Source organism: Ahaetulla prasina, chromosome 7, assembly GCF_028640845.1.
Source record: "Ahaetulla prasina isolate Xishuangbanna chromosome 7, ASM2864084v1, whole genome shotgun sequence".
NCBI classification, from domain to species: domain Eukaryota; kingdom Metazoa; phylum Chordata; class Lepidosauria; order Squamata; family Colubridae; genus Ahaetulla; species Ahaetulla prasina.
In genome coordinates this window covers 101,001,597-101,142,906 of record NC_080545.1, presented here as the reverse complement: position 1 = coordinate 101,142,906, position 141,310 = coordinate 101,001,597, and the positions used below count along the sequence as shown (strand labels likewise).

At 47.8% G+C, this 141,310-nt stretch overlaps 4 protein-coding genes and 1 long non-coding RNA gene across 14 annotated transcripts in view; 1 reads left to right on the top strand and 4 right to left on the bottom strand.

The window, feature by feature from the left end:
• Positions 1-2,730: 2,730 nt before the first annotated feature.
• On the bottom strand, positions 2,731-8,392 carry SPMIP1 (sperm microtubule inner protein 1). Its single transcript, XM_058191095.1, has 2 exons — positions 7,719-8,392; positions 2,731-5,410 (listed from the first exon to the last, which is right to left on the bottom strand). Exons 1-2 carry the CDS (start codon positions 8,188-8,190, stop codon positions 5,301-5,303), a joined length of 582 nt encoding a protein of 193 aa, XP_058047078.1. The 5' UTR covers positions 8,191-8,392; the 3' UTR covers positions 2,731-5,300.
• Positions 8,393-9,534: 1,142 nt separating this feature from the next.
• On the bottom strand, positions 9,535-13,358 carry ATP6V1F (ATPase H+ transporting V1 subunit F). The gene is made up of 2 exons (XM_058191407.1): positions 13,144-13,358; positions 9,535-11,414 (listed from the first exon to the last, which is right to left on the bottom strand). The coding sequence occupies exons 1-2, from the start codon at positions 13,299-13,301 to the stop codon at positions 11,213-11,215; spliced, it is 360 nt and encodes a 119-aa protein (XP_058047390.1). The 5' UTR covers positions 13,302-13,358; the 3' UTR covers positions 9,535-11,212.
• Positions 13,359-26,869: 13,511 nt separating this feature from the next.
• FLNC (filamin C) lies at positions 26,870-121,197 on the bottom strand. 8 transcript variants are annotated; one of them, XM_058189845.1, is made up of 49 exons: positions 120,256-121,197; positions 97,371-97,619; positions 93,565-93,662; positions 93,152-93,302; positions 92,404-92,522; positions 90,872-90,949; positions 90,285-90,447; positions 89,642-89,842; positions 85,567-85,689; positions 80,461-80,598; positions 79,675-79,801; positions 77,803-77,939; positions 76,841-77,034; positions 76,588-76,701; positions 75,415-75,558; positions 74,226-74,349; positions 73,057-73,217; positions 71,778-71,868; positions 70,585-70,754; positions 68,411-68,528; positions 67,139-67,401; positions 65,573-66,170; positions 64,244-64,417; positions 63,539-63,701; positions 61,225-61,385; positions 59,567-59,734; positions 56,730-56,853; positions 55,963-56,119; positions 55,319-55,508; positions 55,194-55,217; positions 53,913-54,160; positions 52,588-52,686; positions 49,402-49,501; positions 44,048-44,188; positions 43,470-43,598; positions 42,468-42,641; positions 41,571-41,732; positions 39,911-40,114; positions 39,058-39,210; positions 38,678-38,800; positions 37,673-37,915; positions 35,215-35,484; positions 33,939-34,076; positions 33,689-33,804; positions 33,095-33,227; positions 32,176-32,352; positions 30,547-30,765; positions 28,894-29,103; positions 26,870-28,166 (listed from the first exon to the last, which is right to left on the bottom strand). In XM_058189845.1, exons 1-49 carry the CDS (start codon positions 120,620-120,622, stop codon positions 27,979-27,981), a joined length of 8,316 nt encoding a protein of 2,771 aa, XP_058045828.1. In that variant the 5' UTR covers positions 120,623-121,197; the 3' UTR covers positions 26,870-27,978. The 8 variants fall into 8 exon arrangements, with proteins under 8 accessions (XP_058045828.1, XP_058045832.1, XP_058045829.1 ...); XM_058189849.1 differs by lacking the exon at positions 37,673-37,915; XM_058189846.1 differs by lacking the exon at positions 52,588-52,686.
• A 1,855-nt stretch (positions 121,198-123,052) lies between these two features.
• On the top strand, positions 123,053-129,024 carry LOC131201715 (uncharacterized). 3 transcript variants are annotated; one of them, XR_009155971.1, is made up of 4 exons: positions 123,053-124,858; positions 125,448-126,141; positions 126,759-126,822; positions 127,049-129,024. It is a non-coding gene; the product is annotated as an uncharacterized LOC131201715 (long non-coding RNA). The 3 variants fall into 3 exon arrangements; XR_009155970.1 differs by having other exon boundaries at positions 123,060-124,858; positions 125,889-126,141; XR_009155968.1 differs by having other exon boundaries at positions 123,053-126,141.
• A 7,461-nt stretch (positions 129,025-136,485) lies between these two features.
• CCDC136 (coiled-coil domain containing 136) overlaps positions 136,486-141,310 on the bottom strand; it is a gene marked incomplete at its 5' end in the record, with an annotated part of 40,224 nt that continues 35,399 nt past the window's right edge. Inside the window, one exon of the mRNA XM_058191708.1 lies at positions 136,486-136,718. Coding sequence (XP_058047691.1) covers positions 136,611-136,718 — 108 coding nt within the window. The remainder of the gene's footprint in view (positions 136,719-141,310) is intronic.

Here is a 141,310-nt window from a genome sequence, read left to right as displayed (position 1 = left end):
CCAAACGGCGCACGAGTGCATGCCCAAACTGAAAGGTGTGCACACGCACACACTAGCATGCGTGGACATGTGTGCAGACACATGTGTGACATTCTCATGCGCTGACATGCATACACGCATGTGCAGCAAAGACCCAAAGACCAGCTGGCTGGCAGGAGGCGGAGCATCCCAACACCAGCAGCGTAGCAAGAGGGAAGATTTTTTTTTTTCGTGAGCTTCTGTTTCATCGTTTGCAGAGAAACAGAAGCTCACAAGAGAAACGCCACGGAGATCTGACCTGGGGCAACGGTGCGCATGCCAATAGAGAGGGCTCTGCGTGCCACCTCTGGCGCCATAAGTTCACCATCACGATCCTATACCTTCTGGGCAAACGGCTATCCAATCTCTTCTTGAAAACCTCCACTGTCGGAGCATCCACAACCTCTGGAGATAATAAGCCTTTCCACCGATTAATTGTTCTGTCAGGAAATTTCTCCTTAGTTCTCAGTTGTTTCTTTCCTTGATTAGTTTCCACTCTGTTGTGCCTCGCTCGCCCCCCCCCCCGCCCCCGCAGCCGGGCCCCTCTCATCTCCTGCTATCTCAGCAAGAGACTGATAGTGCAGAAGAATGTCCTGGCATGCCTCCAGCCCCCAGCCCTGGCACCATGCCCGGACAAACCGAGCAAACAAACCTCCCTCCGATAGCATGTGCGCCTGAAGCCAGCCACGAGCTGGGATTACCGGCAGCTGGGGATGAAACGATGCAATGGATAGATCCACGCTTCCGGAGAATGGAGAGGCGACGTCAGCAAAAGGAAGGGAGGGGCAGGCCTGGATAAGTGCTGAGTCATGGAGCCACACCCCATGGCCTATAAAGGATCTGCTTTCTGGCATTCTCTGAGTCAGGCAAAGTCTAACTTGGATTGCTGAAGTCACATCCTGGTCTCCTGCCTGCCCTGAGAACTCTGACAGAACTTTGGCAAAGCTGCAGAGGCTTTGCAGCCACGCTTGATACGGACTTCCCCGACCCGGCCGTCAGAGGAGGAGTGGGACACGACACACTCATTGCTTCTTGTCCTGCCTTCAGGTGCTTTGGATAATAGCTTGATTCTCTCTTCTTTGGGGCAGCCCCTGAGATATTGAAAGACTTCAATTCTGTCTCCCCTAGTCCTTCTTTTCATTAAACTAGACATACCCAGTTCCTGCAACCGTTCTTCATACATTTTAGCCTCCAGTCCCCTAAAATCCTCTTGGTTGCTCTTCTCTGCAGTCTTTCCAGAGTCTCAACATCTTTTTTATATCGTGGTGACCACAACTGGATGTAATATTTCAAGTGTGGTATGTAGAGAGAAACGTGGTACCTTGGTACCCAACTGCTTTGAAACTCATCGATACCCGACGCATTTTGACGTGAAAATTTTGCCCCGATATTCATTGTTTGTTTGATCCTCAACTCATAAGCTAGAACTGGTTGGTGGCTGCCTGGTGACTCACTACATTGTTCGTTATGGGGGGAAATGTTTGGTACTCATCGCTTTTGGTCCTCCTTATGCCTCCCGGAGTCAATTAACGATGAATATTGAGGGACCACTGTCTACATAAAAAAATAACTTTAGGAAAAATGAGATGGAACTTTCCTGATGGCCGGTGTATTTTGGTGTCCTCAGTCCCCGGGAAGCCCTGCCTGCCCCATCTCTGTCTCTCTCCCTCCCACAGGAACACCCTGAAGTTCAAGGAGCTCCTGGACCCACTGGTGGCCCCCAGAGAGGAGAAGCCTACGCCGCGACAAGCTGAGGACCTTCAGCAGAGGGGATGTCCTTCGGGATCTCCTGGAGACCCAGTGAAGTTGAAGGCTCTTTCTCACATCTCCCGTATGATTCCCAAAGAAGAATAAGTGGGGAGGGAGGAGGAATGGTGGTGGAGGAGGTAGAGGTGAAGATGGTGATGGTGGAGGTGGAGGAGGAAGGAGAAGAAACAGAAAAGAAGAAGAGGAGGAATGAGGAGGAGGAGGAGGAGGAGGAGGAGAGAAAAATAATGGGAAAAAGGAAAGGAGGAAAGAAGGAGAGGGGGAAGGAGAAGGAAGAGAAGGCAAATAATGGGAAAAAGGAAAGAAGGAAAGAAGGAGGGGGGAAGAAGAAGGAGGAGAAGGAGAAGGAAGGGAAGGAAAATAATGGGGGAAAGGAAAGGAGGAAAGAAGGAGAAGGAGAAGGAGAAGGAGGAGAGGAAAGAACGGGGCACTGTGTGCCTACCGTCCCTGTCCTAATATTCCTTTTTACTTACTCTTTTCATGTCTCCAAATTATGTTTATACTTTTACCTGCTATCTTATATACGGCTAACAAGGAGGAGGAGGAGGAGGAGGAGGAGGAGGAGGAGGAGGAGGAGGAAGAGGAGGAGGAGGAAGGGCAAGGGGAGAGGAGAGGAGAGGAGAGGAGAGGAGGAGGAAAGAAAGAAAAGAGAAAGAAAAGAAGACTATCATCTTTGGTGGACAATCACAGGAAGAATAAACCGCAGAAGGATGGTCGCAGTTGGGCAAGAATGACCTACTTGGATTTACAAAAAAAAAAAAGTGCAGGAATATTCTTGATGAATTCTTGTGTTGTATTCTTCTTTGCAAGACATCTTCAGCACATCGTTGTCACCCATGGGTGAAAATTCATTTGTCTTTATTCATTGTCCATTCATCCCAACACAGCCATTCCCCCCCCCCCCCCGCCCACTTCTGGGATGTTATCAACCATGGTTCAGGGCTCTCCAACCTTGGTCCCTTTAAGACTTGTGGACTTCAACTCCCAGAGTCCCTCAGCCAGCAAAGCTTCCTTCCCCATGAGTGGAGTGGGGTGGGAATGGAGATTTTGCAGTATCCTTCCCCCCTGGAGTGGGGTGGGAATGGGGATTTTGCAGTATCCTTCCCCTGGAGTGGGGTGGGAATGGGGATTTTGCAGTATCCTTCCCCCAGGAGTGGAGTGGGAATGGAGATTATGCAGTATCCTTCCCCTGGAGAGGGGTGGGAATGGGAATTTTGCAGTATCCTTCCCCTACCACACCCAACAAGCCACACCTACAGAACCGGTAGTAAAAGAATTTGGATTTCACCACTATTTTGTAGATGATTTGATCCATGATGAAGCAGGCAGTGTTTCTAATATGTTCTCCTTGCTGTGTGTTGCTGTCTTATTTCACAGAAGTGTACAACGTATGGAGTTGGAATGGTTTTTACCAAGAATCCATTAAACCCGTGTTTTTGAAGCTTGCCAACTTTTAAGATGTGTGTGGACTTCAATTCCCAGAATTCCGTGGTTCAAACCCCTCAAAACTGACGAAGGAACTGAAATGGACGGCTTAATTACGGTCATAATTCAAGGAGGGCCATTAATGACTTATGACTGAACTCCATGCGGGTCATGTGATCAAAACTCAGAGGCTTGGCAACTGGCATGTACTTATGTCGGTTGCAGTGTTGCGGGGTTTTGCGGCCTTCTGACCAGGAAAGTTTATGGGGAAGCCAGATTCACTTAACAACCGTGTAACTTGACTTAACAACGTCCGTGATTCACTTAACAACTTCGTCAGGGAAGATCGTAAAATGCAGCAAAGCTCACAATTGTCTTGCTTAGCAACAGAAATTTTGAGCTCAATTGTGGTCGAAAGTTAGGTACTACCTGTAGCCCCTCATAGTGAATATACTGCAGTTGTCCAAAAATGCAAAATGTCCATGGATTAAAACCTTGGAAGAAAGTTTGAAGCCCATTGAATGACACCTAGAGTCCCTAATAGGATGACACGACCCCCTGGAGCCGGAATTTCCGTTGCTAAGGAAGACGGTTGTTAAGTGAGTCACAGACCTCTCTGAGATCACAGAGTTCTGTCTCCTTCCCCACTTCAGACCCACGAGCTGGCCTTCAGCCGGTGGATTCATGGCTCTTATCAGTCTTGGCAGAGAAATCGCAGCTGCCTGCCAACGTTCAAACAAATGACTCACGTAGCAAGACTTTCAGCTCTTTTTGAAATGGTTCAGCTAAACTTTTGCTTCCCGTGGAGTGAGAGCAGTCCCAAAGCTCCTTATATATCCTGTGGGGTGGGGCTCCTGCCCCCCATTTCTTTTGATGACACCGCCTCTTTAATCTTCTGAAGCGTGGGTCAATTCAAGCTTGACTATTATTATTCTCACCTTGGTCTGAAGGCATAGCCTGGGGAAGGGAGGAATCAGGGGATGACGGCCTCATTACGTCCTCCGACTGGCCTGGTTCTGGCTCCTGGAGTCGGGCCAAAGGCATCGGGGCTCCCAAGGTAAGCCTTACCGGCCCTTCCCCCTCACTTTCGGAGTCACTTTCGGGCATGGGGCCAGGTTCGGGGGCTGGAGTCACACGGAGTGAAGCTAGGCCTTTCTTTTCACTGCCCAAACCTGCCTTGGATAGATGGTTCTAGATCAGGGGTGCCAAACTCAAAGACTGTGGCCCGCATCCGGCCCACAGGGTGCTCTGGAAACAGCAAAGGACCAGCCTATGGTGCTGCTGCCAGTGAAAACAGAGCTCAGGAGGGCCATATGCAGGCCTCCTGGGCTCTGTTTTTGGCCGCGACAGCCTCCTGCAGCCCTCTGCAAGCAAAAATGGAGCTCAGAAGAATGGTGGGTTGCCACCGGTTCGCCCCAGATCAGGTGAACCAGTAACAGCAGCAGTGGGAGGCTCTGCCCACTTCGCCGGATGTCTCTGCGCATGGGTAGAAGTGTTGCGCACGTGAACATGTGCACACCCATGAGCAAACCGGTAGTGGCGGGATTTGAAACCCTGTACTGCTTGGGAGGGCCACACGCGGGCCTCCCAAGCTGTTTTTGGCTGCAACAGCCTCCTGCAGCCCTCTGCAAGCAAAAACAGAGCTCAGGAACAGTGGTGGTTACTACTGGTTCGCCCCGGTTTGGGAAAACCAGGGCGAACCAGTGGTGGTAGGAGGCGCTGCCCACCCGCCCGGATGTCTCTGTGCATATGCGCAAGTGCGCACACCTCAAGCAAATCAGTAGTGGGAGGATTTGAAACCCACTACTGCTCGGAAGGGCCATACTTGGGCTTCCCAGGCTCTCTTTTCGCGGGCAGAGGACTGCGAGAGGACATCACGCCCAAAAGCAGAACCTCAATGAGTGACATCAAGCTGGCCACGCCCCCCCCACCCCACTCCAAGGTCAAATACAACCCTGATGCAGCCCTGAATGAAGTTGAGTTTTTGACAGCCCTAATCTAGATCATCCTGAAGCCACCTTAGATACCGGCCAAGGAAGGAGACGGCCACCAAAGTAATCACATAGTCTCGGTTTTGTGGAATTGACACTTCAGAGGGCCACATCCCGAGGATGCAGCAAAGAGAAGGCGCCGTTCTTTCGGAAGAAGCTGTCGGTGCGGGTCTTGGCCGTGGGGGCCACGTGGGAGGCAGCCATTTTCCCTGGAAGACAGAAATTGAGGTGTGAGGAGAGGAGAGAAAAATAAGAGGAGGGAGCTGTGTGGTCCCTTTGAGGTTAAAGTCCTCAACCTTGGGCTTGAGAGACCCTAGGGGGACTTGAAAGACCCTAGGGGGACAGGGCTTGAGAGACCCTGGGCTTGAGAGGGCTTGAGAGACCCTAGGGGGACTTGAGAGACCCTAGGGGGACAGGGCTTGAGAGACCCTGGGCTTGAGAGGGCTTGAGAGACCCTAGGGGGACTTGAGAGACCCTAGGGGGACAGGGCTTGAGAGACCCTGGGCTTGAGAGGGCTTGAGAGACCCTAGGGGGACTTGAGAGACCCTAGGGGGACAGGGCTTGAGAGACCCAGGGCTTGAGAGACCCTAGGGGGCTTGAGAGACCCTAGGGGGACAAGGCTTGAGAGACCCAGGGCTTGAGAGACCCTAGGGGGACTTGAGAGACCCTAGGGGGACAAGGCTTGAGAGACCCAGGGCTTGAGAGGGCTTGAGAGACCTAGGGGACTTGAGAGACCCTAGGGGGACAGGGCTTGAGAGACCCTGGGCTTGAGAGGGCTTGAGAGACCCTAGGGGGACTTGAGAGACCCTAGGGGGACAGGGCTTGAGAGACCCTAGGGGGACTTGAGAGACCCTAGGGGGACAGGGCTTGAGAGACCCTAGGGGGACTTGAGAGACCCTAGAGGGACAGGGCTTGAGAGACCCTAGGGGGACTTGAGAGACCCTAGGGGGACAGGGCTTGAGAGACCCTAGGGGGACTTGAGAGACCCTAGGGGGACAGGGCTTGAGAGACCCTGGGCTTGAGAGGGCTTGAGAGACCCTAGGGGGACTTGAGAGACCCTAGAGGGACAGGGCTTGAGAGACCCTAGGGGGACTTGAGAGACCCTAGGGGGACAGGGCTTGAGAGACCCTAGGGGGACTTGAGAGACCCTAGGGGGACAGGGCTTGAGAGACCCTGGGCTTGAGAGGGCTTGAGAGACCCTAGGGGGACAGGGCTAGGAGAAGGCCAAGGAGTAGCTCATAGAACTGTAGAGTTGGAAGGGACCTTAGAGGTCTTCTAGTCCAACCCCCTGCTCAAGGCAGGAGTTCTCACACCCTCCTAGAAAAATGGTTGTCCTGTCTTTTCTTGAAAACCTCCAAAGATGGCACAATACAACTTCAGGAGACAAGCTATTGATTAATTGGAAAACAGGAAATTCCTTGTTTTCAAGTTGGAACTCTCTCTCATGAGCTTCCACCCATTGCTTCTTGTCCTGCCCTCGAGTGCTTTGGAGAATAGGACAACCCCATCTTCTCTGTGACATCCCCTCAATTTATGTGAAGACAGCTGTCATGTCACTCCCAACCCTTCTTTTAGTTGGGCTAAACCAGAGATCTCCAAACCTGGCAGCTTTTAACATTTGTAAACTTCAGCTGGCTGGAGAATTCTGGGAGTTGAAAGTCTGCAAGGCGATCCAACCAGTCAGTCCTAGAGGAGATCAACCCTGACTGCTCTTTAGAAGGCCAGATCCTGAAGAGGAAACTGAAATACTTTGGCCACCTAATGAGAAAGAAGGACTCCCTGGAGAAGAGCCTAATGCTGGGAACGATGGAGGGCAAAAGAAGAAAGGGATGACAGAGAACGAGGTGGCTGGATGGAGTCACTGAAGCAGTAGGCATGAGTTTAAATGGACTCCAGAGGATGGTAGAGGACAGGAAGGCCTGGAGGAATGTTGTCCATGGGGTCGCGATGGGTTGGACACGACTTTACAACTAACAACAACAACATATAGAGAGCAATATGGTGTAGAGGTACCGTGATATTCAGCTGCTTTGAAACTCATCGAATTTGGTATTCAACGCATTTTGACATGAAAATTTTGCCCCGGTACTCATCGTTTGTTTAGTACTCAACGCACAAGCTAGAACTTGTCGGTGTCGGCTGCCTGATCTCAACATCTCAACATCTTTTGTATATTGTGGCAACCAAAACTGGGTGCGAATATTCCAAGTGTGGCCTTACCAAGGCCTTATAAAGTGGTATCAACACTTCACATGACCTTGATTCTATCCCTCTGTTTATGCAGCCTAGGATTGTGTTGGCTTTTTTGGGCTGCTGCAGCACACGGCTGGCTCCTGTTTAAGGGATTGTCCACCAGGACTCCAAGATCCCTCTCACAGTTACTGCTATTGAGCCATGTACCACCTATTCTACACCTGTGCATCACCCCTGACCCTGCATCGTGGATCCTCCGCCTGTCCACTTACACGCATGCCCAGTGCCCCCTGCCCCCTGCGTCCTTCCAGCCCAACCACTCACCCATCTGCCAGCCGTAGGTGAAGTTGGTGGTGATGGGGAAGGTGTATTTTTCCTCCGGCGGGACGAGGAGGCGCAGCTTCAAGTAGCGGAAACGTCCTTCGTCCTCGTGAGAGATACCCTGGTAGAGAAGGTTGCGCACTTCGCGAGGAGCCGGCTTCATCTCCATCTCCAGGAGGGCCTTGTCCAGCCCGGTCAGGTCGCGTTGCCGAGGCAGCGGCTGGACCGGCTTGGGCAGGGGAGGAGGGAGGGGTGGAGGGGGAGAGCTGGGTTTGACTGGGGGTGGGGGGCGGACGGAGGGCAGGCGTAGGGTGGTGTCTTCAGCTTTCTTGCGGCGTTCGCGTAGGCTCTCCTGCTTGGCTTTGACCAAGGCCCCGTACTTTTGGTGCCAGGCAAAACGGAGCATGATCTCCTTCCCATATTCTTCCTTCCAGAAGTTCTGCTGGAGGGTGTCCATGTTGAGTGGACGCGCCATGGTTGAGCGGGACAAGAGTGTGGTGGCCCTGCCCGGCTACCCACGAGACTTATCTGACCGGGACCACAGATGCTGGCTTCCCTTCCTAAACCCTCTTCTCGTAGCGGCATAGAGACAACCCGCCAGTTGGTCTTCCTTTCAGTCGTTAAGGGTGGAGCTGGATGTTCTTGAGGGCTTCCAGTGGTGGCCATCAAATTTGGTGAGCTGCTACTTCACAGCTGCTGTCACAGCCTCTTGTGAGGTCACGTTTCCCCTCCCCCTTCCTCCAGGAGTGAGTCAAAAGAGGGGACCCCACCCCCACCCCGAACCTAAACCAGGAGGGGCCAAAATGATGGCATCCACATCACCAGGGGTCCCTTGAATTGGCTCAGGCCGTTTTCCATTCTTGGTAGCCAACCCAACCCAACCCTTTGTCTGGAATGATATAGGCGGCTTCCTGCTTGAGCAAGGAGGTGGATTAGAAGATCTCCACGGACCCTCCCAACCCTGTTATTCTATGTTCTGAGGCAGGGGTCTCCAAACTTGTCAAGTTTAAGACTTGTGGACTTCAACTCCCAGAATTCCTCAGCCAGAAATCTCCAAACTTGTCAAGAGAGAGGGAAAGGGAGAGGGAGGGCGGGAGGGAGAGAGAGAGAGAGAGAGAGAGAAAAGAGAGAAAAAGAAAAAGGGGGAAAGGGAAAAAGAAAGAAAAGAAAAAAGAAAAGAAAGAAAGAAGACGACTTCTAAACAACAAAAACTAATTCTCATGCTTACTTTCTTAGCATTAGAAGAAAAAGGAAGGGAAGGGAAGGGAAGGGAAGGGAAGGGAAGGGAAGAGAGGAAAGAAGGAAGGAAGAAAGAGAAAGAAAGAAAGAAAGAAAGAAAGAAAGAAAGAAAGAAAGAAAGAAAGAAAGAAAGAAAGAAAGAAAGAAAGAACTCCTCACCTAGATCCCTCTCTGAATGACCCAGTTAGCTTAAGAATTGAACTAATCAAGAAAACAGCATCGATACTTTTCAGACTTGAGCTGCTTCGTCATTTAAGACCACCATGAATCAGAAGCAAACCACGATGAATCGTCCCAACCGAAGAAACCGATCGATGCGGCCATTTCTCTCTGCACAAGAAGCTCCTTTGCAGGTGGCACCCAGGAAGTGACTCACGAGCGCATGCCAAGGACAGGCACCGTCAACTTCTCCATTTGACAGATTGCAGGGAAAGAGGGACCCCCACACTGGCTGGGCTCAAAATAGCTTGCGGAGTCAGAAACACAAATGGGGAGGGGGGGCCGGCGGAGGACACACAAATATTTTACATCTGAATCGCCTCCCACTTCACCCAACTTGACCACTCAAAACAGACCGAAATTAAACAGAAATCAGTTTTATTAATTCCTTCCATCCAGTCGGGTTTTGGTTTAACAGGCATGGTTGCTTCCGAGACACCAGGGGAATTGCAACTGCTATTAGATAATCACTTTGTAGGCAGGGTAGGGGAGAAAAGGGGATCAGACTTTCCCAGTTGGGGGGCCTAGACCCCAAACACCACCACTTCCGATGGATCGTGGGAAGCCACTAGGCCAGGGTTTTTCAATTTAGCCACTTTAAGATGCGGGGACTTCAACGCCCAGAATTCCCCAGCCAGCCTTGTTTAGAACCAGGGGATTCTGGGAGTTGACGTCCACACGTCTTGAAGTGGCTGAAGATGAGACACATTGAATAGGATGGTGGAACGTCATTCTCAGTTTTGGCAGCTTTACGATGGATGGACTTCAACTCCCAGAATTCCCCAGCCAGCCATGCTTAGAACGATGCTGCCTAGGGAATTCTGGGAATTGAAGTCCACGCAGGTTAAAGCGGCTAAGTTTGTGACATTATGAATTGGATGGTGGAACCAACCTTGGCCACTTGAAAATGTATGGACCAACTCCCAGAATTCCCCACCCAGCCGTGCTTAGAACCCTGCTGGCTGAGGAATTCTGGGAGTTGAAGTCCACACCACATCTTCAAACAGCCAAGGCTGGGAAACCTGGCTCTAGGCTGAAGAAGACTCAAAATGGTTCATCGGAGCAGAACTTCCTTCTAGACAACCAACGGTCAAGGGGACGTCTTGGCCATCGGAAGCAGAATTCCTTTTTGAGGGAAGGCAAAAATTAGGAAAATTTTTCATCTGGGTTGCAATATCTCAGGGAGGGGAGATGTTTGGCTATTGCAGGGGTCTCCAACCTTGGCAACTTTAAGACTTGTGGACTTCAACTCCCAGAGTTCCTCAGCCAGCTTTGCTCTCAGGAACTCTGAGCGTTGAAGTCCACAAGTCTTAAAGTTGGTACGGTTGGAGACCCCTGGGCTATTGCACTGTAGGAGAAAGATAAACAAACTAGCTTCTTGCAAGCAACAAGTCAGGATATCCCATCTTAACATCAAACCCATTTTGGGGGTTCCATCCTCAAGGAAAGGGTTTAAATAGCAAGAAGGAGGAGGAGGACAGGGAGAAGCAGCAGAGGACTTGGGCCAAAGTAGATCTGTGGTGAGGACCATAACTGGTCATGAAGAACAAGGGACATGGAATGGCAACCAGGCCAATTCCGACCTCAGAGAAAATCAGGAACCCAGCCTAGGTCCTGGGAAGAAGATTGGGGTCTTCTCCCAAGAGTCCCAGATGAAGGGGAAGTGGACACCAAACCACCAGCGTTGAATTCCACCCGTCTTAAAGCGGCTGAGAAATACTGAATTGGATTGTGGAACTTCACTCTCAACCTTGGCCACTTGAAGACCTGTGGACTTCAACTCCCAGAATTCCCCAGCCAGCCACGCTTAGAACTTCCGGGTTCCTGACTCCCATGAGGTCAACAGGGTGGGGTGAAGAGCAGCCTGGATGCTCAAAAAGACCAAAGAGTTCGTCTCCAACGAAGATTCCTTCTTCCGCATGACGAGGAGCAGAAGGTGAAAGACCACAAGGCAACACAAGGAGAGGAAGGGGCCAAGAAAGGAGGACCACCGCGAAGCAGAAGCCGGCCCGGGAAGGGAGTGGGCTCTCCTGGCCCGCCTATCGCAAGTCTTCAGCGGTGAACATGCCCCTGGCGCGGCGTAGGATGGAGTCTTTGGAGGCGTCGTAAGGGTGCTCCTTGGAGGGGATCTCCAGCACGGCCGGCAGGGACTTGTTGTGCGCGTCAATGACGTGGCGGATCATCTCCGCGATGAACTGGTTGATGAGGACGATGCCGATGTCCTCGCGGGCCAGGAAGCTCCTGCGGGCAGAGAGGAGAGTGGGGAGGAGAGGTCAGCTACTGGGGGCTCCCCCTGCTGCTAATGGGGCTTTCTCTGCTATGGGGGCTCCTACTGGGACTCCACCGGCTCTTTGCCACTCCACCTGCTACTACTGGGGCTTTCTCTAATATTAGGGAAAATACTGGGCTACTACTGGGGCTACTCCATCAACTCCTTGGGGCTCCCCCTGTTACTACTGGGACTCCCACTACTACTGGGCCTCCTACTGGGACTTCATCAGCTTCTTGGGGCTACACTTGCTACTACTGGGGCTCCCCCTACTATTGCGGTTACTACTGGGGCTCCGTCTATTACTGGAGCTACCACTGGGACTCCCCTTAATACTGGGGCTACTACCAGAACTCCATCAGCTCCTTGGGGCTGCACTTGCTACTACTGTAAATGGAGGACGACCTGTACAAATTATGGGAATAAAAAAATAATTTAGAAGATTAAAACGAACCAAAGGCAGACTTTCTCTACGGGAAGAAAACGCCATAAAACCTATTCAGGGAAGGAACTTCTGAGTTCGCAGATTTTCTGGTGGAAGAAATTCCCACCATCCAGTTGAGTGTTCCTCAACCCTCGGGCACTTTAAAGATGTGCGGACTACAACTCCCAGGATCCCTCAGCCAGCTGGGGGATCCTGGGAGTTGTAATCCGCCCATCTTAAAAGCGGCAGAGATTGAGAAATAACCGGTTTGATTTCTGAATCAAAGGCATGGCCCACCGAGTTCACCCGAAGACCAAACGAGGGTTTTCCCCAAAACCGTGGAAAATTACTCACTACGACGTCCTAACATTGGGCAGAGATCGAATCCTGCCTCCTTTGAATCTTCTCCTCTTCTCAAGGTCACAAATGACAGGGAGCTGATCCTTCCCAAGTAAACCAAGACCGGCAGAAAGCAGCCAGAGCCGGAGTTTGGTTTGTTTGTGGGCAAACATTGGCCCAACCCAACACCTTCTCAATTTTGCCGGAGGCGAGAATACAGGATCTTTTTGGCCAATTCTAACCAGGATCAGTTTAGAACAGGGGTCTCCAACCTTGGTCCCTTTAAGACTCGTGGACTTCAACTCCCAGAGTTCCTCAGCCAGCTTTGCTGGCTGAGGGACTCTGGGAGTTGAAGTCCACGAGTCTTAAAGGGACCAAGGTTGGAGACCCCTGGTTTAGAAACCCAACAGGGAGGAAATTTAAGGGGAGGTGTGTGTGTGTGTGTGCATAGAATCCCACCGAGCTAAAAGCAACTAAAAGCATTTAAAAATGCAGAGCAACAGTGGGAAAGGGACCTGGGAGGTCATCTAGCCCAACCCCCTGGCCAAACAGGCGAGAGACCCTGTACTATTTCAGATAGGGGGGGCTGTCCAGCCTCAACCCCATCCTTGCTTCCCAATTCCTCCCCAATTGAGTTCCTTCTCTTTTCCCCATTAAAAGAACCCCCATTAAATGTAATTGCTTTCCCCCCCCCTCCGCCGCCTGGAATGGTTTAGCCTCCTCTTTTGCGACACCCCCGCCGAAAAAGTAGGTGGTCTCTTCCGCCCTGAACCCATTGGCTTGGTTTCATCTAAACTTCCCCCCCCCATGACAAGCAATGGTCCCTTCCCAAATGAAGCGCCCCCCCGTTTTCCAAGATCAATGGTCCTTCCCTTGCCGTTTCCCGGGCAACCGCCTCCCGGCTCTTCCCTCTCCTTCGCCACCTCCCTCCTCCTCACCGAAAAACCTCCTCGATCTCGGTCAGCGCCGTTTCTTTCTCCACCACCAGGAAGTTCGGGCGCCGGTGCTTGTCCAGCTCGCCCACGCCGCCCAGCAGAAAACCGGTCACCGTGTCTTCGTCGCCCAGCACGGCGATCAGTTTCCCCCGCCCGGCCATGATCGCTCCAAGGACGGAGAAACAGCAAGCAAAATCAGCTGTCTCGTCGCGCAGGCGCCGTAGCAAGCTTATAACGCGCCGAGATGCGCATGCGCAATGTTCCAAGGCCCGTGTGCCTGCCTCGGCGCATGCGTTGTTCATAAGAAGCCTACTGAAATCATCGGAAGCATTGGCTGAATTTATTGAAGTGGACCCCCAAGAGGTAGCTTACCAAATTGATAAAATATATAGAGTTAATTCCTGGATTGCAAGACAGAGAAAGCTTCCTCGGGACATTGTGGTTTATTTTGTGAAAAGGACTATGAGAAATCAGATTCTGCAAGTTTCATATCAGACAACTTTAAAAATTGGAGAACAGGAGTTGAAGGTGTTGAAAGAGATTCCTTCAAAGATGTTAAGAGACAGGAAGGAATTTGCTTTTTTTACACAAGAACTTAAAAAACATCAGATTCAATTCAGATGGGAGGTGCCAGTTGGACTGACAGTATTCTATCAAGGAAGGTGAAGGAGGAGGAGGAGGAGGAGGAGGAGGAGGAGGAAGAGGAGGAGGCTCCAGTGACGTCACCCTCCTGCTGGGTGCTCTAACAGAGCACTCCGTGTTAGAAGATTGTAAAAGTCAGTGAAACAGAAAAAAAATCGCTGTTCACTGAGCTTAGCATACCCTCTGGGCGAAAGAGGGTTATCAGAGTTGTGGAAAAGTGGCAGGTCTGACAGGGGGTTTCCTGGATTTATGACCCCACCGAATTCCACTCCCTCCAACTTCAGCACGCTCCTGTTTTTATCAGGAAAAAGGAGTGGGAAAGTCGCTTCTGCTCAAAAGGACTTATTAAATTGATTGATTTTCTAAGCAGACGGGAATTTCACAAGCGCTCGATCTTTGATGTAGAATCAGCAGGGCAAGTATACCGACTCCCTTTTTGAAACCTGAAACCTTTCTTTGTCTTTGATTAATTGACTTTTAAAATGGCGTCTGAAAGTGAAAGTAAAATTTTTTAGTACGATAAAGTAGCGTTATTTGTGGATTGTTACAAACGGAGTTTTTTTTTATACTGAAAGGAGTAAAGGAAAGTTTTTAAGTTTAAATTCCTGACTCTTATGAAGACAGAATGGCAGCTAAACCTTTAAAGCCTTCTGGAAGAAGGGGATCTGAACCAAATCTTGAGGATATATTGAAAGTACAATTAAAACTTTCTGAAGATAGGCAAAAAGAGATGATGGAGAATTTTAATGCAAAATAAGAGAAGATATTCTCATGGCTGTTCAAGGATTGAGTAAAAATTGAGGGATTGGAAGTGGAAATGCAACAGATCTCTCAGTCAAATAAGCATTTAGAAGACAAAATGAAAGGTGTTCAGAAAAAAGTGGATCAAAATGAAGATCAGGTTGTGATATTACAATATAAACTTATGGAAGGAGCTCTTAGAATTGTGGTATGCAAGAAGAGCGAGGAGAAGACTTAAGAAAAATTATATCAGAAGCATTGGCTGAATTTATTGAAGTGGACCCCCAAGAGGTAGCTTACCAAATTGATAAAATATATAGAGTTAATTCCTGGATTGCAAGACAGAGAAAGCTTCCTCGGGACATTGTGGTTTATTTTGTGAAAAGGACTATGAGAAATCAGATTCTGCAAGTTTCATATCAGACAACTTTAAAAATTGGAGAACAGGAGTTGAAGGTGTTGAAAGAGATTCCTTCAAAGATGTTAAGAGACAGGAAGGAATTTGCTTTTTTTACACAAGAACTTAAAAAACATCAGATTCAATTCAGATGGGAGGTGCCAGTTGGACTGACAGTATTCTATCAAGGAAGGAGATATAGAATTGACACTGTTTTAAAGGCAAAGGATTTTCTTTCTACAGTTTTGAAAGTCGAAATAGAAGTGATAGAAAAACTTCAAGAGACTCAAGAAGGCGTGGTGATCCAAGAGCCTTTATTGCTGCCAGTATTAGAGGAACCACAAGAGCAAAGGGTGACAAGAGGAGCCCTTAAGCGTAAAGAAGAGCAACAGTCTCAAAGTAAAAGTCAGGATCCCAGTATGGAAGCTGTGGGAGGAGCTAGACGGAAGATACCGGAGGAGGAGCTTCCGTTGTCTGCTTCAAAGCTTCAGGAGGCCAGTAATGGCAAATAGAATCTTGTCATGGAATGTTAATGGCTTGAATTCAGCTCAGAAAAGAAGGAAAATATTTCACTACTTGAAACAATTTAAAAATGATGTGATTTGTTTGCAAGAGACACATATAAAATTATCAGACCAAAAATATTTAATTAATTCAAAATTGGGTAACCATTTTGTTGCATCAGCTTTGGAAAAGAAGCATGGAATTGTTGTATATATCAGGAAGGATATACCAGCTAAGTTAATTGAGGCAGATATTCAAGGAAGATTTATTGCTATTGAACTGGTGATAGATGCAAAAAAGACTTTGCTGATAGGTATTTATGCACCTAATCAGCAACAAGAAAAGTTTTACAAAATGTTACATGAGAGGTTGACCCTCTGGGATTATAGTTCGTTTATTTTATTAGGAGACTGGAATGGAGTAATTGATACAAGAAGGGATAAGAGAACCTCCTCCAAGAAGATACCTATACATGCAAAATTACCAAAATCCTTTTTTGAAATGATGGAAGACTTTGAGTTTAGAGATATATGGAGGTTACGGAATCCAGATGAGAGAGATTTTACTTTTTTCTGATAGGCATCAATCTTTTTCACGTATTGATTTTATTTTAATTTCTAATGACTTGCTTTCTAGGGTGAAGAAAACGAAGATATTTCCGAGGTGTTTAACTGACCATAGCCCAGTATGGATGGAATTATTACAAGGGAAAAAAGGTGGTAGAACATGGAGGTTGAATGAAAATCTGTTTAGATATGAGGATAATGTAACTTATTGTAAGAAACAGTTAAAAGAATTTTTTGATTTTAATATGTACAAAGGGACACCTATAGGAACTGTGTGGGAGGCGAGCAAAGCGTGTATTAGAGGGATATTGATTTACTTGGACAATAGGCAAAGGAATAATAAACAAAGGCAGCGTAGGTATTTGGAAGAAGAAATTCAAAGGAAGCAACAGTTATTAATTCAAAACCCACAAGATCACAAACTTAAAGAGGCTATAAAAATATTACAGAGTCAATTTAATATGTTAATGGCAGACCAGGTGGCAACGAATATACAATATGCTAAACATAATACCTTTTGTAATGCAAATAAACCTGGGAGATGGTTGGCATATAATTTAAGGAAGAAACAGAAAGCACGTGTCATACAAAAAATAGAATATAAAGGTAAAGAGATATACCAACAGGATAAAATTAAAAGGCATTCTCAGAATTTTATACTGCACTATATGCAAAAGACAAAATATTGAATAGGGACATTTATGATTATTTGAAAGATTATAAGGTTAATATTCTAACATTAGAACAGAGGAGGAGCTGAATCGGCCGATAGCTACTGGAGAAATAGTGGAGGCAATTAAACAATTAAAATGGGAAAACCCTGGTACAGATGGTCTTACAGCAACTTATTATAAAAACACAGGATGAAATATTAGGCCCACTTAAAGAATTATTTAATCAGATACAATTAGGGTGAATACCCCGTCATGGAAAACATCTTTTATTTCACTGATACCAAAGAGGAGCAAGACTGCTCTAAACCTGGTAACTACAGGCCGATTTCACTTTTAAATAATGATTATAAGATTTTGTAAAAATAATAGCAAATAGATTAATGTTAGTTTTACAACAAAGAATTCATACTGATCAATCTGGTTTTATAAAAGGGAGGCAGATGAGGAATAATGTTAGACAGATTATTAATATATTGGAATATTTGGAAAAGAAGAATACTTCAGTGGCACTTATTTTTTTGGATGCAGAGAAAGCCTTTGATCGATTGCATTGGGATTTTTTATTTAAATTAATAGAGAAAATGCAATTTGGAGACTGTTTTATTAGAATAATTAAAGCGATTTATGGAGAGCAAACAGCACAGATTATAGTAAATGGTAGCTTGACAGAAGTTATTAAGATTGCGAAAGGAACGAGACAGGGATGTCCCTTATCACCATTATTGTTTGTTTTGACTCTGGAACCATTATTAGATAAAATACGAGAATTAATGAAAATAGAGGGAATTAAGATTAGACAATATGAGTATAAAGTTAGAGCTTTTGCAGATGATGTAGTGGTTACGTTAACAAATCCTATAAATTCAAGTAGATTTTTGTTGGAAGTAATTGATAAATATGGAAAGGTATCAGGATTTAAAATAAATCAGAATAAAACAAAAGTGATAATTAAAAATATGTCTATACAACAGAAACAAAAACTAGAGGAAATGACAGGATTTGAGGTAGTAAAAAAGGTTAAATATTTAGGAGTCTATATTAGCTCATCAAACAAGAAACTTTATAAGAATAATTATGACTTGCTATGGCAAAAAGTTCAGAATGATATGAGTGGCTGGAAGAAATTGCAGTTATCCCTATTGGGAAGGATTGCGGCTATTAAAATGAATGTGTTACCTAGATTTTTGTTTCTGTTCCAGATGATACCAATAATTAAAAAGGATAAAAATTTGGAAGATTGGCAGATTGGGATTAACAAATTTATATGGCAGGGTAAAAGGCGAGGTTAAAATGAAATTAATACAGGACACACGGGAAAGAGGTGGTTTAAGAATACTTAACTTTAAATTATATTATGAAGCAGTAGCCCTTTCAGTAATAAGTGACTGGTTTAACTTAACAGAGGAAAGAATTTTGAATATAGAAGGTTATGACTTGTTATATGGATGGCATGCGTACTCATTTTATGAAAAAGTGGATAGGGCTTTTAAGAACCATGTGTTGAGAAGTGCTCTTTTGCAGGTCTGGAAAAAATATTCCTATAAATTAGAATACAAGATTCCTATATGGGCGAGCCCTAGGCATGCAATAGAGAATATAAATATAGAACAGAAACAGGAAATGATTACTTATAAAGAACTTTTGTATGTTGAAGGAGGTAGATTGCAATTAAAATCATTACAGGTATTAAATGAAGAAGGGAGGAATTATACTTGGTTTCAATATGGGCAAATAAGTGCTAGATGGAAAGAAGATCAAAAAATTGGTATAGAGCAGAACGAGGGAAATTTGGTAAAGCAAATTAGAAATCAGTCTCAGGAGCATATAAAGAGATTGTATAATGTGTTACTTGAAATAGATTCTGAAAGGGATTTGGTAAAGGATTGTATGATAAAATGGGCACAGAATATTCAGGAACCAATAATGTTGGAAACATGGGAGAAAATTTGGGTTAGAAATGTTAAGTTTACACAAGCACAGAATTTAAGGAAAATTTTTATAAGATGTTTTATAGATGGCACTTAGATCCCAAAAATTATCATGTATGTATCCTAATATCAAGCGAAATGTTGGAGGTGTGATTGTGATGACGCTACATATTTTCATATTTGGTGGACTTGCAAGAAAATTAAGGTCTTTTGGATAAGAATTTGGTGGATTATTCAAAATGTACTGAAGAAGAAGATAAAGTTCCTGCCACAATTTTTCCTTTTGGGAATTATAACGGATTGTACAGGGATTGAGACTAAATTGATTCTGAATTTAATAACAGCAGCAAGACTGTTGATTGGACAATATTGGAAGAAGAAGAGATACCTACAATAGAAGAATGGATATTAAAGTTATTAATTTGGCTGAGATGGCTAAAATCTCAGCTTTTAAAAGACAATACAGGAAAGATATTTAATTGAATGGAAAAATGGATTGATTATCTACAAAACAGATATCAGATTAAGAAATATCAGATTGCCTTTGAATAATTAGAAAGTTATTTTATGTAATGGGGAGGTTGGGAGATGAAAAGCTTTGGATGTGGTTATTTGGATTGGAAGGAAAATTTTATTCTATGTTTGGTTTATGTATAACAATACCTTGTGATTGACCAGGAAGCCAGGAGGGGAATTTTTTGGGAGGAGGGGAAAAAGGGGAAAATGTTTTGTTTTTAAAACTCTTTCAATAAAAAATCTGTATTGATTTTATTTTAATTTCTAATGACTTGCTTTCTAGGGTGAAGAAAACGAAGATATTTCCGAGGTGTTTAACTGACCATAGCCCAGTATGGATGGAATTATTACAAGGGGAAAAAGGTGGTAGAACATGGAGGTTGAATGAAAATCTGTTTAGATATGAGGATAATGTAACTTATTGTAAGAAACAGTTGAAAGAATTTTTTGATTTTAATATGTACAAAGGGACACCTATAGGAACTGTGTGGGAGGCGAGCAAAGCGTTTATTAGAAGGATATTGATTTACTTGGACAATAGGCAAAGGAATAATAAACAAAGGCAGCGTAGGTACTTGGAAGAAGAAATTCAAAGGAAGCAACAGTTATTAATTCAAAACCCACAAGATCACAAACTTAAAGAGGCTATAAAAATATTACAGAGTCAATTTAATATGTTAATGGCAGACCAGGTGGCAACGAATATACAATATGCTAAACATAATACCTTTTGTAATGCAAATAAACCTGGGAGATGGTTGGCATATAATTTAAGGAAGAAACAGAAAGCACGTGTCATACAAAAAATAGAATATAAAGGTAAAGAGATATATCAACAGGATAAAATTAAAAAGGCATTCTCAGAATTTTATACTGCACTATATGCAAAAGACAAAATATTGAATAGGGACATTTATGATTATTTGAAAGATTATAAGGTTAATATTCTAACATTAGAACAGAGGGAGGAGCTGAATCGGCCGATAGCTACTGGAGAAATAGTGGAGGCAATTAAACAATTAAAATGGGAAAACCCTGGTACAGATGGTCTTACAGCAACTTATTATAAAAAACACAGGATGAAATATTAGGCCCACTTAAAGAATTATTTAATCAGATACAATTAGGGTGGGAATACCCCGTCATGGAAAACATCTTTTATTTCACTGATACCAAAGAGGAGCAAGATTGCTCTAAACCTGGTAACTACAGGCCGATTTCACTTTTAAATAATGATTATAAGATTTTTGTAAAAATAATAGCAAATAGATTAATGTTAGTTTTACAACAAAGAATTCATACTGATCAATCTGGTTTTATAAAAGGGAGGCAGATGAGGAATAATGTTAGACAGATTATTAATATATTGGAATATTTGGAAAGAAGAATACTTCAGCAGCACTTATTTTTTGGATGCAGAAAGCCTTTGATCGATTGCATTGGGATTTTTTATTTAAATTAATAGAGAAAATGCAATTTGGAGACTGTTTTATTAGAATAATTAAAGCGATTTATGGAGAGCAAACAGCACAGATTATAGTAAATGGTAGTTTGACAGAAGTTATTAAGATTGCGAAAGGAACAAGACAGGGATGTCCCTTATCACCATTATTGTTTGTTTTGACTCTGGAACCATTATTAGATAAAATACGAGAATTAACGAAAATAGAGGAATTAAGATTAGACAATATGAGTACAAAGTTAGAGCTTTTGCAGATGATGTAGTGGTTACATTAACAAATCCTATAAATTCAAGTAGATCTTTGTTGGAAGTAATTGATAAATATGGAAAGGTATCAGGATTTAAAATAAATCAGAATAAAACAAAAGTGATAATTAAAAATATGTCTATACAACAGAAACAAAAACTAGAGGAAATGACAGGATTTGAGGTAGTAAAAAAGGTTAAATATTTAGGGGTCTATATTAGCTCATCGAACAAGAAACTTTATAAGAATAATTATGACTTGCTATGGCAAAAAGTTCAGAATGATATGAGTGGCTGGAAAAAATTGCAGTTATCCCTATTGGGAAGGATTGCGGCTATTAAAATGAATGTGTTACCTAGATTTTTGTTTCTGTTCCAGATGATACCAATAATTAAAAGGATAAAAATTTGGAAGATTGGCAGATTGGGATTAATAAATTTATATGGCAGGGTAAAAAGGCGAGGTTAAAATGAAAATAATACAGGACTCACGGGAAAGAGGTGGTTTAAGAATGCCTAACTTTAAATTATATTATGAAGCAGTAGCCCTTTCAGTAATAAGTGACTGGTTTAACTTAACAGAAAATGCAATTTGGAGACTGTTTTATTAGAATAATTAAAGCGATTTATGGAGAGCAAACAGCACAGATTATAGTAAATGGTAGTTTGACAGAAGTTATTAAGATTGCGAAAGGAACAAGACAGGGATGTCCCTTATCACCATTATTGTTTGTTTTGACTCTGGAACCATTATTAGATAAAATACGAGAATTAATGAAAATAGAGGAATTAAGATTAGACAATATGAGTACAAAGTTAGAGCTTTTGCAGATGATGTAGTGGTTACTTTAACAAATCCTATAAATTCAAGTAGATTTTTGTTGGAAGTAATTGATAAATATGGAAAGGTATCAGGATTTAAAATAAATCAGAATAAAACAAAAGTGATAATTAAAAATATGTCTATACAACAGAAACAAAAACTAGAGGAAATGACAGGATTTGAGGTAGTAAAAAAGGTTAAATATTTAGGGGTCTATATTAGCTCATCGAACAAGAAACTTTATAAGAATAATTATGACTTGCTATGGCAAAAAGTTCAGAATGATATGAGTGTCTGGAAAAAATTGCAGTTATCCCTATTGGGAAGGATTGTGGCTATTAAAATGAATGTGTTACCTAGATTTTTGTTTCTGTTCCAGATGATACCAATAATTAAAAAGGATAAAAATTTGGAAGATTGGCAGATTGGGATTAATAAATTTATATGGCAGGGTAAAAAGGCGAGGGTTAAAATGAAAATAATACAGGACTCACGGGAAAGAGGTGGTTTAAGAATGCCTAACTTTAAATTATATTATGAAGCAGTAGCCCTTTCAGTAATAAGTGACTGGTTTAACTTAACAGAGGAAAGAATTTTGAATATAGAAGGTTATGACTTGTTATATGGATGGCATGCGTACTTATTTTATGAAAAAAAAGTGGATAGGGCTTTTAAGAATCATGTGTTGAGAAGTGCTCTTTTGCGGGTCTGGAAAAAATATTCCTATAAATTAGAATACAAGATTCCTATATGGGTGAGCCCTAGACATGCAATAGAGAATATAAATATAGAACAGAAACAGGAAATGATTACTTATAAAGAACTTTTGTATGCTGAAGGAGGTAGATTGCAATTAAAATCATTACAGGTATTAAATGAAGAAGGATGGAATTATACTTGGTTTCAATATGGGCAAATAAGTGCTAGATGGAAAGAAGATCAAAAATTGGTATAATGCAAAGGAGGAAAATTTAATAAAGCAAATTAGAAATCAGACCCAGGAGCATATAAAGAGATTGTATAATGTGTTGCTTGAAATAGATTCGGAAAAGGATTTGGTAAAGGATTGTATGATAAAATGGGCACAGAATATTCAGGAACCAATAATGTTGGAAACATGGGAGAAAATTTGGGTTAGAAATGTTAAGTTTACACAAGCACAGAATTTAAGGGAAAATTTTTATAAGATGTTTTATAGATGGCACTTAGATCCCAAAAAATTATCATGTATGTATCCTAATATCCAAGCGAAATGTTGGAGGTGTGATTGTGATGACGCTACATATTTTCATATTTGGTGGACTTGCAAGAAAATTAAGGTCTTTTGGATAAGAATTTGGTGGATTATTCAAAATGTACTGAAGAAGAAGAAGTAGAAGAAGAAGTAGAAGAAGAAGAGGAAGAAGAGGAAGAAGGAGGAATTATACTTGGTTTCAATATGGGCAAATAAGTGCTAGATGGAAAGAAGATCAAAAATTGGTATAATGCAAAGGAGGAAAATTTAATAAAGCAAATTAGAAATCAGACCCAGGAGCATATAAAGAGATTGTATAATGTGTTGCTTGAAATAGATTCGGAAAAGGATTTGGTAAAGGATTGTATGATAAAATGGGCACAGAATATTCAGGAACCAATAATGTTGGAAACATGGGAGAAAATTTGGGTTAGAAATGTTAAGTTTACACAAGCACAGAATTTAAGGGAAAATTTTTATAAGATGTTTTATAGATGGCACTTAGATCCCAAAAAATTATCATGTATGTATCCTAATATCCAAGCGAAATGTTGGAGGTGTGATTGTGATGACGCTACATATTTTCATATTTGGTGGACTTGCAAGAAAATTAAGGTCTTTTGGATAAGAATTTGGTGGATTATTCAAAATGTACTGAAGAAGAAGATAAAGTTCCTGCCACAATTTTTCCTTTTGGGAATTATAACGGATTGTACAGGGATTGAGACTAAATTGATTCTGAATTTAATAACAGCAGCAAGACTGTTGATTGGACAATACTGGAAGAAAGAAGAGGTACCTACAATAGAAGAATGGATATTGAAAGTTATTAATTTGGCTGAGATGGCTAAAATCTCAGCGTTTTTAAAAGACAACACGCAGGAAAGATATTTAATTGAATGGAAAAAATGGATTGATTATCTACAAAACAGATATCAGATTAAGAAATATCAGATTGCCTTTGAATAATTAGAAAGTTATTTTATGTAATGGGGAGGGGAGATGAAAAGCTTTGGATGTGGTTATTTGGTTTATGTATAACAATACCTTGTGATTGACCCGGGAAGCCGGGGGAGGAGGGGAAGGGTTGTTTTGGGAGGGGGGGGAAAGGGGGAAAATGTTTTTGTTTTTTAAAACTCTTTCAATAAAAAAAAAGAAGAAGAAGGGAAGAGGAGGATGAGGAGAGAGGAAGAAGAAGAAGAGGAAGAAGAGGAGGAGGAGGAAGAGAAGAAGAAGAAGTAGAAGTAGAAGAAGAAGAAGAAGACAGCTGAAGCTGTTGGAGATTGGACAGCCATTTGTGTGAAATTGTATACCGCATGACCGCCAAGATCCCTTCGAACTTCCAAACATTCAACATTAAAATGGATGGACTTCAGATCACAGAATTCCTCAGCCAGCATGCTTTCAGCTGTATAAATGGAATGAATGAATGAGGAATTCTGGGAGTCGAAATCCAGAGGTCTTTAAAATGCTTAAACCTGAGAAACTGACTCTCACACATACGTCCTGCCCTTTACAGGAGGATGGCCACACGTGGCTATCCACGAGGCTTCCAAGAAAAAGAGCACCAACGTGCCTACCGTTCCTGTCCTAATGTTCCCTTCGATTGTGTCCAATTTCATACAGTTATTACATACTTATGATTATATTTATGCTTATATATCGTATAGTTATTTCATGCTTATGCTTATATATGCTATTGTGACAAATAAATAAATAAATCCGCACAAAACAAAAACTTGGCTGCCAAAACTCTGCTCCTGGCTGGGTCTGATTCAAGCCTCGTGCCCACCTGGATAGAGATGGCGGCCGCCTCCATCCCAATCGTGTGCTCAGAAGAGCCTTCTTGTTCTGTCTCCTTCCCCACTTCAGACCCACGAGCTGGCCTTCAGCCAGTGGATTCACGGCTCTTATCAGTCCTGGCAGAGAAATCGCAGCTGCCTGCCAAAGTTCAAACAAATGACTCACGTAGCAAGACTTTCAGCTCTTTTTGAAACGGATCAGCTAAACTTTTGCTTCCCTTGGAGTGAGAGCAGTCCCAAAGCTCCTTATATATCCTGTGGGGTGGGGCTCCTGCCCCACCCTTCCTTTTGATGACGCCGCCTCTCTAATCTTCTGAAGCGCGGGTCAAGCCAAGCTTGACTATTATTATTATCAGCTGGGTCTGAAGGCGTAGCCTGGGGAAGGGAGGAATCAGGGGATGACGGCCTCATTATGTCCTCTGACTGGTCTGGTTCTGGCTCCTGGAGCCGGGCCAAAGGAATCGGTGCTCCCGAGGTAAGCCTTACTGGCCCTTCCCCCTCACTTTTGGAGTCACTTTCGGGCATGGGGCCAGATTCGGGGGCTGGAGTCACAACACTTCTCCAAAGTTTTTGATTTCTTAAATTTCTCTGCCGTCCCATCACACACTAACAAGTGACTCTGAAAAGATGCCATTTTAGGTTCTAGGCAGGGTTCCCTGCCCCACCCTTCCTTTTGATGACGCCGCCTCTCTAATCTTCTGAAGCGCGGGTCAAGCCAAGCTTGACTATTATTATTATCAGCTGGGTCTGAAGGCGTAGCCTGGGGAAGGGAGGAATCAGGGGATGACGGCCTCATTATGTCCTCCGACTGGTCTGGTTCTGGCTCCTGGAGCCGGGCCAAAGGAATCGGTGCTCCTGAGGTAAGCCTTAACCGGCCCTTCCCCCTCACTTTTGGAGTCACTTTCGGGCATGGGGCCAGGTTCGGGGACTGGAGTCACAACACTTCTCCAAAGTTTTTGATTTCTTAAATTTCTCTGCCATCCCATCACACACTAACAAGTGACTCTGAAAAGATGCCATTTTAGGTTCTAGGCAGGGTTCCCCAGCCCACCCCACTGAGGATGCGAACTAGGGTCCTTGATGACTTCTCAGCTGGGTGGTTTTCCTGAAGACGTTTCATGACCCAACTAGGTAACATCATCAGTGCTAGAAGGGAGTGGTGTTTGCAGAGAGGAGGAGGAGGAGGGCAACTGTGGGGTTTCTGAGCTTGGTAGTTTTCTTGCAGACATTTCATGACCCAACCAGGCAGTGGTGGGATTCAGCCAGTTCGCACCACTTTGGGAGAACCGGTTGTTAACTTTCTGAGCAGTTTGGTGAACTGGTTGTTGGAAGAAATCATTAGGGCAGAGAACCGGTTGTTAAATTACTTGAATCCCACCACTGCAACCAGGTAACATCATCAGTGCTGAAGGGAGCAGGGTTTAAGGAATGGTTTGTGGAGGGGAGAAAGAGGAGGGGGAGGAGAGGGAGGGAGGAGAACTGTGGGGTCCTTGGTGCTCTGAGCTTGGTGGTTTGCTTAGACTTTTCATGACCCAACTAGGTAACACCAGCAGCGCTAGAAGGGAGGGGGATTTGTGGGGTGGTTGTGGTGATGAGGAAGAGGAAGAGATAGTGGTGAAGGACTGCGAGATCCTTGATGCTCTCTGAGCTGAGTACTTTTCTTGCAGACATTTCATTACCCAATTTGGCAACATGATCAGTGTTAAACAGGAGTGTGTTTTGCAAGGAGGAGGAGGAGGCAGCCCTGGTGCTCTCTGGGCTTGGTTATTTTCCTGCAGACATTCCAACTAGGTAACATCATTAACTCTAAATACCAACCCACCCCCAATGGTTGGACAAAGAGCCTGGGGGCAAAAATTAGGGGAGACCCCAACAGTATTATTATTATTATTATTATTAAAGCAAAAACCACAATGCAGATTTTTTCTTTTAAAAGCAAGTAAACTTTATTGCTGAGGGGCAGGTCGGTTGGGTGCAAGGTCGCTGCTCGGATTTGGCCACAGCTACTAGTGGTAATGCCATCCCAGCCCCAGTGAACAAACACAACCTCAAAACACTTTTTAAAAAAGAGAGAGCGAGAAAGAGAGAGAGAAAGAGAGAGAAAAGCCCCCTCCCCTGCCCACCTGGACCGAGATCTGTGTTCCCCTTTCCTCTACATTTTTAATATATTTTTTTCTCCTTCCTCCTTTTCTTAAAAAAAAACAACCACCACCCAAAATCTCTTTGGCATGAGCTGGGTCCTTCACAGTGACACGCAACCGGCTGAACAACGGTGTGGGAAGAAGAGAGTTGTCCTATACTTCGGATTTGATTCTTGGAAGTTGTGTTGGGGTCTCCTTCCCCTTAGTGCCTTTTAAAGCAGCCACATCCTTTTTCCCCCCTAGAATCCAGCAGAGGACTGTGTGACTCCAGGAAAAAGAGGCGGCCGCTTTAAAAAGTTTCAAGCCCTTGCTGTGTTTCAACAGAATAGGCTCTGGATTCGAATCCAAAAGCCAGCCCACAGTCTTAACCGTACGTGCTCCAAAAAAAAAAAAGGCTGCTGGGACTGCCGAGCTGCATTTTGTGTTCTCCTCTCACAGACCAGCACTCACGCTTATTTTTCTCTTTGCGCTCTTCACTCAACATCCCTTGATTGCGCCTTGAGGGGGGGGAAGGGCGCGCTTGAGTCCCCCCCTTGGCCCCCCCCCTCAAATTTGGCAGGAGTTTGGGAGCCACTCCCGGGATTCCACTTCCTCCTTCGCTTCTTCTTACAACGTCACCAAAAGTCAACTTTCCCCAAGTAAAGGCCAGGTTAAGGTCATATAGATTGACCCCGCAGGGCAGGTTGAGGACTAGTCCCTTTTTTTTTTTTGCGGTTGTGGTTTTGGGTAAATCCAAATTAATGCCAAGGAGGGAGAAACCTCCTGGGCAGGCCTACCGGACAAAGGTGCCCACGTGTCTCTTGTAAGCATCCTCGATTCGTACGACAACTTCCCTTCCTCTCCCCCTTTCCCAGACCGGACTCACTGGGCCCCCTGCACCCTCCCCAGCTCAAAGGGCATTTCCCCTCCCATCCCTGCCACCCTCTCCCCCTTCCCCTCTCCCCCCTCCCCCCAACTCCCCATCCCGGTCCCCGATCCGCCTGGAGAAATCCTCAAATCCGCCAAAGTCCAACTCAACGAGGCAAGCGAATGTCCGACGGTTACGCCTTCTCCCTCGCCCCGCCTTGGTCACGGGTGGGCACGTCGTCGAGGGTGGTGCCAGTTCTGGGCAGGGGAGGGTGGGGCCAAGGGAGGGAGGCGGTCGGGGGGCTGCATCCCCCTCCTAGGGCACGCTGACTTGGTAGGGGCTGCCGGGCACGCCTTCGTCCCCCCATTTGACGATGAGGATGTAGTCTCCCTTCTCTTTGACGGTGTAGGTGACGCTGTATACCCGGTTGCCCATGTGCTTGACGTAGACCTCGTCGCAGGGGGTCTTGGGCCCGTGGACCCCCACCATCAACATGTTGGTGCCTGCGAGGAATTACAGAATTGCAGAATCACAGAGGCACCTCAGAGGTCTTCTAATCCAGCCCCCATGCTCAGACAGGAAGCCCTGTGCCATTCCGGACAAATGGCCGTCTGATGCAGGTGGTTCTCGACTCACGGCCGTTTGTTTAGTGACCGGTCAACTTGACAACAGTGCTGGAAAAAGTGACTTACGACCGTTTTTCACAGTTACGGCCTTTTCACAGTTAAACGACCAAAAAAAAATGGTCACGCAAGATCAAAATCCAGACATTTGGCAACTGGATTCGTATTTATGACATATTTATGTCCCAGGTCAGACACTTGGCAGCTGACTCAGACTTACGACGGTCGCACTCAGGCAGTTCCCCTTTTGCGACCTTCTGACAAGCCAAGTCAACGGAGAAGCCCAGGTTGCTCACTTATCGACCGCCGTGATTCACTTAAATAACCAAGGCAGGGAAGGTCGCAACTTGGGGCAAAACTCACTCAGCCAAGGTCTCACTTAGCAACACAAATATCGAAGTTCGATTGTGGTCGTAAGTCGAGGACGACCTGCGCTAATGACGGCGGCACCAAATATGCTCCCCGGAATCGATGGCATTATAGAAAACTACTTGAAAAAAAGAGGTCCTGTGACCCAGATCTGAAGTTCCGAAAACACCGAGGTCCCCCATCCTCCTCCGTGCCAGCCCCTCGACCCTCTCAGCCCCACTGGCACCAGGATACCCACCTGCCTTGCTGCAGTCCACGGTGAAGGTGTTCTTCTGGCCCACGAAAGCCTTGGTTAAGCCAGGGCCCCGGGCAACCACCTTGCTGGCATCCGAGGAGAACTTGGGTAGGGCGCTGTAGCTGCCACCCACCGTGGAGGTGGCTTTGGTGACCGTCTCCACCAGAACCGTGGACGTCTCGTGGAGGCTGTGCCCACCGGACAGGCGGGGACCTGGTGGGGCAGAGAGAACGGGGGGGGGAACCATCACCCAGGGCCGTCTTCACAGGTGGAGACCCCAGGTAAGTCATGCACCCACCCTTGGATGGCAGCTCAAGTCTTAGATTAGGAATCAAGGGCTGTTGTTTTTTTACATCCTTCCGGAAGAGGTGCATAATTATTTCCGAAACGATTTTGTGTTTGTCACCTTAACCCACAAATATTTCACCTTTTTCTCAACCCTAAAAACCAGATTTAGATTTAAGAATCAAGGGGATCTTTTTAATATCCTTCAGAAAGAGGCACATAATTGTTTCCGAACACAATTTTGTGTTTGTCGACTTAACCCACAAATATTTCACCTTTTTCTTGACCCTAAAAACCAGACTTTTTAGTCCAGGGGTCTCCAACCTCGGTCCCTTTAAGACTTGTGGACTTCAACTCCCAGACTTCAACTCCAGCTTTGCTGGCTGAGGGACTCTGGGAGTTGAAGTCCACGAGTCTTAAAGGGACCAAGGTTGGAGACCCCTGTTTTAGTCAATACATCACAATCCTGACAGGACAGGTTCTTAATCAACACTGTTCTTTTCTGTTTGTTTATTTGAAAAACCGCTAAAGCTCCCAAACTCATTTAATTTTCTCATCAAATATTCTAATATAGTTTTTTTTTAATATAGCGGTTTTTTTGGAGGGGGTGGGGGCCTTGCAGGAATGTAACCAGATCATCAGCAAACAGCAACCCTGTGAGGCAGGTAGGGACTGGCTCGAAGTCACCCAGTGGCTTTTGTGCCTAAGGTAGAACTGGAACTCTCCTGGCGACTGAACCAAAGTCATCTAGTTGGCTTTCATGGCTAAGGTGAGACTAGAACTCACTATCCCTTAGTGATTGACCAAAAATCGCCCAGCTGGCTTTCATGCCTAAGGCAGAACTAGAATTCACTGTCTCCTAGTGATTGATCCAAAGTCACTCAGCTGGCTTTCATGCCTAAGGCAGAATTAGAATTCACTGTCTCCTAGTGATTGGCCCAAAGTCACTCAGCTGGCTTTCATGCCTAAGGTGGAACTAGAACTCACTATCTCCTAGTGATTGATCCAAAGGCACCCAGCTGGCTTTCATGCCTAAGGCAGAACTAGAATTCACTGTCTCCTACTGATTGGCCCAAAGTCACTCAGCTGGCTTTCATGCCTAAGGTGGAACTAGAACTCACATTCTCCAGGTTTCTAGCCTAGCGCCCCAACAACTAGACCAAAATGGCTGTCAAACATGTTCAAGTAATTTATTGGGGACTCGCCCTGGCCATGTCCAAGACCAGAGATGCAAAACAATGTTCCTCTGGGCATGGACAGAATACCTACCCCCACCCCAAACCGAGACTGGGGTGGTGGGAATGCGGGCTGAGAGGGGTCAGTGTTCTCCCCCCTACGGCCCTGAAGCGCCACCCGCGAGACGTCACTCACCTGTGACCTTGGCTTTGAAGGGGCTGCCGACGATGTGCTGGGGACCCCCGTACTTGATGGAAATGAGGTAGCTTCCAGGCGCCATGGGCATATAGGTGACCTTGTGGCCCTCGGGGCACTCCTGGCAGTCCATCTGCACCTTGGAGGGCCCGTCGATGGTGACCGAAAGGGCCCCAGAGCCGGCGTTTCGGGTCTTCACAACGAACTCAGAGGAGACCCCTGCCAAGAAAATAAGGTCTGCAATTAGCCAGGGCTGCCTCTGTTGGTCCTGGGATTGGCACAATGCCCGTCTCTCTCGCAGAAAAACCCCTGGTGTTATTTTCCTCTTTATTAACATTTACAGGCCACGAAAAGACCTGGGGGCTCTGGAGACACACAAAGGATTTTTAGGGGAGATTTCGGGGTGTTGGTGCCAAGCCCTGCTCACTGAAAGCAAGCAAACCCCTTGGGAGGCAGGGCAGAATTATACCAAAGATGCCAACAAGGCAGGTAGTCTTCCACTTATGACTATTCATTGAGCGACTGCTCGAAGTTACAAAAAACACAGAAAAAAAAGACTTAGGACCACTGACTTACAACTCTGACAGCCTGATCAAAAGTTCGGGCAACTGGCTGGTGTTTTACAACGGTGGCAGCAATGAGGAGGGAGGAGAGATGAGAGAAGAAGGCAGGAAGGGAGGGAGGAGAGAAGGAAGGAAAGAAGCAGAGAATAGAAGAAAGGGGGGGGGAGGGGGGAGAAGGGAAAAGAGAAGAGGGAAGGAAGGAAGGAGAGAATGGAGGAAGGAAGGAAGGAAGGAAGGAAGAAGGAAGGAAGGAAGGAGAAAATAGGAAGGAAGAGAAAAGAAAAGAAAAGACAGAAGTGGGAAGGGGAGGGAGGAAGGAAGAGAAAAGAGAAGGAAGGGGAGGGAAGGGAAGGGAGGAAAGAAAAGAGAAGAGGGAAGGAGGGAGGAAGGAAGGAAGGAAAGAATAGAGGGAGGAAAGAAGGAAGAAAAAAGAGAAGGAAGAAGAGGGGAGGGAGGAGGAGGAGGAAGGGAAGGAAGGAAGGAAAGAATAGAGGAAGGAAAAAAGAGAAGAGGGAAGGAGGGAGGAAGGAAGGAAGGAAGGAGAGAATAGAGGGAGGGAGGAAGAAAAAGAGAAGGAAGAAGAGGGGAGGGAGGGAGGAGGAAAGAGAGAAGGGAAGGAGGAAGGAAGGAAGAAGAGAATGGAGGAAGGAAGGAAAGAATAGGAAGGAAAAGAAAGAAGGGAGGGGAGGGAAGAAGGAAGAGAAAAAGAAGGGGTCGAAGGAGGGAGGGAAAAGAGAGAAGAGGGAAGGAGGAAGGAAGGAAGAGAAAAGAGAAGGAAGGGAAGGGAAGGGAAGGGAAGGAAGGGAAGGGAAGGGAAAGGAGGAAAGAAAAGAGAAGAAGGAAGGAGGGAGGAAGGAAGGAACGAAAGAATAGAGGAAGGAAGGAAGGAAGGAACAAAAAGAAAAAGAGGCGGAGGGAAGGGAGGGAGGAAGGAAGAGAGAAGAGGGAAGGAGGAAGGGAGAAGGAGGGGAAGGGAAGAGAACTTGGGGAGGTCCTGGTATTGCCCACCTGCCCGCTGACCCAGTTCCAGAGCCCCCCTGAAGCCCTGCCTGTCTCCCCACCTTACCTGTGGTTCCTCCCTCCAGACCTGGTCCGTAGGCCGTGACGAGCCCGGGGTCTCCCGCTTGGCTCTGCTCCCCCACGCGGATGTTGAAGGGGCTGCCCGGGACATGCCGTCCGTTGAACCGGACGTCGATGGAGTGGACCCCGTTCTCGTGGGGGATGAAGCGAATGGCGTATTTGTCTGGGGGAGAAATCCAACAGGCCAAGCTCAGCAACGCAAGTCGACCGCGAGGTCTCCGGAAGGAAGCCCCTCAGCCTGAAACCTCCCTATACCTTTCAGTCTGGCCTCCCCAAATCATCACTCTGAGCTCTTTTTAAAGACCCCCTCCCCAATTTGAGGGTGGGCACCTGGCATCGCCCAGGGGCTGGGAAGGGACATTTGGGCACTTTCAGGAGCCTCCGGTTCAAATCTCGCATCTGCCACATGGTTTCCTTAGGCAAGTTTTCCTCTGGCGTCTGGCCTACCTTGCAGGGTGGGTGTAAAAATTAAATGTGGCGCAAAGCAGTCCCCAAAATGTTCAAAATTATGTGTCACATGTGTTGAGGGCAGCAAGATTACTTTACGCACCAAAATGGAAGGACGTTTTAATTCCCACAATGGACGAACGGTTGCCAAAGTTAGGAGAAGTTAGGAGAAATGGCTAAATCGATTGCTTTGATTAAAAAAAACAAAACCCACAATTTTATTTCTATGGGAAACCACTTCTGGACTTTGTGTTGGAGGTGGTGGGGGGGGGAAAGAAGCTTTGATTTGGGGTTTTACCGATTAGATGGGTTTCTTGTTCTAGAAATGGCTAATTTACACTATTGTGTAGACCAGGGAGGTCTCCAACCTCGGCAACTTTAAGCCTGGCGGACTTCAACTCCCAGAATTCCCCAGCCAGCAGAGCAACCTGGGGCCACCAACCTACGTGGACACTCACCGCTGTCCAGCTCGGACACGTAACATTCTTCCACCAGGCCGGAGGGCGTGTGGACCTTGGCATCGATCACGCCCCGGGCCCCGTTAAGCTGCACCGCGAACGAAGCCGGCTGGTTCACCTTCAGACCCGTTTCCTGCAGAAACCCCGAACCCAGCACCGAGTGAGATTCACACAATGTACCAGGCCCCAACCGTCCCCAGCTTCCTGCCAAGTTACAGCTAGTCCTCGACATACGACCATATTGTTTCTGTCGCAAAGCGAGGCTTTTGTGAAGTGAATCTGCCCCATTATATGACCTTTCTCTCCATCTCCACCTCCCTCTCCCTCTCTCTTTTTCTTTCTCCTCCATCGCTCCTCCTCCTTCCTCTACTTCTCCTTCCCCTTCCCCTCTCGTTCCTCCCCTCCTTCTCTTCCAGCCTTTCTGCTTCTCCTTCCCTTCTTCTTCCTCCTCTCCACAACTCCCATGCTTTCTTAGCACTGATGATGTTACCTAGCTGGGTCATGAAACGTCTGCAAGAAAACCACCCAGCTCAAAGAACACCAAGGAGCTCCGAGTTTAACCCCGAGCTGCAAATGTTCTCTTATATCGAATACCTGGAGGCTGGTGACAGTCAGGCGTCGGGCATCGTCCGAGAGCGAGGCCACGGGGACCACAAACGGACTGTCTGGGATGTGTTCATCGTTGAATTTGATGGAGACCTCGTAGTCGCCTGGCGGAGGAGAAGAGAGGGGAAGGAAGGAAGGAAGGAAGGAAGGAGCTGCTGAGCTTTCTGGACAGCCTGACTTGGACATTATTTTTAATGATTTTGGCCCTGGCTTGACCCTGATGCAGCCGAATACCTACCTGGTTCTTGGACCACGTACGAGACTCCGCAGGAACCGTCTTTCCGGTCCTCAAAGGCAATCTCGGCCTTGCTGGGCCCCTCCACCGCAATGGAGAGACCCCCGGCCCCGGCCTCCCGGGTCCAAATGCTGAATTCAGCTGGGAAGAGAGCAGGAAGTCAGCAGACAGTCAGGGAAGAAGGAAGGAAGAGGGAAGGAGGAGAAAGGAGGAGGGAGGGAGGGGAAAGCTGGAAGGAGGAAAAAGGGAGGGAGGGATGGAGGGAGGAAGCAGACGGAGGGGGAGAGAGAGAGAGGAAAGTGATTGGGAAGGAAGGAAGGAGAAAGAGGGAAGAGGAGAAAGAAGGAAGGAGGAAAAAAGGAGAGGAAGGAAGGTAGGAGACAAAGAGGGAGAGGGAGAGAGGAAAGTGATGGGAAGGAAGGGAGGGAGGGAGGGAGGGAGGAGAAAGGGAAGGAGGAGAAAGGAGGAGGGAGGGAGAAAGAGAGAAGGAGGAAAAAAGAGGGAGGAAGGAAGGAAGCAGACAAAGAGGGAGAGAGAGAGAAAAGTAATTGGGAAGGAAGGAAGGAGAAAGAGGGAGGATGGAGAAAGAAGGAAGGAGGAAAAAGGGAGGAAGGAAGGAAGGAGACAAAGAGGGAGAGAGAGAGGAAAGTGATTGGGAAGGAAGGAAGGAAGGAAGGAAGGAAGGAGGATTGCTGGGTGACAATTCCTCAACCAGAAAAGAAGGCTGTTAATTAATTCTAATAATGAACTTTTTTAATCTGCCAGCCTGCCGGCCCATTTGAGGGCAGAAGAAACCGGGGGAATCAACTCTCCCAGTTCAGTCGTGGCATCTCCCTTCCTGCCACTGGGGCCTGTGAAGGCGTGTCAGTGGTGACCCACGGAGGGTCAGAAAAGTCACAATGGCGGATGCAGCTGCGCAGTACAAGCCGGCCTCTCTCTCTCTTTTTTTTTTTTAACCTGCAACAGGTGCTAAAAGGAGGCCTCCATTTTCAACGCCCTGCGGAGCCGTGTGTGGTGGGCCTCCCCGAACAGAGACCGACCGGGTTGGCCAGGAGCTTCCAAGCGTTCAGAGATCCAGGATCACAGATCCAGCATCCTGAATCATGCTGCTCAGTTCAAGCCAACCAAACATGTTGCTAGTCCTCAAGGATGCCAAGACTGGCTTCTCGGCCTCTTCAGAGCCAGGCGGGTTTTTCAATTCAGTTCAGTTGGAGGAAAAGAAAGGGGTTCAAAGCCACAGCCGGCCGTGCCGGGGCAGGCAGGATGGCGCCACCCTTACCTGGCACGCTGGCCACGCCCCTCTCCAGGCCAGGCCCTCCTGCTCGGACTTTGTGGGAGCCCCCTTCGCCCAACGGCCCCACGGTGAACTGGAAGGGGCTGCCGGGCACGTGCTGCCCCCGATATTTGACGTTCACGGTGTGGGGGCCCATCTCGTGGGGCACGAAGCGCACCGAGTAGGCGCTGTCATCTCCCTCGATGATTTCCGCTTCGGCCATCTTTCCCGAGGGACTAGTGACTTGAGCGGTCATGGCTTGGATGCCGCCCTCGCCTGCAAGGGACAGAAAAGAGCGGTCAGACGGTGAAGCCGGCCTGGCAATCTGGCCCATCTCAAAAGCCCCCCACCCCACCCTTCCCTTCCTCCCCAATCCAGGGGTTTCGGGAAAGTGGCCATGCAGTCCCTTTCGAACAAAGTAAGAAATCATGCTTCTAGTCCTCAAGAAGGCCGAGATGTCAGGGCTTCGTTGTTTTTTTCAACATGGGTGGGGGGAGACAGATTTTTTTTCTCAGTTCTTGGATCTCCAAGTTTTGCCACGCCTGTCCTTAATTCCGTGTTGAAATAAAACGTCAAATAATTTCCCGCAAGTACCAAAAACACACAGGAGCATAAATTAAAGGCATACAAACATTAGTAGAATCCACTCACAAACAAGAGGCGATTTTTTTTTTTCCTGATTTGTTTTGGGGTTTTTTAGCCAACGTTTATTTAGTAAAAGTGACACCGTTGGACCGAGGGCAAAAACACAGCACTCCAAAAAGCAGCATGCATAGAAGATACAGAAGGCAAAATAGCAGAGTTGGAAGGGACCTCAGAGGTCATCTAGCCCAACCCCCCCTGCTCAGGCAGGAAACCCTATACCATCCCAGACTAATGGCTGTCCAGTCTCTTCTTAAGACCCTCCAGTGACGGAGGAGCACCTACATCCTCTGGTGGCAAGCCGTTCCACTGGTTAATTATCCCCACTGCTAGGGTGACATGACTACAGTTTGTGACGGTTTTGCTGTAAAGCAGCATTTTGCTTCCAATTTCTGGCGAAAACTACACCACAGAGAAGATTTCCTTAATCCCAGTGGTGCTCACTGCACACCTGCTTCACTCGTTTAACGACCGTCATGAAAAAAGTCATCCAATCAGGTCCGGGGACACGTTTTACAACTGTCACAGCTTAGAACTGCACTCGCCAGGCTCAGGTACGGTCATAAGTTGACTGTACATAAGGGGCAATAAGTTGACTTTGTATATAATATACAAATGGATGAAGACTATTGCTTAACATAGTGTAAGCCGCCCTGAGTCTTCGGAGAAGGGCGGGATATAAAGGCAAATAAAAAAATAAATAAAATAAAAATAAAATAAATATCTCAAGGACTAACTGTATTTAAATAGCAAACAATCTGGGGTTTTTTTTTTAAGCGCTTCTGATATTTCAGCTTAACCATTGGATCAGGTAGAATTGGAAACCATTTTCAAGCTCCAAATTGGTCGTTCTCGATCTTGGCAATTTTTAACCAGTGTGGACTTCAACTCCCAGAATTCTAAAGCTTGCTGGCTATGGAATTATGGGAGTTGACGTCGAGAATTATGGGAATTGAAGTCGGGAATTATGGGAGTTGAAATCTAGAATTTTGGAAACTGAAGTCGGGGATTCTGGGAACTGAAGTCGGGAAATCTGGGAGTTGAAGTCGGGAATTCTGGGTGTTGAAGTCTGGAATTCGGGGAACTGAAGTCTGGAATTCGGGGAACTGAAGTCAGGAATTTGGGGAACTGAAGTCAGGAATTCGGGGAGTTGAACTCAGGAATTCTGGGAACTGAAGTTGGGGATTCTGGGAACTGAAGTCGGGAAATCTGGGAGTTGAGGTTGGGAATTCTGGAAGTTGAAGTCGGAAATTCTGGGAGTTGAAGTCTGGAATTCTGGGAACTGAAGTCGGGAATTTGGGGAACTGAAGTTGGGAATTCTGGGAGTTGAGCTCAGGAATTCTGGGAACTGAAGTCGGGGATTCTGGGAACTGAAGTCAGGAAATCTGGGAGTTGAAGTCGGGAATTCTGAGAACTGAAGTCGGGAATTCGGGGAACTGAAGTCAGGAATTTGGGGAACTGAACTTGAGAATTCTGGGAGTTGAACTCAGGAATTCTGGGAACTGAAGTCTGGAATTCTGGGAATTGAAGTCCACCCCACTTAAACTTGCCAAGGTAACATTGCTCAGAATGGACAGATAAAATTCTACCAAGGAGACAAAGTGAGGGGATTCTTCCTGTGTGTCTGTGACCCACCCCTCAAATTAACCTCCAGTGGAAAAGCCCCCGTGCCAATTCACCTTCTCTTCCTGCCCAAGTGAGGCTGGCATGCAATTCACACACCGCTGTGTCCCCCTCCCCCCCACCCCCCGTGCTCCCTGTGGGTGCGAGACACACGGGCGCAAGCAAGTGAGCGCACGGCACACCGGCAAGGCCCACGCACCCTCCTGGGTCCGGGCGATGCTGCCAAAGGAGCCGAGGCTCTCGCGGCCGAGGAACTCGCCGAAGACGTTGTGGAAGGGGTCCCCGCCCACTTGCGTGGACTCTTCCACCCGCACCTCGCGCTTGGTCTCCCCGCCGCGCGTCTTGCTGATCTCCGTCCGCTCGGTGCGCGTGTAAGTGTGGCTGCTGCGCGTGAAAGTGCGAGTCAGACGCTCCTGGGCCGAGACCATCTGGAACCAATTCCCTGCGCCAGCAGCCATGAGGGGGAAGAAGGAGGAAGGAAGGAAAGAGAAGGAAGAGGGAGGAAAGAGGAGGGGAGGAAGGAGGAGGATAGGGAGACAGGAGGAGGAGGGGGAGGGGGAGGGAGGAGGAAGAAGAGGAAGAGGAGGAGAAAGAGGAAGAGAAGGAAGAAGAAAGGAGGAGGAAGGAAGAAAAGAGGAGGAGCAGGGGGAGGATAACAAGAAGGAGGAGAAGGGAGAGGAAGAGGAGAAGGGAGGAAGGAGGAGGAAGAGGAAGGAGGAAGAGGAAGGAGAAAGAGAAGAGGAGGAGGAGAGGAAGGAGGAAGGAGAAGGAAAAGAAAGAGGAGAAGGAGAAAGGAGGAGGAGGAAGGGGGAGGAGGAAGGAGGAGGAAGTGGAGCAGGAAGGAGGAAGTGGAGCAGGAAGGAGGAAGAGGGGGAGGAAGGAGGAGGAGGAAGAGGAGAAGGAGGAAGGAGGAAGGAGGAAGGAGGAAGGGGAGGAGGAAGAAGGAGGAAAAAGAAGGAGGTGGAGGAAGTGGAGGAGAAAGGAGAAAGAAGGAAGGAGAAAGGAAGAGGAGGAAGAAGAAGGAGGAGGAGGAGGAGGAGGAAGCCAGTTAGAAAGTGGGACAAAGAGGTGGGGGCTGCACATAGCTTTGGAGTGGGCAACCTTGGACCGCCCGGCAGCCTTTAAAGGATCCCCTCCAGGGTGGGGAACCCCCAAACGCAGCCAGACCCTCCTGACTTAATGCCAGCCTCTGGAGCACCTTTACCTGGGATCTTGAGGTTCAGGTCACAGGTGCTGCCCACGGTAGCGATGGAGGGCGCCTGCCGCCGGCGAGTAATGCTCTCCTTCATCCGTCCTTCTCCGGTCACTTTCACAGTGAAGGGGCTTCCTGAAAGGGTCAGCGAGGCTAGTGGTTATCTCAACAGCCTGGAACGTTCATTCTAGCTGGCACTTGAAGGGCCCAGGGTTGCTGAAGCCTGGGGAACTCTGGGAGTTGAAGTCCACACCTCTTGAAACTTACCCAGGTTGAGAAACACTGACTTAATTCCCCAGCCCCCCCCCCCGCCCCTAATTTTCAACTTGAGAGCTAGAAACTTGAAATTCGCCCCCAGTTTGGACGAGGAAGCTAGGGACAGACAGACATACCTGGCACGTGTTTATCGGCAAACTTAATATTGATGATGTAATTTCCGGGCTCGGTAGGCGAGTAGGTGACTTTACAGGTACCATCTTCCATGTCTTCGCAATTGATGTCCACTTTGCTGGGACCTTCGATGGAGAGGCCGAGACCCCCGTAGCCTGGAACCGATAAACCAGCTTATTCTCCCGTCAAGCTTTCAATATCAGCTTGTTGAGAAGGAGCGGTTGAATTTGGGGGGGGGGTGAAAAGGGGAATCCGCCTAGCATCCCTAAGTAGCCACAGGCGAATTAAGGGCCACCTCTTTTGAATTCCAGGGAGCCTCATATTAACTCCTAGCGGGTGCCGATTATTGGCTGAGAATAACAGAATACGGATTGTCCTCGACTTACAACAGTTCACTTAGTGACCGTTCAAAGTTACGACGGCGCTGAAAAAAAGGAGACACGACGGTTTTCCACACTTACAACCGTTGGTCACACAATCCAGATTGGAGACGCTTGGCAACTGATTCATCTTTATGACGGTTGCCGTGTCCCCGGGGGAAGGGGTGTCACGTGATCCCCTTTTGCGACCTTCTGACAAGCGAGACTCGCTTAACAACCGTCTTACTAACTCAGCAACGGCAGTGATTCGCTTAACACCCGTGGCAAGAAAGGTCGCAAGCTGGGGGCAAAATTCAGTTCGCAACTGTCCTGCTTAGCGACCGAAATGATCCACGGTGGTCGTAAGTCGAGGACTCCCTGTTATTAGCTCCATTTTTCCCAGCCCTGAAGGCCCCGTTGTTGCCACCAAAGTTGTGTAGTTGATGAAAGGTGTTTTGCAGCCTCACAATATTTATCACCACCTCCTTTTCCTCACCTGCGGTCCGGGTGTCTACGATGAATTCGGACATCTCGAAGGTGCGTCCTTCCACCAGCCCTTTACCGGAGACTTTAACCTTGCTGGCATCGCCAATTTCCGACTGTCCCACCATGATCTTAAAGGGGCTGTTGGTGACGTGTTTGCCGCTTTTCTTGACGCTCACCACGTGCTCCCCAACCTCCTTGGGGGTGAAGGAGATCCCTGGGGAGAGGCAGAGGGGGAAATGAAGTTTGGGGGGGCAGGAGAAGGGTGAACGGGGGTCTGCGGGGCAGCTGGCGGCCCCAAGGTTTCACCAAAGCCAGGAGCTCTTTCCTCAAACCGCACGGACCGACTGCCAGGGAGGAAGGGAAGGGGACGCCCAGAGAATTCTGGGAAATAAGACACACAAATTCCCACGATGGAAGAACGGAGGGAAGAAAGTGATGGAGGGAGAAGAGGCAAAAAATAATTGCCCTAAGTAAAGAGGAGACTTTATCTCATTTTGGAATGGAATGGAACATCTAGAACAGGGGTCTCCAACCTTGGCAACTTTAAGCCTGGCGGACTTCAACTCCCAGAATACCCCCAGCCAGCAGGCTGGGGGTATTCTGGGAGTTGAAGTCCGCCAGGCTTAAAGTTGCCAAGGTTGGAGACCCCTGTTCTAGAACATCTACCTACCACTCCCAAAAGACGATCTAACAGCTAAAAAGGGAACAAAAAAAATACCAGCAATCAAGGCCCAGGTGAGCAGAGGTTAACCCCACTAGACCAACCATCAAGCAGTCAGCAATACCCCCAATCAAGGAACTGCCAAGTCAGACAAACAATCCAAAGGTAAACAACAGCCTAATCAAAGAACTATCAAGACCACCTCATCCTCCTCCCCCTCTCCACAAACCCCACTTCCTTCTAGCATTGATGATGTTACCTAGTTGGGTCATGAAACGTCCACAAGAAAACAACCAAGCTCAGAGAACCCCACACTCCTTCTCCTCCTTCTCCTCCATCTCCTCCTCCATCTCTTCCTCCTCCTCCTCCTCTTGATCCTCCTCCCCCTCTCCACAAACCCCACTTCCTTCTAGCATTGATGATGTTACCTAGTTGGGTCATGAAATGTCCGCGAGAAAACAACCGAGCTCAGAGAGCACCAAGGAGCTCAAAGAAGAAGTACTCATCCTCCTCCTCCTCCATCCCAGCACTGATGATGTTACCTAGCTGGGTCATGAAACGTCCGCAAGAAAACCACTCAGGGAGCACCACAGTCCTCCTTCTCCTCCCCTCTTTCCTCTCCTTTTCCTTCTCTTTCTCCTTCTCTTCTACTCCGCAAACTCTACTCCCTCTAGCATTGATGACGTTCCCTAGTGTGGTAATGAAACACCTGCCAGAAAGTTACCAAGTTCAGAAAGTACCAAGGACCCCCAACATTTTAATCTACGATTATTCTCCTCTATTATTTTCTCTCTTTTTAGGTACACCGGATCTGAACTGCAGAACTCCAAATATCCACTAGGAGCAGCAGAGAGCCAGCGGTTGTTTCCTTTTCTGCCTCTCCGCTGCTCCTCTGGCTTTCGCAGCTCGTAAGCCCTCCGCCGTCTACAACTTCAGCGGCTATTCCTCGCTGCACGGCCGCGTGTCCGTTCCGAACGAGGCTAAGAGGGAGCGGCAAAAGAGGGCTCACCGATATGGCGGTTGGGCAGGCGCTTGAGCAAACAGGGCTCTTCGTTCCCAGATGGGGCCCGGATGCTGGCGGTCAAGAGGCTCAGATCGCTCTCCGTGATCTTCAGTGACACGTCGGTGGAAGTGCCCACGTTCAGCTGGGAGGTGCGCATGGAATCGTCCCCTGGGCCAGAAGAACGACGGGAGAGAAGCCGTCAGGGTTAGGGTTCAAGACTGAAGACAAGTACTCGCACGACTGCCTTTTCCCAGTCAGAATGACAGAATTGGAAGGGACCTGAGAGGTCTTCTAGTCCAACCCCCTGCTCAGGCAGGAAACCCTACACATCATTCCAGACAAATGGTTGTCCAAACTCTTCTTTAACATCTCCACTGTTGGAGCACTTACGACGTCTGAATTTAGGCAAGCCGTTCCAGTGACTGATGGTTTTGTTGAGAAATTTCTCCTTAGTTCTAGGTTGCTTCTCTCCTTGTTAAGCTCCCATTCGTTGCTTCCTGTCCTGCTTTCCGTTGCTTTCGAGCAGGGGTCTCCAACCTTGGCAACTTTAAGCCTGGAGGACTTCAACTCCCAGAATTACCCAGCCAGCTTTGCTGGCTGGGGAATTCTGGGAGTTGAAGTCTTCCAGGCTTAAAGTTGCCAAGGTTGGAGACCCCTGCTTTGGAGAATACCTCGACTCCTTCTTCTTTGGGGCAGCCCCTCAAATACTAGAACACCAGCTATCATGTCCCCCCCCCCAGTCCTTCTTTTCTCTAGACTAGCCAAATACAATAAAATAAGGTAAAAGAAAATAATTAGAACAAAGGAAAAACGAAAGGATAAAATGCACATCGTATTTGAAATTAAATTAAAACGTAAAAATGAAAGCAGTTGAGGTCGGCGGAGGGAGAACAGAAGGGCTACCTGTGATCTTTGCAGTGAAGGGGCTGCCCGGAATGTGCTTGTCATCAAAACGGACGATGATGTTGTAGTCGCCGGGAGCCGTGGGCAGGTAGGAAACTGTACAGGTACCATCTTTATTGTCTTTACAGGTGATTTCGGCCTTGGACGGGCCCTCCACGGCCAGGGACAGGCCTCCTGTAGGAGGAGGAGGAGAGGCTGGTGAGCTTCGGGAGGGAAGATTAGTCTCGGGGTGAGACCAACCTTCCTCCTTGTCAGCTTTCTTGGCGTTGGAGAGCAACCATCACAGGCGGGAGGAGGGGTCAAATGGGGAATTAGTCTGGAATCACTGCATGCACACAAGAGAGCAAGATTCGATTCTACGGAATGCCTTTGAGCCTGATCTGGTCTTTCCCAGGGGAAATCTGCCACTCTAGGAAGATTTCTGTACTATAGGCAGAAAACAAACAAGTACAGGAAGTCCTTATGACCACAGCTGAACCGAAAATTTCTGTTGCCGAGCGAGACAGTTATTAAGTGGGTTTTGATCTTTCTTGCGCCTGTTGTGAAGTAAACCACGGCAGTTGTTCAGTTAGCAAGACGGTTTTAAAGCGAACCCGGCTTCCCCACTGACTTTGCTGGTCAGAAGCTCGCAAGAGGCGATCCCGTGCCCCCCTCCCTGCCCCCCCGGGACACTGCGACCGTCATAAATATGAAACAGCTGCCAAGAATCTGAGTTTTGCTCACGTGATGACCTCGATGCTGCAATGGTCATAAAGTGTGAAAGACGGTCCCTTTTTTTCCGTGCCAACTTCTAACAGTCACTAAATTCTACATCTCTGGGTCTGCTCTTTCGCGCCTGACGCTGCTGTGATTTTGAACCCGTGGATTATGTCCTGACTCTGTGGCATCTTTCAAATTAAAGATGAATTGCCTTTTCTTGGAGCGAAAGGCTTCAGGCTCCACTCTTCGGCACACGTCATGGCTCTCTGACCACGTTTTCCACCCGTGGTACAGGGGACTCACCTTCGCCGGCGTCCTTGGTGACGATGGTGAAGGTCGCGGGTTTGTTGACCATGCCGTGGCTCAACCCAGGTCCGTAGGCGCTAACATGGCGGGCGTTGATGGCGTCCACATAAAATTGGAGGGGGCTCCCTGGTTTGTGGGGGGAAAAAGCAACGGACTCAGGGGCACATCCCATAATCCTGGGCAGCCTGCCGTCTTCAGACAGGGAGCAAGGAGGAACTCTGGGAAAGCTCATCTTTCTGAAAGTCCTGAAGTTAGAAGGGAGCTTAGAGGTCATTTTGTCTAGCCCCCTGATCAGGATAGGATCTGGTGGGGCAACTCTGGCAGATGGCCATCCACATTTCCACTTAAAGAGGATCTGGTTCCAGCGAGGTCTATTTTGTTTAACAAACTATAGTTTAATAAAGCGGGTTTAGCACAACCTATGCACCCAGGTGTAGTCTGTTTTCATTCTCCTGGCTGGTGTTTCTTGATGTTGGTCACTTTAAGATGGATGGACTTCAACTCCCAGAATTCCTCAGCCAGCCGTTTACTCTCCCCAGGAATCAAGCTGACCCCGTTTGCTCTCTCTTTCTCACCTGGAATGTGGTTGCCGTCGTATTTGATGTCCATCTCGTGCAGCCCCTTCTCTGTGGGGGCATATTTCACGGTCACCGTCCCATCCTTATTGTCCATGATGTGTGGACGCGCCGTCTTGCCTGAAGGCATCCTGACCTCCCCTGCAGAGCAGGAAGAAAACAGGCTGATGAGACCCCCCCAAGACACCCCTAAGAATGGGACTAGCCAGGCGTGGGAAACCTCACCAAACTACAACTCCCAGCAGCCCAGGTTGGCCAACAGTGAGGGGTCCTGGGAGTTGTAGTCCTATAACATTTCCCACTTGAGCTGAGAATAGGACTAGCCAGGAATGGGAGACCTCCCCAGACTACAATTCCCAGCAGCCTAGTCTGGCCAACAGTGAGGGATCCTGGGAGTTGTAGTTCTATAACATTTCCCACTTGAGCTGAGAATAGGACTAGCCAGGAATGGGAGACCTCCCCAGACTACAATTCCCAGCAGCCTAGTCTGGCCAACAGTGAGGGATCCTGGGAGTTGTAGTTCCATAAAACTTCCCACTTCTGAGCTGAGAATAGGACTAGCCAGGAATGGGAGACCCCCCCCCCAGACTACAATTCCCAGCAGCCTAGTCTGGCCAACAGTGAGGGATCCTGGGAGTTGTAGTTCTATAACATTTCCCACTTGAGCTGAGAATAGGACTAGCCAGGAATGGGAGACCTCCCCAGACTACAATTCCCAGCAGCCTAGTCTGGCCAACAGTGAGGGATCCTGGGAGTTGTAGTTCCATAAAACTTCCCACTTCTGAGCTGAGAATAGGACTAGCCAGGAATGGAGACCCCCAGACTACAATTCCCAGCAGCCTAGTCTGGCCAACAGTGAGGATCCTGGGAGTTGTGGTTCTATAACATTTCCACTTGAGCTGAGAATAGGACTAGCCAGGAATGGGAGACCTCCCCAGACTACAATTCCCAGCAGCCTAGTCTGGCCAACAGTGAGGGATCCTGGGAGTTGTAGTTCCATAAAACTTCCCACTTCTGAGCTGAGAATAGGACTAGCCAGGAATGGGAGACACCCCCCCCCGACTACAATTCCCAGCAGCCTAGTCTGGCCAACAGTGAGGGATCCTGGGAGTTGTAGTTCTATAACATTTCCCACTTGAGCTGAGAATAGGACTAGCCAGGAATGGGAGACCTCCCCAGACTACAATTCCCAGCAGCCTAGTCTGGCCAACAGTGAGGGATCCTGGGAGTTGTAGTTCCATAAAACTTCCCACTTCTGAGCTGAGAATAGGACTAGCCAGGAATGGGAGACCCCCCCCCCAGACTACAATTCCCAGCAGCCTAGTCTGGCCAACAGTGAGGGATCCTGGGAGTTGTAGTTCTATAACATTTCCCACTTGAGCTGAGAATAGGACTAGCCAGGAATGGGAGACCTCCCCAGACTACAATTCCCAGCAGCCTAGTCTGGCCAACAGTGAGGGATCCTGGGAGTTGTAGTTCCATAAAACTTCCCACTTCTGAGCTGAGAATAGGACTAGCCAGGAATGGGAGACCCCCCCCCCAGACTACAATTCCCAGCAGCCTAGTCTGGCCAACAGTGAGGGATCCTGGGAGTTGTAGTTCTATAACATTTCCCACTTGAGCTGAGAATAGGACTAGCCAGGAATGGGAGACCTCCCCAGACTACAATTCCCAGCAGCCTAGTCTGGCCAACAGTGAGGGATCCTGGGAGTTGTAGTTCCATAAAACTTCCCACTTCTGAGCTGAGAATAGGACTAGCCAGGAATGGGAGACACCCCCCCCCGGACTACAATTCCCAGCAGCCTAGCTTGGCCAAAGTGAGGGATGCTGGGAGTTATAGTTCAGTAACATTTCCCACTTCTGGACTGAGAATGGGACTAGCCAGGTTGTGGGGAAACCTCCCCAAACTACAACTCCCAGCATCCCAGTCTGGACAACAGTGAAGGATCCTGGGAGTTGTAGTTCAGTAACATTGCCCACTTCTTGGCTGACTCCAACCTATCTAGAGTCGAAGCCGAGCTGATGTACAGCAATTGGGAGCTGCAGGTTGGGGGGAGGAGCTAAATCTGGGCGGGGCTAGAGGTGGGTGGGGCTGGCAAGATTTACCTTGCTGTCTGCTTCTGGCTGTCCCACATTTTCTCCCCCTCCAAGGCGCCCCCCCAAAAGGAGTCAGCTCAGAAAGACCCTGCTGACACAAGCTTGCCCCCCAGCCCAGCCCTAGGCCTGTATTTCCCAGATATATATTTTTTTTTTTAAAAAAAAATTCTTGACATGCTCTATTCCAAATGCATCATGGGAAAGAATGGAATAGCGGAATGCAGGTTTTCAACAATGGCACATTGTGAAGTCCCAGAATGCGGTTGTGAGAGGAGCCGGGGGGGGGAGAGAAATCCACCAACTCCACCCCCAAGAAGGCAAGGGTAGACTGCCTCTGGGTGTGGAGGTTCTATTGAGCTACCCTAGCAAAGAACCACGGATCTCGAGGCTTCCAGTCTCCTTGTTCTCTTTCTCCATCTCCCGTTTTGGCTCACCCAGCTCGGATCCGTTTCTCCTCTAGCCCGTCTCTCGTTTTTCTCCCGGGATTATTGATTTAATCTCTTAAACCGAATTTTCTTGAGTCATTTATTTCATTTTCATCTAGCCACCCAATGATTCAAACAGCCCATCAGAAGGGCTTTGTACGGCGTACAAGTAAAATAGGAAAACCCGTAAAAACAGTATATATATAAATGTCTATGGAGGTTCAGTATATATAAACTTATTTAGACTGGCAAGGAGGAATTAAATAATCAATGTTACAGTTAATTAAAAACCACGGCATCCTGGTTCCATTGAAATCTTGGCAGGAAGTGACAAAGCACCAAAAATTTTCCCCTTTCAAAGGGAAGGATTGCTCAGCCCTCAGTAAGTCTTTTCCTGCATGCCGTCACTCTGCTAAACAACTAATTCCCACGACACTGTCCAAATATTTACTAAGGCTGTATTATTATTACTCTTCTCATCCTTCCTATTACCTATCTCCTTTCTACTTACGACTATAACCCTCGTTGTTTGTATCTTTACGATTTACATTGTTTTATTTAGTTTCCTAGTATGATTTTGATTGCTTACTAAGTACCCTACGACTATCACTAAAGTGTTGTATCCTATGATTCACGATGAATGTATTTTTATGATGACGATGATCATGATTTATCACTTTTAGCTTTTAGGTACACTGAGAGCTTATGCACCGAAGACAAATTCCTTGTGTGTCCAATGACACTTGGCCAATAAAGAATTCTATTCTATTCTATTCTATTCTATTCTATTCTATTCTATCCTATCCTATCCTATCCTATCCTATCCTATCCTATCCTATCCTATCCTATCCTATCTCCTCTCCTCTCCTCTCCTCTCCTCTCCTCTCCTCTCCTCTATCCTATCCTATCTTCTATCCTATCCTATCCTATCCTGTCCTATCTTCTATTCTGTTCTATTCTATCCTCTCCTCTCCTATTCTATTCTATTCTATTCTATTCTATTCTATTCTATTCTATTCTATTCTATCCTATCCTATCCTATCCTCTCTCCTCTCCTCTCCTCTCCTCTCCTCTCCTCTCCTCTATCCTATCCTATCTTCTATCCTATCCTATCCTATCCTGTCCTATCTTCTATTCTGTTCTATCCTCTCCTCTGTTCTGTTCTATTCTATTCTGTTCTGTTCTCATTCTATTCTATTCTGTTCTGTTCTATTCTATTCTATTCTATTCTATTCTATTCTATTCTATCTCATCCCATCCTATCCTGTCCCATCCTGTCCTATCCTATTCTATTCTGTTCTATCTCTATTCTATTCTATTCTATTCTGTCCTATCCTGTCTATCCTATCCTGTCCCATCCTGTCCCATCCCATCCATCCCATCTCCTCCTCTCCTCTCCTCCTCCTCTCTCCTCTCTCTCCTATTCTATCCTCTATTCTATCCTATCCTATCCTGTCCATCTTCTATTCTGTTCTATTCATCCTCTCCTCTCCTGTTCTATTCTATTCTGTTCTGTTCTCATTCTATTCTATTCTATTCTATTCTGTTCTATTCTATTCTATCCTGTCCCATCCCATCCCATCCTATCCTATCCTATCCTCTCTCCTCTCCTCTCCTCTCCTCTCCTCTCCTCTCCTCTATCCTATCCTATCTTCTATCCTATCCTATCCTATCCTGTCCTATCTTCTATTCTGTTCTATTCTATCCTCTCCTCTCCTCTCCTCTCCTCTGTTCTATTCTATTCTATTCTATTCTATTCTATTCTATTCTATCCTATCCTATCCTATCCTATCCTCTATTCTATTCTATTCTATTCTATTCTATTCTATTCTATTCTATCCTATCCTATCCTATCCTATCCTATCCTATCCTATCCTATCTCCTCTCCTCTCCTCTCCTCTCCTCTCCTCTCCTCTATCCTATCCTATCTTCTATCCTATCCTATCCTATCCTGTCCTATCTTCTATTCTGTTCTATTCTATCCTCTCCTCTCCTATTCTATTCTATTCTATTCTATTCTATTCTATTCTATTCTATTCTATTCTATTCTATTCTATTCTATTCTATTCTATCCTATCCTATCCTATCTCCTCTCCTCTCCTCTCCTCTCCTCTCCTCTCCTCTATCCTATCCTATCTTCTATCCTATCCTATCCTATCCTATCCTATCTTCTATTCTGTTCTATTCTATCCTCTCCTCTCCTATTCTATTCTATTCTATTCTATTCTATTCTATTCTATCCTATCCTATCCTATCCTATCCTATCCTATCCTATCCTATCCTCTATTCTATTCTATTCTATTCTATTCTATTCTATTCTATTCTATCCTATCCATCCTATCCCATCCTGTCTATCCTGTCCTGTCCTGTCCTATCCCATCCATCCTGTCCCATCCTGTCTATTCTATTCTATTCTATTCTATTCTATTCTATTCTATTCTATTCTATTCTATCCTAATCCTATTCCTCTATTCTATTCTATTCTATTCTATTCTATTCTATCCTAATCCTATTCCTCTATTCTATTCTATCCTATCCTATCCTATCCTATCCTATCCTATCCTATTCTATCCTCTATTCTATTCTATTCTATTCTATTCTATTCTATTCTATTCTATTCTAAAATAGGTGACAATAAAGGAGTCACTAAACGAACGGTCGTAACTCAAGGACTACCTGTGATGCAGAAACTCAGAAGTGATTCCAAGATGATCGGGCTCGAACCCCCACCCCCACCCCCAAAAAACCTCCAGTCTGTGCATCCACGCCGTGGTCTTCCCCTTACACCCCAACTCACAGACAGACCGAGAGACAGACCGACGGAGGCGCTACCTGTAATCTCTCCCTTCTGCACGGCGAAGGGGATGACCAGGTTGAAGGGCCGCAGCATGGCATCCACGCTCTCCGGCGGGGCGACGGGCTCATCCGTGGCCTGGCGAGGAGGGGAAGAGAGGAAACGGGGGGGGGGAAGGAGCAGAAAGAGAGACTAAGTCCAGATAGAGGGGGCCCCGAGAGAGCGAAAGAGCACCCCAAGGTGAGGCAAACTGAAAAGAAAGATTCGGAAACCGAAACAATCTTGGGGTGTGGAAGCTGGAAGAAACAGGAAGAAAGAAGGGGACCAATGACAACCCCCCCACCCCACCCCCCAAAAAAAGAAGATTCCAAAGTGGAGGAGATTCAGGACTGTCCATTGGTTGCCTCTGCCTTGCCAAAACAGCTGGATTTCTACAACTGCATTCAGCTAGCCACCGTGCAGGTGGTCCTCGACTTACGACCGCAACCGAGCCCCAGTTTTGCATTGCCACGCGAGACAGCTGTTAAGTGAGCCTTGACCCATTTTATACAACCTTTCTCTGATTCCCTGCGATTTAAATCAGGGGTCTCCAACCTTGTCAACTTTAAGACTTGTGGACTTGAACTCCCAGAGTTTCTCAGCCAGGAAAGTCCACAAGTCTTAAAGTGTTGTGTCTGCACGCACCTCCCCCCTCCCCCCCGAGCCGGGCCCCCTGCCAGAAGGTGACTTGGAAAGTGAGGGGGAAGGGCTGTCAGGACTTACCTCTGGAGCACCGGCTTCCCTGGCTCAGCTCCAGGAGCCAGAGGTAGGCCAGGTGGAGGAGATAACGAGGCCTCCATCCCCTGACTCTTTCCCCCCCCAGGTCACGCCTCCAGATCCAGCTGATAGCAATCAGGCCTGGCTGGACCCTAGGTTTCATAGGCAGGAGAGGCAGGAACAACAGAAGCAGGGGTGGGGCAGGCCTAGGAAGTGCTGAACCATGGAGCCACACCCTACAGGATATAAACGCAGCCAGAGCTGCTGTGTCTCTTCGTAGCAGACAAATTAACTGCTGAACTAAGAGCTGAAGTTTGTTCCTGGGTGACTCATCGGCGTCGAGGGAGATAACAGAGACACTTGGCAGACGCTCGCTAGTTTGCTGCCAGAGCTGATAGTGCCTGCTAATTAAGCCATCGCTTGGACAGAGGCGAGGGGGGACAGAACATAAAGTTGCCCAGGTTGGAGACCCCTCATTTAAATGAACCCCTGCCGTTGTTAGCTTAGTAACACGATTGTTAAGTGAATCTGGAATCCCCACAATCAGAAGGTCGCCAAAGAGAATCGCGTGACAACCCCCTCCAAGACACTACACCCGTCATAAGCATGAGTCAGTTGCCAAGGGTCTGAATTTTGATCATGTGACCGGGGGGGGGCACCGCCACAATGGTCGTAAGGGTGAAAAACGGTCCTGTCACTTTTTTTCAGTGCCGTTGTAACTCCGAGCCGTCACTAAACAAACGGTTGTAAGTCGAGGACTACCTGTCTGTTCAGTTTGCACTACCCACCGAGCCACAAATGACTCTCTTGGCGGCCAGGATGTTGGGTGAATTTGTTTGGCGCAAACCCTGAAGGGACTTCACCGATGCTCCACATTGTGCTGAATTCTATAGAGCAGGGGTCTGCAAACTTGGCTCTTTTAAGACTTGTGGACTTCAAAGCTGGCTGAGGGGGCTCAAACTTCAGTTCAAATGCTCATCTCCCCCTCTTTGCCCGAGGGCAGAGATTTACGAGCTGTTGACAGAAGATTAGCACTGTCTAAACAGCTCTCACAGAATCACAAAGAACGGGCGGACTGAAATCGCCGCCATTAACACAGCGGAGCCAAACCGGAAGATACAATGCACCATTTTGGTAGAGAAGGACTGCCTGTCCCACAAACACCTACATTTTGGGGGGGGCCAAAGGGGCCTAACAGAATAACAGAGTTGGAAGGGACCCTGGAGGTCTTCTACTCCAACTCCCTGTTCAAACAGGAGACCCTAAACCATTCTGGACAAATGGTTGTCCAATCTCTTCTTGAAAACCTCCAGTGATGAAGCACCCACAACTTCCGGTGGCAAGTCGTTCCACTGGTTAATTGTTTGCACAGTCAGGAATTTTCTCCTTAGTTCTAGGTTGCTTCTCTCCCTGATTAGTTTCCATCCGTTGCTTCTTGCCCTGTCTTCAGGTGCTTTGGAGAATAGGTGGACCCCCTCTTCATGCGGCAGCCCCTCAAATACTGGAAGACTGCTATTATCTCATACTACCAGGACTCTGGGAAAGATGGAAATGGGAGGGAGAAAATAAATTGTTAGAATATTCATGACTGGGAAAACATGGTAACAAGGTCAGCCAATGAATATGCATAGCAACTAAGTCAGCCAATTGGGAGCTGAGACAGACTGGAGCCAGGGCATGTCTTAGTCTGCAGCTTCTGAGTCTGTGCAGAGAAACGAAACTGAAACCAGGGTGTGTGAACAAAGCACCTGAGGGTAGAACAAGAAGCAATGGGTGGAATCTAATCAAGGAGAGAAGCAACTTAGAACTAAGGAGAAATTTCCTGACAGTTAGAACAATTAATCAGTGGAACAACTTGCCTGCAGAAGTTGTAAATGCTCCAACACTGGACATTTTTAAGAAAATGTTGGATAATCATTTGTCTGAAATGGTGTAGGGTTTCCTGCCTGGGTAGTGGGTTGGACTAGAAGACCTCCAAGGTCCCTTCCAACTCTGTTATTACTATTATTATAACTTGTCTGCCGATCTGAGCTGAAATGAAACTGTGAATCGGCTACTGACATTCTAAAATTCACTTCATGTATTATTATGTATATTAAAAAAGTTAATGAATCCAGCTGAATCAGTTATCTGTGTGTGCTTCTGGATTTGATTTTTGCAAGAAACTCTGACAGAAATATCTGAGAAAAAGCAAGATTCGACTTTGGCCTTGGCCAGGGGTATCTGCAAGATGTGTCCAAAGAAGTCAAGATGGCAGCTGAAAGAGTGCAACTGAAGCTCTTCGCGTTGCCCATCCAAAGTTGGCAGAGCTTCAACTGCACATCATGGTCACCTTCTTGATTCCTTCCACCACATCCTGAGGACTCTCTTGGCATTGGTGCAGGGGGGCAGGAGGACCCTCCTTTCCGAGACAGAAAGAGAGAGACAGTGAGAGGAGACAAAGGCAAGCAAGGACACAGTCCTGGTACCCAGTGTGGAGGGAAGCCACCAGGGTGGTGCACCGGGAAGGGCTGGTGAAGCTGGTTGGATTCGCAGGGCTCCTCCACCTGAGGAATGGAGTCACAAGCCTGGCGGGAAGCAAGGGAGACATCAGAGGATGGTCCTGTGTGCATGTTGAGAGCCCTCTTCACCCCACAACCTCGCTGTATGAGACGGCTGCTGGGATAGAGTTGAACAGCTGTGGGGTGGCCACCAAACACAACCAGAGGAGTCCTTGGTGCTCCCTGAGCTTGGTTGTTTTCATGTAGAGACTTTTCATGACCCAGACTAAGTGTTGTGTCTCCGCCCCCCGAGCCAGCCCTCCTGCCAGAAAGTGACTTGGAAAGTGAGGGGGAAGGGCCGTCAGGATTTACCTCGGGAGCACCGGCTTCCCTGGCTCAGCTCCAGGAGCCAGAGGCAGGCCAGGTGGAAGAGATAATAAGGCCTCCGTCCCCTGACTCTTTCCCCCCCCCAGGCCACACCTTCAGACCCAGCTGATGGCAGTCAGGCCTGGCTGGACCCTAGGTTTCATAGGCAGGAGAGGAGGGAACAACAGAAGCAGGGGTGGGGCAGGCCTAGGAAGTGCTGAGTCATGGAGCCACACGCCACAGGATATAAAGGCAGCGAGAGCTGCTGTGTCTCTTTGTAGCAGGCAAATTAACTGCTTGAACTAAGAGCTGAAATACTGTTTGACTTATCGGCATCGAGGGAGATAACGGAGCCACTTGGCAGACACTGGCTCTTTTGCTGCCAGAGCTGATAGTGCCGGCTAATTAAGCCGTCGCTCGGACGGAGGCGAGGGGGGACAGAACACTAAGTAACATCATCAGAGGCCTTCTAGCTCTCCGTCCTAGCACTGATGATGTTACCTAGTTGGGTCATGAAAGGTCTGCAGGAAAACATCTAGGCTCAGAGAGCACCAAGGACCTCACAATTGTCCTCCTGCTCCTCCTCCTCTCCACAAAACCCACTCCCTTCTACCACTGATGATATTCCCTAGTTGGGTCATGAAAAGTCTCCAGGAAAACAACTAAGTTTAGAGAGCACCAAGAAACCCACGGTCGTCCTCCTCCTCCTTCCCCACTCCACAACACCCTCTCCCTTCCAGCACCGATAATGTTAACCCATTGGGTCAGGAAATGCCTGCAAGGAAACCGCCAAGTTCAGAGACCACCAGGGACCCCACAGTTCAATCTTGAGCTACAAATTTCCATGGATACTTTTGTTGCTTGATGGTCCTTAGAAAAGGGTGGCTGCTCTGTCTCCCACCCCACCCCACCGATGGCAGTTTTGTCTGGGCACATCCTGTACTCACCACCACGTGAAAGGGGCTGTTGGGGATCTGCTCGCCTCCAAAACGGATGGTGATGACGTATTTGCCAGGCTCGGGAGCCGTGTAATAGATGTCGAAGGTCCCATCGTGGTTCTCCACCACGTCGACATCCAGCTCGGCCCCATCGGGCGTGGAGACCTTGCAGGTCACTTTGCCCTTCCCAGCTGCCTTGGCGTCTACTGTGATCACCGTCTCCTCTCCAATCTGGATGGTGGGACCAAGGCATGCTCCTACAAAGAAAGGAAGACAACGGCTGCAGCCAAGCCCAGAGGCCACACCGGTCAGCCCTAAAGACTAGGTTTACAGGTGAAGGTCCCATCGAAGAGACTTCTTACTAAAAGCCTATCATCTTCTTTTAACGACCCCATAATCCCATGCAGGGTAGAGTCTGGGCAACTGAATGGAGTTAGCAGAGGGTTTACTGGCCGGATGCCCTTCCTGTTCCTGTTCCCAATAGGGAGTACACTCATTGTGCCCAGAGAGAGAAATATCTGCCTCTACCTAGGATTGAACTCATAGCCTCCTGATTGTGAGGTGAGACCTCCACCTCTAGGCCACCGCACCACTGCTTCTTACTAAAAGCCTAGGTGCACAGGAATCTTCTCAACTGTCAGCACGTTGGAGTTAAATAAGGGTTGATGGCACTCAAGGGCGATTTGACTTAGTTGGCTTGTGACTATGTAGGGATTCTAACCTGATTCCTCTTTTCAAACTACCCCCAGCTTCTGCCACTCCTTCTCCTACATAGGTTTGGTGGGCGGGTGGGGGATGAAAGAAATACTGGAGGCAGCTAGCAAATTAAGAGTCACCAAAAATGGCCTTGGCCCAACTCGGCCAATGTCTCAGTCCAGCAGATGGATTTAAGATTAAAACTAGGAATAATGAAAATCATAGCCTCAAATAAAGTTTATGGACCTGAATGATAAAAGGATGGAGGGAAAAAACTCATTGGGCATCTAGATAGAATACGAAGATTCCATTCCCTAGGGTGGCAATATCATAGAATCATAGACTTAGAAAAGGACTAAGTCTCTTAGTCCTCTAAAAAGACTCTTCTCCAACCAAGTGGCTCTCCAACCTCGGCTTGGAAGCCTCCTGTGATGGAGCCCCCAAAACTCTAGGAGGAAGCTGGAACCCATCCTTTGCAAAGAGAACCTCTTGGACTTCAATGGTTCCCAAGTCAAAGTGAGCTCCAAGATGTTAGGGTGCATGATGGGACAACTGAGCCATGACAATGCACTTGCAATCCACGTCAAAGCTTACCCAGTCCGTGGCCTCCGATGGACACTGCAGACAGAGAGACAGAAACAGACATGAGCATTCCTTGTCAGAAATCGTTCTTGCCCCCAGAAAGTGACACCCCTCCTACCTGGAGGGCAACCACCTACCTGTCACCAGGCACTTGCTGGCATCTCCAGCGGGTATGGCGTGGATGCGGAAAGGCGAGTAGGGGATTTCATCGCCGCCGTATTTGATGGTGATGGTGTAGCGGCCTGTCATGTCTGGAACGTAGGAGACCGTGTAGGTTCCGTCTCGGTTGTCCCGAATGTTGGCCTTCTTGGGTTTGCCCTCAGGGTCCTGCGGGGAAAGAGAGGCAGAGGGGGCGGTCAAGGGTCGGCCTGTAACGGGATGTGAGAATGATCTTGGAAAACAGGGTAGGGAGGGGGGGAAAGAGGAGGAAGAGACGTAGCCTACAAAGGATCAGATAAAAGGAAGATGAGCCCACAGCTGTACAACAGACAGAGAAAGAAATTTAGAAATGATCCATCCTAATTAATCAGGCGTTAAAAACAGACAGTGGGAGATTTGTATTTTCAGACTTGCAAGACTGTTGGGTTTTTTTTTTCTTCAAACTTAGCAACTTTAAGGTGGGTGTACTTTATAATTTCCCCAGCCAGCATTTGGGCTGACAATCCCAAGCCCCACTCCCACCACCCACCACCTCTCCAAGGGCATTTCTCCGTTGTCAGACCCAGGACTAATAGAAGTCCTCCAAGCCACCCCATGGCTCCCTCCTGGCCCCGCCACTTACCAGGATCTGTACGGTGAGCAACCCTTCACCGGCGTCACGGGCGTCGATGGTGAACTCTACCGGCAGGCTGGCAGGGATGCCCGAGGCATTGAGTCCAGGACCGCTAGCCCGTACTTTGCTGGCATCGTGAGCAGGAAGGACCCGTATCTTAAAGGGGCTGAAAGAGGCAGAAACTGGGAGATCAGAGAGGATCTGGCTGGGCATCCCCTCCCCTCCTTGCAGCCAAGAACCCTTTCAGTTGGGGGGGACATATTCATCCATTCATCCATCCATCCATCCATCCATCCATCCATCCATCCATCCATTCATTCATGTCATGTGAGTTGGGGCTCTACTCAGCGTTCCCCACAACCCTGAAACGATCCGAGCACATCCTCCTGCAGAATCAGAGGCCAGATCAATTCGATTACAACTCCCATCCCTGATTCCCTGTGGCTGGGAATGCTGGAGATTGTAGTCTGGGTCACCCAGAAGGCAACCCAGCTGGGCAATTCTACAGTAGCAAACCCAGGTCTCCAAGAGACGGAAGTCAAGAGACAGTTTCATAAATAAAACCAGAGGAATTTGGTACAGGTGGTCCTTAGCTTACGACCGCAATTGAGCCCCAAACACCTGTTGCTGAGCGAGACATTTGTTAAGGGAGTTTTGCCCCGTTTTACAGCCTTTCTTGCCACAGTTGTTGAGTGAATTATGGGGGCATCAAGAAGGGATCCAAAGTCCTCCAGCGATTGTAGGAGAAATTGGCCAGGTGCCTCTAAGTCTCTCACCTGCGGGGCACCTCTTGCCCGGCATACTTGACAGAGATGGTGTACGGTCCGTCTGTAGCCGGTGTGTATTTCACAGCGTGTGTGCCGTCTCCGTTGTCACGCACCTCCACAGGCTCAGCCACCCCTGGACAAAGCACCAAGAGGAGCAAAGCATTAGAAGGCATCTCAGGTGGCTTTGGGTAAAACTCAAGCTAACTAGGGCAGGACTGACCCATCAAGTTCTTAACAGAATGACAGAGTGGGAAGGTAACAGTAACAGAGTTGGAAGGGACCTTGGAGGTCTTCTAGTCCAACCCTCTGCTCAGGTGGGAAAACCTACACCATTTCAGACGAAGGGCTGTCGAATCTCCCCTTGAAAATCTCCATTGCTGGAGCACCCACAACTTCAGGAGGCAAGTCGTTCCACTGATTAATTGTTCTAACCGTCAGGAAATTCCTCCTTCGTTCTAGGTTGGTTGTCTCCTTGATTAGTTTCCACCTGTTACTTCTTGTCCTGCCTTCAGGTGCTTTGGAGAATAGGTGGACCCCCCTCCTCTCTGTGGCAACCCCTGAGATATCGGAACACAGCTATCATGTCTCCCCTGGTCCTTCTTTTTTTTTATTGAAAGAGTTTTAAAAAAAACAAAAACATTTTCCCCCCTTTTTTCCCCCTCCCTCCCAAAAAAACAAAAACAAAACACCCCCCTCCCTCCCCCACCCCCCGGCTTCCCGGGTCAATCACAAGGTAAAGTTATACATAAACCAAACATAGAATAAAATTTTCCCTTCCAATCCAAATAACCACATCCAAAGCTTTTCGTCTCCCAACCCCCTCCCCATTACATAAAATAACTTTCTAATTATTCAAAGGCAATCTGATATTTCTTAATCTGATATCTGTTTTGTAGATAATCAATCCATTTTTCCATTCAATTAAATATCTTTCCTGCGTATTGTCTTTTAAAAACGCTGAGATTTTAGCCATCTCAGCCAAATTAATAACTTTCAATATCCATTCTTCTATTGTAGGTATCTCTTCTTTCTTCCAGTATTGTCCAATCAACAGTCTTGCTGCTGTTATTAAATTCAGAATCAATTTAGTCTCAATCCCTGTACAATCCGTTATAATTCCCAAAAGGAAAAATTGTGGCAGGAACTTTATCTTCTTCTTCAGTACATTTTGAATAATCCACCAAATTCTTATCCAAAAGACCTTAATTTTCTTGCAAGTCCACCAAATATGAAAATATGTAGCATCATCACAATCACACCTCCAACATTTCGCTTGGATATTAGGATACATACATGATAATTTTTTGGGATCTAAGTGCCATCTATAAAACATCTTATAAAAATTTTCCCTTAATCCTGGTCCTTCTTTTCATTAAACTAGATATTTCCAATTCCTGCTACCGTTCTTCATATATTTTGGTCTCCAGTCCCCTAATCCTCTTTGTTGCTCTTCTCTGCACTTCTCGTGACCCTGGTCCAAGTAGGTAGTAGGAAACTCAGTCAGTGAAAAAACAAACTTTATTCGAACAGCTGAGAATTAACTCATTCCCGAAGGCCATCACTCTGCTAAACAAATAATTCCCTCAACACTGTCAGACTATTTACTGAATCTGCACTACTATTAATCCTCTCATCGTTCCCATCACCAATCTCTTTCCACTTATGACTGTATGACTATAACTTGTTGCTGGCAATCCTTATGATTTATATTGATATATTGATCATCAATTGTGTTGTAAATGTTGTACCTTGATGAACGTATCTTTTCTTTTATGTAACACTGAGAGCATATGCACCAAGACAAATTCCTTGTGTGTCCAATCACACTTGGCCAATAAAATTCTATTCTATTCTATTCTATTCTATTCTATTCTATTCTCAGCGTAGTCCAACTAAATTAAAGCAAATTCCTCCCAACACAATTCCTCAGTCCTATCACCAACCTTGGTCCAATTTGCCAAAGGCCTTTCTTGGCAAACGTTCAGAAGTCACAGATACAAAAATAAATGCAAGACGTAGACGAAGAAGAAGATGAAGCTACCAACGTTGTTTTCCAGCAAAGAGCCTAAATGTCATTGCTGGTCTTTTAAGCCTTATGGGAGGGGCCAATCATCTCTTGGCCGTACTCCCGAGTTGTCCTCTTTGCTTGAGCTGCTCTTGCCTTCTGGCAGCTCTTCTCATGCGTGCATTAGGAACAGGCTCCTCCTGTTCCTCTGCCTCACTACTGTCAGTCTCTGGAGGCTCTGGAGTCTGCACCTCACTCCCCGATGGCCCTGGCCCCACCTCTGCCTCATCACTGTCCGACTCCGTTGCCAGCTCCGTAGGCTTCTGGCGGACCACAACAGTACTCTTTCCAGACTCTCAACATCTTTTTTTTTACATCGTGGCGACCAAAACTGGATGCAGGATTGATTCCAAGTGTGGTCTTCTCAAGAGAATAAACCAAAAGGCAGCTCTCTGACCTTTAACCCCTCTGACCGGAACTAGATCATGAAGAGGGGACATTGTTGGGGTCGACTGTGTCGCCCACCTCCAATAGCAGGGTTGGAAGGGACCTCGGAGGTCTTCTAGTCCAGGGGTCTCCAACCTTGGTAACTTTAAGACTTGTGGACTTCAACTCCCAGAGTTCCTCAGCCTGCGAAGCTGGCTGAGGAACTCTGGGAGTTGAAGTCCACAAGTCTTAAAGTTGCCGAGGTTGGAGACCCCTGTTCTAGTCCAACCCATGACTCAAGATGGAGACCCTATATCATTTCAGACAAACGGTTGTCCAATGTCTTCATTGACCTCTGTCCTCTTTGAGGCCCTTCTTCCCATCCCATAATCCATTCTGAATCAAAGCCCCATACCTGAAGGTCCCAGCACCTTCACCTCCAGAGGGGCCAGCCCAGCCTTGCTGCAATCGACGGTGAAGGTCTGGGGGACCCGAGCTCTCACACCGGCCCCCAATCCGGGTCCCGAGCATTTGACTTTGCTGGGATCAACCACGTCTTTGACAGGAACACGGAAGGGGCTCCCTGGGAAGAGAGATCCACCATGAGCTCCCAACAGAAGATCATCCTTTGTGTTCTGACCCAGCTCCCCAAACACGACAAGCCCTCTGAGGTGAACTCAAAGATTCCGTTATTAGGAGTTCCAGCAGCCGCAGCAAAAAGTTTCTTTCTTTCTCACAGCAGGCTAACAAGTCCGTCCAGCAGGGACATGAATAGTTGTCTGCCACACCTATTCATCTCCACTCCCTGCCTTTTATCCCCAGAGCTAGAGTGGGGCTTCGCTAGCAGCGGTGGCTCTTCTGTCCCGAGGACCGGCCCATAGATTTCCACTGCTCTCCTCTCCTCTGCCTCCTCCACTTGTCAGGCACTGGACCCAGCTATTCCTTCTCTTCCTCATCAGCCACCTCCAGACCTGGGGGCTGTTGATTCTCCATCTGAGGGCTGACGGACGGCCCAGGCTCTCTCTCCCTCCCCCTCTCTCTCTTCCCCCTCGCAGCTCTCAGGTTGCCTTGATGCTGACCCTAACTCCTACACCTCCTCCTCTGATTCGGCTATTGGAGCGGCCGGCGGCCGACAAGCCACAACACTTTGGCCTCTTGGACTACTTCTGGTTGCTCATCCAAGCTTCTTTGGAGGAACTTTGAGAAGAAAGGCTGAAACTTGACCATACCGACCATCACAAGGTGGACCATTCCCAGGAAGGCCCATTCTCATGTGTGTAAATTCTTAGGAAGAGGGTTATCTGATAAGGTTGCCCCCAGGAGAACAAGAACTAGATCCGCAGGGAACAGGGGCTATTCCAGCAACCCCACAGGGTTCTCTTCCTGAAGATCTGGAGAACCGGAAAGGTTCCCTGGATCTAGAACCACACGGGTAGTCCTCGACTTATGACCACAATCGAGCCCAAAATTTCTGTCACTAGGTGAGACGTTTGTTACGTGAGCTCACGTTGCGACCTCTCTCGCCACAGTTGTTAAGTGAATCACTGCAGCAGTTAAGTTGGGAAGACGGTGGTTAAGTGAATCCGGTTTCCCCGTTGATTTTGCTTGTTAGAAGGCCGCCAAAGGGGATCACGTGACTCCGGGGCGGGCACGGCCACCGTCATAACTACGAGTCAGTTGCCAATTGTCCAAATTCTGATCGCATAACAGTGGGGAAGCGCAACCAACGGTCGTAAGTGTGAAAACCAGTTCCTTTTTTCAGTGCCGCTATAACGTCCAACGGTCACTAAACGAACGGTCATAAATCGAGGACTACCTGTATTGCAAGGTTACCCAAGGTTACCCTGTGGTAAGATGGGCGACCAATAAATGTTACCAAACAAACTAACGGACAAAATGATAAATAAATGCTTTCAACAGTCAGCGGTCCCTGTTTTCAGTGCTGTTCCAAGTTTGAACGGTCACTAACCGAACTATTGTAAGTCGAGGACTGCCTGTACCTTCCCCCCTCCTCCCATCTTCGTACGTGTCTTGGCGAGCCCCCTTTCCTCCCCCATCCTCCTCCTCACCCACCTGGGATGGGCCGTCCACCAAAGGTGATGTTGACATCATAATCCCCGGGCGTGAAGGGGATGTATTCCACACTGCAGCTGCCGTCTTTGTTGTCCTTGCAGGACATTTTGGCCTCCGAGGGGCCTTCGATGGCCAAGCCGAGACCCCCGGTCCCTGCGCCCCTGGGAAGAAAAGGGACCCCTTTTAAAGACCCCCATCAGAAAATAGGACCTGTGGGCAAAGCCACCAGGAACAAACCCATCCAACCTTCCCACGGGAAGTTCAACACCGTTTGGTAAATTAAAACCACAGTAAAATGTTGATGCAAAGGAAATCTGTTGCATGCAGAAGACCCCAGACCTAATTAATCCACCTCAGGTCCAAAGGTCAGCGAACCTCCAAAATGCTGCAGCAGAAACACCAGCGGTCTTCACTGCCTTGAATTTCATCCTGTTGTTTATGGTGATGATTGATTGATTTCTTGCTTTGACTCTGCCTCCCTCTGTTTTTTTTTAACTTTATAATTCTCTTTTTTGTTTTAATCCTGTTTTCAACTTGTTGGGTTGTTGTTTTTTAACCTGTTGCTGTTATATCATTTTACTGTTTTATCTGTAAACTGGCTGAAGGCATGAAAATGTAATGGGTGATATAGATATGCACTCGATAGGTAGGTGGGTAGGTAGGTGAGAGAGAGAGAGGGAGATAGGTAGATAGGCAGATAGATAGATAGATAGATAGATAGATAGATAGATAGATAGATAGATAGATAGACAGACAGACAGACAGACAGACAGACAGACAGAGACAGATAGAGCTGGATAGATAGATGATAGATAGAGTAATCTAATGTAATCTATCTATCTAATGTATATCTATCTATGATATCTATCTAATTAGTTAGAGAGAGAGAGAGATTAGATAAATTAATCTAGTAATCTATTTTATCTGTATCTACAGTATATAGATACCGTATATACTCGAATATAAGCCGATCCGAGTATAAGCCGAGGTCCCCAATTTTACCCCAAAAACTGGGGTAAACTGGGGACTCGAGTATAAGCCGAGGGTGGGAAATGAGGCACCTACCGGTTGGGGAAACCCTCCCTCCCTCAGCTGAGAAGGCTGGCGGCTCCCCCGCCCCGCCCTCTCACTGCACCGGCAGGGCTTCCTCGCGCCGTCCGGTAAAATGTGAAAAAAAGAAAAAGAAAAAAAACTCGAGTATAAGCCGTATATACTCGAGTATAAGCCGAGGGGCTTAAAAAAAAACTCGAGTATAAGCCGTATAGACCCGAGTATAAGCCGAGGGGACGTTTTTCAGCACAAAAAACGTGCTGAAAAACTCGGCTTATACTCGAGTATATACGGTAGATAGATAGATAGATAGATAGATAGATAGATAGATAGATAGATAGATAGATAGATAGATAGATAGATAGATAGATAGATAGATAGATATGGATGGACGGATAGATAGATAGATAGATAGATAGATAGATAGATAGATAGATAGATAGATAGATAGATAGATAGGGATGGATGGATGGATGGATGGATGGATGGATGGATGGATGGACAGACAGACAGACAGACAGACAGACAGACAGACAGACAGATAGATATAGAATGGATGGATGGATGGATAGATAGATAGATAGATAGATAGATAGATAGATAGATAGATATGGATGGATGGACGGATAGATAGATAGATAGATAGATAGATAGATAGATAGATAGATAGATAGATAGGGATGGATGGATGGATGGATTGATAGATAGACAGACAGACAGACAGACAGACAGATAAGGATGGATGGATGGATGGATAGATAGATAGATAGATAGATAGATAGATAGATAGATAGATAGATAGATAGATAGATAGATAGATAGATAGACAGACGAACATGCTGATAGATAGATGATAAATAGATACCATAGATAGAGGGGAAGGATGGATGGATACATCCAAATCTAGATTGATAGATATAGATGGATGGATGGATAGTGCAGTTCTTTTGTTTAATTTCCAATACTTCTCACCCTGTGAAAATTTTCCTTTCTCGATTGTGATATAATTTATATCGGTTTTCAAACTTGGCCAAACTTTTAGATGGATGGACTTCAATCCCCCAGCCAGACATGGGGAATTCTGGGAGTTGCAGTCCACCCATCTTAAAATGGCCGGCTATGAAACACACCGGTTTAGATCCATTTTCAACCCCGCAGAGGCAGGGCTGTTGTTCTGCCTTGAACCCGAGACCCTTTCTCAGAGCGGAATCCTCACCGTCCAACTCAGTTTGGCTCTGAGAAGCTCAGAGGGAGGGAGGCTCACCTGGTTTCCACGGTGAAGCGGTTCGATTTGTTCACCAAACCCCCTTCGAGACCGGGGCCGTAGGCACGGACACGGCTGGGGTCACAGCCTTCAGTGACGCCCACCCGGAAGGGGCTTTTGGGCACCGGCACGTCATCGTAGGTTACTTCTACCAGATGCATTCCTGCGAGACAAAGAGGTTTATTTATTTATTTATTTATTTATTTATTTATTTATTTATTTATTTATTTATTTGATTTTTATACCGCCCTTCTCCCGAAGGACTCAGGTTGCGTGGGCCTTCATTCCCTCAGGGCAAACCTCACTGCCCCCTTACCTGGGGCGGTGGGGTCTCTACATTTCCCTTCCATTATTATAATGCTCCCAACATCCCTTGCATTGGGATGGAGTCTGGGCAACTGAATGGAGCTGTTTACTGGCCGGATGCACTTCCTGCCGCCGATGCGGAGTTTTGTTCAGCTGATAATATTCTCATTGTGCCCAGAGAGAGAAATATCGGCCTCTACCTAGGATCGAACTCACAGCCTCCTGATTGTGAGGCGAGAGCTCCGCCTCTAGGCCACTGTTGCAAGGAGGAAAATCCTAGTTGCTACTTTGACTTATTGGAGTGTACCTTTTGCATCCAAGGGAGCTGGGAAGGGCTCACATCCAAGGGTGGGTGGGGACGAGAGAGAAGTGGGAGGGAGTGCATCAGGGGAGCCTTACCATCCTCAAAGGGGGTGTACTGGACCCGGTAGGTGCCGTCCGCGTTGTCGGTGATGTAGGTGTCCGTCTTGGCCCCCGAAGGGTTAATGACCCGCACTTGGACGTGGGTGCCCCCCGTTTTGGTGAGAGAGCGGGCGTCCACCGTAAACTCCGTGGTGACCTCACGCAGGACCCCTGGAGAGAACAGCGAAGGAGTGAGCAATAATGAGCACCCCGCTTGGATCTGGGGGGTGGGGGGGGCACCCCAAAAATTTATTTTTATTTATTTATTTATTTATTTAATTAGACTTTTATACCGCCCTTCTCCCGAAGGACTCAGGGCGGTGTACAGCCTTCATATAAAACAATTAATATACACACTAAAATAACAATTAAAAAACTTATTCAATAAAAGGCCGAAATTAAAACCGTCCGATTGACCCTATAAAATACCCAATAAAATTACAATTGAAAAATTTAAAATTAAAATGTAGAGTTTAAAAAATCAGGCCAGTCCCGCTTGGATAAATAAATAAGTTTTCAGTTCCCGGCGAAAGGTCCGAAGGTCGGGCAATTGGCGCAAACCGGGGGGAAGTTCGTTCCAGAGGGTAGGTGCTCCCACAGAGAAGGCCCTTCCCCTGGGGGCCGCCAGCCGACACTGCTTGGCGGACGGCACCCTGAGAAGACCCTCTCTGTGAGAGCGCACGGGTCGGTGGGAGGCATGTGGAAACAGCAGGCGGTCCCGTAATTTACTTCTTTTTTATTAAATTTATTTGCTGCCTGTTTGGTCATGGGACTGCCCTCAGCGGTTGACAATGTGGTTGTTAAGTGAACCACCACGGCTCTTGAGCTAGGAACGCTGTTGTAAAGTGAATCGGGCTTTCCCCATTGACTTTATTCGTCAGAAGTTCGTAAAAGGGACACTGCAGCCGTCATAAACAGGAGTCAGTTGCCAAAACAAAATTGTCTGAATTTTGATCGCGTGATCATAAGGATACTGCAAAGCTCGTAACTATGAAAAACGGTCATAAGCAAGAACGGTCGCTAAATGAACTGCTGTACATTGAGGACTACTTGTCTAAAGGTTTATTGCAAGCTTAAACTCTCTACAAGAATCTGGCCAACTGACTGTTAAGGGAAATGAGCGGGAGATAAGAATTCAAGGTGGGCTGGACTTAGATCTCTTGCAGGCACGCAGAGACACGTGACTTATGACGTGTTTTACCCCTCCCTCAGGCTCATCTCCTACAAGACGGTTCTTAATTTCATAATATATTTTCCCCACTTTGGGACTCAGACTTTTCGTCCTGCCGAAGTAAAATGGCCGTCGCCCTGTTCGCCACAACCTACCTCGAGGTTCCACGCCAGGCCCAAAGACTTTGACGTTGCTGGTGTCCACGGCGGGATCCACGTTGACCCGGGCTGGGAATTTGGGCACGTGGTGCCCGCCGTATTTGATGGTGATGGTGTAGGTGCCCGGGAAGGAAGGAATGTACGTGATGCTATAGGTGCCGTCGCTGTTGTTCTGGATAAGCACCTCGGCTTTGACGCCCGAATCGGAAATGATCTCGATGGTTAGCTCGGCGTCGCCCGCCTTGGAGCAGTCCACGGTGAAGGTGGCCACCTCGCCCACCTTGCCACGCTCCAGACCAGGCCCGCTGGCCGTCACCTTGGTCGGGTCAAAGACGGGCTTGATGTCCGCCTTGAAGGGGGAGCCTGGGATGTGAGTTTCGGCGAAGAGGATGTTGATGGTGTATTCGCCGGGCTCCGTGGGCAAGTAGGAGACCGAGCAGGAGCCATCGCCGTTGTCCTGGCACTCGATCTTGGCTTCGCAGGGACCCTCCACGGTCAAGCCCAGCCCGCCCGTCCCGGCTCCTTTGGTGTCGATGGTGAAAGGGGCAGGTTTGCCCACAAAGCCCCCCTTCAGGCCAGGCCCATAGGCACACACCTAGCAGAAAACAAGGGGAGAGTTGTCAGGCTTACTTGTTTTTTTAGTTCATTCGTTCATTCATTCGTTCGTTCATCGTTTGTTTGTCTGTCTTGACCACGGGTCTCCAACCTTGGCAACTCTAAGCCTGGAGAACTTCAACTCCCAGAATTCCCCAGCCAGCAAAGCTGGCTCAAGAATTCTGGGAGTTGAAGTCCGCCAGGTTTAAAGTTGCTAAGGTTGGAGACCCGTGGTCTGGACTAGAATTCACTGTCCCCTGGTGATTGGTCCAAAGTCACCCAGCTGGCTTTCATGCCTAAGGAAGGACTAGAACTCATCATCTCCTAGTGATTGGCCCAATGTCACCCATCTGGTTTTCATGCCACAGATGGGACTAGAACTCCCGATTTCCTGGTGATTGGCCCAAAGTCTCCCAGGTGGGACTAGAACTCACCATCTCCTAGTGATTGGCCCAAAGTCACTCAGTTGGCTTTCATGCTTAAAGCAGAACTAGAACTCACTGTCCCCTGGTGATTGGTCCAAAGTGACCCAACCACCTTTCATGCCTAAGGCAGGACTAGAACTCCCCATCTCCTGGTGGTTGGCTATTTTTTTCTGCAGTTTGGGCTTCATTCTCATTGTTTCTCCTTACTCTCTCTGTTCATTCTTCCTTCCTTCCTTCCTTCCTTCCTTCCTTCCTTCCTTCCCTCTTTCTGTATGTCCTTTCTCTTTCTTCTTTCTTTGTCTCGTCTTCCTTTCTTCCTTTCCTTCCTCTTTCCCCTTTTTATCTTTTCTTCTTTTTATCTTTTTCTCGCCTTAATTAAGAGTCCCTGTTCATTTTTACCACACTTCCTTAAAAGTTTAATAAAGTTATCATTAAAAAGCAAGAAACTGCAGGAGGGCATTGGAATCCAGTTCCCACCCCCAAGGCCATCTCGCCCCCTCCCCTTCTGACATCCTGCAGCCCTGAACATCCGGCTAGAGCTGACCTTGGTTGGGTCTGGGGGCATCACTGCCTCGACGGCAAAGGGGCTTCCGGGCACAGGATTCCCATCGTAGGTGACGTCCACTTTATACTGACCCTCTTCAGGTGGCATGTACTTCACTGAGTGGACATCGTTGGTGGCCCCAGTCTCCATCTTGCAAGGAATGGGCCGGCGGGAGGGCGAACTGATCTTCACGTCCAACTGTCCTTGGCCACCGGCTCCTCGCGTGTTGACCGTAAATTCTTGGTCCCGACCCACATCGACCTCTGCACATGGACAGAACAGGAGAGCTAAACACATTGAATTCTGTCAAGATGAGCCCTGGTGGTGCAGAGGTGGGAATGCAGTATTGCAGGCTGACTCTGCCCACTGCCAGGAGTTCGATCCTGACCAATCGAAGGTCAACTCGGCCTTCCATCCTTCCGAAGTGGGTAAAATGAGGACCCAGATTGTTGAGGGCAATAATGCTGACTCTGTAAACCGCTTAGAGAGGGTTGGAAAGCACTATGAAGCAATATATAAGTATGTGCTAATGCTAAGAAGGGAGGGAGGGAGGGAGGAAGGAAGGAAGGAAGGAAGGAAAAGAGGGTGGGAGGAAAGAAGGAAGGAAGGAGGGAAGGAAGGAAGGAAAGGAAGGAAGGAGGGAAGAAAAAAAAGAAAGAGGGAAGGCAGGGAGGGAGGAAAAAAGGAAGGAAGGAAGGAAGAGAGGGAGAGAAGGAAGGAGGGAGGACGAAAGGAAGGAGAGAAGGAAGGAAGGAGGGAGGGAAGGGGGAGGGAGAGAGGGAGAGAGGAAGAAAGGAAGGAAGAAGGGAAGGAAGGAAGAAATGGAAGGAGGGAAGAGAGGGAGGAAGGAAGGAAGAAAGGAAGGAAGGAAGGATGGATGGAAGGAAGAGTCCTGGTGGCATGGTGATTAGAATGCTGTACTGCAGGCTAACTCTGCCAAATGCTAGCAGTTCGATTCTAACCAGCTCAAGGTTGACTCAGTCTTCCATCCCTCCCAGGTCAGTAAAACGAGGAGCCAGATTGTTGGGGCTGATAGGTTGACTCTGTCAACTCTGTCAAGGCAAACTGGCCCAAGCTAAGAGTCAACAGACTTCAAGTGGGGGGGGTTGGCCTTAGGTTCCTTATGGGGGGTATAGACACCCCAAACTGATGATGTACTTGGCCCCGCCCTCAAATTCAGCCTGGTACTCTCCTATCACAACCCAGCGCTTCAACTCTCACAACCCTTTCAACTCAACTGCACCCAACGGGTCGATCCACGGCCAAACTTACTGTTGTTGAGTCCTTGCACTTTGACCTTGCCAAGGTCTAGAGGGGGCGCTACGTAGACCGGGAAGGGGCTCTTGGGGATGGCGTCGCCGCCGTAGGTCACCGTCACTGCCATGTTTCCCTGGTTAGTGGGGGACAGAAATATATCCTGTAAGGTCACACAAATCCTGCAGGAGGCTGGAGGATTCCCAGGACAGGCGCAGGTTGCTTAGAGAGTTTGTCCTATCCTACTTGTTGCTCCGTGCAAGGTCCACTAGAGAATGACTATCCAGCCTCTGTTTGAAGGCCTCCAGCGCAGGAGACCTCTTGATTTCAAGTGGTGGCTCATTCCACAGGCTGATAACATGGACGGTCAAGAGGTTCCTAGCATGTTGACCGAGGACAGGGGTGTCAAACTCAAGGCCCCAGGGGCCGGATCTGGCCCACAGGGTGCTTAGATCTGGCCCATAGGGCCACCTTGGAAAGAGTAAAGGACTAGCCCGCGGTGCCTCTGCCAGCAAAAATGGAGCTCGGGAGTTTGAGCTCCGTTTTCACCAGCAGAGGGTTGCAAGAGGGCGTGGCAGCCGAAAACGGAGCTCGGGAGCCCATTTTTGCTGGCAGAGCGCTCGGACCATCACAGGCATCCTTGATGTCGAGTTGGCCATGCCCACCCTGGGCCTCCAAGGTCAAACACCACCCTGATACGTCCCTCAATGAAATCGAGTTCAACACCCCTGACCAAGGATATCAGAAGGCAATTTAGAAAACCACCAACCCACAGCTGGAGGATCTACGGAGGACTTATTGAGTCTGTCATCTGCACCTCCATAACTGTCTGGTTTGGCTCTGCGACCCAACAAGACAGACACAGACTTCAGAGGATCATTAGAACTGCTACCAATCTGCCTTCCATTGAGGACCTGTATACTGCACGAGTCAAAAAGAGGGCTGTGAAAATATCTACGGACCCCTCACATCCAGGAGATAACCTGTTTCAACTCCTACCCTCAAAACGACACTATAGAGCACTGCACACCAGAACAACTAGACACAAGAACAGTTTTTTCCCGAAGGCCATCACTCTGCTAAACAAATAATTCCCTCAACACTGTCAAACCATTTACTAAATCTGCACTACTATTAATCTTCTCATCGTTCCCATCACCAATCTCTTCCCACTTATGACTGTAACTTTGTTCCTTGTATCCTTACGATTTATATTGATATTGATTGTTTCCTGATTGCTTATTTGTACCCTATGACTATCATTAAGTGTTGCACCTTATGATTCTTGATGATCTTTTCTTTTATGTACACTGAGAGCATATGCACCAAAGGCAAATTCCTTGTGTGTCCAATCACACTTGGCCAATAAAAAATTCTATTCTATTCTATTCTATTCTATTCTATTCTATTCTATTCTATTCTATTCTATTCTAACCTGGAGGCCACCTGTTCTAACCAGGCTCCCAAACACAAAAAGCCCTTTGTAGTTAACAAAACATTCCCTTTATTAGACGCAACAGCAGCCACACTTTCACAGCAGGCTACAAAGTCTCTAAGTCCTGTGGAAAGTGATGCTCTCGCTCCCTTCCCCCCCCCCTCCTTTCCCCACACTTGCAAAGGAAGCCCTGGAAGGTGCGCTCACTTTCTTCCAGCAGCAGACACGCTCGGAAAGTGCTGCAGATTCCAAGAAGAATTCTGATAATTCCCCAGACAGGATTCGAAAGTGCAGGCTGTCAATGACTGACCATCTGGGAGATGGAGTTGTCTGCCACACTTATTCCTCTCCTCCACCTGCCTTTTATCCCCAGAGCCAGGGTGGGGCTTCGCTAGCAGCGGTGGCTCTTCCGTCCTAAGGACCGGCCCATAGATTTCCACTGCTCTCCTCTCCTTTGCCTTCTGCACATTCACACATCAGGCACTGGAGCCAACTATTCCTCCTCTTCCTCATCAGCCACCTTCAGACCTGGGGGCTGTTGACTCTCCACCTGAGGGCTGATGGACAGCCCAGGCTCCGCCTCCATCTCTCTCTCTCTCTCTCTCTCTCTCTCTCTGCCAGCTCCATTCCCTCTTCCCCCTCGGAGCCCTCAAGGTTGCCTTGATGCCGACCTCCGATTCGGCTGCTAGAGGGACCGGCGGCCGACAAGCCACGACATCACCCGAAATAAGGACAAGAGCTGAAGACTTTTGCTCACCTGTTGCACAGCTGTGTACTTGACCGTGTAGGAGTAATCATGATTGTCGATGATCTCAAAGTCACGCACCACCTCGCCCTTGGTGGCACCGGCAAAGTGGACGTCCAGCTTGGCTTTGCCTGCTCCCTTGGTGAAAACGGTGAAGTGAGTGGGCTTCCCAACCTCCACGCCTGGGGAGGAAACACCAAGAAGGGGGGATGGTCAGATTTCACCTTTCCCTGGCTTGTAGAACACACCGCGTGATGGCCACATCTCCAGGGACCCAGCTTGGAGGGGCTAATTTTGCAATCAGTTCCTTGTTGGAGACCCCCACCCATCTGTGAAAATATTGGAACTGTAATAAAAAAAACTCTCTGGCTTTTACCCAGAGCCAAAGTTTGCACTCTCTTTGAAAGAGGAGTGATATATTAGCAGGACAGAATAATGGAAGGGACCTTGGAGGTCTTCTAGTCCAACCCCCTGCTCAAGCAGGAAACACCTATATCATTTCAGACAAATGGTTGTCCAATCTCTTCTTAAAAATTTCCAGTGTTGGAGCATTCACAACTTCTGCAGGCAAGTCGTTCCACTCATTAATTGTTCTCACTGTCAGGAAATTTCTCCTTAGTTCTAAGTTGCTTCTTTCCTTGATCAGTTTCCACCCATTGCTTCTTGTTCTACCCTCAGGTGCTTTGGAGAATAGCTTGACTCCCTCTTCTTTGTGGCAGCCCCTGAGATATTGATACACTGCTATCATGTCTCCCCTAGTTCTTCTTTTCATTAAAAGAGGGAGTCAACCTATTCTCCAAAGCACCAGAAGGCAGGACAAGAAGCAATGGGTGGAAACTCACCAAGGAGAGAAGCAACCTGGAATTAAACTTTCTAATAGTGAGGACAATTAAGCAGTGGAACGACTTGCCTCCAGAAGTCGTGAATGCTCCATCATTGGAATTTTTCAAGAAGAGACTGGACAGCCACTTGTCTGGAATGTTATGCTTGAGCAGGGGGTTGGACTAGAAGACCTCCAAGGTCCCTTTCAACGCTGTTATTCTAATGATCACTGGAGGTTTTCAAGAAGATGGCGGAGAACCATTTGTCTGAAATGGTAGAGGGTCTCCTGCTTGGCCGGGCGGCGTTGGAGACTTCCGAAGTCCCTTCCAATTCTGTTTTGTTAAGAGGATATGCACAATTTCATTTAGGGGAGGGTCACTCACCTGTCCGATTGAGGCCAGGCCCCTCGGCCTTCACTTTGCTGGCGTCGTGCGAGGGATCCACCTTGATGTGGAAAGGGCTTATGGGGATTTCCTGCAGGGATCCAGTAGAAAAGAGGAATTAGGAAGGAGGGTACTGTTATGTAACCGTAAAGGGAGGATCTTATATTCCTTGGTTCATCTGTTCTTTTTCGTGGGTCATGGATCAGGAGGACCATACATGAAGTTGCAGTGCAGAAGGTTTATTGCTCATGCCTGCACACAAGAATCTGGTCAACTCAAGTTCAATGCTAAATTGGCGCCAGGTAAGGATCAATGGAATTCAAGAGGGCCTGGATTTAGAACATTTGTGGGAACGTAACAATTCTAGGCTGATGATGCCCTTAACTCCACCTTCCAGCTCTGCTCCCTCTTCTCCTACAGTTCTAAAATAAATATATGGCCCAAAATCACCCAGCAGGCTTTCATGGCTAAGGTACAACTGGAACTCCCCAGCTCCCAGTGATTGGCTTGAGGTTACCCAGCCAGTTTTCATGCATAAAACAGGACTAGAATTCACCTAGTGACTGGTGCAAAGTCACCCAGCTGGCTTTCATGCCTAAGGGGGAACTAGAATTCACTGTCTCCTGGTTTGGCCCAAGGTCACACAGCTGACTTTTATGCCTAAGGCGGAATTAGAACGCACTCTCGCCCAGTTTTTAGCTTGGCACCATAACCACTAGACCCGTGATGGCGAACTTATGGCATGCGTGTCACAGGTAGCACATGGAGCCATATCTGTAGGCACATGAGCGTTGCCCTAGCTCTGCTCCAGCATGCATGTGCGTGCTGGCCAGCTGATTTTCAGGCCTTTCAGGCTCACTGGAAGTTGGGAAATGGGCTGTTTTTGCCCTTCCCAGGCACCAAGAAAACCTCTGGAGCCTGGGGAGGGTTAAAAACGGGCGTACTGGGCCCACCGTTCCATCGCGTGCCAAAAGCAGGAGGAGTGGGGAGGGTTCGCGGCTCATGCCCGGGGCGGGGGACGCATTGAATTATGGGTGTGGGCACACAGCCGCATGACCCACCCACCCCTGCTCGCCCCGTGTTTGCCACGCAATGGCTAAAAGATTAGCCGTGACTGCACTAGACCAAACTGGCCATGAAGTCATGCAACTTGGCAATGGAGAAGCAGAAAAACCATCGGTGACCCAAAAGCTTTGATCCAGATCACGGGTCTTAAGGCCACATCTGGGATAGGTAGAGGCTCCCAGGCTGGGCAGCCCCATGGCGCCATGAGCCTTACCTGACCGGCAAAGAGCACCATGATGGTGTAACGCCCAGGGCCTGGAGGTGTGTATTTCACAGTGAAGGTATCGTTGTCATTCTTGATGATGTCGAAATCGATGTCGGCTTCTGCTGGGCCCACCACACCAGGGGCACACTTGATCCCGATGCTCACGTCTCCTGCAAAGCCAAAATGAGATTAAGGGTCTAGAAAGTTTGGGGACCAGACTTGGTCATCTCTACTCCAAGCTCAGCATCATCTTGGAGGGTCTCTGCACCCAAGAGATTCTTCTGGACAAGCCAACATCCGATTGTTGGCTTCTCCAGTTTGAATCCTTCCAGAAAGCCTGGCTGATGGAACTCCATCAGAAGGCTGGAAGACATCAGATGGTCTTCCCCAACTGAATAGCGTCCAGATTGCTGCTGGGGATGATGGGCAATCTAGTCAGACGAATCTGGAAGGGTGCCCAACATCAGCGTCTTCCTATAAACCAACGTTTCTCAACCTTGGCCACTTTAAGATAGGTGGACTTCAACTCCCAGAATTCCCCTGCTGGCAACCCTTTGCTGGCTGGGGAATTCTGGGAGTTGAAGTCCACCCATCTTAAAGTGGCCCACACTGCTATGAGCCCACCAGAATCCAACAACATGGATTGTCTTAGCAATAGATGTGGTTGAAGGATCAGAATTCAAAAGTGGGATATAGAATAGAATAGAATAGAATAGAATAGAATAGAATAGAATAGAATAGAATAGAATAGAATAGAATAGAATAGAATAGAATAGAATAGAATTTTTTATTGGCCAAGTGTGATTGGACACACAAAGAATTTGTCTTGGTGCATATGCTCTCAGTGTACATTAAAGAAAAGATACCTTCATCAAGGTACAACATTTACAACACAAATGATGGTCAATATATCTTCTCCAGAATGGACACCTCGGGAGGTATTTCAACCCAACAACAGTTGGACTAGAACAGAGGTCTCCAACCTTGGCAACTTTAAGACTTGTGGACTTTAAGTCCCAGAATTCTAGGACTTGAAGTCCACAAGTCTTATAGTTACCAAAGTTGGAGACCTCTGGACTAGAAGACCTCCAAGGTCCCTTCCAGCTCAGCTCTTCCGGTAACGTTTGTGTTAGTTTTAATCTCATAGCCTCCCCCTGGATCTCAGATTTCGGGAGCACCTTGGCCAGCCTCGCTGCAGTCCACAGTGAAGTAGGTGGGTTCGCTGGCCTTCAGCCCAGTCTTCTCCACTCCAGGACCATACACCTTGACTTTATCGGGGTGGCTACCTTCTCCGACACTCACCTGCGAAGAGGAAGAAAAACACAGGAACGTATGAAGAGCAAAATGGGAATCATGGAAGCGGGTAGTCCTTGGTTTACAACCGTTGGTTTAATGGCCATTCATCGTTACAACGGCACGGAAAAAAGGGACCGATGACCGTTCCTCACACCTGACAAGGACTGCAGTCATGCGATCAATGTTTTTTTTTTTAAAAAAAAAAACACATTTATCAAAATTCAACCAGGGAGGACATTTGATGCGTACAGGTGGACCTCGACAACAATTCGGTTAGTGACCGTTCAAAATTAGAATGGCCATAAGCCAGATAAGGGTGATGGTAAGAAGAAGCTGGAAGAGTTGATTGCCTCCATAGGGTTGGACTGAGACTTTCCCATCTCGAAGCCTCGGTAGAAGATTGACCAGGGATCTCCTACCTGCCCATAGGTGGGTGGACACACTGCTCCCTGCTCCCCAAAGGTCCATTGATAGAAGATGGCCAAGAACCCCCCAACTGTTCTGACCCAGCTCCCCAAATACAACAAACCCTCTGAAGTCAACTCAAAGATTCCTTTATGAGGAGCACCAACAGCCCCAGCAAAAAGTTTCTCTCTCACCGCGGGCTAACAAGTCTGTCCGGCAGGGAGATGAATGGTTGTCTACCACAACTATTCATCTCCGCCCCCTGCCTTTTATCCCCAGAGCTAGGGAGGGTCTTTGCTAGCAGCAGTGGCTCTTCTGTCCCAAGGACCGGCCCATAGATTTCCACTGCTCTCCTCTCCTCTGCTTTCTATACATCCACACATCAGGGACTGGACCCAGCTATTCCTCCTCTTCCTATCAGCCACCTCCAGACCTGGGGGCTGTTGACTCTCCACCTGAGGGCTGACGGATGGCCCAGGCTTCGCCTCTTGTCTCTGACAGGTCCACTCCCTCTTCCCCCTTGGAGCTCCCGGGTTGTCCTAACACTGACCCTGATTCCCATGCTTCCTCCTCCTCCTCCTCCTCCTCCTCTGATTCGGTTGTTGGAGGGACCGGTGGCCGATAGGCCACTACACCAACACACTTCTCCGTCCCAGAGTTACTCACCCGGAATGGACTCTTGGGGATGTTGACGCCTCCCCAACTGATGATGATGGTGTGTTTGATGGCCTTGGTGGGGACGTAGACACAGGAGAAGGTCCCATTGCCATTGTCCTTGACTTTGATGTCAATGGGAACGCCTTCGGCATCCTAGGAAGAAAAGTAGCTTTGGTGAAAACCAACTCCTAAGTTACTCCTAGATGGTCAAAGAAGTCCTTGGGAGCATCCTGAGGCTCCTCAGTAGAGGTGGCTTCGTTGCTCAGGCTGAAGTGTCATCACTTCAGGCAGGGCGCTGGGAGCGATCCTGTGCTCCCTTCTTCAAGCAAGAGCGCCAGCTTGGTCTAGGAGTGAAGGCAGCAGGCTAGAAACTGGGAGACGGTGAATTCTAGTCCCGCCTTAGGCATGAAAACTGGCTGGGTGACTTTGGGCCAATCACCAGGAGACGGTGAGTTCTAGTTCTGCCTTAAACATTAAAGCCATTTGGGTGACTTTGAGCCAATAACCAGGAAACAGTGAGTTCTAGTTCTTCCTTAGTCATGAAAGCCAGCTGGGTGACCTTGGGTCAGTCCCTCTCTCTCTCTCTCATTCTAACCCACATCACAGGGCTGTTGTCGTGGGGGAAAATACGAGGAAGGTATACGAGATACGTTCACCAACTTGAGTTGCTTATAGAAATACCACACTCAGAATGTAAATAATTAAATTAAATTAAATTAGTAAAAATTTAAAAAAAACTAAAAATAAAATTAAAAATTAAAATTAAATTAAAATAAACATTAAAAATTAAATAATAAAATAAACAAAATAAAATTCTAATATAAAAATAAATAAATAAATAAATAAATAAATAATACAATAAAATTTAATAAAATAAAATAAAATAAAAAATAATAAAATAAAATAAAATAGAAAAATAAAATAAAATAAAATAATAAAATAAAATAAAATAAAATAAATAAAATAAAATAAAATAAAATTTAATAAAATAAAATAAAATAAAATAATAAAATAAATAAAATAAAATAAAATAGAAAAATAAAATAAAATAAAATAATAAAATAAAATAAAATAAAAAAAAATAAAAAAAAATAAAAAAAAATAAAAATAAAAATAAAATAAAATAACCAAAATGAAGAAGAGGCTCCCAGGCCTCCAGTCTTCAACCCACCCCCAGCTGACCTGAGCATAGATCTTCAGGGCCGCTTTCCCGGCCCCTCGGGCGTCGATGGTGAACTCGGCCGGTTTGTTCACGATGCAGCCCACCGGCTCCAACCCGGGACCGAAGGCTTTGACCTGCAAGGGAGCGGGGGGTGGTGGTGGATTGGGACCAGCCTTAGCCCAACAGCCCAACAATGCTTGGACCCCCCTCCCCATCCCCCCCCTCCACCCTCCGCCCCCCTGATGGAGACCAGGTGGGCTAGGAGAGGCTCACCTTCTCGGGGAAATACTCGTTGGTGGCCGGCAGGATGTGGGCGATGAACGGGCTGTCCTTAATATCCTCATCATCGCAAATCACGTGGACGGCATAATCGCCCGGTTCGGTGGGCCAGTATCGCACGTCGCACGAACCGTCTCCTTTGTCGTCGCACTCGATCTTGGCTTGCGAGGGACCCTCGATGGAGAACCCTGCAGGGAAGGCCAAAGAATTAGGAAATAGGGTGGGGAGGTGCGGTGGGGGGGTGGGGGGTCATCCCTTAAGCCAGAACTGGACATTTTTACGCCCCCCCCACAGGTCACATTGCAGCCCTTTGGCTGTCCGTGTCTGACCACCGTGGATTGCTTTTACAGGTAGTCCTTGACTTACAAACAGCTCATTTAGTGACCGTTCAACAACACTGAAAAAAAAGTGGCTTATGCCTTTTTTTCACACTTACACATGTAAGTGTTGATCACATGTTCAAAATTCAGAGGCTTGGCAACTGGCATGTACTTCTGACGGTTGCAGTGTCCCGGGGTCACACAATCCCCTTCTGCGACCTTCTGACCAGCAAAGTCAAGGGGGGAGCCCGATTCACTTAACAACCGTGTGACTCACTCCTTAACCGCTGTGGCCAGAAAGTTAGTAAAATGGGGCAACGTCCACTGAACAACGGTCTCGCTTAGCAACGGATGCCTCGGCTCAGTTGCGGTCGTAAGTCAAGGACAATCTGCATTTCTCTCGCCTGGCCAAACCCAAATCCTGCGTATCCCGTTCTTTGTATGTTTTAGTCTCTGGGGCCTTTGATCATCTTCGTTGCTCTTCTTTGCACTTTTTGAAATCTCATCGGAGGCAAATTCGGGAAACGTGAACGGGAGGAGGATTTGATGGTTCTCCTTGGGTCAGCTGGTCCACCAGTTAAACCCACCGTTCCCCCCTCCTCACCCATTCCCATCCCCAACGCTCCTTTCACGTACCCAGCGTGCCCACTTCGGTGCCAATCGCCTCCACAACGAAGTCCGCAGACTTGCCCACCATGCCGGTTTCCAACCCGGGGCCCCAGGCCCGAACCTTCTGCAACCCGGCTTCAGGTGCCACCTGCACTTCGAAGGGACTGAAGGGAAGAAAGGAAGAATGGCGGTTAAAACACCAGGTTAGAAACCAGGCGATGGTGAGCTTTAATCCCATCTTCAGCGCAAAAGTTGGGTAGGTGACTTTGCACCAATCACCAGGAGTCTGTGAGTTCCAGTCCCTGCTTCAGTATGAAAGTTGGCTGGGTAACTTTTGGCCAATCACCAGGAGACGGTGAGTTCTAGTATTGTCTTAAGGCAGGAAAGAGGACTGGGTGACGTTGGGCCAATCATCAGGAGATGATGAGTTCTAGTATTATCTTAAGGCAGGAAAGCCGGCTAGGTGACATTGGGCCAATCACCAGGAGACGGTGAGTTCTAGTATTGTCTTAAGGCAGAAAAGAGGACTGGGTGACGTTGGACCAATCATCAGGAGATGGTGAGTTCTAGTATTATCTTAAGGCAGGAAAGCCGGCTAGGTGACATTGGGCCAATCACCAGGAGATGGTGAGTTCTAGTATTATCTTAAGGCAGGAAAGCCGGCTAGGTGACATTGGGCCAATCACCAGGAGAAGGTGAGTTCTAGTATTATCTTAAGGCAGGAAAGCCGGCTAGGTGACATTGGGCCAATCACCAGGAGAAGGTGAGTTCTAGTATTATCTTAAGGCAGGAAAGCCGGCTAGGTGACATTGGGCCAATCACCAGGAGAAGGTGAGTTCTAGTATTATCTTAAGGCAGGAAAGCCGGCTAGGTGACATTGGGCCAATCACCAGGAGAAGGTGAGTTCTAGTATTATCTTAAGGCAGGAAAGCCGGCTAGGTGACTTTGGGCCAATCATCAGGAGATGGTGAGTTCTAGTATTCTTTTAAGGCAGGAAAGCCGGCTAGGTGACTTTGGGCCAATCACCAGGAGATGGTGAGTTCTAGTGACACCTTAGGCATGAAAGCCATCAGAGTGAATTTGGGCCAGTCCCTTTCTCTCAGCTCAGCCCACCTCTCAGGGTTGTTGTTGTGAGGAAAATAGGAGGAGGAAGGAATATTGGATATGTTCACCGCCTTGAGCTATTTATCAGCATAATAAAGGCATGATAAACAAACAAACAGAGTCGCGATGTATCCTGCAAACCGGAAACTCCCTCTCTGAATTTGTCCAGAGGCTTCTGTCCAGTTGCATCCCCAGAAGCCCTTTGGATCAGGTTCTGCATTAGTTTACATTCTCTGAGCATCGCATGTGGAACTTCCTGCCACTGGGACGGAGTTTCTCGACTAGGCACGAGCGGATGTCAACTCCCAGAATTCTTGGTGGCTGGGGAATTCTGGGAGTTGAAGTCCACCCCTCTTAAAACTGGCCAAGGTTGAGAAAGACCAAACAGATTTTATTTATTAATTAAGTTTATTAATTAAGTTTGGACGAAAATACACTACTTTACATCGGAGTGCAGACATTATGCTCAACCCTGTGTACTAAACTATAATTTGTTAAATCAAAACACGCCTGGCTGGAGCCAGATCCCCTTGAGATGGAAATGTGGATGGCTGTTTGTCAAAGCTGTTCCACCAGATCTTATTCTGATCGGAGTGGGGGGTGGGGGTGGGGCTAGACTAGATGGCCTCTAAGCTCCCTCCCAACTCTGGGAAGGTTGAGGAACCCTGCCCTAGAAGGCTAAAGCGAAGGGTTGTGGGCCTTCAAAAGTGTGATTGTGGGTCTCGCAGACGCTCCTGGCTGGAGGTTCTTAAAGGGCCCCGTTTCCCAGCCTTTATCCGCCGTTGAGTGGCCTACCTCCTCGGAATGGCGTGGCCACCCCACGTAATCGACACCACGTACTTTCCAGGCACTTTGGGGTAATATTCACACTCATAAACCCCATCGCCGACATCTCGTACCTTCACAGGCTCCTCTGTTCCTTCTGGGTTTAAAAAAAAAGAAAGAACAGACTTAATTATAGCATCCCTTTGTACAAAGGAACGAGCGTTATGATTCCTTTTGAAGCATCGCTAGGGAAGGAAAGGAGACCACTAGGCGATCCCTGGTGGAGGATCGAGGTTCTGTGTCTTCACAGCAACTTACCAAAGCAGCCGTAGCTGCTTCTTTTTTTTTTTTTTTTTTCAGCTTAAAAAAAACCACGTGGATTTACAATAATTTGGCTGCCGGTAGTCTTCGACTTGCAACAGTTCGCTTAGTGACCGTTCGAAGTTACAATGGCACTGAAAAAAGTGACTTAGGGCCGTTTTTAGGGCAGCATCCCCAGGGATCGACACTGGAATGCTTGGAAACTGATTCACATTTACGACGGTTGTAGTGTCCCCGGGGTCACGTGATCCCTTTTTGTGACTGCCTGACGAGCAAAATCAATGGGGAAGCCCGATTCACTGAAGAAGCGTGTGACTTACTTAACAACCGCAGTAAAAGGGGGTAAAACTCACTTCACAAATGTATCGCTTAGCATCAGAAATTTGGCGCTCAGATGTGGTCGTAAGAAGAAGACCACCGGGTACATTTCTTGCAACTCAGAGACCAGTATTAGATTTCTTCTAAGATAAGGAGGAAAAAAAACTCCTAACTTACTTGGTCCCTTGACCATGACCTTGAGTTCCCCTGTGCCGGCTCCTTTGGTGTAAACCTTGAAATCCGCCACCTCCTTCACGCGCACCCCCTTCGGCTGGAGACCCCGGCCCATGGCCCGGCAGGCGTTTGGGCTGCAAGCTGTCAAGAAGACAAAAAGCATCTCTCAGATAAAGAGGAGAGGAGAAAAGAGAAGAAAAGGGAGGAGGAGGAGGAGGAGGAGGAGGGGGGGGAGAGATATGGAAGGAAGAAGAATGGGAGGAGAGAGGAGAAGAGAAAAGAGAAGAAAAGAAAAGAGAGGAGGAGGAGGAGAAGGAGGAGGAGGAGGAGGAGGAGGAGGAGGGGGGAGAGATATGGAAGGAAGAATGGGAGGAGAGGAGAGAAGAGAAAGAAAAGAAAGAGAGGAGGAGGAGGAGGAGAAGGAGGAGGAGGAGAAGGAGGAGGAGGAGAGGAGAAGGAGGAGGAGGAGGAGGGGGAGAGAGATATGGAAGGAAGAATGGGAGGAGAGAGGAGAAGAGAAGAGAAGAAAAGAAAGAGAGGAGGAGGAGGAGAGAAAGATGGAAGGAAGAAGAATGAGAAGAGAGAGGAGAGGAAGGAGGAGGAGGAGGAGAGGAGAAAGAGAAAAGAGAGTTGGAGAAGAGAAGAAAAGAGGAGAGGAAGAAGAATGGAAGGAGAGGAGAGAAGAAGAGAAGAGAAGAGGAAGAGAGAAGAAAGAGGAGAAGAAAGAGGAGAGAAGAAAGAGGAGAAGAGAGAGATGGGAGGAAGAAGAATGGGAGGAGAGAGGAGAAGAGAGAGAGAAGAAAAGAAAAGAAAAGAAAAGAAAGAAGACAAGAAAAGAGAAGAAAAGAAAGAGAGGAGGAGGAGGAGAAGGAGGAGGAGAAGGAGAAGGAGGAGGAGGAGGAGGGGGAGAGATGGAAGGAAGAAGAATGGGAGGAGAGAGGAGAAGAGAAGAAAGAGAGGAGGAGGAGGAGGAGGAGGAGGAGGAGGAGGAGGAGGAGGAGGAGGAGGAGGAGGGGGAGAGATATGGAAGGAAGAATGGGAGGAGAGAGGAGAGAGAAGAGAAGAAAAGAGAGAGGAGGAGGAGGAGGAGGAGGAGGAGGAGGAGGAGAAGGAGGAGGAGGAGGAGGAGAGGAGGAGGAGAGAGGAGGAGGAGGAGGAGGGGGAGAGATATGGAAGGAAGAATGGGAGGAGAGAGGAGAAAGAGAAGAAAGAGAGGAGGAGGAGAGAAAGATGGAAGGAAGAAGAATGAGAAGAGAGAGGAGAGGAAGGAGGGAGAGGAGAGGAGAAAGAAGAAAGAGAGTTGGAGAAGAGAGAAGAGGAAGGAAGAAGAATGGAAGGAGAGGAGAGGAGAGAAGAAAAGAAAAGAGAAGAGGAAGAGAGAAGAAAAGAGGAGAGAAGAGAAGAGGAAGAGAAGAAGAAAAGAGGAGAAGAGAGAGATGGGAGGAAGAAGAATGGGAGGAGAGAGAGAGAGAAGAGAAGAAAAGAAAAGAAAAGAAAAGAAAAGAAGACAAGAAAAGAGAAGAGAAGAGGTTGGATCACAGCATGGATGGATGGAGAGGAAGGTGGAGACCTCCTCAAATGCCAAAAGTCCTGCGTGTCCTCAGGATTTACCCAGCCCCACCAAGAGACTTGGAAGAACCAAACCAAGATTCGCACCCAGGGCCAAGGAGCAGATTCCGCCCTCCCCACCCCCGCAGGTCCCCATGCACCCCACCCGATACGCAAGCCACCCCAGCAGGAAGAGGGGCAGACCGAAGAGGCCAAAACCTGAGAAGAAGCAGCCTCCCAGCACGAAGGACGGAAACGACGGGAATGCTGGAGGCTCTGGGCTCACCTACAGTCGTTTAGGGACCGCTTGAAGTTACAAGGGCACTGAACCGAGGGACGCATGACGGTTTTCCCCACGGTCATTGCAACAGTCACGTGGTCCAAATTCAGACACTTGGCAACTGATTCGTCTTTATGACGGTCACAGTGTCCCGGGATCACATGATCCCTTTTTGTGATCTTCTGACAAGCAGAATTCAAGGGGGGGAAGACAGATTCATTCAGGGGTGAAATCCAGCAGGTTCCGACAGGTTCTGGAGAACCGGTAGCGGAAATTTCGAGCAGTTCGGAGAACCCGCAAATACCACCTCTGGCTGGCCCCAGAGCGGGGTGGGAATGGGGATTTTGCAGTATCCTTCCCCTGCCACGCCCACCAAGCCACGGCCACAGAACCGGTAGTAAAAAAAAAATTGGATTTCACCACTGGACTCACTGCAGATTAACAACTGCAGTGATTCAATTAAGAACTGGGGCGAGGGAGGGAGGGAGGAAAGAATGGGAAGGAAGGAAGGAAGGAGGGAGGGAAGGAAGAAAGGAAAGAGGGAAGAATGGGAAGGAGGAAGGGAAGGAGGGAGGGAGGGAAGGAAGGAAGGAGGGAGGAAGAAGAAAGGAAAGAGGGAAGAATGGGAAGGAGGAAGGGAAGGAGGGAGGGAAGAAAGGAAAGAGGGAAGAATGGGAAGGAGGAAGGAGGAGGAGGAAGAAGGAAGGAAGAGGAAGAAGGAAGGAAGAAAGGAGGAGGAGGAAGGAAGGAGGAGGAGGAAGAAAGGAAAGAGGAAGAAGGAAGGAGGAGGAAGGAAGGAAGGAAGGAAAGAGGGAAGAATGGGAAGGAGGAAGGAGGAGGAAGGAAGAAAGGAAGAGGAAGAATGGGAAGGAGAAAGGGAGGGAGGGAAGGAAGAAAGGAATGAAAGGAGGAAAGAATGGGAAGGAAGGAGGAAGGAAGGAAGAAGAAAGGAAGAGGGAAAATTGGAAGGAGGAAGGAGGAGGAGGAGGGAAGGAAGGAAGGAGGGAGGAAAGGAAGAAAGGAAAGAGGGAAGAATGGGAAGGATGAAGGGAGGGTGGGAGGGAGGGAAGGAAGGAAGGAAGGAGGGAGGGAGGAAAGGAAGAAAGGAAAGAGGGAAGAATGGGAAGGAGGAAGGAGGAGGAGGAAGGAAGAAAGGAAGGAAGGAGGGAGGAAAGGAAGAAAGGAAAGAGGGAAGAATGGGAAGGAGGAAGGGAGGAAGGGAGGGAGGGAAGGAAGAAAGGAATGAAAGGAGGGAAGAATGGGAAGGAGGAAGGGAGAAGGAAGGAATTTTCCAGCCCCAGCCCACCCCCCACCAAAAAAAAAAAGAAAAAGAGAGAGATGGGAAGTTATGATTGGATTAGCAATTATTGAGGATTAGAGAAGGTGAGAAAGAAAAACGGAGGAGGAAGGAGGAAGGAGGAGGAAGGAAGAAAGGAAGGAGGAAGGAGGAGGCCCTCCCCTCCCCAAGGGGGCAGCCCCCAAAGAGGGCGGGTCTGCATCCCACCCAATTGCTGGGCACCATGCCAGGGCTGGGGGGAGGGGTCCTCAGCTCATGCGATGCAGGGCACGAAGTCCCACAGCCAGCCAAGAGCACAACGCAAGCAAGCGTGCCAAGGAAACGCCCCTTGTTGCATTCCACCCCCAAACAGGCAACGAGATCGAATCATGCCAGCCCCCCCCCTCCTTTTTCCAAACAAAACCCCCAGTGTACAGATAGTCCTCGACTCACGACCGCAATCGAGCCCATAATTTCCGTTGCTAAGCTAACCGTTTCTTGCCACCATTGTTAAGAGAATCCCTGCCGACATTAAATGAGTCACACGGTTGTTAAGTGAATCCAGTTTGGATTTCGCTCATCGGAAGGTGGCAAAAGGGGACACGGCAACCGTCTTAACAATAATAATAATAACAGAGTAACAGAGTTGGAAGGGACCTTGGAGGTCATCTAGTCCAACCCCCTGCTCACGCAGGAGACCTAAAGACGAGTCTGGGGCCGAGAGCGTCCAAATTTTAATCACGTGACCACATGGGATGCTGCAACGGTGTTTAAAAAAAGGGTTCTGGGTCACTTTTTTCCAGTGCTGTTGTAACCTTTGAATGGTCACTAAACGAACGGTCGTAAGTCGAGGACTACCTGTATTGCAAGCTTCCCACGGAAGGTTACCAAACTCGGTTTTTTCCATCCTCCCATCATTCTGACCCAGCAGGACTCCGCTTCCCATGCGGGCACAATCAAGGAAAGGGGCTTCTGGGCCCCCCCCCCAACTGGCGCGGTGGGGGAAGGGGCGTGGCGCAAGCGGCAGGCGTGTGCGTGCGTGTGCAAAACTCCATTTCTGTGTGAGCACCTGCCACTCCTGTCAATGGAGCTTTGCACGCGTGTGTGAGCACCCGCCGCTCGTACAAATGAAGCTGCGCACATTCGTCGCTGGTGCGGCCCAGTTCCAAATGGGCCGCAGCCCAGAAATGGGCAGACTTCAACTCCCAGAATTCCCCAGGAATTCCCCAAGAATGGGGAATTCTGGGAGTTGAAGTCCGCCCATCTTAAAAGTAAGGATGCCCAGATCGTGCAAACATTTACCAACATCTCAAATTGTGCCAGGGTTGCTTAAATCAGGGGTCTCCAACCTTGGTAACGTTAAGACGTGTGGATTTCAACTCCCAGAATTCACCAGGAATTCCCCAAGAATGGGGAATTCTGGGAGTTGAAGTCCGCCCATCTTAAAAGTAAGTAGGCCCGGATCGTGCAAACATTTACCAACATCTCAAATTGTGCCAGGGTTGCTTAAACCAGGGGTCTCCAACCTTGGTAACGTTAAGACGTGTGGATTTCAACTCCCAGAATTCACCAGGAATTCCCCAAGAATGGGGTATTCTGGGAGTTGAAGTCCACCCATCTTAAGAGTAAGGATGCCCAGATCGTGCAAACATTTACCAACATCTCAAATTGTGCCAGGGTTGCTTAAACCAGGGGTCTCCAACCTTGGTAACGTTAAGACGTGTGGATTTCAACTCCCAGAATTCCTCAGCCAGCCGGCTGAGGAATTCTGGGAGTTGAAGTCCACACGTCTTAACGTTACCAAGGTTGGAGACCCCTGGCTTAAACATCTGTTTTAAAAACACCGGGCAACCTTTGCATCTAACCCAGGTTCCCCATCCTGGCTAGGAAGCATCCGAAGGAAACCAGGATCACCGGAAAACTGACGCACGCCATGCTATCACCGGATCGACCCATGCCAAGGACGCTCAAATGCAGAAGGTAAGCCGAGTGGGCTTATACTAACTTGGTTTATGCGGCTTGGGCAGTGTGGGGGGTGGCATTTTCTTGGCATCGGCGGGCGGGGTACAGACGGATTGAGGGATGATCTGAATGGGGGAGACGCCGGGCGGGGGGACAGGAGGCGGCGCTGCAGGGGCCGGAGGGAAGAGAGAAAGGTTAGTAAGGGGGGAGTGAATAGACCCCGGGGGGGGGGGCAAGGAAGCCGGGGGTGGGGTGGTCGTGGCCGGAAGCTAGTTTGGGGAGCAAAGAAAAGACACCCCCCCCCTCAAAAGCAGAAGGGCTCAGCCAGAAGGGGAGACACTAGTATATAGTGTTTATATTTGTAAATATAAACAAATATAAACATATAAATAGCCTCCGCCCTCAGTTTGCCCATCTGTGAAATGGGAACGCTGATCTCCCCAAGGGCTGCACAGAACACCTTTCCCCAAACTTTCCAGCTTTGTGGACCGGCAGGTTGGAAGGGAGAAGTAAAGTTTACACCAGGGGGTCTCCAACCTGGGCAACTTTACAAGCCTGGCGGACTTCAACTCCCAGAATTCTTCAGCCAGCAAATTCTGGGAGTTGAAGTCCGCCAGGCATAAAGTTGCCAAGGTTGGAGACCTCTGGTTTACCCGCAAGCAGCAACGGACGAGCCTGTGTGTGCACGCACAGCTCCATTTGCACGAGCGATGTGGGCGGGCGGGCCCGCCGTTCGCACAAGTGAAGCTGTGAGCGTGCGCCCACTTGCTCGCTGCTTGCACAAGCTCACCTATCGCTAATCAGCGGTGGGTTTCAAATATTTTTGCTACGGGTTCTGTGGGCGTGCCTTGGTGGGCGTGCCTTGGTGGGCGTGGCAGGGGAAGGATACTGCAAAATCCCCATTTCCTCCCCATCAGCCGGGACTTGGGAGGCAGAGAATAGATGGGGGCAGAATTTTTACTACCGGTCCTCCAAACTACTCACAATTTCCGCTACCGGTTCTCCAGAACTGGTCAGAACCTGCTGAAACCCACTTCTGCAGCGCTTCCACGCAGGGTTGAAATCCAGCAGGTTCTGACCGGTTCTGGAGAACCGGTAGCGGAAATTTTGAGCAGTTCGGAGAACCGGCAAATACCACCTCTGGCTGGTCCCAGGGTGGGGTGGGAATGGGGATTTTGCAATATCCTTCCCCCAGGAGTGGGGAAGGAATGGGGATTTTGCAGTATTCTTTCCCTGCCACGCCCAGCAGGCCACGCCCATAGAACAGGTAGTAAAAAAATTGAATTTCGCCACCGCTTCCACAGCCCAGTTTCAAACAGGACAGGCCCTGTAAGTGGGACACATCCCCGGGATTGGGGGCTCCTGTCATAGAAGTCCTTTCAGTTGATTAGGGTTGCCTCTGAGCATGTTTAGAGGGATTTCCTTCACCCCTTCCTGCTCCCAGGTTTATTTTCTATTTTTTGATTATATGAGAAATGCACTTTACACCCAGACAAAAATGCACACCAATTGAGATTTTCCACTGGACTCCCAAGGAAGAAAGGTGATCTGGCTCATGTACAGGTAGTCCTTGACTTACGACCGCAAGGGAGCCTGCCCGTTGCTAACTGAATCTAGCGTCCCTCTTTGCTCGTCAGAAAGGTCGCAAAAGGGAGCCCCGCGACCGTCGTAAGTATGAGCCGGTCTCTGAATTTGGATCCTGTGACCGTGTGGGAGGCTGCAAAGGTTTTGTTGAAAAACGGTCCTAAGGCACTTTTTTCAGCGCCGTTTAGTGACTCCGAACGGTCACTGAATGAACCGTTGTAAGTCGAGGACTGCCTGTAATTTGGGAAAATGTTTTGCAAGCAATGAAACGGATGTTGGGGGGGGGGGAAGCGGCTTTGAATGGACGCCGAGCTGTTTCCGGGAGAAAGTTTAGAAATCTAGGAAAAATATTTGTGCAGGGTGGAGTCACAGGACGCAGGAAGCCCCGATGTGTCAGCGGTTCCTGTTTTTCCCTGCAGGAAAGCAGGGGATGATGGGCCGCTCCCGGGTCGATCCTCAGCCCCCGAGAAAATCCCGGGGAGGGGGGGGATGTGTTTGCAGCAAAGCAGAGCTAAAATTGCTACCCGGCTCGGACCACAAAGACCAAAATCTTGCAGCTGGGGATGAAGGTTGCTGAAGTCCAGTATCTGGGGACAACGGAGAGGGATGGAAAAACGGATTCGGAAGACGATGATTTTGAGTACAGATAGTCCTTGACTTACGACAGTTCACTTAGTGTCCGTTCCAAGTTACAACGTGACTTACGACCGTTTTTCATACTTATGACCGTTGCAGCATTCCCCCGGGATGACGGGATCAACATTCAAATGCTTCACAAGTGTCTCACATTTATGACGGTTGCGGTGTTCCCCGGGGGGGTCACATGACAACCCCCCCCCTTTTGCGACCTTCCGACGAGCAAAGTCTCCAGGGAAGCTGGATTCGCATAACGACCAGGGATTCATTGAACAACAATGGCAAGAAAGGTTGTAAAACAGGGCAAAATTCACTTCACAGACATCTAACTTGGCAACAGAACTTTGGGGCTCAGTTGTGGTCATAAGGCGAGGACTACCTCAATTGCTGCACAAATTCACACACAGCCTTTTAAAAATCCTCTGAATCGGTGTTTCTCAGGTTCAACAACGTGAAAGTGTGGACTTCAACTCCCAGAATTCCCCAGCCAGCTTCTCCACAGTCCAACCCTGAGCCACAAATTTAGGAAGTCCTCGAGTTGCGACCGCAATCGAGTCCAAGTTGGCCGTGGCTAAGCGAGGCAAATTGTTAAGTGACTTTCGCCCCATTTTATGACCTTCTCTTGCCACCGTTGTTAAGGGAATCGCCGCAATGGTGAAGTCAGTAACACGGTTGTTACGTGAATCGCCGCAATGGTGAAGTCAGTAACACGGTTGTTAAGTGAATCACTTCAATTGTGAAGTCAGTAGCACGGTTGTTGAGTGAATCTGGATCCCCCATGGACTTTCTAAGTCAGAAGGTCGCAAAAGTGATCACGTGACCTCAGGACCGTCATAAATATGAACCCGTTGCCAACCGTCGAAATTTCGACCAGTGGGTTACGGGGATGTGGCAACGGTCGTAAGTGTGAAAAACGGCCATGTCCCTTTTTCCCCTAGTTTCGTTGTATCTTTAAATGGTCACTAAATGAACCGTCGTAAGTTGAGGACGACCTGGATTCTCTTTTTATCAGTAGGACGGGTCTCCCTCTTGCTAAGAAATCTCCTTCTTTCCCCTGCATGGAAACAGGGGGGGGACTTAACTTTGGAAGAGGAGCACCCCTTAATTCTGGGCCGGGTCCTTGTGCAGCTCCACTTTCCTAATCCATGGGCAATTGTGCGCGCGTGCAAAGCTCCATGTGTGCGAGCCATGGACGTACACGCACACCGCTCGCGCAAATGGAGCTGCGCACGCACCGCTCGGCTGCCACTTCTCGCGGAAACCATCCCCTCTCCCCAAACCACCGATTTGCAAACCCAGAAACTTTGTGGGGGGGGATTAACCGCTGTGTTAAGATAACGGCGCCGTTTTGTGTCGGCCAACCATCCACGCTCGGGTCGCACCCTTCTCCCCAAGCGAAGAAACCGGTCTTTCTCTCTCTCTCTCTCCCCCCCTCGAAAAACAACAACTCTGCGAGGTAGATTTGGCAGAGAGGCGCCAACCGGATCCGTCTGGCCGCCTGGGTCAGCCTCCTTATTTGGACCGGGAACTTCACCCGGAAGTTCTAGAGATCTTCGAACGCAGAGGTCTCCAACCTTGGCAACTTTGAGCCTGGCGGACTTCAACTCCCAGAATTCTGGGAGTTGAAGTCCGCCAGGCTCAAGGTTGCCAAGGTTGGAGACCCCTGTTCTAACAGCCACCTCTAGCCGCCCCTTGCGTGGATAAGCTTGGCCGGTGGTCTCCACGGGACAACGGGGTGGGGTCGGGGGGGGAGCTGCTGGTTTAGTGGTCAGGAGGTCATTAGAGATGGCAAACAAGCACAGCGGCGGGGAGGGTCAGTGGGAAGAGAAAGGAGACAGAGGGGAGGGAGAGGGAGCCCCATTAGAGCTGGGGAGGGGAGGGGAGGGGGGAGGTCTTACCTTCCGCCACGTTGACTGTGAAGGGGCTTTTGGGGATCTGAGCCCCCGCGAAGGTCACGTAGATGGTGTGAGGACCCTCCAGGACGGGCCGATAGGTGCAACGGAAAATATTGTCGCCTTTGTCTTCCAAGACCACTTCCACGGTGTCCCGGCGTCCCTGGGGGTCCACGATCACAACCCCCACGTCACCGGCCCCCGCCCCTGCAGACGGGAGACCCCCGTTAGCGGCCTGATATTGCTGACAAGATTTCTTTTCTCCTCACCTCCCCCCAAAAAATATAGAGAGATAATCCTCGACTTAACAGCAACAAGCGAACCCGGAATTTCCACTGCCGAGCAAGGAAGTGGTTCAGTAAGTCACCACCTGATTCTGCGACCGTTTTTGTGGCCGCCGTTAAGCAAATCGCTGCAGTGGTTAAAAGAATTAAGCAAGTCCGCTTCCCTCATTGACTTTTCTTGTCGGAAGCCACCTGGGCGGATCAAAAAAGCGCCTGGATTTTGTTCACGTCACCATAATGATGCTGTGACGGTCATAAGTTTGAGGACCGGTCATTAGTGGCTTCAAACAATCACGAAACAAAGTCGAGGACTACCTCTATTAGGCAAAGTAATGTGCCCTCTTTCTGTTCAGCCCCTCCCTTACCTGCGGTGTAAATGTCGAAGTAAGTGGGTTTGTTGGCCACGTTTCCCACGGGCTCCAGGCCTGGTCCACGGGCGGTCACTTTGCTGGCGTCCCCGAGCGCCATGCCCACGTTGACTTCAAAGGGGCTCCGGTCGATATTTTGGCCCGCAAATAGGACAGTGACCTGGGGAGGAGCAGCAGAGGGAAAAATCAGGAGAAATCAGACAACCCAGCAAAGAGTGAGAAACTGACTTGGACTTTCCCGGTTGCAAGATCGTAAGCAAGAAGGGAAAAAACCAGACACCCTCTTACGACCGTCATGGAGTCTGCCCATCGTGGGCGTAAAATCATGACAGTTATAAATCAAGACTCGCGGGTGACCAACCTGATTTTACGACCTTTTCTGCAGTGGCCATTAAGCAAATGCTGCGGTCGTTAAGTGAACCAATAGTTCTCCAAAGAATGGTCTGGCTGCACACAGGAAATGGAATACCACTTTTCGACAAAGCTGCTGTAAAACTCATTCCCATGACATTGCAGAGGGGAGTATATATACCCTGCTTCCCCAAAAATTTGCTACCCCACCCGCCCCGGGACGGCCATCTCACCTTGTGTAAGCCAGCCACCTTGGGCACGTAGGAGACAGAGTAAGTCCGATTCTTGTCGTTGTTGGCAACCACTTTGGCCTGGGGAAAAGGAAAGAAACGGGGAGGGGGCTTTAACCCAGCCATGCCAGCGGCTTGTGCCAACAGCTGCCGCATGTCGCTCAGCACAACCTCCGGACTTCTCCAGCCTTCGCCTACATGCCTGCAAAGTCACGGCCCCCGGCGGATGCCAGCGTCACCCTGCGGTGCCAGCTGGAGCAGCTGAAGGTCTTAAACCCAGCCTGGCAGCCTCTTTTCCCCCCGGGCATGGCGGGGAAGGGGGGAACCTGTCATGCCATTCGGGGCAGAGGGGGGAGAGGAGAAGGGAAGGACGGGAGTCTTTGTGCGTCAGAACAATTAACCGGTGGAACGGCTTGCCAACAGAGGTTGCAGGTGTTTCCAACACTGGAGGCTTTTGAGAAGAGATTGGACAGCCATTTGTCTGGGATGGTCTTAAGTTTTCCCGCGTGAGGAGGGGGTTAGACTAGAAGACCCCCAAGGTCCCTTCCAACTCGGTGATTTTGCTACTCGGTGTGTCTCCTGCCAGTCGGCAGTGCCAGCCGGCCCACGGCAGCTTCCATCGCTTGGAGCCCCTAGGGGGAAGGGGTGGATTGGTTTAAAACCCCTTTTATTTATTTCAGATCCTTAGAGGAGATTTTTGCACAGGGCAGGAGGCAAAAGAGAGAAAGATCTCCAAGGAAAAGTGGGTGGGCCAAGAACAGAATAACAGAATGATAAACAGAAGAACAATAACAGAGTTGGAAGGCACCTTAGAGGTCTTCTAGTCCAGCCCCCTGCTCAAACAGGAGACCCTTTCATACAGAATAACAAAACAACAATAACAGAATAATAACAGAACAAGAACTATAACGGATAATATTAACAATAACAGAATACAAATAACAGAATAACAAAATATCTGACTATTAGAATAACAAGAACAGAACAGAAGAACAATAGAAGAAGAAAAGAATAGAATAACACAGTTGTTTAAATTTAAATTTAAATAAGGATGTAAGTTAAGATAAGAGATACATAGAAGTAGAATTTGTGTAAAGAGGTTACTTAGGATAGAGATACCGATGTAGAAAAGCTGTTACTAGTATTGAAATGTTGATGTGTTTGTTTTTGTTTGTTTGTTTTTTCTTTGTGTGTTATGTTTTTTTTTTGTACTGTGTATTTTAATGTTTGCAAATTTAATAAATGGTTTGTTTTTTTAAAAAAGAATATCACAGTTGGAAGAGACCTTTGAGGTCTTCTAGTCCAGCCCCTTGCTCAAGCAGGAGACCCTATACCACCGCAGACAAATGGCTGTCCAGTCTCGTCTTGAAAATCTCCAGTGATGGAGCATCCGCAACTTCTGGTGGCAAGGAGTTCCACCGGTTAACTGTTCTTTTGCAGCTTTGAGAGCAGCTACCAGGGGTCAGACTCCCTGGCTGGGCAGAAGCTGCAGGGCCTGTTAAGGAGGGGGGCTGGGGAGTGGGTGGGAGGCCTACCTCTTCCGTGTGTCCCTCGGGGTCTTCGATGTACACCAACACTTCTCCCAAGCCAGCCTCGACAGTCTCAACTGTGAAATGGGCTGGCTTAAGCACCGTGTTTCCGTGGGGTTCGATACCTGGGGGAAGGTGAGAAAGGTGGGTGAAGGGCAACCTTGGCTCCAGAGGAGAGGAAGAGGGAAGGTGGGAGGGAGGGGAAGGAGGAAGAAGAGGGAAGGGAGAGGGGAAGGAGAAAGAGCAGGAGAAGGGGAAGGAGAAATGGAGGAGAAGGAATGGGGGCAGAAGAAGAAGGGGGAAGGGAAGCAGGAAAGAGGGAGGAGGAGGAAGGGGAAGGGGAAGGAAGGAAAAAGAAGAGGAAATGGATAAGGAAGAAAGGAAGGGAAAGGGAAGCAGGAAAGGAAGAGAAGGAAGGGAAGGGAAAGGGAAAAAGGGAGGTGAGAGGGAGAGAAAGAAGGAAGGAGAGAAGGAAGGAAGGAAGGAGGGAGGAAGGCAAGGAAGGGAAAAAAGGAAGGAGGGAGGAAGGAAGGAGAGAGAGGAGGAAGGAAAGAAGAAAGAGGAGGGGAGGGAAATGAAGGGAATACTGGAATTTGGAACTTGGCTCATTGACTTGCTAAAATAGCAAGATCGGCTGAGCCGACAAAGCAAGGGAGAGAAGGAGGGAGGAGGCAACTATTCCCTCCATCATTTGACCCTTCTTGGTTCTGGGACCCTCGCCACCCCCCCGTCCCCTCCCCCGAGGGCTGCTTACCAGGCCCATACGCCTTGGCTTTCTTGGGGTTGACCTGCTTGGAGTTCAGGGGGGCTCCGGGTTTGAGTTTAGCTTTGGGGAACTGCGAGAGGTAGGTCATGACCGAATGCTCATCCACGTTGGGGTCCACAATCTCTTCGGGGGCAATTACCTGCAAAGAGAGCACGGATCAATTTCAGGGGAATTCGCAGAGGGCACCCCGTTTTTTCCAGCAAGCCTGATACGGTTAGCTGAGAGGCTGAACGGGTTGGATTTCCACCTGCCTCTTGCAAAGCTCCCAGGAACACTGTCTGCTCCCCCCTCCCTGCTTGTCCCCCCCCCCGCCGGAGGTTCCCCTTCCTGGTGCCAGGATGTTCTGCCCCCCGCCCCGCCCCCAGCTAGCCAGCCCCCCCTCCCTGATCTCCAAGGGGTACCTGAGGGACCCCCAGCCAGTCGTCCGCCTGCTGCATGGCTTCACGGGCATTCTCCACCGGCTGCCTCGGGTCCCACGTCTCCCAGTCTGGGCACAGGCCTGGAAGGGAAAGAAAAGAGTGGGTCAGGGGTACAAGGGGGGCACAGAAGGCTCCAACTGGGGTCCTTCTGCAAGGATGCAAGGTGCGGCCAGCAAGAGACCCTGGCTTGAAGTTGGGTGTGGGTGTGTGTATGAGAACCGACAGGGATTAGGTTCTGGGTTCAAATCCACCTGCAGCCCTGGTAATTGGCTGACTGTAAGGCGAGTCCTTCTCTCTCAGCCCAGCCTACCCTACAGGGTCATCGTTCAGGACAAAAACCGGAGGGCGAGGAAGGCAGGCTGCACTCCTGAGTCAATTAATGGCCAAATGTTTGGTTCTCCCACCATTTGGTTAAATGAGCTGCTTCTTTGCTGAAGAATGGCAGAGACAGGAAAGAAAGGAAGGAAGGAAGGAAGGAAGGAAGGAAGGAAGGAAGGAAGGAAGGAAGGAAGGAAGGAAGGAAGGAAGGAAGGAAGGAAGGAAGAAGAGAAGAAAAAGAGACTGAAAAAGTGAGAAAGAGAAAGGGAGAGTAAAGAGAAAGAAAAAGAGAAAGAAAGAAAGAAAGAAGGAAGGAAGGAAGGAAGGAAGGAAGGAAGGAAGGAAGGAAGGAAGGAAGGAAGGAAGAAGAGAAGAAAAAGAGACTGAAAAAGTGAGAAAGAGAAAGGGAGAGTAAAGAGAAAGAAGAGAAAGAAAGAAAGAAAGAAGGAAGGAAGGAAGGAAGGAAGGAAGGAAGGAAGGAAGGAAGAAGGAAGAAGAGAAAGAGAAAGGAGAGAAAGAGAAAGAAAAGAGAAAGAGAAAGAAAGAAAGAAAGAAAGAAAGAAAGAAAGAAAGAAAGAAAGAAAGAAAGAAAGAAGGAAGGAAGGAAGGAAGGAAGGAAGAAGAGAAGAAAAGAGACTGAAAAGTGAGAAAGAGAAAGGGAGAGTAAAGAGAAAGAAAGAGAAGAAAGAAGAAGGAAGGAAGGAAGGAAGGAAGGAAGGAAGGAAGGAAGGAAGGAAGAAGAGAAGAAAAAGAGACTGAAAAAGTGAGAAAGAAAAAGGGAGAGTAAAGAGAAAGAGAAAGAGAAAGAGAAAAAAGAAAGAAAGAAAGAAAGAAAGAGGGAAAGAGGGAGGAAAGAAGGAAGAGAGAAAGAAAGGAGGGAGGGATACATTTTCTGACCGCCCACCCACCACCCCACCACCCCACCCCACCCCCACCCCTCTGTACTGGAAGGTGGAGAAAAACTTTCAAAGTAGCTCCATTTTAGCCAGGCTCTTTCTGCACACACACCCCGGTCCAGCGAAGCCTCTGAGCATGTCCAAATTTGGCCAGCTTTCCAAACTCAGTGGTGTTCTCTGTGTGTGTGTGTCGGTCCGTGTGTGCAAATCCTCCAGGGCTATAAATCTGCTTCCAGATTGTTTAGGTTAGAATGGCCAGGGCCAGGTCCTCGCCAGCCAAGCCGGCCACCCGTGCAGCAAGAGAGGAGAGGAGAGGAGAGGAGAGGAAGGAAGGAAGGAAGGAAGGAAGGAAGGAAGGAAGGAAGGAAGGAAGGAAGGAAGGAAGGAAGGAAGGTAGGAAGGGCAAAAAGTGCAGGATGGACAGATGGACAACAAACGGGGTTTGCGTCCAAACGTGGCAGATTTCAACCGAAGAGAATATTTCTGGGGTCCTTGGTGGTCTCTGAGCTTGGTGGTTTTCTTGCAGACCCAACTAGGCAACATCATCCGTGCTAGAAGAGAGTCGGGATTGTGGAGGGAGGAGGAGGAGAATAACAGAGTTGGAAGGGACCTTGGAGGTCTTCTAGTCCAACCCCTGCTCAGGCAGGAAACCCTATAAAATTTCAGACAATTTCAGACAAAATATACAAATAGGATGAGACTATTGCCTTACACAATGTAAGCCGCCCTGAGTCTTCGGAGAAGGGCGGGATATAAATGTAAATTTTTTTAAAAATGGTTGTCTAATTTCTTAAAAACGTCCAGTGGAGGAAAAGGAGAAGGGAAGGGAACAGGAGAAGAAGGAAAGAAGAAGGAGAAAGAGGATGACAATAAGAGTGAGGTCCTTGATGGTCTCTGAGCTGGGTGGTTTTCTTGGGGACATTTCATGACCCAACTAGGTAACATCATCAGAGCTAGAAGGGAGGGGGGTTTGTGGAGGGGAGGAAGAGAAGGTGGAGTATGGGGCAATTGAAGCCCATCTCACAGTTTAAACTTCAGTGTTTCTCACTCTGGACCAGGGGTCTCCAACCTTGGCAACTTTAAGACTTGTGGACTTCAACTCCCAGAATTCCTCAGCCAGCGGCCCCTCCCTCCTGGGAGTCTAGAGCAGCTGGCTGAGGAATTCTGGGAGTTGAAGTCCACAAGTCTTAAAGTTGCCAAGGTTGGAGAACCCTGCTCTGGACAACTTTATGAGGGGGATTAACTCCCAGAATTCCCAGCTGTGCTGGCTAGGGAATTCTGGGAGTTGAAGTCCCCCCCCCCATTTCATAAAGTTATCCAGAGTGAGAAATACTGATTTAAATCATCTCAGCAGCAGCTACCAGCAAACCCTGAAGTCAGCAAATTCCAGAGCGGGATATGTAAATCCTTGCCTGGATGTGTGGAGGAAAAATATCCTTTTTAAAAAAAATCTCCCTGGGCTTTGTTTCTAACGTCACCGGAGAAGCATCCGGTCCCTTCCAGAATTTTCCATGCCAAGGGGATTTTATAAGCCTTCTTATCGATTTTCTTTCTTGTCAAGTTAAGGAAGGGCTGAAACCGCTTGTTTATTGTTTTGTTTGTTTGTTTGCTTGTTTATAAAATTTACAGGGTATCTCTGGGCAGCTTACAATACAGGTGGCTCATTGGAGTTAGAACGGCACTGAGAAAAAGTGACTTACGACTGTTTTGGATGGATGATAAGGAAGGAAGAGCAGGAAAGAGAGAGGGGGAAGGAGTGGGAGGGAGAGAGGGAAGGTGGATAGATGGTTGAGGAAGGAAGGAAGGCAGACAGGCAGGCAGGCAGGAAGGAAGGAAGGAAGGAAGGCAGGCAGGCAGGCAGGAAGGAAGGAAGGAAGGAAGGAAGGAAGGAAGGAAGGAGAGAAGGGAGAAGGGAGGGGAGGAAGGGAGGGGAGGAAGGAAGGAAGGGAAGAAAGAAGAAAGGAAGGAAGGAAGGGGAAAGGAAGAATGGAAGGAAGGAAGGAAGGAAGGGGAGAAAGAAGAAAGGAAGGAAGGAAGGGGAAAAGGAAGAATGGAAGAAGGAAGGAAGGAAGGAGGAAGGAAGGGAGGGGAGAAAGAAGAAAGGAAGGAAGGGGAAAAGGAAGGAAGGAAGGAAGGAAGGAAGGAATGAGAGAAGGAAGAATGGAGGGAGGAAGGAGGGAGGAAGGAAGGAGAAGGAAGGAAGGAAGGGGGAAAGGAAGAATGGAAGGAAGGAGAGAAGGAAGAATGGAGGGGAGGAAGGAAGGGAGGGACGGAGGGAGGGAAGTGAGGGGAGGAAGGAAGGAAGGAAGGAAGGAAGGAAGGAAGGAAGGAAGGAAGGAAGGAAGGAAGGAGAAGGGAAGAAGATGGATAGATGGATGAATGAGAAGATAAATAGCTATATCCTTTATGGCTAAATATATTGCAAACCTCTCCAGATTCGATCAATCATTCAATCAATCTGCAGGGCATCGGGTCCCGTAAGGCTGTACTGGGGGGGGCATCCTGTGCTTCTTCCCCCCGCCCCCCCCTTCCCATCTTCCCACTCTCCCCCCGCCCCCCGCCCGGCACGCTCACCCGGGGCGCAGTTGTCCACCAGCGCTCCCAAGGCCTTGCCGTCCTGCCAGTCACGGTTGAAGTTGGTGATGGGCAGCTGGGGCACCTTGTTCTGGATCCAGCCCAGGAGACGCTGCTTGGGCGTCTGCTTCTTGGCGTCCTCCTCATCCTCGTCTTCCCACATGGGCATGGAGATGGAGTAGTGGAGGATGAGGGTCCAGATCAGCCCCAGGATGAGCTTCAGGTTGCCGTCCACGATGGCTTTGCTGTCTGCAGGGGAGGAAGAGAAGGGAACACGGTCAGGACATTCTCCCCACACCTGGAATACCCCCCATCGTGTCTGGTTTCGGTCACAAAAAAGATCCTGAGACTTTGGAAAAACGTTCAGAGAAGAGCAACTAAGAGGATCAAAGGCTGGAGACTAAAACATAGGAAGGACGGTTGCAGGATCTGGGTTTGGTCAGTCTGGAGAAAGGAAGGACCGCGGGGTGGGGGGGGGAGCATCATAGCAGGATTCCGGGTTCACCAAAGCACCAGAAGGAAAGACAAGAAACAGCTGCAGTAACCCTGGCAAGAAAGTTCACAAAATGGGGCAAAATCCACTTAACAACTGTCTCGCTTGGCAACAGAAGTTTGTTGGGACTACCTGAATAAAAATGTGGATGGAAGGAAGGAAGGAAGGAAGGAAGGAAGGAAGGAAGGAAGGAAGGAAGGAAGGAAGGAAAGAAAGAAGAAGAAGAAGAAGAAGAAGAAGAAGAAGAAGAAGAAGAAGAAAGAAAGGGCAGATGATAGAGATAGATGGATGGAGGGATGGATGAATATAGATAGATAGATAGATAGATAGATAGATAGATAGATAGATAGATAGATAGATAGATAGATAGATAGATAGATAGATAGATAGATAGATGAAGAAATAAAGAGAAAGAAAGAAAGGAAAAGAAAGAAAAAAGAAAGAAAGAAAGCAGGCAGATGATAGGGATGGATGGATGGATAGATAGATAGATAGATAGATAGATAGATAGATAGATAGATAGATAGATAGATAGATAGATAGAAAGAGAAAGAAAGAGAAAGAAAGGAAAAGAAAAAGAAAGAAGGAAAAGAAAGAAGAAGAAGAAGAAGAAGAAGAAGAAGAAGAAGAAGAAGAAGAAAGAAAGCAGGCAGATGATAGGGATGGATGGATGGATAGATAGATAGATAGATAGATATAGATAGATAGAAAAAGAAAGAAAGAGAAAGAAAGGAAAAGGAAGGAAGGAAGGAAAAGAAAAAAGAAAAAGAAAGAAAGAAAGAAAGAAAAGAAAGAAAGAAAGAAAGAAAGCAGATGATAGAGATGGATGGGTGGACGGATTGATGGATAGAGATTAGATAGATACAGATGATAGATGGATGGACAGACAGACACATGATAGAGAGAGGCAGACAAATCAATCAGGCTTTCCTGGAATCCCACATTTTTAACTTCAAACCTTCGTCTAAAACCAAAGTCATTCCCAAAGGAAAGACCAAAAGGCCAAAAGCCTTGGCACCAGGCTTGCTTGTTCCCCCCCCCCAAAAGAAAGGGGGGGGAGCAGAGGAAGGAAGGGGGTCACTCTTTCCCCAAAACATGCAAACGTTCACAATCCTTCACACGCACAAACTTCACCAGGGCAAAAAGCAACTGATGAGCCGTCCGTCCATTCTTTGGATGGTTCCCAGGAAGGAAATGGGCTACAGATGTTTGCAGCAGCCCGTGCAGGGCGACACCCGCTCCCCTCCCAGGGTCAGAGGCCTCTCAGGATGCCAGGAGGAGAGGGGATTCCCCACCCCATGGGGGGGGGCAGCAGAGGAGCCCCTCCTGGCCCCCAGACCTTTCCCCAGCTGGGTCAGCCAGCTCCTCAAGAATCTGAAGAAATTTACCCTTTTGGCAAATTCTCTCTTCTGTAACCTCAGGACCAGCCCTTGGGGAGGGGGACCACCCAGCGGCACAAGCAAAGGCCCTCTGCGCATGCTCAGGAACTACCGGGTTTTTTTTTAATGAACACATCACGTAATTTGTCAGAAGGTTCCCCAAAGGAGGTCACGTGACCTAGGGACAGTGCGGCCGTCGTAAATATGAGCCAGCCGCCGAGTTCATTTTGACCAGGTGACCATGGAGCAGCCGTAAGGATGGTTAGTATGGAAAAATGATCATAAATCCCTTTTCCCAGTGCTGTCGTAACTCTGAACGGTCACTAAACAAACCGTTATAAATCGGGGACGGCCTCGGATGTCTTTTCGTGGCTTTCCCATCCTCTGAGCGCACATCAACACACACGCTCTGCAATCTGAGACAACGACAAGATTTCCCTTCCTTGCAAACGAGATCGTTAAAGTCCCCTTTTCCAGTCCCCGTTGTCACTCCGAACGGTCACTAAACGGACCGTTGTAAGTCGGGGACCGCCTGCGAGGTCCTTTAGCGGCCGTCTCACCCACCGAGTGGCCCACGGCACACTCCGCCACCTCCCACAACGGCAAGATTGTGCTCCTTTGCAAAACCTTCTCCTCTCCCGCCCACGCCCCGCCTCGGCCAGGACAGCTGCTAGGGGGCCTGTTCCCAATCTGGAGGCCCGTCCAGGCGAGGCAAAGGGGGCCGGATCGCAGCGTCCGGCTTGGACGGAGCAGAGAAAGGGAACAGGTGCTGGACTGGGTTTGGTGCCGGCAGACACCCAGGGTTGTCTTTGGCTGTTGGCGGCGTTGAGTAAAAATTTCCTTTTCTTCCAACCTAGACTGCTATTTTCTTTTTTTAAAAAAATAGAGAGACAGAAGTGCATTGAGCAACGGGAGAGCAGAGCCTGGGAAGGTTGACCAAATCCAGCTGTGCTTCTCCTGATGCATGGGGAGCCGGCTTCGTAATGAATGCCACAGGGAACCCTCCTCCTTTCCTCGTGGGGGCACACACACAAACACACACACACAAACAGACAGACCAAAGGGGAGAATCCCCTTCTAGAGGGCAGCAGCCTTTGCTTGGGCGGTTGGAAAAGACCCAGCTGGATTCCTTACGGGGAGACCTGGAAAAGTGACTTTAATATGGGTCCTCCTGTTTATGGGCACTTGGCAATGGGAATGCTGGGGTTGCGGGAAGAGGAGGGGGGAGGGGAGGGAAAGGAAAGGAACTGAACGGAAAGGAGGAAATAAGAGACTGGAGAAAGGAAAGGAAAGGAAAGGAAAGGAACGGAAAGGAAAGGAAGGAAAGGAAAGGAAAGGAAAGGAAAGGAAGGTTAGGGAAGGGAAGGGAAGGGAAGGGAAGGGAAGGGAGGGAAAGGAAAGGAAAGGAAAGGAAAGGAAAGGAAAGGAAAGGAAAGGAAAGGAAAGGAAAGGAAAGGAAAGGAAAGGAAAGGAAAGGAAAGGAAAGGAAAAGAAAGGAAAGGAAAGGAAAAAGGGAAGGGAAGGGAAGGGAAGGAGAAAGAGGAAAGGAAAAAGGGAGAAGAGAAGAGAAGAGAAGGGAAGGGAAGGGAAGGGAAGGGAAGGGAAGGGAAGGGAAGGGAAGGGAAGAGAAGAGAAGAGAAGGGATCTGAGGATAAAGCCTTCTTGAACCCTTGACTGGATCACCCACAGAAGACCAAAACGCCATGCATGCCTTCCTGGGGTCCACTTGCATGCATAAAAAGTAAAGTTTTGCAACTGGTAGTGCAAGGAAAACACTCTGCACATCCTCAGAGGATACCCTGCGCACACAGAAGCACCAGGAAGAAGGGCCCGAAGGCCAGACTTCCCTGGAAAAATGTCTCTGGCAGACTCCAATCCCGAAGCCTGAAGGAGTTTGGCCCATAATTCAAAATGCATTTTCTGTTTCTTGGATGATTCATAATTTCATTTGACAAATTCCAGGGCTCTGCGCAGGCATGAAAGCCGGGCGAGGGGGAGGGGGGGGATTGCAGCTGCCAAGACCCCTGAGATGGAAAAAACTCCCCCTCTGGCAGGGGATGATGGGAGGTGGAGTCTCAAGAGTGGGGAAAAGTGGGTTAGATTTGGGGATGCCCAGCAGCAAAGCCTCAGTCACCTCTAATGGGCCACAGGTAGTCCTCGACTTACAACCGTTCGTTTAGTGACCGTTCAAAGTTACAACGGCACTGAAAAAACTGACTTATGACCATTTTTTCACACTTACGACCGTTGCAGTCCCCTGATCAAAATTCAGACGCTCGGCAACTGACTCCTAGTTATGACGGTCGCAGTGTCCTCCCGCCAGAATTCGCTCAACAACCGTGTTCTTAACCGAAGGATTTTGCGGGAATTCACTGAACGGCGGCAGCACGAAAAATCACGGAACGAGGCCAAACTCCCTCAACAGAAATTTGGGGGCTCAAATTGCGGTCGTGGGTTCGAGGACCCCCTGTACACACCAGGATTGTTGCGGGGGGGTTGGGAGGGAAAGGGAGAAAGTTTCTAAACTTTCTACCAAGATCAGCAAGAAACTGTCCGGATCGATGCCTGTTGAGGATTCCCGCACGAAAAACAAGTTTCTCTCCAAGGAAACAGGCAGGAAAAAAACCCCAGCAAGGAGCAATTCAGTTATTCTGAGAATCCCCCTCCCCTTCCTCTGCAGGCACACACAACCCCACACACACACACACACACACGGCACGCACCACCCTTCATAGCTAAGCACTGAGGTCAAGCGGCTGCAAGAGCCATGGAAAGTTGAGCCGCCTCTCGGCTCTCGGGGGAGATCAGCTGAGCCGCAGCAGCCGCCCAGCCAGCCAGGCCTCCTGCGCACAGGGACCCCCTTCCCCAACCTGGCGCCCACCAGATTCGGGATGGGGTGGGGGGCTACGACAGCCCCAGAGGGACCCCCGCATGAAACTGTGGACGCAGCAGCGGAGATGGCCCACCGATCTCTCATTTGGATGCATGATTCCTGGCCACCTTCCTCTCATCTCTTGTGTGTGTGTGTGTTTCAATTGCCCCATTTAACAGATCAGGGGTCTCCAACCTTGGTCCCTTTAAGACTTGTGGACTTCAACTCCCAGAGTTCCTCAGCCAGCTTTGCTGGCTGAGGGACTCTGGGAGTTGAAGTCCACAAGTCTTAAAGGGACCAGCTTTGCTGGCTGAGGAACTCTGGGAGTTGAAGTCCACAAGTCTTAAAGGGACCAAGGTTGGAGACCCCCGTATCAGATCACTCAAGGACAGGTAGTCCTCGACTTAACGACCCCCAATCGAGCCCAATGATTCTGTGGCTAAGCGAGACAGTCATTCAGTGAGTTTTGCCCCGTTTCACAGCCTTTCTTGACGCCGTCGCTAAGCGAATCGCCGCGGTCGTTCAGTGAGCCGCACAGGTGGCGCTCGACGGACAACAGGCTCGTTTAGTGACCGTTCAAAGTTACAACGGGATTGAAAAAAAAGAGGACTTTTTTTACACTTAGCCCTGCAGCATCCGTCCGTCCCTCCCCCCGTGGTCACGTGATCCAAATTCGAGATGCTCAGCAACCGACTCGTATTTATGACGGTCCTCGGGGTCATGATCCCCTTTTGTGACCTTCGGACAAGCCAAGTCAAAGGAGAAGCCAGATTCACTTAAAAACCTTGCAACTAACGTAAGTGGTTCACTTAAAAACTGTGCCAAGAAAGGTTGTCAAAACCTTTTAATTTTAATTTTAAATTTTGTAAATTTTGATTAATTTTAAATGGGGTTTTTAGCTCATGGTATATTTTAATTTTTTCAGGCTAATTTTAAAATAAGTTTTTTAAATTGCATTTTAACGTGTACATTGTATGTTTTATCTTGCCTGTACACCGCCCTGAGTCCTTCGGGAGAAGGGCGGTATAAAAATCAAATCAATAAATAAATAAATAAAAACTCACTTATCAGCTTTCTCGCTTAACAATGGAAATGTGGGGGCTCAATTCTGGTCGTAAGTTAAGGACTATCTCAAGCGAGACAGCTAGAAATGTGGAGGGAGATGAAAAAAACAGCCGGAAGAGTTTTTTTCTTCTTCTTCTCTTACACACAACCACACAACCCCAAAGTCTTTTGACAGAAGTGACATTTCTGCGCATTTTAAAATTCAGGAGAAATGTCAAAACAGCAACCTTAACTTGCTCCTTCCCTTATCTTTTTCTTCCCTTATCTGAAAAATGAGGGGGGGAAAAGAATTCACACATACATGATTAATGTTTGCTTCGGAAGCTGAGCCTTTGCAAGAGCTAACAGTTTTCCAAAATTACAGAATAACCGAGCTGGAAGGGACCTTGGAGGTCTTCTAGTCCCACCCCCTACTCAGTTTTTTTTATATATATATATATATATATATAGGTCTTTGGTTGTTCGGGTTTTCTCCCGTGTAAAATTGGAAGTGTCTTGGCAACGTTTCAACGAAGTCTCATTCGTCATCTTCAGGCTTCAGCTTCGTGCTTTTGGGAACAATGTGTGATCGCAGCTGTTTCTTCCTTTTAACTGCTAGTGGGGGTTTGAACTGATTGGGTGGGAGCTTGGCTGTGCTCTGATTGGTCTGATCAAACCCCCACTAGCAGTTAAAAGGAAGAAACAGCTGCGATCACACATTGCTCCCAGAAGCACGAAGCTGAAGCCTGAAGATGACGAATGAGACTTCGTCGAAACGTCGCCAAGACACTTCCAATTTTACACGGGAGAAAACCCGAACAACCAAAGACCTATATACAAACACCCGTGAAAACCTCAGAAAATATATATATAACTCTGCATGAAAAAATATATATAACTCTGCATGAAAAAAGAAGCTTGGATTTTTAAAAAAGGCTTGTATTAAAAAAAGGAATATTATTAAAAAAAAAATAGCTTGGGTCTGTAAACGCTCTGCATTTCTTCCAAACAGTCTTACAGTTTCCTGGACCACAGAGTTAAAATCTGCAGCCAGAGGCAAAAAAAAGTCACCAGCCACCCCCTAAACCAGGGGTCTCCAACCTTGGTCCCTTTAAGACTTGTGGACTTCAACTCCCAGAGTCCCTCAGCCAGCAAAGCTGGGAGTTGAAGTCCACAAGTCTTAAAGGGACCAAGGTTGGAGACCCCTGCCCTAAATAGAGATTTTTTGGGGGGGACGGGTTTCCATCTTCCCTTAAAAATATTAAACACACACACACATATATGGAGCCTGAGTGCAGGGTGAGCGGACGCGCCTGGAAATGGGCCTCACTTTCCATTTTGGTCTCATGAAATGAACCCGCCACTGATTGTCTGCTAGGATCAGCCGGCAGGACAGTTAATCCCTAACAGGACAATATCCCTGGCTCTGAATGCTGACCGCAAAGCGTGGCCGGAGCATTTCGACCCCTCTGGGTTGGCACCGCTGTTAAAGAATCTGTTCTGAGAAGCTTCATATCTGAATATATATATTTTTTTTTTCAGAGTTGGAAGGGACCTTGGAGGTCTTCTAGTCCAACCCCCTGCCCAGGCAGAAAACCCTTCACCATTTCAGACAAATGGTTATCCAACATTTTCTTAAAAATTTCCAGTGCTGGAGCTTTTACAACTTCTGCAGGCAAGTTCTTCCACTTATTAATTGTTCTAACTGTCAGGAAATTTCTCCTTAGTTCTAAGCTGCTTCTCTCCTTGATCAGTTTCCACCCATTGCTTCTTGTCCTGCCCTCAGGTGCTTTGGAGAACAGCCCGACTCCCTCTTCTTTGTGGCAGCCCCTGAGATATTGGAACACAGCTATCCTGTCTCCCTTAGTCCTTCTTTTCATTAAACTAGGCATACCCAGTTCCTGCAACCGTTCTTCATATGTTTTATCCTCCAGTCCCCTAATCATCTTTGCTGCTCTTCTCTGCACTCTTTCTAGAGTCTCAGCATCTTTTTTTCACATCGTGGCAACTAAAACTGAATGCAATATTCCAAGTGTGGCCTTACCAAGGCCTTATAAAGTGGCATTATTCTTTCCATCTTGTCTTAAAAATATTGAAACAGAATCCACGAAGGTCTGAGACTCAAGGTCTCTCCCCTAGATAACTGACAATGGAGCCGAAACTAAATTAATCCACTAAAATGAGCAAAGGCCCTCAAACAAACACACCCCGCCTCAATTAATTTCCCTGGACCCAATCCACATATCAAAGGATAAGGTCTGCAAACAAGAACAGAGTGAATTAAATTAGGTCTCCTAGAGAGGAACTGCACGTTCACAAAAATAAACATACCAACACACCCAAACACCCACACACACACACACCTCAGGTGTCACTCCACAATCAGCACATAGACACTTCGGCCCCAGGACAAGATCCCCTATAAAAAATCTGCTGCTGTACCCCATTTGTCTGCAGCCAGTCCCTAAAAGCAAATTATTTTGCTTTTAGGCATAAATATATTTTTTCTGTCCTCACAGGTATGTGAATTTCATTTTTATTTATTCTTGTGCAGCCCCGGCTCAAACTGGAACCCCAAATTATTCTTCTGACAAAACCTATTTCTTTGTATTTCTTAATTCCATTTCTACAGCTGCCAATCTCAAACGAATTGATTGTGGGTGGCAAATACAAGTAGTCCTTGACTTATGACCGCAACTGAACCCAAAATTTTCCGTGACTAAGGGAGACAGCAGTGAAGTGAGGTTTGCTCCATTGTACGACCTTTCTTGCAACAGCCGTTAAGTGAATCACTGTATTGCTAAGGGAGTAACACGGTTGTTAAGTGAGTCTCGCTCCCCCACTCGTCAGGGCACAAATGGGGAACACGTGACCCCAGGACACTGCAACCGTCATAAGTACATGCCAGTTGCTAAGCGGTCGAATTTTGATCACAGGACCAAGGGCATGCGGCAATGGTCATAAGTGTGAAAAATGGTCGTTAAGTGACTTTTTTCCAGTGCTGTTGTAACTTTGAACTGTCACTAAATGAACTGCTGTAAATTTGTGGACTACCTGTAGATATTTTTATTTATTTATTCTATTTTTACAGCCGCCCCATCTCAAACAAGGAGAATAATCCCCAAACCGGTTAAAAACAAAGAGAAAGACAAAATACAGGTCTTTGTCCTTACACACACACACACATGGGGTCTCTGGTCCTTTTCTCCTGGGCAGAGGTGAAGAAAGAAGGCGGGATCGTAGAATCATAAAGCCGAAAGGGACCTTGGAGGTCTACTAGTCCAACTCCTTGCCTGAGGCAGGAATACTTCACAAACTTAGCACCAATTAGTCAAAACTTCCCTGCCATCTGACTGCAATGACTTCGCATTTATGTAGGAATGTGCTTTTTTTTAAAAAAACAAAACAAAACTGTTAGCCAGGTAGAAAAATCCAAGCATTGCTCTAAAGCGGGGATGTAAAACAATGGTAGGCTACTGCCGGTTGTAACAACTCGGAACTACCAGTTCGCCCGAACCGCTTCGAATCGGTAAACAGTCCCTCACTGATGTAAAACCTTGGCCACTTTTCAAGCCAAAACCTTGGCCCAGAATTCTCCAGCTAGCATAGCTGAGGAATTCTGGGAGTTGAAGTCCACAAGTCTTAAAGTGACCAAAGTTGAAAACACATACACACACATGCACGCACAAACAAACACGGTCTAGACCAGGGATCTCCAACCTTGGCAACTTTAAGCCTGGAGGACTTCAAATTCCCAGAATTCCCCAACCAGCTTTGCATAGCTGGGGAATTCTGGGAGTTGAAGTCCACAAGTCTTAAAGTGACCAAGGTTGGAAACACACACACACACATATGGTCTAGACCAGGGGTCTCCAAGAGTTGAAGTCCTCCAAGCTTAAAGTTGCCAAGATTGGAGACCTCTGGTCTAGACCACTGTTTCTCCACCTTTAAGATACGGAGACTTCAACTCCCAGAATCCATCTATCTTAAAGCAGGCAGGTTGGGGGATTCTGGGAGTTGAAGTCCACAACTCTTAAAAGATGGCCAAAATTGACCAACCCTGCTTTAAAAATAATCAAAAATTGAGGTGGGAGATGCAGAACCCAGCAGCGAAAGAATTAAATCGGCACCCGAATCAATGCAAGCTCATCGGACGATTGACCCACATTATCGGGATGTGGGGGTGCTGCTACACAAAACCTTTCCGGGCAGGGATCCATTCTTGGGTCAAAGCCTGTGTCTCCTCCCTCATAAATTCTGTCTCTCGACATTTGATCCTTCAACTCCTGAATCCCAAAATAGCAAAGCTGCCTTCCTTTTAAGGGTATTAAGGGGTGTTTTCTGTTTGGTCACATGAGTGGCACCCACCCACCCCCCTTCTTCCAGGACATTTTTGTCAATCAACTGCTGTGGGGGTTTTTTGATTTATTTTTTTCCTTTGCTGGTGCCTGGAGGAGTTTAAAAGGAGCCAATTTTCTCTGATATTTATATTCTATTTCTCCAATATTCTTCGCCACGCCGTCATCTGCAAATCTACCAAAAACTTGACAGGGTTGTTACTTTTGACTCTTGGAAGTTTTATTTATCTGGGGGTATTTTATTTTTTTTAAAAAAATCACTTTTCCTTTTTAGCTTGTTCATGCCTGACATTTTCGTGTTGTCATTGCATCGTTTTGTTCTGCCGTCGATGGTATTACAACCTAGACGGAGGTCGCTTGGTAGCGAGAGGGGGCGGCGTGGAAATTTGATAAAATAAACGAAATCGAAATGTCTTTGATTTACAAATAATCCTTGACTTTCAAGCATTCGTTTAGCGACCAAAATTACAACAACGGCCCTTGAAAAAGTGACTTACGACAGCTTCTCACACGTAGCACCGTTGCAAGCATTTCCCGTGATCAAAATTCAGCACGCTTGGCAATTGGTGCGTAGACATGAAGCTCCAACGTTCAGGCGTCTTGAACTTTGATCGTGCAACCACGGGGGGAACGGTTGTTAAGTGTGAAAAAATAAGCCACGTTTTTCCAGTTCAAACTCTTAAGAAAGAAGTCGCAGCAAAGCCTGCACTGTTTGATCAGAGCCCACTCCGAAAGGGGTCGGAGCAAATGGCATTCCAGTTTTTGCCCCCACCCCAACACCACCAAAAGATCCCGGGTTAAACCCAGCGGGGAGGGGGGAGAGCGGGGGTTGAGACCTTCAGATGCAGGAATGCCCCCCTTCTCTCCCTCAACCCCCCACCCCGCCCGAGTTATCCCACCTGTCCGGATCGTGGTTCCATCAAGACAAGAGTGGGTGGAGCATCCGAACAGCTGAGAGCAAATTTGGGCTGGAGAGACATTTCTGGCATTCGGGGCTTCTGGCTGGGCTCCCTTCCCCACCTCTCTCTCTGCTTAGGATCTGCCCCATAGAAGTAGGGGTCTTCAAGCTTGGCCACTTGAAGCCTGGAGGACTTCAACTCCCAGAATTCTAGGAGTTGAAGTCCTCCAGGCTTCAAGTGGCCAAGCTTGGAGACCCCTGCCATAGAGGTAGGGGCCCTCTGACCCCTCGGGCTAGCTGTGCGATTAAAGACTTGGATTCAATCCCAGGAGAAACTGAGTTTGAACCTAGAATTCATGAGACATCTCCAAACAGTGAGAAGCAATTAACCAGTGGAACAGCTTGCCACTAGAAGTTGTGGTTGCTCGTTCATTGGAGGTTTTTAAGAAAAGACTGGGCAGCCGTTTGTCTGAAATAGCGTAGGGTCTCCTGCCTGAGCAGGGAGCTGGACTAGAAGACCTCTAAGGTCCCTTCTAACTCTGTTATTCTTTAATCGCAGATCCATTAATCAGTGAGACATGTTGCCTCCAGAAGTTGTGGGGGATCCCAACACCGGAGGTTTCTAAGAACAGACTGGACAGCCAACTTGTCTGAAATGGCGTAGGGTCTCTTGCTTCAGCAGGGGGTTGGACTAGAAGACCTCTGAGGTTCCATTCCAACTCTGCTGCTCTGTTATTCTGTACGCGATAGCAGCCTTCCAGGATTTGAGGGGCTGCCCCAAAGAAGAGATGGGGGGGGTGTCAACCTATTCTCCAAAGTACCAGAAGACAGGAGAAGAAGAAGCAACGGATGGAAACTCATCAAGGAGAGAAGCAACTTGGAATTAAGGAGAAATTTCCTGGCACCGAGAACAATTAACCAGTGGAACTACTTGCCACCAGAAGTTGTGGGTGCTCCAACACTGGAAGTTTCCCAGAAGAGATTGGGCAGCCATTTGTCTGAACTGGTATAGGGTTTCCTGCCTTGAGCAGGGGGTTGGATTAGAAGACCTCTAAGGTCCCTTCCAACTCTGTTATTCTGTTCCATCCAGCTTCTCTACCTTCGCTTTAAACGCACTGCCAGAACCGGACAGGCTCTCTAAGTGAAGACTATCCAACACAAATACAACGAAATAAAGACACACACACACACACACACACACACACACACACACACACACTGCGAACTGAATGCAACATTTTGTGTGAACCTAGCTGAAGATTGTTAGCTGCAGCATCCCCAGCACTTCCCAACCTGGAGGTCTAGAGCAGGGGTCTCCAACCTTGGCAACTTTAAGCCGTGAATTGAAAACACATTTATTTATTCGCGCGGGGCTGGCTTAAATTTTGTTGGTTTTTAACTTTATATTACGAATTTTAATGGGTTTTTAGAATTTTAAATGTTTTAAAGTCTTAGGCCAATTGTGTAATAAGTTTTTTAATTCTTGTTTTAATTGTATAGTGTATTGTTTGTTTTTATCTTGGCCTGAGTCCTTCGGGAGAAGGGCGGTATAGAAATCTAATAAATAATAAATAATAATAATAATACTTGTGGACTTCAACTCCCAGAATTCCTCAGCCAGCTTTGCTTTGCTGGCTGAGGAATTCTGGGAATTCTGAGGAATTTGCTGGCTGAGGAACTCTGGGAGTTGAAGTCCACAAGTCTTAAAAGTTGCCAAGGTTGGAGACCCCTGGTCTAGAAGACCTCTAAAGTCCCTTCCAACTCCGTTGTTTCCTTCCTACGTGGTCGCTTGGAAAGACCAACAAGTCTGCAAGAGAAGCTGGTCAGGAATCTCCCCGCAGGACGTCAGGCCACCCATCCAGGGGGCCAAGTGAAGAATCCATGCCCAAAAATAGACAATCGGCACACACAAAGATTTTTGATGAGAGTGCGGTGGAATCCGAAGCGTCTCCAGGAGAAGAGCCCGTCTCTCTCTCTCTCACGGAGCCTGGAAGGAAGGCAAAGAGGCAAATCTATCTGGTTTGACCCCAGCTTCTCTTCTCCACCCAATCAAAGTAGAGTTGGAATTGGGACCTTGGAGGTCTTCTAGTCCATCCCTCTGCTCAAGCAGGCCATTTCAAACAAGTGGCTGTCCGATCCCTTCTTGAAAACCTGCAGGGATGAAGCAGCCACAACTTCTGACGGCAAGTTGTTTTGTTAACGGAACAGAAAAAGAGAGTCGGGAGGGGCCTTGGAGGTCTTCTAGTCCAGCCCCCTGCTCAAGCAGGAGACCCCATATACCCGTGATGGAGAACCTATGGCACGTGTGCCACAGGTGGCACATGGAGCCATATCTGTGGGCACGCGAGCATTGCCCTAGCTCAGCTCCAGCGCACGCCAGCTGATTTTCGGGCCTTCCGGTCCCACCGGAAGTCAAGAAAGGGCTGTTTCCGGTCTCTGGAGGGCCTCCGTGGGGTGGAGAAGGCTGTTTCCGGTCTCTGGAGGGCCTCCGTGGGGTGGAGAAGGCCGTTTTCCCAGGCCCTCCCCAGGCCCCTAGAAAGCCTCTGGAGCCTGGGGAGGGTGAAAAACTGGCTTTCTGGGCCCACCGTGCCATTGCGTGCCAAAAGCAGGGGGGAGCACAGGGAGGGTCTCACACACATGTGTGTGTGGGGGGCTGCGGTGCAGGGAGCATTGAATTATGGGTGTGGGCCCGTGCGCACGCGAACCCCCCCACACTTCCCCCACTTTTGGCATGTGACAGCAAATAGGTTAGCCACCACTGCGATATACCAGTTCAGAGATGTGGCTGACCAGTCTCTTCTTAAAAAACTTTTTCTGGATCTTGGTGGATATTTGGTGGTTCCTGCTCTCGCCTCAGAATAGAATAGAGCTGGAAGGGACCTTGGAGGTCTTCTAGTCCAGCCCCCTGCTGAAGCAGGAAAGCCTTACAGAATCACAGAAGAATAGAGTTGGAAGGGTGTTGGAGCAGGGGTGAAATCCAGCAGGTTCTGACCCGTTCTGGAGAACCGGTAGCAGAAATTTTGAGTAGTTCGGAGAACTGGCAAATACCAACTGTGGCTGATCCCAGAGTGGGGTGGGAATGGGGATTTCGCAGTATCCTTCCCCTGGAGTGGGGAGGGAATGGGGATTTTGCAGTATCCTTCCCCTGGAGTGGGGAGGGAATGGGGATTTTGCAGTATCCTTCTCCTGCCATGCCCACCAAGCCAAGCCCACCAAGCCACACCAAGCCACGGCCACAGAACCGGTAGTAAAAAAAAATTGAATTCCATTGTGTTGGAGGTCATCTAGTCCAGAGGTCTCCAAACTTAGCAACTTTAAGACTTGTGGACTTCAATTCCCAGAATTCTGGGACTCTGGGAGTTGAAGTCCACAAGGCTTAAAGTTGCCAAGGTTGGAGACCCCTGTTCTAGTCCGACCAACTGCTCGAGCAGGAGACCGTTACAGAATCCCAGAATAATAGATGTCGGAAGAGACCTTGGTGATCTTCTAGTCCATCCCCTGCCTCAAGCAGGAGCCCTTCTCCCATTTCAGACTGTCCAGCGATGGAACACCCACAGCTTCTGGTGGCAGGCTGTTCCGCTGGTTAATGGTCCTCACTGTTAGGAAGTTTCTGCTTAATTCCAGGTTGCTTCTCTCCTTGATTAGTTTCCATCCATTGTTTCTTTTTCTTGCTTTCTGGTGCTTTGGAGAATAATTTGCCCCCCTCTTCTTCACGGCAGCCTCCCAAATAGTAGAAAGCTGCTATCATGTACCCCTAATTCTTCTTTTCTCTAGACTGGCCAAACCCAAATCCTGCAACCGTTCTTCATATGTTTTCAGTCTCCATAATCCTCATAGTTGCTCTTCTCTGCATTTTTTCCAAAGTCTCAACCACTTTTTTGTAATGTGGGGACCAAAACTGGACGCAAGTATTCCAGGTGTGGCCTCACTAAGGCTTTATAAAGCGGTTCTAATACTTCATGTGTTTTTTATTCTCTGCCTCTCTCTCTTTATACAACTTAGAACTTAGCGAAGAATTCAGCTTTTGCCCAGAATTTCATAAGCTATTTTATCAGCTGTTAACACACAGGGGGTAAGCTTCAATTTTCAATCATTTATTTCGCCACTTTTGCAAGGACGATCACACCGGAAAAGGTGTTTTTTGGTTCTTGCACTTAGAACAGTTGCGACATCCTGCGATCACATTTGTGATCTTCCCAGCCAATTCCCAACAACTCGGCCGCAACTAAAACAGGACACAACTCATTTCAATAATTGCCTCACTTAGTGATGGGAATTCCACTCCCTGCGTAAGACTTAACTGAGCGAAAGGCTATATAAATATTTGAGATAAATACAAGTAGTCCTCGACATACGACCACAACTGAGCCCCAAATTTCCGCTGCTAATCAAGACAGTTGTTAAGTGAGTTTTGCCCCCATTTAATGACCTTTCCTTGCCACCGTTGTTAAGTGAATCCCTGCCATCACCAAGTTAGTAACGTCGTTCTTTTCCAGAACAAATTTTTTTATTTTCCATAATAATTCCCACAGTTTGACCAGTGTACAATACAATCACTTATCCAACAATCGATCCTATACTCAAATTATACTCCATCAGGGCTGCTCGACCGCCACTCCCTCCCTTAATCCTTTCTACCCTTCTCATCCTTCTTCGACTTTCCCCACCATCCTTCTCCCCGCTTTCCTACTTCTCCACCTCTTTCCCACTTCTCACTACCATCCTTTCTAACCCTCTATCTTCTCCTTCTTCTTCTTCTCCTATCCTTTCTTCTCCCTCCCTTCTTTCCTACCTCCCTACCTCCCTACCTACTTTCTTCCTTCTTTACTCTTTACTTCTTTATTCTTTATTCAACTCTTCCCTTTGACCTACTGTAATTTCTAAGAAACCGTGATCCTGTAAAAATCTATCTATATCTTTATCATTAATCACATCTCTAGAATATAACTTAGTATAATATTCTAAAAAAGCTTTTTTAATCAAATTTTGCTGATATACTTCCTTACCTCTATATTCTATTTTATCAATTATACGTCGTTTCTGTTTCTTTCTTAATAAATATGCTAACCACCTTCCAGGTTTATTAGAATTATTAAACAAATTGTGTTTTGCATATTGTAAATTAGTTGCCACCTGATCTGCCATTAGCATATTAAATTGACCTCTTAATATATTTATTGACTCTTTTATTTTACTATCTCCTGGATTACATACCAATAACTGCTCCTTCCTTTTAATTTCCTCTTCTAATTCTTTTCGCTTTTTGTGCAATCTATTTCTGTATTTATTATTCATCTCTAATAAAATTCCCCTCATATAAGCTTTGCTGGTGTCCCAAACTATCTCTATAGGTGTCCCTTTATCCATATTCAAAGAAAAAAATTCCTTCATTAGAATTTTACATTCATTTACATTTTAGTAACGTCGTTCTTAAGTGAATCTTGGCTTCCCCATTGACTTCGCTTGTCAGTGACCCCAGGGCACTGCAAGTGTCATAAATACAGATAGTCCTCGACTTGTGACCACAATTGAGCCCTAAATTTCTGTTGCTAATCAAGACAAATGAGTTTTGGCCCATTTTACAACCTTTGCGGCCACAGTTGTTAAGTGGACCACCGCCATCAGCAAGTTAGTGATGCGGCTGCTAAAAGAATCTGCCTTCCTCATTGACGTTGATAGTCAAAAGGTCGCAAAAGAGGAGCACCGCAACCGTCGTAAATATGAGTCATTTGCCAAGCATCCGAACGTAAATCACGTGACCACGTGGAAAACGGTCATAAGTCACTTTTTTCAGTGCCGTTGTAACTTTGAATGGTCGCTAAATGAACTGTTGTAAGTTGAGGACTATCTCTAATTACCCCCTAAAAAAATAACTCACTTTCCTAAGGCTGACATCTGCATGGTTTTGTCAAGCGCCTGGGAAATCAGGAGAGACAGGCCGCTCAAATGAATATAAAGATTTCTTGCAAGCTTAAGCTCTCTACAAGAATCTGGCCAACTGACTGTTAAGCGGGAAATGAGCGGGAGATAAGAAAGGCATTCAAGGTAGGGTGGACTTTCTAGCGGGCACCCAGAGATTCATGATTTATGACCCGTTCGACCCCTCCCTCAGGTTCAGCCTTGTCATCTCCTACAGGTTTGTTCTTAATTTTATACAGGTAGTATACAACTTACAACAGTTCGTTTAGTGACGGTTCAAAGGCGCAAAGGCACTGAAATGAGTGATTTAGGACTGTTTTTCACCCTTAGCATCCCCATGATCACGTGATCAAAATCCAGATGCTTGGCAACGGGTCCATATTTAAGTCCATGGCTGTTTCCCAAAGTCACGTCTGACCGCTCCCTTGGGCTCAGTCTGGTCCTATGAGATGGTGCAATTTTTTTTTCCACACAAATTGAGACACACAGACTGACCAGGACAGAGAGGCTGACGCAGGTATTCCTCAACGTACGACCACAACTGAGCCCAAGTTTGCCGCTGCTGAGCAAGACAAATTGTTCAGTCAGTTTTGTGACCTTTCTTGCTGCTAAGATGTTAAGTGAATCACAGGGTTTTTAAGTGAATCTGGCTTTCGCTGTTTATTTTGTTGGTCAGGAGGTCACAAAATGGGATCACGTGACCTCCGGGACACTGCGGCCATCATAAAATATGAGACAGTTACCAAGCGTGTGAATTTTGATCACGGGAATGTTGAACGGTCGTAAGTGTGAAAAACGGTCATAAGTCCCTTCTTTTAGGCTGTTGTAACTTTGAACCGTCACTAAGCAAATGGTTATAACTCAAGGACTACCTATACATCCCTCGAGTTAAAGCAACACAGACCTCCATCTTATTTGCCCCAAAGAGAAACCTATTCAGGGTTCGAATTGTCCGTTGTGAGTTTTAAAACCGGAGGAGGGGGGAAAACAATGAATCAGGAATGTGAAATGAAACAGAAGAGAAACGAGAGAGGAAAATTTTGCATCCTGTTTTCTGGATGGCTCCAACTTGGGTTGTTTTTTGTTTTTTCTAAAGCCTCAGTTGCTTTCATCCCACCGACCCGTTGTTGGAACAGGAGGATTTTAGAAATAACACAGCGCAAAACAGAGGCCTTGGCAAGTTTTGCTCCGATTGTAAATTGAGCAGAACTTCTCAAAAGTAGCCAGCAAAAAGCTGACCCTTCTCCAGCAACCTCAGCTCTGGGGTTGCAAGTAACTTCATTTGTTTCTTTTCCCCCTGGAGAAAATAGGGTGGACATGTTGGAAAAACATCCAAATGTAAAAAAGATGTTGATAATCTAGAACAGAGGTCTTCAAACTTGACAGCTTTAAGACTTGTGGACTTCAGCTCCCAGAATTCTCCAGCCAGCAGTCCACAAATCTTAAAGCTGCCAAGTTTGGGGGACCCCTGCTCTAGAAAGAGTGCAGAGAAGAGCAACGAAGAGGATTAGGGGAGTGGAGGCTAAAACATATGAAGAACGATTGCAGGAACTGGGTATGTCTAGTTTAATGAAAAGAAGGACTAGGGGAGACATGATAGCAGTGTTCCAATATTTGAGGGGCTGCCCCAAAGAAGAGGGAGTTGGGCTGTTCTCCAAAGCACCTGAGGGTAGAACAAGAAGCAATGGGTGGAAACTAATCAAGGAGAGAAGCAACTTAGAAAATAAGGAGAAATTTCCGGACAGTGAGAACAATTAATCAGTGGAACGACTTGCCTGCAGAAGTTGTTAATGCTCCAACACTGGAAGTTTCTATGAAGATGTTGGATAAACATTTGTTTGAAGTGGTGTAGGGTTTCCTGCCTAAGCAGGGGGTTGGACTAGAAGACCTCTAAGGTCCCTTCCAACTCTGTTATTCTGTTCTCTCTCTTTTGATACAGACCCACAACTTGGAGATGCTTAATGCTCATCGTTTAAACCACAACTGAAGCATCGGGAGTTTCGCACCGTACAAAGCCCAAAGCCCTGTTGTTCTCCCACCAGCTGAGTCGCATTCTCACAACCTGCTTAACCTGTTGAATTAACCTAGGCTCTGGATGCAACCAGCGCTCTGAATCCCGAACTAACTAGCATCCTCGTTTGTGGCTTAATCTCCAATAAAAGCCCTCTGCACATTTTAATACATTTATTAAATGTATATGTTGCCCAACTCGTATCCTTAGTTGTATGAGTGTCACAGGTGGGATTCATCTTTGATCACACTGTGGCGGCTTCCATCTTCGTGATTTTGACCCTGTCTGTGGACACCCCACCTCCTCCCTGCAAAAGCCCTTTCTTCTAGCACTGATGATATTCCCCAGTTGGGCCATGAAACATCTGCAACAAACAACAAAGCACAGAGAGCACCAAAGACCCCATAGTCCTCCTCCTCCTCCTCCTCCTCCTCCTCCTCCTCCTCTCCACCAACCCCACTCCCTTCTAGCACTGATGATGTTCCCCACTTGGGCCATGAAACGTCTGCAACAAACAAGAAAAACACAGACTTCAGAGGATAATTAGAACTGCAGAAAAAATAATTGCTACCAACCTGCCTTCCATTGAGGACCTGTATACTGCACGAATCAAGAAGAGGGCCGTGAAAATATTTGCAGATCCCTCGCATCCTGGACATAAACTGTTTCAACTCCTACCCTCAAAACGACGCTATAGAGCACTGCACACCAGAACAACTAGACACAAGAACAGTTTTTTCCCGAAGGCCATCACTCTGCTAAACAAATAATTCCCTCAACACTGTCAGACTATTTACTGAATCTGCACTACTATTAATCTTCTCATTGTTCCCATCACCAATCTCTTTCCACTTATGACTGTATGACTATAACTTGTTGCTGGCAATCCTTATGATTTATATTGATATATTGACCATCAATTGTGTTGTAAATGTTGTACCTTGATGAAGGTATCTTTTCTTTTATGTACACTGAGAGCCTATGCACCAAGACAAATTCCTTGTGTGTCCAATCACACTTGGCCAATAAAAAATTCTATTCTATTCTATTCTATTCTATCCTTTTTTTTTTATTTTTTTTTTTTATAAAAAAGTTTTTATTGGTCAAAAAAGATTTATGCAAATACATATCAGGTATGGTAAATTTTCATTTTTCTTATACATGATAAGAATTTTACTCAAAATTTTAAACACATACAACAGCCATATGGCAAGCAGGTGAAACGAAGTAGCTAAGTTTCAATCTTACATACACAATGAGGAAGGGTCAAGAATAATCAGAATATCATACGAAAGAGAATAAGAAAAACCAACACAATACCAAATATCTTTATCACTTCCTAGTTTTGGATCTCAGAACTCTGGGTTCAGCCTGACCCAACTCCAGGGCCGCAACAGCGGCAGCCGCCTCCGCCCCATGGTCTATAACCTCCCCTTCTTATTCTATTCTATCCTATTGTAACCTATGACTATCAATAAGTGTTGTACCTTATGATTCTTGATGAAGGTATCTTTTCTTTGATGTACACTGAGAGCATATGCACCAAGACAAATTCCTTGTGTGTCCAATCACACTTGGCCAATAAAAAATTCTATTCTATTCTATTCTATTCAAAGTGCAGAGATCACCAAAGACCCCATAGTCCTCCTCCTCCTCCTCTTCCTCTCTGCAAACCCCACTCCCTTCTAGCACTGATGATGGTACCTAGTTGGGTCATGAAACGTCTGCAAGGAAACCACCAAGCTCAGAGGGCATCAAGGACCCACAATTCTCCTCCTCCTCCTCCTCCTCCTCCCCTCCACCAACCCCACTCCCTTCTAGCACTGATGTTGTTCCCTACTCGGGCCAGGAAACATCTACAAGAAAACCACCCAGCTCAGAAAGAGCACCAAAGGCCCCCACGCCAGTCCCTCCTCTACGGGGGCAACCTTGCAACGGTCTCCCTGCGTGGTTGAGCCGAAGCTGGAGGCATTTCCCACCCACCTCCTTTCAAGCTGGCGGCCCGAGGACTCGGCCTCCCCAGCTGCCAGCACCCATCAAGAGCCCCAGTCGCCTCCCGAAAGGCTGCCCACGAACGCATTTCAGCCATGACTAAGAAGCATTCTGTGTAACCTGGGAATCTGGCACCCGGTCAGAGGTTGTCCGAGAACAGCTGCCAGAGGGACAGCTGGAAGCCCAAAGAGGATCCCAGCATCTCATCTAGGGCTCGTTGGGCAAGGGGAGGGGGCGGTGTGTGTGTGTGTGTGATTGGAGCCAACCGCTCGTCCAGGTTTTGTGCAGCCAGCTCCTCCTCTGTGCCGAAGGCAGCTACAGTTCGTCCTCAACTTATGACCACAACCAACCCCCCCCCAAATTTCCATTGCTAAGCCAGTCCGTGGTTGGGAGGAGATCTGCTCGCTTTTGTGACCTTTCGTTGCCCCGGTTGTTAAGTGACTCACTCCAGTAGTTACAATGAGTCACACGGCTGTTCAGTCAGATGGGCTTCCCCCGTGGGCACAGCCCGTCAGAAGGTCGCAAAAGGGGATCGTGTGACCCCAGGGACACGACGACCGTCATAAATGGGAGTCCGTTGTGCCAAGCGTCTGAATTTGGATCACGTCACCCTTAGGATGCTGCCACGGTCGTAAGTGTGAACAAGGGTCGTTTCAATGCCATTGTAACTTCAGATGGTCACTAAATGAAGCGCTGCCAGTCCAGGATTACCTGTCCAATCGCACCATTGATCTGGTGAGAAGTCACCAGATCACCACCACAAACCACTCATCTCCAGGGCAGTCCTCCTTTCTGAGAAGGTCGTCTTCACACAACCAGCCAAACTTGGGTTTACAGGAAACACAGATCCATTCCAGGTCAGCATGGGAGAGGCAGACCGGGTTGGCACCCACAATGGCCACGCAAACCCCCCATCACATCAACACCTCCTGAGCTGGATCTCTTGCTGTCCCTCCTATACAACATCACATGCCCACACAAACCCAACGGAGTGCTCCCCACCCAGCCCCATCGTGGGGCAGGCCCCCTTCACACAACCAGCCAAATCTGGGACCCACTTGAAGTCAGCATGGGAGGAACAGTCCAGATGGGTACTTCCCCCAATCTTATCAAGCCCTCCAGAATCCCCACACCCCAATCACATCAACACCTCCTGAGCTGGCACCACACTGCCTTTCACTGACCTGGCACCACACACCCACACAAACCCAGCCAGTGGTCCCTGCCACCAGACCCCGAGGTCTGTCCGTCGCCCCATAACTCCCCTTCCTGGGTGACTCAGTGGGGTCTAGGACAACTCGCCGTGGCCAACTGGCCACAGCCAAACTCGCCAATTTGTTGCTAGACAACTCACTACGGCCAACTCGCCACGGAACAAGTTACACTAATATCGAAGAAAGGGTGGAATAAAATCAGTAAAGAAGGGATGCAAGAGGAGGGATAAAAGGCAATGTGAACAATCAAGATTAAAACAATTTTTAAAAATTATTTTAAAGAATGAAATTGAATTGGCAAACTGTTCCACAGTGAGTTGTCGTGTGGCGAGTTGACTGTGGTAAGTTGGCCATGGCGAGTTGGCCATGATGAGTTGGCCATGGCGAGTTGGCCATGACAAGGTGGTCACGGTGAGTTGGCCATGGCGAGTTGGCCATGATGAGTTGGCCATGTTGAATTGGCATGGCTAAATGGCCATGGCAAACCATGATAAGTTGGCCATTCCGGACTCAGTGACCCTCCTGACTTGGGCACAGTCCCCTTTCTCTACCAGACCCGTCCCACCTCCTTCCCCTCTCCGGTCCCTCCTGCCTGGCTCCCCCTCTGACCCACCCCAGCTGGGAGACAGGCTGAGGCAAACCCAGCAGCGCTGCCCTCCTCTTCCCAATCCCTCCTGGGAGGGCAGGGAGGGGGGAAAGACTCACCGATCGAGACCAGCTTGATGTGCTCCCGGTCCAGGAACTCCAGCGCCACCGACACATTCTCCAGCTTCATCTGCCTGAAGTTGGGGCGGGCGTGGTACTTGCGGTACATCTTCTTCTGGCTGAGCACCTCCAGGAGGCCGATGAGCTTCAGCCCGTCGCTCAGGTCCTTCTGCAGGTCGCCGATGCGCTTGTGGATGCACTTCAGGTGCTCGTTGCACCAGCGGGTGAAGGTGTTCTGTTGGATCTTCTTCCAGGGCGCGTCTTCCGCCAGGTCTTTCTCCGTGGCCGGCATCTCCTCTTGCTGGGGTTCCTCGCCCGGCTGGTAGTAGCCCTGGGGGGGCTGCTCGTAGTAGCTGTTGCTGTTCATGGCGGCGGGGTTCCGGCAATCCCGGGGGTTGCGGGGTGGTGGTGCGCGCGATCCGAACTTGCTGCGGGAAAGCGAAGAAGAAGAAAGAACAAAACGCGAAGAGGCACCGGAGACGGGAGGAAAAAGCGCCCGGCTTAAGAGTGCAAGTGCTCGAAAGTGAAAGCGCTCAGCCCCTCGGCCTGGCTGGCGGGCGGGCGGGCGGGCGTGGGGGAGTGGTGGTGGTGGGGGGAGGTGTCCACTTTTTTGCCTCTCCCGGTTCTCGAAACTCCGCGGAAACTTTTGTAGCCGCAACCGTCCCGCAGAAAAAAGTTGCCCAAAAAGCGCAGGAATTTCAGCACCCGGAGGGGCCGGGTTGGGTTGGGTTGGGCTGGGCTGACGGCCGGGCTGGGTGGGTGGGTGGGTTCCTCTTTGTCTTCGGGACTCTGAAGAGGAGGGGGCGGGCAGGGGGGTCCCCTCTGGTCTCACGGCTCGGCTCGGCTTGGTTTCCTTTGCGTCCCCGGCCGAAGGCGCAGGCGAGCGTCGGGAAGCGGGGTATCCGGACTTCGGCTTGGGTCATTCAAAAGTGGAAGGTCCGGGACGAAGGAGGGGTGTTTTAAAAGGCTCCGCCACCCCCTCGCCTCCCCCCCCCCCACCCTTCCCCGGCCCCCCCCGCCCCCCGCCCCACGTCAGGAGGAAGGACCGCCAGGAATGCCTGAGCGCCCCGGGACCCATCGACAAGTAAGGGATGATGGGGCGAAGTTTCTTCGCAACGCGCCCCCCGCCCCGGCTAGATAATCCCAGCGCTCGGGATTGGCCGCTAAGGATAGCAAGCGGAGGGGATTGGCTCCACCCGCAGCAGGGACCCCCCTCCCCCTGTCCCTGGCTGCCCACCCACCCCCTCCCCTCCCCTTCCGCAGGCCGGAACGCCAGGGGTATCTCAGCTGCTATTTTTAATTTCCACCCTCCAGGAAAGGAAGGTTGGGGACTCGGAATATTGTCTTTTCTTGGCGTGAGGATGGAAAAAGCGTGCCGGGTCTTTTGCTGATGGAGAGAAGAGGATTGGGGGGAGGGGTGCAAAAAGGGTTGGGGGCACCCCCAAACGGGAGGGGGGAGGGAGGGGAGGGAGGCCAAGGGAGCCCTCCCAAAGTAGCCCTGCAAAAAACCAATTGGAAAGCCTCCCCTCCTCCACCCCACCCCTCCACTTTCCTGACCGGATGGTTGATTGACGAGTCATTTCTAAGTTTTCAGACTTGACCTGAGTGGTTAAAAAAGATGATTGAAGAGTTTTCCAAACGTGTCAGCACACAGCTTGGAGTGTGTGTGTGTGTGTGTGTGTGTGTGTGTGTGTGTGTGTGTGTGTGTGTGTGTGTGTTCAACAGCGCTCCACTCTGCAGAGGCAGCAGCAGCCTGAGCCAGGGTGTTGAAAACTTAAAGCAGCCCAGTTAGCCAAAAAGTCTCATCAATTTCCGTTCAGACTGGATCTGGCATTTTTGTCCACTTCCCCAGGCCTTCCCCAAGACCTGGGACAGCCAGATGTGCAAGTTTGAGGGAATTAAAGATCTCAGGATGTCAGCTCTTCCGAGCAAAGCTGCCTTTTGCAATTGACTGGTATTGTCGATGTCGATGTTAGTTATTATGGCTGAATGCAGAGTCAGCCAGATGTTCAGACTGGATCTGGCACTTTTGTCCACTTCCCCAGGCCTTCCCAAGGACCTGGGGCAGCCAGATGTGCAAATTTCAGAGGATTAAAGGCCTCATCCCAGGATGTCAGCTGTTCCTTTTGCAAGTCAAGCTGCCTTTTGCAATTGACTGAAGAGGGTTGTGTCAAGGCTGAGGCGTTCAAATGGTGTCCTCTTTCTCCCTCCCTCCCTCCCTCCCTTTCTTTCTTTCTTTCTCTTCCTCTCTTTTTATCATTCTCTTTCTCTTTTTTGCTCTCCTTCTTTTCCTTCTTTCCTTCCTCTTTTTTCTCTCTTTTTCTCGTTTGCTTTCTTTAACTCTCTTTCCTTTCTGTCTCTCTCTCTCCAACTCTCTCTTTCTCATTCTGTCTCTCTCTTTCTCTTTCTCTTTCTCTTTCCCTCTTTTGCTTTCTTTCCCTCCCTTTTCTCCCTCTTTCTCTTTCATTCTTTCTCTCTCCTCTTTCTTTCCCTTCCTCTTTCTCTTTTTATCTCTTCTTTCTTTCTTTCTCCCTCTGTCTCTTCCTCCACCTCTTTCTCCCTCTTTTTCTTTCTTTCTTCCTCTTTCTATCTTTCCCTTCTTCTCTCTTTTTCTCTTCCTCTTCCTTTCTCTTTTTCTCACTAGATATCTTTTTTGCTTTTTTTCCCTGTTTTCCCCCTTTTTAAAAATGGTAAGCTGCACAGAGTAGGCAGCCACCAAAATACATCAATCAACCAATCAGTCAATCAATCAAGCAAACAGTTATTTAGGTACTGCTCTAAAGTTGTATTGCTTTTATTTATTTTTTTACTTTATTATTTACTTTATTATTTACTTTATTATTTTATTATTTATTATTTTATTTTATTTTTTATTATTTTATTTTATTATTTATTTTATTATTTTATTTTTTATTATTTTATTTTTTATTTTATTTTATTATTTTATTTTATTATTTTATTTTATTATTTGTAAAAGTTGTATGATTACGTTGTGGTATTTCATGTGTACACATCTGGTAATCCTGTTTGTACACCATCTAAAGTCATTTGGTCACAGTGGCTTAGAAATCTAATAACTAAATAAACACCTTTGATATTTACCTAAGTAAACACTCATCTTGCAATCTGTTTAAAGAAACTCTTTAGATAGGTTTTTTTAAAAAAACTAGCCAGGAATTCTCTGCCTAGTTTTTTTATTGTTGCGTGTGGGACAGTTAGACCCAGTCAGAGTGATGTGGGGTGAAGATACTGAACTAATTGTGGAGGGATTCAGATTTTAGCCTCCCCACCCACCCCCCAAACGCCTCAGCCAGGGAAGCGAAGTAGAGCCCAGTTCCTGGTGCCTTCATCGACACACTAATGTATCTTGCAATAATCCCTTTAACCAGTGGTGGGATTCAAATAATTTAACAACCGGTTCTCTGCCCTAATTATTTCTTTCAACAACCAGTTTACCAAACTGCTCAGAAAGATAACAACCGGTTCTCCCGAAGTGGTGCGAACTGGCTGAATCTCATCACTGCCTTTAACCCCGTCAAAACTTCAGAAATTGTGGGCGCTTCATCACTGGAGGTTTTTAAGAAGAGACTGGATAGCCATTTATCGGAAATAGTATAGATTCTCCTGCTTGAGCAGGGGGCTGGACTAGAAGACCTCCAAGGTGCCTTCCAGCTCCTATTCTATTCTATTCTATTCTATTCTCTTGTTTTAAGTTTTAAGTTTCTTTTAATACAAGCAATCCATCTTCCATTAAACAGTGTGTCGTCTGGGTACAAATGTCTTGCGCAATAACAATTCAAATTTACAGCCATGTTCATTATTTGTCTACTCTTAACTTAATACTGATATGCATAACCTATCTAATACTGTAACAATCCTCATCTTAATTTATTTAATTCTATTGATATATTTTCTACACTTCACTAATCTACTTTTATTTCTAACGTTCATACTTATTCTCTAGCCATCGGTAGAATAGTTCCCATATAATATCTTTTTTTTAAAAATTTGAATTTATATCCCGCTCTTCTCCGAAGACTCAGGGCGGCTTACAATGTGTTAAGCAATAGTCTTCATCCATTTGTATATTATATACAAAGTCAACTTTTATTGCCCCCAACAATCTGGGTCCTCATTTTACCTACTTTATAAAGGATGGAAGGCTGAGTCAACCTTGGGCCTGGTGGGACTTGAACTTGCAGTAATTGCAAGCAGCTGTGTTAATAACAGACAGACTTAGTCTGCTGAGCCACCAGAGGCCCCAAACAAAATATTCAGTTTGTTCCTTCTCTTTAATTGCAAGTGTTAACCTATTCATTTCTGCACATTCTATTCTATTCTATTCTATTCGTCCCACTCTATGGTTCCAGGTCCATGCAGCTGCCCCAGCTCCTGGAAGACTCGGCCCGACCGGCTGGTCCGACCGACCTCTTCTCCGCTTCTAGCAGCTTCCAGCCAAGATTTGAAAGCCGCAGAGGAACCTATCCTCAGTGCTGGTATGGCAGCAGCACAGACTCCTCAAGGACCTGATGCTCACCAGCTTCGCCCACATCATGATCCTGGGATACCGCTCGGTCAGTGAGTGGCGATCTGCCTGGCCAGGGTGTGTATGTGTGTCCACTGAGTGGGTACCAAGTGGCAAGAGGTGCAAGTGGGGCAGGAGTTTTCAGACGAGGGGGATGGATGGATGGATGGATGGATGGGAGGTGGGCGAGCGCCAAGAACACTGAGGCAGCTCCCAATCAGCTCAGATGATCCGCAGGTTGCCATTAATTTATTTTATTTATTTATTTATTTAATCATATTTATATACCGCCCTATCTCCCGAAGGACTCAGGGCGGTTCACAGGCACTTAAAAACACATAAATACAATATAAAAGCAATTAAAAAACTTATTCTAAAAGCCCGTTAATTAAAATATCAAAATAAAACCCAATTAAAACCCATAAGTTTAAAATCTAGCTCAGTCCTGCACAATTAAATAAGTATGTTTTAAGCCCGCGGCGGAAGGTCCGAAGGTCCGGAAGCTGACGAAGTCCGGGGGGGTAGTTAAGGAGCCCAGCTGCCATTAGCTGACCGGGGGAGGGAAGGGCTGCCTTCTCGGTTGCCCACGCCCAACCCTTCACTATTTTCGGGGGAGGGTGTATATTTACGCCCACCCCCCAAAAATCAGGCTTGGCCTTATTTTCAGGACATGTCGTATTTTCGGGGAAACATGGTATTATCACTTGAGGGGCTGCCCCAAAGAAGAGGGGCTCGACCTATTCCCCAAAGCCCCTGAAGGCAGGACAAGAAGCAACGGATGGAAACTCATCAAGGAGAGAAGCAAGCTGGAATTAAGGAGAAACTTCCCGACAGCGAGGCCAATTAAACCGGTGGAACCACTTGCCACCAGAAGTTGGAGGTTTTTAAATAGGGACCGGACAACCATTTGTCTGAAATGGCATAGGGTCTCCTGCTTGAGCAAGGGGCTGGACTAGAAGACCTCCGAGGTCCCTACCAATTCTATTATCGTGCCCTCTGATTCATCCCAAAACCTTGGCTGAGTGTTGCACGTTTACTAAAGAAACGGATGACTCCGAAGATGGGCCAATGCCGGTCAAACGGTCATCTCTTTTGATCTTTCTTTTAGGACGGTTCTGGAAGATTCTGGAACGGTGCCCACCCTGCGTCATCCTTCCAGAGAAAAGGCCCTCCCAGCCCTTGTGGGAATGACAACCCTTCCAGGAATAGACGGAGCAGCAACTACTACAGCTCTCAACTGAGGACTGAGTAAAGGGGGTGTGATTCAGCCTTCTCTCTCTCTCTCTCTCTCTCTCCAAAGGGCAAAGTTACACCTCCGTGTCTAATAGTAGTAGGACACCGCAAGCAGCAACGATCCGCTGGTGAGCTCAGGAGCACCTTTGCCGTCTTACTCAGAGCCCTGGGCGGGGAGGAGGGGGGGGGCACACCCGGCCCTGCCAAGCGCCCTGCCCCTTTGCTGACCCAATGTGCCACCTCACTCCAGGACGGGCCTAGGAAGCCGGCCCAGCAGGGGGTTCGTCCGTCAATCCTTTCCCAGGAATCTCCAGAGGGGTTGCACACCAGAGAGACACTGTCCCATGGTGTGTGTGGGGGCGGGGGCAGCAGGACCCCCACCTCCCCTCTTGTGAGTCAGTCTCTGCCAGGACAGACCCCCTGAGCTGCTGGCTATTTCTGTTTCGGTTATGAGTGAGACAGGCGGCTTCTAAATAGGACTGGGTGGATAGATAGATCGAAATAAAAATAAAAATAAAAATGAGTGAGTGAGTGAGTGAATGACATTCTATTTTTTTTTATTCCTGTTCTTTCCGTTTCTATTTATTTCTATTATCACAATTCTTGCTATTACTTGTACTTCTGTTCTTTATATGCTTTCTATTTCTGTCCTTTCTTTTCTTCTTATTGTTATTTTACTTTACTCTACTCTACTCTACTCTACTCCACTCCACTCCACTCCAATCTACTCTACTCTACTGAACAGAACAGAACAGAACAACAGAGCTGGAAGGGACCTTGGAGGTCTTCTAGTCCAACCCCTTGCTCAGGTAGAAAACCCCATATACCATTTCATACTTTCTTTTTATTCTTTCTATTATTTATTTTTCATCCTTTCTATTCTCTCCGTTACTTCCATTCTTTCTACTTCTGTAATTTCTACTCTCTCCATTCGTTCTAATATTTCTTTTTCTTTTTTCCATTATTCCTATGGTTTCTATTGTTATTATTTATTTCTCCGTTAATGTATTCCTATTGTTTTTATTATTTCTATAGCTGGCTTTTATGCCTGAGGTGGGACTAGAACTCACCGTCTCCTGTTGATTGGCTCAAAGTCACCCAAATGGCTCTCATGACTAAGGTGGGACTAGAACTCACCCTGTTGATCAGCTCAAAGTCACCCAAATGGCTTTCATGACTAAGGTGGGACTAGAACTCACCCTGTTGATCGGCTCAAAGTCACCCAAATGGCTCTCATGACTAAGGTGGGACTAGAACTCACTATCTCCTGGTGATTGGCCCACTGGCTTTCATGCCAAAGACGGGACCTAGAACTCACCGTCTCCTGCTTTCTAGCCTAGTGCTTTAACCACTGGACCAAGATGGCCTAGGGCTTTCCTGCAGGTGGAAGTTTCTGCAGCCTTCCCAAAGAGCAGCCAGTGTGTGTGTGTGTTTGTGTTTGTGTGTGTGTGTGTGTGTGTGTGCGCACACATGTGGGTACATCCCTGTGCGCGCATGCAGGGAACGTGTCGGTCACTCTCCACCGCCTCTCTCGCTGGCAGGAGAGAGCCGGGCAGCTTCGGACATTCAGCAAGCGTTGCCCTCGATAGAAATAACCCGCTTGTCAGATGCCCAGGCTGGAGCATGGCCAGGTGGAGTAACGGGTGCTTTCCTGCAAAAGGGCAAAGAACACCAAAACCCTCCCTGCATTTCCCACCTCGTTCCCCTCACCCGATCACACCCCACGGTCAATCAACCAATCAGAGTAGAGCAGGAAGGGACCTCGGAGGTCTTCTAGTCAATCCTAGGCCACTTCAGAGAGTCAAGAGGGTCCAATGGGGAAAACATAGGAGCACATTCCGTTCCTAGTTTCTACTACTCTTACCTCGCCCTCTGCCTTGGCACAGGTAGTTCTCGACTTACGACCACAACGGATGGCTCAGAATTACAGCCGCTACTGAAAAAAAAGTCACTTACAACCAGTCCTTGCAATTATGACCGTCGCGGCATTATGACCTCAGTCCGCATGATCAAAATTTGGGCACTTGGAAACCGGCCTGGATTTATGACCCTTGCAGCATCCTCTGTGTGTGTGTGTGTGAATTGTGGCCGTAAGATGAGGACTAACCATACAGAAAGCCCTTCCCACCTGCACCATCGTGCCCGGGGTACCCTCTTTGGAAGCAAAGCTGGGCATCTCAACACGAAGCTGCCGGGCCCTTTCCTATACCAGCCACGGAGCTGGATTCAGGAGGCGCAGGGCTCGGCTGCGCAGGGCTCGGTGCAGATCTGCCCAGGGTCCTGGCTGGCTCGGAGGCCTGGATGGTTGGAGAGCAACAGGGACGGCGTCTCTATTAATAACCTGCCAAGTCAGAGGAGGCCGGGAGGGCAGCCCCTTAGGAAGAGCCACCAGCTTGGCAGTCGCCCTCTGCTCAAATTCCAGCTGCGGCTGCCCGTCTCTCAACTGGGACTCCAGCGATGGAAGAGTGTCTGAAGAGCCAAAGTCCTTCGTGGAGGGGAAAACCTCGCCTTCCAGAGCCTTTTCCAGCCACGCGCCCACTGGAGACCCTCGCTTGCAGCCTCTGCTCTGCTGCCCTTCGCCCTAGGCTGGGACAGCCGCAGGAGCAATCTGCCAAGAGGTTTATAACAGAATGACAAAGTTGGGTGGGACCTTGGAGGTCTTCTAATCCACCCCCCCTGCTCAAGCAGGAGGCTCTATACCATTCCAGATAGGTGGCTGTCCAGTGTCTTCTTAAAAACCTCCAGTGTCGGAACATTCACAACTTCTGGTGGGAAGCAGTTCCACCGGTTAATTGTCCTCACCGTTAGGAAATTTCTCCTTAATTCCAGCCTGCTTCTCTCCTTGATTCATTTCCACCTGTTGTTGTTTCTTCTTCTGCTTTCTGGTACTTTGGAAAATAAGTTAAGGGGCGTGCATAAGTGCACAAAAGTGCCTACCGTTCCTGTCCTATTGTTTCCTTTCAATATATGTTCCTGTATATAATGTTGTGACAAAATAAAAAAAAAAATAAGTTGACCCCCTCCTCTTTGTGGCAGCCCCTCAAATATTGGAAGACTGTTGTAATGTCACCCCTAATCCTTCTGTTCATTAAACTAGACCTACCCGATTCCTGCAACCGTTCTTTATATATTTTTTATCTTCCAGCTCCCTAATCCTCTTCATTGCTCTTCTCTGCACTCTTTCTAGAGTCTCAACATCTTTTTTATATCGTGGCGACCAAAACTGGATGCAATATTCCAAGCGCGGCCTTACCAAGGCATTATAAAGTGGTATCAACACTTCACGTGATCTTGATTCTATCCCTCTGTTTATGCAGCCCAGAACTGTGTTGGCTTTTTTAACAGCTGCTGCACACTGATGGCTCATATCTAAATGGTTCTCCACTAGGACTCCAAGATCCCTCTCACAGGTACTACTATTGAGCAAGGTACCACATATACGGTACTGGTGCATTTTGTTTTTCTTCTTGCCTAGTTGTAGGAGCTTCATCCCTTGAGACTTTCAAGAAGAGATTGGGCTGCCATTTGTCAGAAATGGTGTAGGATCTCCTGCTTAAGTGGGGGGGTTGGACTGGATTATTGCAATGCTCTCTACATGGGGCTGCCCTTGAAGTGCACCCGGAGGCTGCAGTTAGTCCAGAATGCAGCTGCGCGGGTAATAGTAACATGTAACACCATGTAACACCAATCCTGCGCAGTCTGCACTGGCTTCCTGTGGTTTTCCGGGTGCGCTTTAAGATTCTGGTCACCACCTTTAAAGCGCTCCATGGCTTCGGACCCGGGTACTTACGGGACCGCCTGCTGTTACCATATGCCTCCCACCGACCAGTACGTTCTCACAGAGAGGGACTTCTCAGGGTGCCGTCCGCCAAGCAATGTCGGCTGGCAGCCCCCAGAGGTAGGGCCTTCTCTGTTGGAGCTCCTACGCTCTGGAACGAGCTTCCCCCTGGTTTACGTCAAGTGCCTGATCTTCGGACCTTTCGCCGTGAGCTGAAAACGCACCTATTTATTCAAGCGGGACTGGCTTAAAAGTTTAGTGGGTTTATTTATATTTTAATGTTTTAAATGTTTTAAATTCGGCCACCTTATAATATGCTTGTTTTAATTTCTTTTAATGTTTATATTGTGACTTTTACATGGCTGTACACCGCCCTGAGTCCTTCGGGAGAAAGGCGGTATAAAAATTGAATAAAATAAATAAATAAATAAATAAATAAATAGATGACCTACAAGGTCCCTTCCAACTCTGTTAATCTGTAAATCTGTAAATTAACCAGTGGAAAAGCTTCGCCTCCAGAAGTTGTGAATTCTCCAACACTGGATGTTTTTTAGAAGAGATTGGACAACCATTTGTCTGAAATGGTGTAGTTTCCTGCCTGAGCAGGGGGTTGGACTAGAAGACCTCCAAGGTCCCTTCCAGATTCTATTCTATTCTATTCTATTCTTAGGAATTTACAACAGTTTATTTAGCGACCATTTGAATGTACAACGGCACTGAAAAAAATGGACTTATGACCGTTTTTCACAGTTACGACCATTAGAGCCTCCCCAATTGTCACACGATCAAAATTCAGAAGCTTAGCGCAACCGGTGTGTACTTATGATGACTTTCATGGTCATTGTTCACCTTTTGTGACCTTCAGCCACGAAAGTGAACTTAACAACCCTGCCGTTACCGTAAGGGAATTAAGGGAATCCCTGCAGGGGTTACGGTAACCCCTTAACAAAGTTAACAAACTTAACAAAGTTGTTAAGGGATTCCCTTAACAACTTTGGCAAGAAATGGGGCGAAACTCAACTCAACGGTGGTCTCGCTTAGCCACAGAAATTTTGGGCTCAATGGTGGTCGTACGTCGAAGAAAAAAGTAGAACCTTGCTTTTCTCACCATTGAATTTTGCTTTGTGATGTCGTTCAACTCTGTCCAAGGCCTTCTGGATCCTGAGCCCATCTTCTGTCTACGGTCAATGCAGAACAGAATACGGTTTTTCTACCCAGCCAGCCCCTCCCTTGGGAATCATTAAGAGAGGCCTTCTCAGGGCAGATGTTGAGGTCCCTTCCAGCTGTTCAAACATCAGCCGTGCAACCCCTGCGCAGCCGGTCCAGGATCTCGTAAAGGTCTCGTGAAGGGCGCAATCGCTTCACACACTCCCAAGCGAAGTTCGGCTGCCCGTCCAGCTGGCTTTGGAAAGGAATTGGGGAAGGGGTGGGGGGGAGAATGGGGCACTGACTTGGCTTTGGTTGCAAACATATTGTTTCTGGCCCCCCCCCCGGCCCCCCCTCCCTCCCACCCATCCAAAATCCAGCTCCTTCCTTGCTTTTTCCAAACAGACAGCGACAGATGCAAGCTGTGGATATTGCATAAGGAAAGACAGCGGAGAGAGAGAGGGAGGAATAATTTTGATTTAGACGGGCCTATTTCCAGTTGGGAAATTCAAGTTCGTCCTCGACTTACAACCACAGCAGAGCGCCTAACTTGTGTCGCTGAGTGAGACATCGGTTTAAGTGAGCTTGGCCCCGTCTTGACAATGTTTCTGGCCGCCTGGCTCAAGTGGAGCCTCGCACTTCTTGAATCAAGAACGCGGTTGTTAAACGAATCTGGTTTCTCCGTTGACGTTGCTTGGCAGGAGCTGGCCAAAGGGGATCGCGTGAGCCCCGGATGCTGCGACCGTCATAAATGTGAGTCCGTTGCCAAGCATCTGAATTGTGATCAGGTGACCATGGGGATGATGTAACGGTCGTGTGAAAAATGGTCGTTAGTCACTTTTTTCGGTGCCGTCGTAACTTGGAATGGCCACTACAGATAGTCCTTGACTTACGGCGGTTCATTTAGCGACCGTTCAAAGTTACAACGGCGCCGAAAAAAGTGACTTCGAACCATTTTTCATACTTACGACCGCTGCAGCAGCCCCGTGATCACGTGATCAAAATTTGGACGCTTGGCCACCGACTCGTACTTATGACGGTCGCAGTGCCCTGGGGTCACGCAATCCCCTTTTGCGACCTTCTGGCAAGCAAAGTCAATAGGAAAGCCAGAATCACTTAATGACCGTGCTGCTAATTCAACAACCGCGGTGATTCACTTAACAAAGGCGGCGCAAAAAATTGTTAAAGGGGACAAAACTCCCTTAACTAATTTCTCACTCAGCAACATAAATTCGGGCGGTATACAAATGCAATTAATAAATAAATAAAATAAATTCTGGGCTCAATTGCGGCCGTAAGTTGAAGACTACCTGGCAATCGTCGTAAGTCAAGGACTGCCTCTTTTGTAGAAGTCCAGAAAAGGGGAGATTCAGCCCAGCGGCCGCCTTTCCCCCTTTTTCAGTGGTGGACGGTCTGTCCAGAATCTGGCTCCAGGCCCACATTTCGGCCTCCGGTGCTCAATATAGCTGATGAGGTGGCGTCTCAGGGCGCCCGGCCACAAGCGCGCCTCGTGAGGAGCCCCTCCAGCATGTGCAGCCCCCCCCCCTGAGAAGAACGCCGTGTGCCCAGGCCGGGGAGCTGAACCCGAGGCCGGCCAGCCGCACCTTCTCCTCTTCCACCCAGGGGGAATCGGGCAGGAGGCAGGGAAGCGACTGGCCGCTGCCCCAGATCGGCCTGGAGTGAACCCATCTCGTTCCTCCAGCCACGCTGGGCAGGATGGGGCTTTAATCGTGGCTCGCTCACGTGGACCTGCACACAAAGACGATTTATGGGGGCTGGAGGCTAAAATAAAATAAAAAAAGGGTTGCAGGAACTGAGTATGTCTAGTTTAATGAAAGAAGGAATAGAATAGAATAGAATAGAATTTTTATTGGCCAAGTGTGATTGGACACACAAGGAATTTGTCTTGGTGCATATGCTCTCAGTGTACATAAAAGAAAAGATACCTTCATCAAGGTACAACATTTACAACACAATTGATGGTCAATATATCAATATAAATCATAAGGATTGCCAGCAACAAGTTATAGTCATACAGTCATAAGTGGAAAGAGATTGGTGATGGGAAGGATGAGAAGATTAATAGTAGTGCAGATTCAGTAAATAGTCTGACAGTGTTGAGGGAATTATTTGTTTAGCAGAGTGATGGCCTTCGGGAAAAAACCGTTCTTGTGTCTAGTTGTTCTGTTGTGCAGTGCTCTGTAGCACCAGTTTGAGGGTAGGAGTTGAAACAGTTTATGTCCAGGATGCGAGGGATCTGCAAATATTTTCACGGCCCTCTTCTTGATTCGTGCAGTATACAGGTCCTCAATGGAAGGCAGGTTGGTAGCAATTATTTTTTCTGCAGTTCTAATTATCCTCTGAAGTCTGTGTTTTTCTTGTTAGGTTGCAGAACCGAACCAGACAGTTATAGAGGTGCAAATGACAGACTCAATTGGGGGGGGACATGATAGCAGTCTTCCGGTATTTGAGGGGCTGCCCCAAAGAAGAGCGGGGGGGGGGGTTTCCTGCTGTTTGCCAAAGTACCTGAAGGCAGGAAAAGCAACAACGGATGGAAACTCATCAAGGAGAGAAGCAACCTGGAATTAAGGAGGAAACTTCCTAACAGCGAGGACAATTAGCCAGTGGAACAGCTTGCCACCAGAAGGTGTGGGTGTTCCAACACTGGAGCTTTTGAAGAAGAAATTGGAGAGCTATTTGTCTAGAATGAATAACAGAGTTAGAAGGGACCTTGTAGGTCATCTAGTCCCCATCCAAGCAGGAGACCCTGCACCATTTCTGACAGAGGGCAGCCCAGTCTCTTCTTGAAAGCCTCCAGTGATGAAGCTCCCACAGCTTCTGAAGGCAACTTCTGTTCCATCGGTTGATTGCTCTCACTGTCAGGAAATTCCTCCTTATTTCCAGGTTGAATCTCTCCTTGTTCAGTTTCCATCCATTATTCCTTGTCTGCCCTTCAGGTGTCTTGGAAAATAGCTTGACCCCCTTCCTCCTCTCTGTGGCAGCCCCTCAAATATTGGAAGATGCTATCCTGTCTCCCCTGGTCCTTCTCTTCACTAGACAAGCCATGCCCAGTTCCTGCAACTATTCTTCATATATTTTAGCCTCCAGTCTCCTCATCATCCTGGTTGCTCTTCTCTGCCCTCTGGTGTAGAGTTTCCCGCTTGAGCACAGGGCTGGAGTAGAAGACCTCCAAGGTCCCTTCCAACTCTGTTACTCTGTTCTACGGGGCCTGCCTGATTCATTGGGATGAGGCAAGCCTGTTCAGTTGGACCCTGGCCCAGCCAAGTCCCGCAGGTGGCACTTCACAGCACCTGCAGGATGTCACAGGCAGTGGTAGGTCTGCTCTGACCCACAGATAACCTGGAGGCTGGATTTCAAGAATCACCTTCTCACCCTGCCTGGCAGACGGCCCCACCCCATGAAAAACTCAGTAAGCTCAAACTGCCCAAGGAGCTGCTGATCCAATTCTACAGAGGAATTATTGAGTCTGTCATTTGCACCTCTATAACTGTCTGGTTCGGTTCTGCAACCCAACAAGACAGACACAGAATTCAGAGGATAATTAGAACTGCAGAAAAAATAATTGCTACCAACCTGCCTTCCATTGAGGACCTGTATACTGCACGAATCAAGAAGAGGGCCGTGAAAATATTTGCAGATCCCTCGCATCCTGGACATAAACTGTTTCAACTCCTACCCTCAAAACGACGCTATAGAGCACTGCACACCAGAACAACTAGACACAAGAACAGTTTTTTCCCGAAGGCCATCACTCTGCTAAACAAATAATTCCCTCAACACTGTCAGACTATTTACTGAATCTGCACTACTATTAATCGTTTCATAGTTCCCACCAATCTCTTTCCACTTATGACTGTATGACTATAACTTGTTGCTGGCAATCCTTATGATTTATATTGATATATTGATCATCAATTGTGTTGTAAATGTTGTACCTTGATGAACGGATCTTTTCTTTTATGTACACTGAGAGCATATGCACCAAGACAAATTCCTTGTGTGTCCAATCACACTTGGCCAATAAAAATTCTATTCTAAAACCCACTGAAGACAACCCGTATTTGAGATGATCAGCCATATCAATCTGACGGATTCATATACCAATGAATGAATCAATAAACAAATGAAAATTAGCCTGCCGGCTTCTAACGCATCCCTTCAACAGGCCAAATGTCGCTGTTAGAAGAAGGGGAAAAAATGACATCCACACGCTGGATATTTATAAAGCTCTTTTTACCGAGTTACAACAGAGAAGACAATGAGGGGAACGTTCTGCAGAGTCTTCTGGGCCGGTTGGATTGTGCTGGTTTGCAATGGGCCCCTTCTCGGTGGAGAGCAGGTGAGCCGGGGGGGGAGGGGGAGAGGGGGGAAGGTGAGGCGGGGAATGGCTGTGAACTGACAGAGACGGCTATGCCTAAAAGAACGTGACCGCATACAACATGCAGGGTGAGAACGGGAGACCCAGAACGACGCGCCCGGTGATGTCGTGTCCCACCTGCTACCAAACTACGCGGAACTCAGTGGGGTCTCCGCAAGGGGGGCAGTGGTCATGATGGTGCGATCGAAGCTGGGCGATCGCGGCAAACTGTCTGCAGAGGTTCAATCGCACCGTCGCGATCACCGTCCCTGTTTTAACCCTACCCTGCGGACACCCCTGGTCGAAAATAAGCAGTGGCGGACTCCTTGGAGCACGGAAGTGGAAGGAGCGGGGTTTGATATAACTGTGCTGGGCTTGAAGAATCAAGTGTCACTCACACGTACACAAAAAACACACACAGCTCAGAAGCCCATCCATATCGTGTCCAACTCAAGCTACACAGTCAGACAATGAAAACGGGTCGGTGGACAAAATGCATAGATTGTGCCTATCCTGAGCAGGGCAGAAACGAGCAGCAGCGTCTCGGAGAAAAATTAGAACCGTCAACCGCGGCCCTTCTGGAGCATCACAGTGTTAAAAGAGGCTCTAATATTGCTGGAACAAGGGGTGTCAACCCTCACGACATCCTGTGTAGGTTTCACGCATGCAGCACGGGACTCCCGGGAAACGGACACGGTATTTAAGTCCACGGGAGCTGGGACGTATTCCAATGGACAGATCTGGGGATCAGCTAGTGGTCTGGTAAATGAGAGGCTGCACAGGGGGAGGGTTGGGGAACAGGGGTAACCAAGGCTCTCAGTTTTATTTGGGCTCAGCCAACACACCGAATCGTCCCCCTTCAAATCATTCCCGGTGTTTCTCCACTCCCCAGTTTGGAAAGAGGGTAGCTTCAGGCCCCCGGATATAGCGCTCCGGTGTGGTGAGCCAACGGTGTTTTGTCCCGTCATTCTAGGCCAAGTGCTCGAAGCAGATACAACGTAGAAGCCTAGTTATGAGATCGTCCTCCTGCTCTTTTGTGGGGGGGAGGTGATGCGTGGCACAGGGCAGGCCGAGAGAGGGATTCAAAGAGAATAAGGGAGGATGGGCAGCGAAGGGCCTGTCCTGGCCGAAGAGACGGGTTGGCGCTTCCGAGAAATCGCAGGGGTCGGATCCAGAAACTCCTCTGAGTAGTTGGGTTCGGGGAGAGTGCTTGTTGCTTGGTTGTCACCAAGTTGGGACGGGGGACAGGGCGCGTGGCAAGTGTGGTCCTCTCCACCAGGAAGCCGGGAGGGTCCTCAGGTCAGCGATCCACTGTTGTTGAATTTCTTCAAGCAGGAGTACAAGATTAAGCCTCCTGCGCAGATGACAAACAGACCGAACGGCTTCATCCCTCCATCGGGGACCTGCAGAACAGGGGACAACAGACTAGAGTCAGCGATGCCACCTTGAACCCTGCTTTCCTGCCCCCTCTGGGGCTAAGCCACAATGACCTCGTACAGGATATGACGCCATCGTGGCCGTGATGCCCAACAGGTGTGCGTATAATCTACTCAATTCTACTCACTCCGAGGGGGAATCACGCCTTCCAACCCTAAAATATGAGCTCACCCGAGTGAGTCTTTGGCTACGGGATCCAACTTAGCTTTGTAAGGTCCATTTGGGGTCAGAGAGAGACAATTCTCTTGGCGCTTCAATGCTTATTTTAAGCTTTCTTAATTTCAGTGGTAACAGTTTAAAGCGGGAAGCTTATCCTCGCATTAAGTACAAGTAATCCTCGAGTTACAAGCGCCCAACTGAGCCCAAATTTTCTGTCGCTGTTGGGAATTTTTTCCCCGTTTTACGATCTTTCTTGCCACAGTTGTTAAGTGAATCACTGCAATGGTCATAAGCATGAGAAACCGACATAAGTTTGCGTCAATTACCTGACCTTCGGACCTTTCGCCGTGAATTGAAAACGTACTTGTTTATTCAAGCGGGACTGGCTTAATTTTTTAATATTCTAAAATTTTTTAATTTTTTTAAATTTTAATAATTTTAATTGGTGTATTTTATTGATGGGTCAAATTTGACGGTTTTAATTTTCGGCCATTTATAGAATACGTTATTTTAACTGTGGTTTTAATTTGTATATTGTTCTGTTTTAATCTGGCTGTACACCGCCCTGAGTCCTTCGGGAGAAGGGCGGTATAAAAATCTAAGTAATAAATAAATAAAATAAATAAGTCACTTTTTTTCAGTGCCGTGGTAACTTTGAACAGTCACTAAGTGAACCGTTGAAAGTTGAGAACTACCTGTAGTTACGGTAGCTTGAACTCGGCACGTATGGGAACTGGTTGTTCCTACCTGACATCAACAGAGCTACCACATGTCCTTAACCTGGATTTATTTCTCCGGCATCAGGGAAGCAGCAAAACCACAAAGACGCAAAAGACAGAAGGGAGAACCTTGAGGAACAGGAGACACCAACCACAGATAAGAGAAAGCAGAGTCTGGGCCAGAACTGTAACCCGAGGAAGCGTCTCAGACGAGACACAACTTGCCACCTTCTGGTGGCAAGTTGTTCCACTGGCTAATTGTTCTCACTGTCAGGAAATGTCTCCTTAGTTCTAAGTTGCTTCTCTCCTTGATTAGTTTCCATCTGTCATTTCTCATCCTGCCTTCAGGTGCTTTGGAGAATAGCTTGACTCCCTCTTCTGTGGGGCAGCCCCTGAGATATTGGAAGACTGCTATCATGTCTCCCCTGGTCCTTCTTTTCCTTAAATTAGACATACCCAATTCCAGCAACTGTTCTTTATATGTTTTATCCTCCAGTCCCCTAATCATCTTTGTTGCTTTTCTCTGCACTCTTTCTAGGGTCTCTACATCTTTTTTTATAACACGGCAACCACAACTGGATGCAGATGTCCAAGTGTGGCCTTACCAAGGCCTTATAAAGAAGTATGAACACTTCACATGATCTTGATTCTCTCTCTCTGTTGATGCCGCCTAGAACTGTGTTGGCTTTCTTGGCTGCTGCCACACACAGCCGGCTCACGTTTAAGTGATTACTAGGACTCCAAGATCCCGCTCAGATTTACTACAATTGAGCCAGGTACCACCTATGTTGTACCTGTGCATTTGGCTTTTCTTGCCTATGTTTAAAACCTTAACCTTAAACCTTCTGACCACCGAATTGCATTTTGTTGAATAGGGCCGAGTTCTCAGCTCTGTCAAAATCCTTCTGGATCTTCAGCCCATCTTCTAAAATGTTTGTTATTCCTCCCCCAACTCCCAGCTGGTGTTTGGAGACTCTTAGGGGCCTTCAGGTGCCTTCAGGTGTTTGGAATCGCACCCCCTCAATCAAAATCGTTCTGCTGAAAATTTAAGGGAAAATTTTTATAAGATGTTTTATAGATGGCACTTAGATCCTAAAAAATTATCATGTGTGTATCCTGATATCCAAGCGAAATGTTGGAGGTGTGACTGTGATGACGCTACATATTTTCATGTTTGGTGGACTTGTAAGAAAATTAAGGCCTTTTGGATAAGAATATGGTGGATTATTCAAAATGTCCTGAAGAAGAAGATAAAGTTCCTGCCGCAATTTTTCCTTTTGGGAATTATAACGGATTGTACAGTGATAGAATAGAATAGAATAGAATAGAATAGAATAGAATAGAATAGAATAGAATAGAATAGAATAGAATAGAATAGAATTTTTATTGGCCAAGTGTGATTGGACATACAAGGAATTTGTCTTGGTGCATCTGCTCTCAGTGTACATAAAAGAAAAGATACGTTCATCAAGGTACATTTACAACACAATTGATGGTCAATATATCAATATAAATCATAAGGATAAGGATTGAGACTAAATTGATTTTGAATTTAATAACAGCAGCAAAGCTGTTGATTGGACAATATTGGAAGAAAAAAGAGGTACCTACAATAGAAGAATGGATATTGAAAGTTACTAACTTGGCTGAGATGGCTAAAATCTCAGCCTTTTTGAAAGACAATACGCAGGAAAGATATTTAATTGAATGGAAAAAATGGATTGATTATTTACAAAACAGATATCAGATTAAGAAATATAAGATTGCCTTTGAATAATTAGGAAGTATTATTTTATGTAATGGGGGGGGTTGGGAAATGAAAAGGTTTGGATGAGGTTAATTGGATTAGAAGGGAAAATTTTACTCTATGTTTGGTTTATGTATAACAATACCTTGTGATTGACCTGGGAAGCCGGGGGGGGGGGGAAGGGGGTTTTGTGGGGGGGGGGGGAAGGGGGAAAAATGTTTTTGCTTGTTAAAACTTTTTCAATTAAAAAAAAAATCGTTCTGCTGAAAACCAGCGAGGGGTTTTTCTCCAGTGGGAGAGAGCGCGCACACAAAGACACTCTGCTCAGCCTCGGATTGATGCCTTTGAACCTTCCTCTTCTCCTCCTCCTCCTCCTCCTCTTCATCCCCAAATTCCAAGCCCAAACTAGGAAATTCACCCGTGGGCCACTGGGGGGGGGGGCGCATACCATCCGTTGCAGCTTTCCCCGCATAGTTACAAACGCAAACTTAAACAAACAACTTTGAGAGTTGTCAGTTTCCCCGAAGGAACGCTGAAATAATGGGAATTTTGGCAACACAAAATGCCAGAATCAGGGTTTGAAAACCATTTTTATATTTAAAGGGGTTTCTCCCCTCCATCATGAAAATGGATTAGGTGGTCCTCGCTTAAGGACGGCAAATCGGAATTTCTGTTGTCAGGCCACACGCGTGCACTGCTTACGGATGGGCCGTTCCGCTTGCGGCCATGAAGCAAATCCCAGGTCGTCTTTAAGTGAGGACATCGGGTGGCCAGCATTAACCTTGCTTGTAGATGCTGGAAAAGGAAGTCACAAAAAGTGACCACGGGACCCTGCGATGTCGTAAGTATGAGGACGGGTTGTATGTCCCACTAATTCAGCACCTTTGGTTGTTTTTTTTTTATTATTTTGCAGGCGGTCCTCGACTTACGATCACAATTGAGCCCCAAAATTTCTGTCACTAAATGAGACTATTGTTAAGTGAATCCTGCCCCGTTTTACGACCTTTTCTCCGACAAGCAAAGTCGACGCAGGAGGTCAGGTTCACTGAATGACCACATGATTCACATTAACAACTGCGGCCAAAAGGTTGTAATATCAGGTGTGACTCACTTAAACACCATCTTGCTTAGTGACCGAAATTTTGGCCCCACTTGTGTCGTAAGTCGAGGTACTGTACTGCTGTGAGCAGTCTCATAATTAACACACAGGGTGTTGCTGCAGTAATGTTATTTATCCCCTTTATTATTTCTCACTTCTTCTATTGGCTGTATTATTTTTATATTCTGTTGTTTTGCAGGGAAAGGTAGTCCTCAACTTACAACCGTTCATTTAGTGACGATTCGAAGTTATACAACAGCACTGAAAAAAGTGATTTACGACCACTTTTCACACTTAATATTGCAGCCTCCCCCCCCCCCGGTCACCTGATCAAAATTCAGATGCTTCGCAACTGTCTCCTATTTACGACGGTCACAGTGTGGGGGTCACGGGATCCCCTTTTGCGACCTTCTGACGAGCAAAGTCAGTGGGGAAGCTGGAGGCACTTAAGAACCTCATTCCTAACTTCACAACTCCAGTGGTCCACTGAACAACGGTGGCAAGAAGAGGCGTAAAGTGGGGCAAAGCCCGCTTAACAACTGTCTCGTTTAGCAAACAGAAATGTTGAGCTCAGTTGTGGTCATGTGTCGAGGACTCCCTGTACACTGACTGCTTCTATACTGGAGATGAATTCCTTGCGTGTCTAACCACACTTGGCCTCTGGTGGCTCAGCAGACTAAGTCTGTCTGTTATTAACAGCAGCTGCTTGCAATTACTGCAGGTTCTAGTCCCACCAGGCCCAAGGTTGACTCAGCCTTCCATCCTTTATAAGGTAGGTAAAATGAGGACCCAGATTGTTGGGGGGCCAATAAAAGTTGACTTTGTATATAATAT

Excerpts from the sequence above, each read along its gene's own strand:
- SPMIP1 (XM_058191095.1), bottom strand. The coding sequence starts at position 8,190 with ATGGCGCGTCCACTCAACATGGACACCCTCCAGCAGAACTTCTGGAAG. Across the intron at positions 5,411-7,718 it reads CACCTACGGCTGGCAGATGG|GGAAAATGGCTGCCTCCCAC; the intron begins GTGAGTGGTTGG and ends TCTGTCTTCCAG.
- ATP6V1F (XM_058191407.1), bottom strand. The coding sequence starts at position 13,301 with ATGGCCGGGCGGGGGAAACTGATCGCCGTGCTGGGCGACGAAGACACG. Across the intron at positions 11,415-13,143 it reads GAGATCGAGGAGGTTTTTCG|GAGCTTCCTGGCCCGCGAGG; the intron begins GTGAGGAGGAGG and ends CTCTGCCCGCAG.
- FLNC (XM_058189845.1), bottom strand. The coding sequence starts at position 120,622 with ATGAACAGCAACAGCTACTACGAGCAGCCCCCCCAGGGCTACTACCAG. Across the intron at positions 68,529-70,584 it reads AGTACACAGCTGTGCAACAG|GGAAACATGGCAGTGACGGT; the intron begins GTGAGCAAAAGT and ends CCCACTAACCAG. Across the intron at positions 64,418-65,572 it reads GCCTGGCGTGGAACCTCGAG|GGGTCCTGCGTGAGGTCACC; the intron begins GTAGGTTGTGGC and ends TGTTCTCTCCAG.